Raw genomic sequence first — 142,609 nt, forward strand, 5'->3', positions numbered from 1 at the left:
TCTAATTCTGTTAATGGGCTTCCCGGATAGCTCAGTTGGTAAAGAATCTGCCTGCCATGCGGGAGACTTGGGTTCGATCCCTGGATTGGGAGGATCCCCTGGAGATGGGAAAGGCTACCCACTCCAGTGTTCTGGCCTAGAGAATTCCAAGGACTATAGTCCATGGGATCACAAAGAGTCGGACTCAACTGAGCAGCTTTCACTTTCAGTTATTGGACAAACCTACCCACCTCTAACTTTAATTTTTGTCTACACTGTCCCTCTTCTTCTCAGTGAATAATATCACGGCTCACAAATCATTTGCAAAAGCCAGAACCGGAATATCCTCAACTCTCACTGTTTATTCATCACCAAGTCCTATTCACTGTATTCTTTAAATCATTCTCCAGTTTGTTCATGTTTCTCTTTTACCTTCAGTATTACCTTAGTGTAATAGTGGTGTGGGTATCCATTCCCTTCTCCAGGGGATCTTCCTGACCCAGGGATCGAACCTGGGTCTCCTGCATTGCAGGCGGTTTCTTTAATGTCTAAGCCACCAGGGAAGCCCCATTACCTTAGTTCTAGACACCGACATTTCTCTGGTATTATGGTACCAACCTCCTAGCTGATTTCTGTAAGTCAAGTTTGCTTTCCTACCAGTTTGTTAGCCACACGTTCTGGCTGGTGATCATTCTAAAGTGTGAATAAGATGTTACATTCCTGCTTAAAACCCTTCAGTGGTTTTAAAAAACTTTGGGGGAAAAGATTTTTAGTTCCTACCATAAGGCACCCCCTGGGATTTCCCTGGCAGTCCAGTGGTTAAGACTCCTCACCTCCATTGCAGTGAGCGCAGATTCAGTCCCTGGTAGGGGGAGTAAGATCCTGCAATCCACGAGACACGGCAAAAAGAAGGTACTCTTTATCCAGTTCCCATTTTCCAAAGTGGTTCCCATGATCTGAGCCTCATGGTATTCACACCTTTGTGTTACCTGCTCCCTGACCTTGAGTAGAGACTTGTGACTTACTTTTAACCTATAAAATGCAACAAAGGTGACACGATTCTAATGCTTGTTTTGCTAGGAGAATCCTCCTTGCTGGCATTGGTGAAACAAGTGTGATATTGGGGAAATCTGCAAGACAAGAAACTGTCAGCCCAGAAAGACAGATGAGGACTAACCCTTGCCAACAACCGCCAGATGCTTGGAAGTGGATCAACCCTAGTGGAGTCTTACATGAGAAACCAGTCTTGGCTGACACCTTGACAGCCCGCTGCAAGGACCCAGCTAAGCTGTGCCTGGACCTTCATACACAGATACTGTGAGATAACGAATGTGTGCTATTTTCAGCCACCAAGTATGTAGTAATATTGTTAGACAGAAAACGGTAACTAACACAGCATCCTAATGTAAATGGCTAGGTCCTTGTCCCAAACCCAACCTGGGTGCCTCTGGAAGGAGGGAGGTTGTTGAGTTAAGAAACTAATGAAAAATGGATTGGAGACCCTCTGAGAGACCGATGGCTACAGTCTGCCCTAGGGTGTGTGTGCGTGTGTGTCTAGATGGGGATGGAACGGTAGCAGCGATGAAAAGCTCCAGATGCCACGAGGGGACTCAGGGATGTGCTCTGGGAGTGGGGGAGCTTTCTGATGTCTTCTGTGCTCCTTTCTGCTCTCTCTGACATCACTCTGGGGAAATCTTTGTCCACTCACCATAGCACAGGGTAACCTTACAGCTGGACTGGGAGAGGAGTGGATACTAACAGATACAAGCAGCTCTACCTCCAAGGGTTTTCTTCACCTTTGTCCCACCCTGATCTACATGAACACCCAAATGTGTACGCGCATGCAGGAACATACATGCAGTCAGCCAGATGATTACTGCAAAACAGAGGTAAAAATAGATTTATTATTACATAAGATCACCTGGTAGGAAGAGGGTGATAAACGGGGAGTGGTCTTGACCATATTTTAACACCATAGATTCTCTGCTTTGAAAATAACTCAAATTCCTCTGACTTCCCTGATGGCTCAGCTAGTAAAGAACCCACCTACCAGGGCAGGAGATGCAAGACACACAAATTCGATTCCTGAGTGGAGAAGATCCCCTGGATAAGGAACTGGCAACCCATTCCAGTATTCTTGCCTGCGAAATCCCATGGACAGAGGAGCCTGACAGGCTACAGTCCACAGGGTCGCAAAGAGTTGGATACAACTAGCAACTAAACATGGAGATGGCAATGGCAACCCACTGTAGTATTCTTGCCTGGAAAATCCCATGGACAGAGGAGCCTGATAGGCTGCAGTCCATGGGGTCGCTAAGAGTCGAACACGACTGAGCGTCTTCACTTTCACTTTTCACTTTCATGCTCTGGAGAAGGAAATGGCAACCCACTTCAGTGTTCTTGCCTGGAGAATCCCAGGGACGTGGGGAGCCTGGTGGGCTGCCGTCTATGGGGTCACGCAGAGTTGGACACGACTGAAGTGACTTAGCAGCAGCAGCAGCAGTAGTAGCAACTATACAACAGCTCTTGGGTCAACCAACGGTCACATCCTCTTGTTGACTTCCTCCAACAATAAATAACAAAGAAGAACTTCTGACAACTTCCAGAAACTAAACATGGATCTCTTACAAGACACACACAAAAAAGAATGTTTTGTTTTGTTCAATGAGTGCTAAAAGCAGTGCCTGGGATTTCCCTGATGGTTAAGACTCCATCTGCCAATGTCGGGGACAGTGGTTTGATCCCTGGTCTGGGAAGATTCCACATGCCTGCAGGACAGGTGCTACAACTACTGAAGCCTGTGCTCTGGAGCCTGTGCTCCACAATAGAAGCCACCCCAATGAAATGCCCACACACCGCAACTACAGAGTAGCTTCCGCTCATCACAACTAGAGAAAAGTCTGCGGGCAGCAATGAAGACCCAGCACAGCCAAAGTTAAATTAAAAAAAAAAAAAAGGAAAAAACCCAGTTCCTGGCATTTTGTGGCCCCTCAATGAGTAATAATTGAGTAAATCTGACTTGTCAGTAGCACTGACTACAAAAAGAAAATGACCTTTTCAAATTGTAAAAGATAAAGCTTTCAATCTAGGGTTTTACATGTTACTTAAAAATCATGTAAGTGAAGGTGCTAATTAAATCTGTTTTAGGGCATCGTCACCCTATTTATAGTAGGTCTCGGTGTAGTTTTGTGGGCCCTGGTTTCAATGGCAATTTAATCTTCAGAGCCTTTGTGGTACTATTTTGGTCAGCTTGGTTGATCTGGTGCTGCTGGAGCTCTACCTGGTCTCTGCCGATGCTGCCTGAGTGGGTGGAAAGGGAATGCAAGTGGGTGGGTAGGGGGTCGTCTGCCCATGAGGAAGAGGCACCTCCTGGGGAGAGTGCTTTGTGTGGTGGCACCTCCCTGCCAGTACCAGTAGCACCCAGCCATCTGGTGTCTCTAGGGGCGTGTGTGTGTGTGTGTTCGGGGGGCAGTGGGGACTCCCTGGATTGGCTGGGACTGAGCGTACTTACTGGACCTCTGTTAGTGCCACCTGGAGCCTGGTTTCTCTCTGTGAGTGAGTGGAGTCTCAGGTTTCCGGGGGACAAAGAGGATTCTCAAGGAGCATCCCCCTTGTCAGTGCCACTCCACCCTGACTTCAGCTCTAGGTGGGGGGAGGAGACTCAAATCCAAGGGGTACAGCAGCTTCCTGTCTGGGTGATGTGGCAGTCGCTGGCTGAAGCGCCGTGATGAGGCTGCAACGTGGTCTGCTGTGAGTTCCCTCTGCAGGATCTGAGCCGAGTGTGGGGCGTGTGTGTGTGTGCCAGGAGTCACCATGCTTGTTATTTCTGCCTGAGGCAGCTGGGAGTCACTGGATAAGAATGGATTTTCTTGTTCCTGAATTTAAAGCTCAGAATCTCGCAAAGCTGTGAAAAGCACTCTGTTGAGTGAGTGACCCTGGCCAAGAGCTCACTCCTTCCAGCTGATGTTAGGAACGAAAACCTTTGCCTAATCTGAGCTGTTTGTGAGTGAATGAACAAACACTGTTTAGTTATTTACTTTGCATTCACGAAACTCTTAGGTTCTCAGCCGGGGGTGATTTTGCCCCCAGAGGGGACAATTGCCAGTGTCTGGAGACATTTTCTCTGTCACCACTTGGGGAGAGAGTGTCACTGGTCTCCAGAAAGTGCTGGTTTCCGTGGGGTGCTGCTGAACCTCCCATAGTGTGCACAAAACAGCCCCCCCACCCCCCAACAATGGCAACAGTGCAAGGCTGAGAAACCCTCAGGTTGGTGACATGCCATGGCAGCACATGGCCACCAGATGGCAGTCATGCCTACTACTAAGATGTTAGATCACAAGCGCTTGCAAGCCCCAGGTGCATTATCCTGGGGCTCAGTTGTGTCTGACTCTTTGCAACCCCACGGACTGTATAGCCCACCAGGGTCCTCTGTCCATGGAGTTCTCCAGGCAAGAATACTGGAGTGTGTTGCCATGCCCTTCTCCAGGGGATCTTAAAGTACAATATAAGGGTTCCTCTGATCCCCTGCAGGTCTTACCCTTAAAGAAATGAGTTTGGGACTTCCCTGGTGGTTCAGTGGTTAAGAATCCAGCTGCCAGTGCTCGCTTCAGCAGCACATATACTAAAATTAGAATGATACAGAGAAGATTAGCATGGCCCCTGCGCAAGGATGACACGCAAATTCATGAAGCATTCCATATCTTTAACAGTGTGGAGGTTTCTTAAAAAACTGGAAATAGAACTGCCATATGACCCAACAATACCACTTCTGGGCATACACACTGAGGAAACCAGATCTGAAAGAGACACGTGCACCCCAATGTTCATCGAAGCACTGTTTATAATAGCCAGGACACGGAAGCAACCTAGATGCCCATCAGCAGACGAATGGATAAGGAAGCTGTGGTGCATATACACCATGGAATATTACTCAGCTGTTAAAAAGAATTCATTTGAATCAGTTCTAATGAGATGGATGAAACTGGAGCCCATTATACAGAGTGAAGTAAGCCAGAAAGATAAAGAACATTACAGTATACTAACACATATGTATGGAATTTAGAAAGATGGTAACGATAACCCTATATGCAAAACAGAAAAAGAGACACAGATGTACAGAACAGACTTTTGGACTCTGTGGGAGAAGGTGAGGGTGGGATGTTTCAAGAGAACAGCATCGAAACATGTATATTATCTATGGTGAAATAGATCACCAGCCCAGGTTGGATGCATGAGACAAGTGCTCGGGCCTGGTGCACTGGGAAGACCCAGAGGGATCGGGTAGAGAGGGAGGTGGGAGGGGGGATCGGGATGGGGAATACATGTAAATCCATGGCTGATTCATGTCAATGTACGACAAAACCCACTACAAGATTGTAAAGTGATTAGCCTCCAACTAATAAAAAAAAAAAAAAGAATTCAGCTGCCAGCATGGGGGACACAGGTTCCATCCCTAGTCTGGGAAGATCTCAGCCGCAGGGCAGCTAAACCCATGCTCTGCAACAAGAGAAGTCACTGCACTGAGAAGCCCGCACACCACAATTAGAGACTAGCTCTTGCTCACCACAACTAGAGAAAGCCTGTGCACAGCAACAAAGATGAAATAAAAATAAAATAGCACAGCCAAAAATAAAATAGAATTGTATTTGAATCTGAATCTTTCCTCATGTATGTGTGCATGTGTATGTATATATGTGTATGTACACACACATATGTCACCAGTATCGTACTGTTTCTTTTGTTTTACAACTCACTTTTTTTCCTCAACATTATACTCTGGATAACTTTACAAGTCCTCTTGAGCTACCATGTGCTTTAAATGGATGCATAGTGTCTGGTATATGGACATACTATACTTTATTTATATATATTGATGGGCACTTGAGTTCTTACCAGTATTTTTTTTTGCTTTCTTCCAAATGCAAGCAATTCTGTGATCATTCTGCTATTGCTAAAGGATAGGTTTCCAGAAATGTGATGAGTCAGAGTACACGAAAGGTGGAATCTTGATGAGTCAGACACACTAATTTGTGCTCCAAAGTGCAGGAGAGGATCCATTTCCCCATATTCTCACCTATATTGGTATCCATTAGTATCTAATATCTATATTGAATACTGTCTTTTTTTTTTTTTTGCTTTTTGGCTGTGCTGTGTGACATGTGGCCTCTTAGTTCCCTGACCTGAAATGGAACCCAAGCCTTCTGCATTGGAAGTGCAGAATCTTAACCACTGGACTGCCAAGGGAGTCATCAATATTTGACTATCTTTAATTCATATTTTATTGTATTATTCTTAATGAAGTTGGATGTTTTTTCATATTTTTTAATATTTTCTAATGTTTATCAGCACATTTCCCAATTTTATATTCAATTAAAAAATCAATTTAAAGTAGCTCTTTATCTGTTTTGCTTATTATTGCTTTGTCTGAATTCTGATTTTGAGTAAGGGGTGTTCAGTTCAGTTCAGTCACTCAGTCGTGTTCAACTCTTTGAAACCCCGTGAACTGCAGCATGCCAGGCCTCCCTGTCCATCACCAACTCCCGGAGTTTACTCAAACTCATGTCCATCGAGTCGGTGATGCCATCCAGCCATCTCATCCTCTGTCATCCCTTTCTCCTCCTGCCCTCAATCTTTCCCAGCATCAGGGCCTTTTCCAATGAGTCAGCTCTTCACATCAGATGGCCAAAGTACTGGAGTTTTAGCTTCAGCATCAGTCCTTCCAATGAACACCCAGGACTGATTTCCTTTAGGATGGACTGGTTGGATCTCCTTGCAGTCCAAGGGATTCTCAAGAGTCTTCTCCAATACCACAGTTCAAAAGCATCAATTCTTCAGTGCTCAGCTTTCTTTATAGTCCAACTCTCACAGTCATACATGACTACTGGAAAACCATGGCCTTGACTAGGCGGACCTTTGTTGACAAAGTAATGTCTCTGTTTTCTAATATGCTGTCTAGGTTGGTCATAACTTTCCTTCCAAGGAGTAAGCATCTTTTAATTTATGTCTGCAATCACCATCTGCAGTGATTTTGGAGCCCCCCAAGGTAAAGTCAGCCACTGTTTCCACTGTTTCCTCATCTATTTGCCAGGAAGTGATGGGACCAGATACCATGATCTTAGTTTTCTGAATGTTGAGCTTTAAGTCAACTTTTTCACTCTCCTCTTTCACTTTCATCAAGAGGCTCTTTGGTTCTTAACTTTCTGCCATAAGGGTGGTGTCATCTGCATATATGAGGTTATTGATATTTCTCCTGGCAATGTTTATTTCAGCTTGTGCTTCTTCCAGCTCTGCATTTCTCATGATGTACTCTGCATATAAGTTAAATAAGCAGGGTGACAATATACAGCCTTGATGTACTCCTTTTCGTATTTGGAACCAGTCTGTTGTTCCACAGTCACAGACAACTAGCCAGACTGATCACATGGACCACAGCCTTGTCTAACTCAATGAAATGAAGCCATGCCATGTGGGGCCACCCAAGATGGATGGGTCACGGTGGAGAGGTCTAACAGAATGTGGTCCACTGGAGAAGGGAATGATAAACCACTTCAGTATTCTTGCCTTGAGAACCCCATGAACAGTATGAAAAGGCAAAAAGATAGGACACTGAAAGATGAACTCCCCAGGTTGGTAGGTGCCCAGTATGCTACTGGAGATCAGTGGAGAAATAACTCCAGAAAGAATGAAGGGATGGAGCCAAAGCAAAAACAACACCCAGTTGTGGATGTGACTGGTGATAGATGCTGTAAAGAGCAATATCTCATAGGAACCTGGAATGTTAGGTCCACGAATCAAGGCAAGTTGGAAGTGGTCAAACAGGAGATGCCAAGAGTGAATGTCAACCTTCTAGGAATCAGCAAACTAAGATGGATTGGAATGGGTGAATTTAACTCAGATGACCATTATATCTGCTACTGTGGGCAGGAATCCCTTAGAAGAAGTGGAGTAGCCATCATAGTCAACAAAAGAGTCCGAAATGCAGTACTTGGATGCAATCTCAAAAATGACAGAATGATCTCTGTTCATTTCCAAGGCAAACCATTCAATATCATGGTAATCCAAGTCTATGCCCTGACCAGTAATGCTGAAGAAGCTGAAGTTGAACGGTTCTATGAAGGCCTACAAAACTTTTTAGAGTAAGGGGTGAGTTAGGGATAAAACTTAATATTTTGTCAAGCAGCTAGCCAATTGAACTAACAACCTTTATTACTTAATTCCTTCCTTTCAATTGTAATGAAATGCATGCATCACAGGGTCTAATTTTGGACTCTGTTATATCTAACCTTGTGCTGGTTTTAGAGTGATTTTTTTCCCCCTACAGTGCATGGCATGCAGGGTGTTAGTTCCCTGATCAGGGATTGAACCTGTGGCCACTGCAGTGGAAGCGTGGAGTTGTAACCACTGGACCGCCAGGGACATCCCAAGTTTTTATATTTAGAATATAGTTGGAGATACAGATCCAAAAGTCTGAGCTGGAGATATCAACTTGTTGACTTGTAACTGAAGGTTAAGGAAGGGATGTACTCATTGAGGGCAGAGCATCACTTGCAAGAGAAAGTGATCTTGGATTGAACTTCAGAGAATTTCTCCTCTTCACAGCCAGGGAGAGGGAGAGGAGCAAGAAGAGCAGAAGGGAAGGTAGTGGCCATGAGATGGGGCAGTCAGGAGAAAGGGGGCAGTGTCCTTTGTAGGTTGTCTAGTCATTATCCAGTTTTCCACTACACTTTCTTATTTCTTATTAAATTTTATTTTATTGAAATGTAGTTGATTTAAAATGTTGTGTTACCTGCTACGCTATCTTGATTTAAAATTTAGAACCTTACAATAACCCTGAGAGTTAGACAAAGCAAGTCCTACTCTTATTTTTCAGGTGAAGAAACTAAAGGATTGGATGACAAATGGCATGCAAAAGCGGTTAATGAACCAATGGCTGAGCTGAGTGCAGACTTGTCTTCTGATTCCCAAGTCTCAGACATCTCTCCTTGGAAGATGACCCCTGAGCTGCCACAGGGGACATGTTGACAAACAGGTTTATTTTTTAAAGTAAATAATACTATTTTATGATAATGTATGGTATGAGTTGTTATTTTAAAAGTTGGATGATTTGGGAAAGCACATTCCAGGTAGCACATTCCTGCATCTCTGGATGAAGTACCTGGAATAACTTCATTCCTGCTGTCTACATGTAGATGTGGTGTGCTTGCTCAGTCGTTCAGTCATGTCTCCATGGACTGTAGCCCACCAAGCTCCTCTGTCCCTGGGATATTCCAGGCAAGAATACTGGAGTGGGTTGCCATTTCCTCCTCCAGGGGATCTTCCTGACCCAGGGATGGAACCCATGTCTCCTGCAGTGGCACACATATCCTAAAGCTGTTCTTTTTGACATAGTCTCCTAGTGTACAATCCATTTTATATAACCTTTATGAAACTTAATATATTGTGATCCTTCCTCATGCCTTTAAATAATGAGTAACTGGTTTTGAATGAGTTAGAAAAGCAAATAGAACAGCTTGGCGGAAGCAAACAAGCCTCATTGGGTGGATGACCTTCAGTCCTACCCAGCTCCTATGATTTTTTATATACTTTCTATAGAACATACACATTCACTTTTTGGAATGAACAGCGGTTCTGGAACTAAAGTCTCCATGGCTCACTTCAGTAATCCCCACCACTCTCATGCAATCCTGGAGGGCATGTGTTCTGTGCCTGGGCCTGTTCTGATGTTCCTGGCCCTGTGGGTCCACATGGGTTTCTAGTTTATGGGAACAGAATAAACACACTCTTTCCCTGGTCCCTAAGAGGAAGCCATACTTACTGTATTTCAAGGACAAAACTTCAGAAATCCCTATGCTTAGTTGAAGGGAACAAAACAGATAGGTTCATGTGGGTCATATGTGTCAGGATGGGTCCCAGGGAGGATCCAGTTTCAAACCTGACACCGATCCAGAAGGCACGCACTGGAAGCCAGAGCGGGAGGGGAGCACATACCCTCAGGGTCAGTAGAAGCCCTGTTTGCCTGTTCGGGTTGGGGCTGCAGATCTAAGGCACGTTTTGCTTTGATCAGACACCACTTAGCCACTAAACAATGAACAACAACCTAGATCCTGAGACTGTCTCCTGCCTGACTTAGGAAGCGTCCCTGGTGCACGTTTTCTTAGGATGTGGTCTGTCCAGCTTTGAGATGCCGGGGCTGAGATGTCATGCTGGGGAGAGAGCCCAGAAGTCTGAATAGACCCAGGGTGTGTGGTCAGAAGTCAGAGCAGTTCCTCCTCGACCTCTGTCTGAATTTCTTCAGCCTGAACTTTTCCACCTTTGCCTTTGCTCCGATTTTACATTCACCTATGTTTTTTATCACCTTTGCTCTCCTTCAACTCTCATATTTACTGTCCCATCTTAGCGTTGTCAGGGAGGAAGGCATTTGGAAGCATCACTACAAACAAAGCTAGTGGAGGTGATGGAATTCCAGTTGAGCTATTTCAAATCCTGAAAGATGATGCTGTGAAAGTGCTACACTTAATATGCCAGCAAATTTGGAAAACTCAGCAGTGGCCACAGGACTGGAAAAGGTTTGTTTTCACTCCAATCTCAAAGAAAGGCAATGCCAAAGAATGCTCAAACTACCACACAATTGCACTCATCTCATACGATAGCAAAATAATGCTCAAAATTCTCCAAGCCAGGCTTCAACAGTATGTGAACTGTGAACTTCCAGTTGTTCAAGCTGGATTTAGAAAATGCAGAGGAACCAGAGATCCAATTGCCAACATCCACTGGATCATCGAAAAAGCAAGAGAGTTCCAGAAAAACGTCTACTTCTGCTTTATTGACTATGCCAAAACCTTTGACTGTGTGGATCAGAACAAACTGTGGAAAATTCTTCAAGAAATGGGAATACCAGAACACCTGACCTGCCTCCTGAGAAATCTGTATGTAGGTCAAAAAGCAACAGTTAGAACTGGACATAGAACAACAGACTGATTCCAAATTGGGAAAGGAGTACATCAAGGTTGTATATTGTCACCCTGCTTATTTAACTTATATCCCGAGTACATTATGAGAAATTCTGGGCTGGATGAAGCACAAGCTGGAATCAAGATTGTCAGGAGAAATATCAATAACCTCATATATGCAGATGATACCACCCTTATGGCAGAAAGCAAAGAACCAAAGAGCCTCTTGAGGAAAGTGAAAGAGGAGAGTGAAAAAGTTGGCTTAAAACTCAACTTTCAGAAAACTAAGATCATGGCATCCGGTCCCATTACTTCATGGCAAATAGATGGGAAAACAATGGAAACAGTGAAAGACTTTATTTTTTTGGACTCCAAAATCACTGCAGATGGTGACTGCAGCCATGAAATTAAAAGATGCTTGCTCCTTGGAAGAAAAACTATGACCAACATAGACAGCATATTAAAAAGCAGAGACATTACTTTGCCAGCAAAGGCCTATCTAGTCAAATCAATTGTTTTTCCAGTAGTCATGTATGGATGTGAGAGTTGGACTATAAAGAAGTCTGAGTGCCAAAGAATTGATGCTTTTGAACTGTGGTGTTGGAGAAGACTCTTAAAAGTCCCTTGGACTGCAAGGAGATCCAACCAGTCCATCCTAAAGGAAATCAGCCCAGAGTATTCATTGGAAGGACTGATGCTGAAGTTGAAACTCCAATACGTTGGCCACCTGATGCAAAGAACTGACTCATTTGAAAAGACCCTGATGCTTGGAAGGATTGAAGGCAGGAGGAGAAGGGGACGACAGAGGATGAGATTGGATGGCATCACCGACTCAGTGGACATGAGTTTGAGTAAACTCTGGGAATTGGTGGTGGACAGTGAAGCCTGGCATGCTGCAATCCATGGGATCGAAAAGAGTCAGACATGACTGAGTGACTGAACTGAACTGATCTGAGTTCTTCTGGCTGATCTGAGAGTTAAATGAGACAGATTAACAGGAGGAGATCAAGTAAAAGTTTAATAACAACACATGTACTTGGGAGACACCCAGAAAAACTGAGCAACTTTCCAAAATGGTCAAAATCCTCACTCTAAATACCATCTTCAACTCTGGTGGTTTAGACGGCAAAGATTCTGCCTGCAATGCAGGAGACCTGGGTTCAATCCCTGGATCAGGAAGACTCTCTGGAGAAGGGCATGGCAACCCACTCCAGTATTCTTGCCTGGAAAATCCCAGGTCAGAGGAGCCTGGTGGGCTATAGCCCATGCAGTTGCAAAGAGTCAGACACATGAGCAACCAACACTTTTAAGTTAAAGAGAAAAAGAGGACATTGTGGGTAGTGGTTTGGGATTTCAGAGGGGAGGAAGTCAGTTTACAAGAAGATGGAAAAGCAAATGGTTGGTAAACAAGTGTTTACTAGGCCAGTGGAGGCAATGGGATGATGAGTGAAATTCTAACAAACAAACTCGGCTGGATTCCTCCCTGTCTCCACACCTAGTTCTCACTGTAGTTATCTCTGGTGACAGCTCCCTTCCTGGAACAGGCCCTCGCTCTGCATTCTTTCAGACTGTTCAGGTGAGGTAAACAGATTGACTCCTTTTTTTATAAAATTTTTGAAATTTTATTTTTTGGCTGCTCTGGGTCTTTGTTGCTCTTCGAGAGCTTTCTCTAGTTGCGGCGAACAGGGGCCACTCTTTCTTGCGGTGCCACTTCTCATTGTGGTGGCTTCTCTTGTTGCAGAGCGTGCGCCCTGGGGCGTGTGGGTTTCAGTAGTAGCAGCTCCCAGTTCAGTAGCTGTGGCTTGCGGGCCCTAGGGCGCGAGGGCTTCAGTAGTTGTGGCGTAGGCGCTTAGTTGCTCTGTGGCGTCTCTGTGTCCCCTGCATTGGCAGGTGGACTCCCATCCACTCTGCCACAAGGGAAGTCCCAGTAAGACTTCTTGGCCTGAAATACCTTTATGAAAGTGAACAGGGCTCCTTGGAGTGTGTGTTGTCCCAGCCTGTGCTGACTGGGGGTTGTGCAGCTGTCCCAGGCCCAGGAAACTGGCCAAAGCTGCAGCTGTCCTGCGACCTCTGGGGTGACCACACTTGGAACCCATCTTCCATCCCTAGGGTGGGAGAGAGCATTTGTTTATATTTTAAAATATTTGCTCATTTGGTCAGAATAGGTTGTTTCGCCATTTTATGCCTAAGCTGTAAAGGGGACTAGCGTTTAGTTTGTTTAGTTACTTTGGGTTTTCTCACATGGTTCTTAGAGGTTGGACAGGGCACAGTTTAAGGAATGTGGTAGCCATCTGCCACATAAAACGTCATGCTCTTGGGTCTGGAATGTATGAGGAATGATTGGAGCATGTGGCCTGGATCTTGGGCTCCCTGTTTGCAGGGCATTGAAAGCTCCCATGGGAGTTATTGGCAGGTCCAGCAGCTAATTATGGTGGTGGCTTGAGGATTGCCGATCAAGCGATGGACCGTGACCATACCTCGTGGGCAAACAAGAGTGACCTGGAAACAGCCCAGGGCCAGACCTTCTGTGGACGAAGCAGGAAGTGACACATGTGCTTCCTTAAGTTGGAGGAGGTCTGTCACTCAAGGCACAGTGGAAGCTGATTTCGGCCAGTTTTCTCTGTCCATCAGTGTGGGTTTTGTAGGCTCTGTGGTAGGCGCTCGTGGGCAAAGCAGAGCACCCTGTCGGGTTCGCAGTCTTGTTTCCTGAACCAACTTGTGTGTCCCCGGTCTTTGTGAAGAGCAAGCATGTGCAGCACCCCGGGACTGCTCCTCCTTCCCAAGTGGACCAGTCACTACGCCTCAAAGGGACCAGGGGCTTGGGGGTGAGGCTGGGGAGGGGCTGGGGTAGTCACAGCCCATCCGGCTCTGAGACTTCGAGCAAAGACCCTGTGAGTCTGTTCTCTTCTGCAGTTTGTTCTCTTAGTTTGCAAATTACCAGAATGATCTAAGAGGCTGTCTTTTCATCTTGAGAGAAAGGCAGGGCTGGGGACCAGTTTGCTGATGGTGACCATAGGCTGGAAAGTCCACTGGACCCACATCCCCAGGTGGTAGGAGAAGTCTGGGCTGGTGTCTGGAGTAGTGACGGTGCAGCATCCACCTCTGTGGTTCTCAGACCCTGGGATTTCACCAGAAAAGCTGCAAAGTGAATTTGGAGGACTGGTGTAACTCTTCCAGATACCTCTACCCCACTGTTATCACCATGGTTTCATTAAAGATAAGACTGCCAGTTCCAGAAAAGGGGAAAGGACACAGCCTCAATTAAGTAGTATCCCTAGAGATGGGTCAAATTCAGATGTATGATTATTATATTATTATTATTTGTCTCAGTCTGATGCCTGCTTTTTCTTAATTTCTTTTTAAAAATATTTATTTATTTAGCTGTGCCAGGGCTTAGTTGTGGTACACAGGATTTTCCATCTTTGCTGCAGTGGAATCTTTAGTTGGAACAGGTGAACTCTTAGTTGTGGCATGTGGGATCTAGTTCCTTGACCAGGGATTGAACCTGGACCCCTTGCATTGGGAGTGTGGAGTCTTTAGTCACTGGACCACCAGGGAAGTCCCCTTTCTAATTTTTGACACAAGTATTAGCTAGATTTATAAATCACAGCAGACACAGATGAAAAATATTCAGTGAGATTTTTTTTAAAGATGTATTTATTTACTTATTTTATTTTTGGCTGCACTGGGTCTTTGTTGCTGAGTGCAGGCTTTCCCTAGGTGTAGTGATGGGGCCAACTCTCTAGTTTGGTGTACGGGCATCTCACCGTGGTGGTTTCTCTTGTTACAGAGCACAGGCTATCGGGCACATGGGCTTCAGTAGTTGTGGTGCATGGGCTTAGTCTCCCTGAAGCATTTGGGATCTCCCCAGACCCGGGATCGAACCCCCGTCCTCTGTATTGGCAGGCAGGTTCTTAACCCCTGGACCACCTGGGAAGTCCTCAGTGAGAGTTTTGAAGCTATTTCCTTAGGAAAAAGGCTGAGAGGCTTCCTTATCCTGAAACTGCCAGACAAGAGTCTTCGGGTGGAGAAAGTTCCTCTTGAGCTCTTCCCTCAGGGGGGTGACCTTAAACCCATAACTGGGAAGGGGTGTGTTGGTGCCGCTGTTCATGTGGCCCTGAGGGAGAGTGTCAGGTTGTGGGGTTATTCATCACAGAGTCACCCATGAGAGAATAACCATTACCTACCTGCCGACTCATTTCCTACCAGTGGAGCTCAATTTCTGGGCAGGAAACCTCCCTCAGTTCTGGAAAGGAAAACCAAGCTGCAGCTTGGCCCTGAGGCCCCCGATGGCAGATGTGATTCAGGGAAGAAGGAGATTATGTTTGTTCTGTGAAGAAGAAGAACTTTAGTATCATGCGAGGCTGAACAGTCAGAGGCTGGCCGGGAGGACAGGACAGGGTGGAGTTGTGGGGTTCCAGTTCAGTTCAGTTCAGTCGCTCAGTCGTGTCCAACTCTTTGAAACCCCATGAACCGCAGCACGCCAGGCCTCACTGTCTATCACCAACTCCCGGAGTTCACCCAAACCCATGTCCATTGAGTCGGTGATGCCATCCAACCATCTCAAACTCTGTCGTCCCCTTCTCCTCCTGCCCCCAATCTTTCCCAGCCTCAAGCTCTTTTCAAATGAGTCAGCTCTTCACAGCAGGTGGCCAAAGTATTGGAGTTTCAGCTTCAACATCAGTCCTTCCAATGAACACCCAGGACTGATCTCCTTTAGGATGGACTGGTTGAATCTCCTTGCAGTCCAAGGGACTCTCAAGAGTCTTCTCCAGTACCACAGTTCAAAAACATCAATTCTTCGGCGCTCAGCTTTCTTTATAGTCCCAAATCTCACATCCATACATGACCACTGGAAAAACCATAGCCTTGACTAGACGGACCTTTGTTGACAAAGTGATGTCTCTGCTTTTTAATATGCTGTCTAGGTTGGTCATAACTTTCCTTCCAAGGAGTAAGCGTCTTTTAATTTCATGGCTGCAGTCACCATCTGCAGTGATTTTGGAGCCCAGAAAAATATGTGGGGTTCCATCTGACATCAAAGGAGCAGGTGTGATGAGAGGGCTGGAGGGTGGTCTGGACGTTGTGATGGGGGACTTCCACCTCAGCCTGAGATATGGCAGGGGTCTGGGGAAGGGGAGGGGGGCAGCAGGAGAAACAGCACTTTTGGGAAAAGCCGAGCTTGGTAAAGAAACCGCCTGCCAGTGCGGAAGACATGAGAGATGCAGGTTCGATCCCTGGGTCTGGAAGATCCCCTAGAGGTGGGCACGGCAATCCACTTCAGTATTGTTGCTTGGAGAATCCCATGGGCAGAGGAGTATGGAGGGCTACAGTCCACAGGGTCACAGAAAGTTGGTCACAGAAGAGGCTTAGCACGCATGAGCTTCAGTTAAAGCAGGGAAGTGGGAAACTGTGACTGAGAATATTGGGGCTCCTGGAGCACAGGGGAGAGTGGGGGTGACTGTGGCACGCTGGATCAGTAGGGAATTTAGGCTTAGGGGACACATGGGGCATTAGCCCCAATCTTGAGGTGCTGGAGCATTGCACCAGGGGGCCTGGGGCATGATGAGATGCCCCAGAGCCCTGGGAGGTCAGGTTGGAGCTCAGGTAGCAGTGTTGTCTGGAAGAAGCTGCATCAGGCCTGGCAGTGGAGGGGACTTAGAAGTTGAGGTGGATTCCGTGGTCCTTGGAGAGTCAGGGGCCTCCAGACGGTCAGCGTTCTCCAGGCCCAAGCCCAGGCCAGACTTCCCGACTAGACCACAGTGCCCTTTCCCACAAGCTCGGGCAGATCTCAGGTACAGCATCACAGTTGCCCCAAGAGCCAAACCGGAATGTGTTTACCGGCCTTGGCTTTGCCAGCCTGCCCACTTCATAGATGAGGAGACTGAGGCTGAGAGAGGACCAATGATTTTCCCAGGCCAGGCTGGCACAGGAATGTCAGGTTTCCTGTTCTCCTTGCTGCTGTGGAGTGTCTGCTGGCTCAGGACTCCAATGGGCACCAAGCCGGCGGCTGCCCTCTGGGGTCAGCAGGAGAGAAGGGGCAGGCAGGGTGACCGTGAAGGAGAGGCTGGCTCAGTGCCCTCTGATTGGCGCCTGAGGTTGTGGAACAGGTCAGGCCAGGCAGTTACCTCCCCTCCTCCTCCCCAGAAAGATCAGAGGCTCCTGGCATGTGAGTAGACCAGTTCAGTTTCCAGAACCAGGTCATCTAGAGAAAGAGAAAGGAAAGCAACCCTATTTGTTAAAATCCCAGGAATGGTCTGGACCAGGAGAAGTCATCTCCTTTCCCTCCCATCTGGAGATTTAAAGCCATGAAGTGGGGCTTCTCTGCTGGTCCAGTGGTGAGGAATCCACCTGTCGATGCAAGGGACTCGGATTTAATCCCTGATCCAGGAAGATCCCACATGCCACGTGGAGACTAAGTCCATATGTCACAACTACTGAACCTGTGCTCTAGAGCCCAGGAACCACAACTACTGAAGCCCAAGCACCCTAGAACCTCTGCAACAAGAGAAGCCACTGCAATGAGAAGTCCAAGCATCGCAACTAGAGAGTAGCCCCCACTCGATGCAAGTAGAGAAATGCCTGTGCAGCAGCGAAGACCCAGCACAGACAAAAATAAATAAATAAGTAGAATGGTGAGGGGAAAAAACATGGAATGAAATGCAGGGAAACCTCTTCTGGGGTGTCTTCAGCAGTTGAGAGGAGAGTCAGGTCGGGGAAACTTAAGAACCTTTATGTTGCTGAAAAAGACCGTGTCTAGGCCATCTTGAGATGCACGCTCTGTGCACGTTGACAAAAAACAGGGCTGTGCCTGACATAGATTTTTACTGCCTCCCTGCCCTCCTACACTAGGCAGGACTTCTTGGTTTATTTGCTTTTATCTGGATCCTGTAGAACTCACATGGGTGGAGAGCCATGGTGGGGGGGGGGGGGCGGTGCCATGACTTGGACCCACCCCAACGCTAATCTCAGGGGCAAGCCAGATCATCCCCACCCCATTCTGTCTCTGTTCTATTAGTTTTCCAAATCCCTGGAGTGTATCTGGAGAAATCCTCAGGCGGGGGAAGGAGGGGGCTGTAGAACGGATACAGATGGGGGCCAGGGTTCTTGGAATATCCTGGTTCCATGATGCCCACCTGGCAGATGCTCCGTGTGCTGTCTATCCCCATCTTTCTCCTAAGGAACTAAATGCTTACGTCTTATCCTCTGGCATCTATTACGTGGTGAATTGTGTCCCCTCCATTCATATGTTGTAGTCCTAACCTTCAGAATGTGACTGAATTTGGAGACTGGGCTTTTTCAAGAGGGAATTAAGGTCGGAGAGAGGTCATGAGGCTGACCCTCATCCAAATCTGACTGCTGTCCTTATAAACGGATATGATCTGCACACAGGTATGTATAGAGGGGAGGTCATGTGAGCACACGAGAAAAGAGGGCCATCTGCACGCCAAGGAGAGAGCCTCAGGAGAGACCGACTCTGCTCAGACCTTGCTCTTGAACTTCTGGTCTCTAGGATGGGGAGAAGATAAGTTTCTATTGCTTAAATCAGTCAATCTGTGTAGCTGGAGGAAACCCATCACCACATCTTATTGTTTAGTCGCTCAGTCCTATCCAACTCTGCGACCCCATAGACTGTAACCCACCAGGCTCCTCTGTCCATGGGATTCTCCAGGCAAGAATACTGAAGTGGGTAGCCATTCCCTTCTCCAGGGGATCTTCTCAAGGATCGAACCCATGTCTCCTGCATTAGCAGGTAGATTCTTTACCACTTAGACACATGGGAAGCCCTCACCATATCTAGGAAAACCTTAATAAGTGGGTAAAGAGACCAACCATCTCTAGGATGGGCAGGTTGTACAGCCCGAGAGAGCTGTCTGCTTAGTTTTATGTGGAAAGAGACAAGTTCTTCCTGACCCTCCTGATTGCCACTAGACCCCCCTCCGAAGCCCTTCTCCTGGAATGGAGAAGGTCATATGCAAAAGGTCAGAGACATAGATCTTGTTCCCAACTGTGTCTCCTATTCTAAGAGGTGGGGAGGGATGAAGGGCTGCCTTATTGCTTAAGTCCTTACATTTTGGGTCCCTTTAAAAATTGAAAAGAGGGGACTACCCTGATGGCTTCCCAGGTGGCTCAGATGGTAAAGTGTCTGCCCACAATGCAGGAGACCTGAGTTCGATCCCTGGGTTGGGAAAATCCCCTGGAGAAGGAAATGGCAACCCACTCCAGTATTCTTGTCTGGGAAATCCCATGGACAGAGGAGCCTGGTGGGATATAGTCCACGGGGTTGCAAAGAGTCAGACATGACTTAGCGACTGAACATAAGCTGTGGCGTGGCCCCAGGAAGGAAAAAATTGAAGACAAAAACATTGAACCTGTCGAGTTATATAAAGCAACATTGGCTGTGACTGCAGATCTCAGGAATTTCTGGTCCTTTCCAGACTGACCCGCCTTGGCTGAGATTATGGGGTGGGGGTGGGGGTGCGAATGATTCACAGAAGAATAGCTGTTTCGGTTCTGGGCTGGAGGAGGGGCCGGAGCCTGGGCCATTGAGCCCGAGGACCTGGGCTTCCTGGTGGCCATCACAGTTGGCTGTCCTCCCAGCTCAGTGGAGTAATGAGCGACCGAGCTGCCTCTGGGGGAGGAAACAGTTAAAGTCCTACTGCAGCTGCAGTCCTCTGGGCGTGGTTCTGCTGTCTGACTCGGGCTCCGGATCCTGGGCCCAGAGGCAGAGGAAGCCCAGCTCCGCAGTGGCAGGCCGCCTACATGGCTGAATTGGATCTGATGGCTCCAGGCCCGCTGCGCGGGGTCCCCGCTCACCCTCCGGCCACTCTCAGCCCAGACTCTGGCTCGGCCAGTCCCGCAGAGGAAGAGGACCCGGGCTCCCCGGGGAGCCCCCCAGGGGAAACTGGGGGACAGGGCTCTGAGTGGCAGGGGGCCCCCGAGGCAGAGGGCCTGGAGGAGGAGGAGGAGGTCCTGTGTGACTTCTGTCTCGGGGCCAGCAGGGTGAGGGCCGTCAAGTCCTGCCTGACCTGCATGGTGAACTACTGCCCGGAGCACCTGCGGCCGCACCAGGAGAACAGCAGGCTGCACGGCCACCAGCTGACCGAGCCCGCCAGGGACCGGGACCTGCGGCTGTGCCCCGCGCACCGCAGCCCACTGATCGCCTTCTGCGACCCCGATGGGCGGTGCATCTGCGAGGAGTGCAGCCAGGCCGAGCACAGGGGCCACGCCTTGGTCTCCCTGGACGCCGCCCGCAGGGACAAGGAGGTGAGTGCTGGGGTCTGGGGGAGAGGGAGGTGGGGAGGCCGTGTGCCAGGGGAGGCCGCCAGGCCTCCGCCGAGGCTCCTGGGGCTGCGTTCTCTCAGCCTTGCTACCTGGCGGTACACCCAGCCTGAGTGTCTCCTGCACTTGGCTTTGGGACTCGGTCGTAGCTCACTCTGTCCCCGCTGGCCCCACTGTCCCTGAAACACTCTCTGTCTGTCTGTCGCTCCTCTTGCTGGTTTCCTGCTGTTTCTCACTCAGCTTTCAATGCTGATCTGTGTCTGGGGGTGGGATATACAAGGTGTATGACTTAGGACAGTGGTGTTCCCCTCTGGTCAGGTCTGAGTGGCAATGAATGAAATGTAAACCTTGGCAGAAATTCTGGAGAAAAGAGCCAAAATTTCCCCCTAATTTCTCTTCTTCCCTTTACCCCAAACGAGATATCGGGAGACAGAGCCCCTCTGGAGGTGCCAGCTATGAAGTTCAAGACCTTGAGATGGGCTGATATAACTTAGAATTGGGAACGTCTTTCCTGGACAATGTCAAGGACCACTATCCTTAGGGAAAATAAACTTCCTCATCAGATAGAGGCATCAGGAGAGACAGAAACACTGTGCTCATAGCCTGTAATTTTATTCCCATCAGATAGGGAAACTGTTTCTGGAACAACTGGCTTTTCTCTGCCCTAAAGCTGAGAGCCTGGAGAATCCTTGGGAATGGACTTAAATGCTTTGTTTTCCTTACTTGGACTTCCAAGAGCACTTTTGTTATGAAGGTGGGGGGGGGGGGTGGCGGGCGGGGAATGTGCAGTTGAACTTTGTCCCACATTTCTTTCTTTCTTTTTTTTAAAAATGTTTATTTATTTAGCTGTGTCGGACCTTTGTTGAAGCATGCCGGCTTAGTTGCATCTTAGTTCCTTGACCAGGGATCGAACCCTTGTCCCCTGTATTGAAAGGTGGATTCTTAGCCAGTGGACCACCAGGGAAGTTCTGTGCCACATTTCTTGTGTCCAGATGCTGGGCAGCTCCCTTGTTGGCACAGAGCACAGTGCCTTGGCCCAGGGCTCCAAGACAACTGAGAATGAGCTTCCTGGGAGGGGCAGGTTCCTAGTAGGGTCCCTCTTCCACGTCCTCTCTTAAGTGTTTATCTGGTGTTAGTGGGAATAGTTCTGGAAAGTTTTGTATCCCAGATGTCAGTGAGTCACCAGCTCTAGAATCCACTTGTCAACTGTTCCCAGCATCTCTAGTGCCAGGAAATGTCCGGTCAGGAGAGCTGGTCATTTCCACCCACTGCTCACGTTCACGGCCACGAGGAGGCTCTTTATCAATGGACAGGTCAGAGGACAGAGCTCCAGGTAATTGAGGAAACTGGTCTTGGAGGGTTGCCATGTGCAACATGCTTCCCTGGGATTTCCCCATTCGGTCCTAGGATAACTCTACGAGGTGGCAACTCTTCATCCCTACCATATTTATCCGAGCTCATACAGACGGCTAAGTCATGGAGTGAGGGATGGGAGCTTCTGGAAGGCCACCCACTGGAGGACACAAGGAAGGACCCCAAGGTCACAATATTATAACCTTACTTTTTAAAAAAAATGCACCAAAAACCTGCCATACATGTAGTAAAGAGTTGAAGGCAGAGTGCATTTCCTTTGTTCAGGGTATAATATCTGAATTCTGTCATGTTTAACTGGAAAAGGAATGCATGTACACACATACAGAGGAACAATCACCAAATACTGCAATAGATTTTACCAGAAAAGGTCACCCTCCCATCCTGGATCCACCCATCTCCTTCTTCAGAAGTATATATGTTCAGTCACTAAGTCGTGTCCATCTCTTTGCAACCCCACAGACTATAGCCCTGCCAGGCTCCTCTGTCTATGGGATTTTTTCAGGCAAGAGTATTGGAGTGGGTTGCCATTTTCTTCTCCACGGGAGCTTCCCGACCCAGGGGAGTAACTCTCCATGGGAATAACATTGATCCCCAGGGATCGAACTTGCATCTTTTGCATTGCAGGCAAATTCTTTACCTTTAAGCCACCTGGAAAGCCTCTCTTCAGAGATAAACATCATCATATGCTCTTCCTTCTCGTTCCTTTCAGAAATTCTGTTCCTGTAGCAGCATAGATACAATATGAATTTTAAATGTAGTGTAAGCTGGTGCGTTACAGAGACATTGAGTAGTTGTCATTCTGAGCAGGGAGAGTTGTTTAGTGCAGGGATCCCCAACCTCTGGGATCTAACCTGACAATCTGAGGTGGAGCTGACGTAATAATAGAAGTGTTAGTCGCTCAGTTGTGTGCAACTCTGCGACTCCATGGACTACAGCCCTCCAGGCCCCTCTGTCCATGGGATTCTTCAGGCCAGAATACTGGAGTAGGTGGCCATTCCCTTCTCCAGGGGATCTTCCCAACCCAGGGATTGAACCTGGGTCTCCCTCATTGCAGGCAGATTCTTTACCATTAATAGAAATAAAGTACAAAATAAATAATAGAAATAAGTAATGTGCTTGAATCATCCAGAAAACCACCCCCCATCCATGGAGGACTTTTCTCCCACGAAACCAGTTCCTGGTGCTAATAAAGTTGGGGATCGCTTATGTAGTACATGTGCAGAACCCCAAATTCGGACACCCATGAGGGAGCTGTGTCAGTAACACAAAGACACCCAGGACAGTTTTTGGTGCTGAAAGCAGTGGCGGTTATAGGAGCAGTGCGGTAACCCCGGTCTCTGGCCTGTTCACCACCTCTGCTTACGGGTCTGCTTGTCTGAGTTTTCTGCTTTTCTGCTCTGTATCCTTGCTTTCAATTCAGAGCAAGCGTGCCCAGTAAGTGCTCTCTCTCTCGGTAGTCCTCGAGGCTCAGGAACTGAAAGATTTCTTGCCAGGAGACCGGCTCAGAAGACACAGTTCCTCGAGGAGGCTGCAATCTCCACCAGGATTATTTGGAAAGTCTTACCAGACCTCAGTAAGGCTCCAGAAGTTCCATCTTTCCTTCAGCCAGCCTGAAGTGGCTGGAGCTGAAGGTCACTTTGCTGAAGGTCACTTCACTTAGCTAAAGCTCACCTTGGATGGTGTTTAGGGCTGCTTGCTCAGGCAAGTCTGTCATGCAGAGGAAACTGAGAATGGCAGGGTCAGCCCCAGGGACAGGACCTTGCACAGGGTCTGCAGAGCAACTGGTTTCTCAGTTCTCCGTCTGAGCCTCTTCTGCGGCTCCTACGCTCTCCAGCTATGCCTTTGGGCAGAAACTCTGAATTTGGGAAATCCAGGTGTTCTCTGATTATTCTGTGCTGCTGGGCTCCTAGGGCCCAGCCCTTTCCTGTGGGGACTCTCCTCTTCCCCTTCCTGGGGCCAACTTCCCAGGGCCCCATAACTTAAATTTTTTTTTTTTTAGTTGAAGTATAGCTGACTTACAATGCTGTGCCAATCTCCACTGTGCAGCAGAGTGACTCAGTTTTAACATATATACTTTCTTTTTTAAATATTCTTTTCCATTAGGGTTTATCTCAGGATATTGAATATGGTTTCCTGTGCTATACAGTAGGATTTTGTTGTTTATCCATCCTATATACAATTGACATAAATTTGAGCAAACCCTGGAAGATAGTGAGGGACAGGGAAGCCTGGTAAGCTGCAGTGCGTGGGGTGGCAAAGAGTTGAACATGACTGAGCGACTGAGCTGAACTGAATCCCAATCTCCCAGTCTATCCCTCTCCCTTAGCTTTCAAGATCAGCTGGTCTTAACTCCGCTCACCTTCTCAGAACTCAGGCTCGCTGCCAGGAAGTGAGGCTGCATGCTTGTATGCCTGTGTGCGTATGTGCATGTTGTGAAATCTGTACCACTTCTGTGACTGGTTTTCTGTTCTTTTCTGTTCCTCGCTATGTTTATCAAACATTATCGAGAACTTTTTGTGGGCTCAGTGTGCTGCACCCTCCCAGGGAGTGTGGGCTGTAATCAGGAAACCAAGGCAGGCCCATGGCTCCCTGGACGTCCAAGGGCTGGGGCAGCACAAAAGCTCAGCCGTGTGTTCCGAGGAGGGAGTCCCTGGCAGTGAGGGGCGGGGGTCTTGGGAGGAGGGAAGGCCTGGGCTAGACCCCGTCTTAGACCTTTAGGTTCATTCGTGGCAGGTCACTGCATCCAACCTCAGCACAGGTTCCAGAAAGCTAAGGACAGGGTAGGGACGTGGGCACAATCTCAAGGTGAAGCAAGAGCCAGGTTCTGAGAGCCACAAGTGTCCCCAGTTCTCTGGGGAGCAGTTAACCAGCGTTGTTCATGGCCGTCTGCTGCCAGAAGGCGGATGGCTTGAGGCCGTTCAGAGAATTTCTTCTAGAACTTCTGAAGAGTGTGTTGGACTCAGTATTATCTAACTTGTTTTTTCTTAAACATTCTACTGCCTTTGAGAGCAGGGAGGCTGCCTTATGTAACTGGACTGACATGAAGTGGGCTCTGACCAGCTGCCCGAGGAGTGAAGTTAGGGCCCAGGTGGGGCTCTCGGGTTCCCAGAGGGACACACAGCATGCCTGACACCATGTAGAATGTCTTTCTTTCTCTCTCCTCACTCCCTCTGCTGTTCCAGCTTGCATCTCTAACCTGACCCTGGCCACCCAGCCGGGTGCGACCTGTGCCCTGGAGGAAGAAGCAAGAAACAGTTTGTTAACATCTTCTTGAGGCGCCAGAGGAGATGCTAGAGGGTCTGACGGGGGCCGTGGAGCCCGCCAGTGGCAGGTGTTGGATCACAGACACGCTGCCCTTTGCACAGCATCTGTCCTCTCCCCGCCAAGGCAGGCGGGGCTCTCTGTGCCCCTCGATGTGGGGCATTTACGCTCACTTGGCACCCCTGTCCTGCTTTGGTGCAGAGCCTGCCCTGGTCTGCGATGTGTGTGCGGCTGACGTCTTGGGAAATCCTGGAGCCGGGGTCTGAGGCGCCCCGTCATTTTCTAGGAACAGGAATAACTGGAGGTGCTGGTTGCCTGAGTGGTCCCGCCTGTCATGGGTAAGCGGGAGTGCCCGCTGGTGGGGTGACTCAGAGGGCCCCATGAGGCACTAGGGAGTCCTTTTCTCCTTTAATGGCAGTCTGCAGACAGCGGGGAGAAACCCCTCCCGATATACTCTGGGGGTCTCCTGGGTCCCTGGGTCATGCTGGGGCTGACCCCTTTAACATGTTCTCACGTCTGTGCTGTTGCCATTGTGTGTTCCGTTGTGTCTGCCATTACCTATTAAACAAGCGCCTCATGTCCTTCCCCCTACTCAACCTGGAGCAGGTCGCTGGGTAAGCCTTTCTGATAGACCAGGATCCCACAATCTCCCCCAAATAGGTCAGGTCCCTTCCTTCTCCCCCACTTCCCCCACTCCCGGACATCAGGTCTCAGGCGTGGGAAGTCAGTGGACTCCCATCGGCTCTGAGTCAGGACCCTGGAACCTGATCAGATGTTCCCGGCTTTTGGCAGAGCGAGGTGGGTCCCCTGCCCGCCTGGGCTTCTGTCCCTGGGGCATGGGATTACCGCGGGCTTTGGTGGGAGGAAGGGGAGACGCGTCAGGTGCTCCCCGCCAGTCCAAGACCTGTTAGGGCAAGTGACTCAGAGCTCAGTGCTGACATATGCTGCTGTGAAAAGCAGCGAAAGCTGTCCTTTCTGCTGCTGCCGTCTCACACCCTTGTGGAGGCAGAAAGTGACGGGGGCCTTTGACGTTCACAAAGCCTCTGGTTTCCTGTCTTGTCAGGTTCTGGGCAGAGAGAGCTTAGGGAGGCGGAGTGGGGCTGGGCGGGGGGGTGGGGGTCAAAGCAGGCAAACCCAGAGTTCTCATGTGGGCACTCACCTCGGTGGGGAGGGGTTGCCCTGCCTGCGTCCGGGAGAGAAGATTCCGTGATGGAAAGCAGCCAAAGAGGCACCGGTAAAATGATGAAGGCAATGATGCCGCTGCCACCGATGGAGCACCCACAAGGTGCCGGCTGCTGTGCAGACTTCCCGCTGCCTCCCGTCCTCACAGGAGCCCTGTGAATTGGACACTAGCTCTCCCCACCTCACAGTGAAGAAATGCAAGTGTGGAAGCGTTAAGTCAACTTTGTCCCAAAGTCTTGGCTGCTAAGTAGAAACCCTGGGGTACCGCCCACCGCCAGCTCGAAGCCCCCACGATCCCTTTCAGCCTGTCCAGGGCCAGATGGTCCTGTTAATTCCACTGCCAGCTGCGTGACCCTCGTGGCTCTGTTTTCTCACCTGTGTGATGGAGACAGCGTGTTTACCTGCTGTGGGCATGGTCACAATGACAGGAGGAGATTCAGCTGGTAATGCTGGTGCACGATGGACCCTCTCTGCCTCCACAGAGGGTGCCCAGCCTGCTCCTGGGAGCAGCTTCCGAGGCAAACTCTCCTTTCTGTGGAAGAAGGACAGGTGGCGCTGTTGCTCCCGGGGACCTTCCGGGTGTCCTGGACACCTTCCTCCCTAACACTGCTAACCTTTCCTCTTCTTAGGCTGAGCTTCGGAGCACCCAGTTAGACCTGGAGCAGAAACTCAAGTTGAATGAAAATGCCATCTCCAGGCTCCAGGCTAACCATAAATCTGTCCTGGTAAGTCTGGCTGGGGTCACCTGCCGGGCTTTGGCACACCTGGCTGGCTGCTGCTGCTGGTTCAGTCAGGCCCACCCGGAACTGTGGGACACGGCTGCAGGCCCGGCCTCCACGTCCACAGGCCCCTTAGGTCTTATCATCTGGTGGAAACTGTGGGTACAGATCAGGTTGGCTACACCGTAGGGTGGCGTCACCTTGTCGCTGGGATTTGCCGTGAAATTAGTTCAAGGTTGAAACCTGGCAAGTGACTCACTTTTAACAGTGGAGAGTAGGAGCTCACTAGTCCTGTGATGTGCGTGCTAAGTCGCTTCAGTCGTGTCCGACTCTGCGACCTTGTGAACTGTAGCCCACCAGGCTCCTCTGTCCATGGGGTTCTCCAGGCAAGAATACTGGAGTGGGTTGCCATACCCTCCTCCAGTCCTGTGATAACTCTGGCTCATTTGTATATTTGCATATGCTTTTTTGACCAAGAGCAAATGGTATATGTGGGAATCGAGGGTGGTGGTTAGCTAGAGCTCCAGAAATTATGCATCATCTTGGCTTCTTCCACCACGAGAGGGTGTTCTGCAGGCGATTCTTGCTTGTCCTAAATCCTGGCAGACAGAAAAGAGAGGTGAGAGCGGCTGGATTAGTGGATGGTACTGCGGGTTTGAATCCTTGGTCAGGAAGATCCCCTGGAGAAGGCAATGGCAACCCACTCCAGGATTCATGCCTGGGAAAGTCCATGGACATAGGAGCCTGGCGTGCCACAGTCCATGGGGTCGCAAAGAGTCGGACATGACTTAATGACTAAACAACAACAACAGCAACTTGATAAGGCCAATGGTCTGTGTGCTCAGTCTGACTCTTTGCGACCCCATGGACTTTAGCCCACCAGGTTCCTCTGTCAATGGCACTTCCCAGGCAAGAATCCTGGAGTGGCTCTCCATGCCCTCCTTCAGGGGATCTTCTGGACCCGGGGATTGTACTCAAGTCTCTTGCATCTCCTGCATTGGTAGGCGGGTTCTTTACCACTGGACCATCTGGGAAGTCCCATAATGGTATGCCAGGCTTCTTAGTTTTAGTCTCTCTGGTTTCTGACCACTTTCCATAATAAACTCTAAGTGGACCCAGACAGTTTCACAAAAGCTTCTCATTAGTGGCAAGCCAATAACCAGAACTCAGAGGAGAATGCAAAATGTGCACCCTTTGGCAGTTAGGAGCAGCAGCATCTTTGCCTATGAAGAATGATTCTACCTCTCCATCCATTCATCTGCCTATCTATCCACCCCTCCCCCAACCAACCATCCAGCCATCCATCCACCCACTCACCTGTCAGCACCACTACCTAAGAACTACCACAGATAAAAGGAAACTGTTGAAAACAACGTGGATTGAAGTTGTTAAATATGACCTTGACTAAGGCATTTACTAAAGATATGGAAGGACAGACTCCCACATACACAGGTGCCATCAGGCAAATCCCTACTATTCATCACATGGAGTTAGTTGTATATATTTTTGAACATGGCATTCCATTCCACACAGGTAGGCTTGTCCTGCAATGCTCAGGTGCTGTGGTCGCCTTCACATGCCCTAAACGTTTTGGGCCTGGCCCAGACACCAGAGGATGTGCTTTCAGCTCAGATGGATCCAGTGGGCAGTTTGTTGTTGTTTGGTCACTAAGTCGTGTTTGACTCTTTGCAACCCCACGGATTGCAGCACACCAGGCTTCCCTGTCCTTCACGATCTCCTGAAGTTTGCTCCAGCTCATGTCCGTTGAGTCGGTGATGCCATCCAGCTATCTCACCCTTTGTTGTCCCCTTCTCTTCCTGCCCTCAATCTTTCCCAGCCTCAGGGTCTTTTCCAATGATTTGGCTCTTCACATCAGGTAGCCAAAGTATTGGAGTTTCAACTTCAGTATCAGTCCTTACAATGAATATTCAGTGTTGATTTCCTTTAGGATTGACTGGTTTGATCTCCTTGCTGGACAGTTTGATTTCCTTGGTGGGTAGTTTAGCTGGACATAATGAAGTGCTGAGAAAGCAAATTCATGCTACTGATTTGTACAAAGAAGCCAAATTATTAATGTACTGCAAGAAATATGACTATCAAGTACACTGAACAGGTTCATTGTCCAGACAGGAAGACTGATGTCACAGACTTGAAGAGGAATCTGACTGTCAAGAGCTGGGCTCAGCAGATAATGCACAGTCTTGTCTGATGGATGAAAGACAAAGTTAATGAAGAGTAAATAAGGACTCTCGCCTCAGAGAGTCCTTCTTGTTTTATGGAACCTGGGATTCAAATGAGAATAAAGGCTTTCTTTTATAATAGGAAATTGTTCCCTAATTTGAGGGTTTCTTGGGTTTATATTGGAATTCTCGGGTGGCGCTAGTGGTTAAAAATTAACCTGCTAATGCAGGAGACTCAGAAGACACAAGTTTGGTCCCTGGGTGGGGAAGATCCCCTGGAGGAGGAAATGGAAACTCGCTCCAGTATTCTTGCCTGGGAAACTCCATGGACAGAGGAGCCTGGCAGACTGTCGTCTGTGGGGTCACAAAGTCGAACATGACTGCACACGCACGCATGGGTTTATATTTCTGTGTGTTGAGCTTTGGTAAGGTTGCTGCTTCACTAAGCACTAATGGATTCTTCACTGGTTCTCCCCCACCCCCTCGCCACTAGGTATCAGTGTCGGAGGTGAAGGCCAGGGTGGAGGAGCAGTTTGGGGAGCTCCGCGCTGCTGTGACGAAGGCCCAGGCCGACGTGATGCTCTTCCTGGAGGAGAAGGAGCAAGCTGCCCTGGGCCAGGCCAATGGCATCAAGACCCACCTGGAGTACAGGAGTGCAGAGATGGAGAAGGCCAGGCAGGAGCTGGACAGGATCACTGCCATTGGCAGTCCCGTGCTGTTCCTGGAGGTATGGGTCACTGTGACGCCAGAGCCAGAGAGACCCTCACTCTGCTAGGTCCACATTTGGACATGGCAAGGCAACCACCCTGTTGATAAAATGAGGCAGAGAGCAGCAGAGAACAGGAGTAGGAGAGAGGGCTGCCCAGAGCGGAGAGGCTGGACCAGGTCATGGAAGATGCCTTCTATGTGGTCAGGTGCTGAGCTGGAATCTATTACATTTTGTGAAGTACATGCCCCTATCAGCCCATGTCACAGATGCAGAAGGTGATGTATTGAGTAGGGCAGCCCTGTTTAGGAAGCACAAAAGCCATGGCCAGTTCTGCTGTGTTTCTTTTCCTGCAGGAGTACTGCAAGTTCAAGAACACGGAGGACAGCGCCTTCCCCAGCGTCTACATAGGGCTCAAGGACAAGCTCTCGGGCATCCACAAGGTCATCACGGACTCCACTGCCCACCTGATCCAGCTGCTGCAGAGCTATAAGGAGAAGCTCCAGGAGTTCTCCAAGGATGGTTAGACGCCAGGGCTTGTGACATCTCTGGAGGGGTTGACGGGGGAGGTGGGAGTCAGGGAGGGAGAACAGAACAGGGGTGGAGAGAATGTCCCATTTTCAGAGCCGTCCTCTGGTTGAACCGTGCGGCTGGTGGACACATACCTTGATGATGTTAACTTACAACTGAGATCAAAGAACATGGTCTCGGTATGCCCTTGGCCCACATCTCCACTCAAGTGCAGACTAACTTCTGAGGTCACTGATGCCTGTGCTTTCAAGTGAAACCCAGGTCAGGCTGGGATCTTTCCTCAGCAGGTTTTACTTCCATGTGGTCCATTGAGCAGGATTCTTTGAAGTGTGATTAGTGTCTGGTCCCTACTTTCCCCAGGAGGTCCAGGGAAGAGCAACTAAAGTGGGGGATTCCCGTTCCTTAGGTTCTCTTGCCCACCTGGACAGGTGAGCATTCACAACTCTTGATTTTCTAGAGGAGTACGACATCAGAACTCAGGTGTGTGCTGTCATTGAGCACAGACATCGGACCTCGAAACCCGAGCCCTGCACCAGGCCGCAGTTCCTCCAGTGTAAGTCGTGAGCTGCCCTGCTTTCCCTGGGTGTGGATGTGCATGTGATGCTTCGGAAGCAAGGACACCATCTTTCAGCAGGTTTCAGGTTCTTGCAACCTCAGGTCTATCCCCAAATGGTATATTTAAATTTTAAATAAGTTGAATTTCAAAAAAAATTAGAACTTTTAATTTTGAAACCGTTTCAGAGTTAAAACATTGCACAAAAGAGGACCAAGGATTCTGATATACTTTTCACCTAGCTTTTCCAAACGTGAGCACTTTACATAACTATGGTCCATTGATCCAAATCAGGACATGAGCATTGCTGGCTGGAATTTATTCAGATTTCACCAGGGTTGCTCCCAGTGTCCTTTTCCTGGTCAGAAGTCCAGTCCAGAGTCACCGATGTTTTCTGACTCCTTAGCTTCCTCCAGTCTGTGTCCAGTCCTTTAGTCCTTCTGTGTCCTTCACAACCCTGGCCCCTTTGAAGATCCTGGCTGGTTACCGGGTGGCTCCCTTTTAAGTCTGATTTGACTGGAATTACCTAGCCCATTGTCCTGTCCTGACGTGGAAGTGTCCTGGTCTGTTGGCATTTTTAGAAACACTTATTTTTAATCAATACTTGCTCATGGTTAACAAGACAGGGAGGTCTTGTCTCCCAGGAGAGGAAGGACGTGTCTGGGTAATCAAGGCTCATTTTCCCGACTTTAATCTCTTTGGAAGTCACTGTTCAACCCTGCTTCTGCTTGCTTTCTGGGGGTGAGCTCCGGCTGGCCGACTCCTGAACCCTGTTTGCTCTGGTCTTGACGTGGAGCCTCGGGTTTGATGACCCTGTTCTTGCCACAGCTCCTCGTCTCCCCCAAGACCTCTTGGTTTCCAGTTTCCTTTATTTGTTCTTTCACGTTTCCTGACAGCAGCATATGTATGTTTTACAAACAGATAATACAGTTAATATAGGGGCTTCCCAGCTTGTGCAATGGAAAAGAATCCTGCCATTCCAGGAGACATCAGTTCAGTTCAGTCGCTCAGTCGTATCCAACTCTTTGCGACCCCATGAATCGCAGCATGCCAGGCCTTCCTGTCCATCACCAGCTCCCGGAGTTTACTCAAACTCATGTCCATCAAGTTGGTGATGCCATCCAGCCATCTCATCCTCTGTTGTCCCCTTCTCCTCCTGCCCCCAATCCCTCCCAGCATCAGGGTCTTTTCCAATGAGTCAGTTCTTCACATCAGGTGGCCAAAGTATTGGAGTTTCAGCTTCAGCATCAGTCCTTCCAATGAACACCCAGGATTGATCTCCCTTAGGATGGACTGGTTGGATCTCCTTGCAGTCCAAGGGGCTCTCAAGACTCTAATATCACAGTTCAAAAGCATCAAATTTTTGGTGCTCAGCATTCTTCACAGTCCAACTCTCACATCCATACATGACCACTGGAAAAACCATAGCCTTGACCAGATGGACCTTTGTTGGCAATGTAATGTCTATGCTTTTTAATATGCTATCTAAGTTGGTCATAACTTGCCTTCCAAGGAGTAAGCGTCTTTTAATTTCATGGCTGCAATCACCATCTGCAGTGATTTTGGAGCCCCCCAAAATAAAGTCTAACACTATTTCCACTGTTTCCCCATCTATTTGCAATGAAGTGATGGGACCGGATGCCATGATTTTAGTTTTCTGAATGTTGAGCTTTAAGACAACTTTTCCACACTCCTCTTTCACTTTCATCAAGAGGCTCTTTGGTTCTTCTTCACTTTCTGCCATAAGGGTGGTGTCATCTGCATATCCGAGGTTATTGATATTTCTCCTGGCAATGTTGATTCCAGCCTGTGCTTCTTCCAGTCCAGCGTTCCTCATGATGTACTCTGCATATAAGTTAAACAAGCAGGGTGACAATATACAGCCTTGACGTACTCCTTTTCCTGTTTGGAACCAGTCTGTTATTCCATGTCCAGTTCTAACTATTCCTTCCTGACCTACATACAGGTTTCTCAAGAGGCAGGTCTGGTATTCCCATCTCTTGAAGAATTTCCCACAGTTTATTGTGATCCACACAGTCAAAGGCTTTGGCATAGTCAATAAAGCAGAAATAGATGTTCTTCTGGAACTCTCTTGCTTTTTCAATGAGCCAGCAGATGTTGGCAATTTGATCTCTGGTTCCTCTGCCTTTTCTAAAACCAGCTTGAATATCTGGAAGTTTACGGTTCAAGTATTGCTGAAGCCTGGCTTGGAGAATTTTGAGCATTACTTTACTAGCATGTGACATGAGTGCAGTTGTGCAGTAGTTTGAGCATTCTTTGGCATTGTCTTTCTTTGGGATTGGATTGAAAACTAACCTTTTCCAGTCCTGTGGCCACTGCTGAGTTTTCCAAATTTGTTCGCATATTGAGTGCAGCACTTTCACAGCATCATCTTTCAGGATTTGAAATAGCTCAACTGGAATTCCATCATCTCCACTAGCTTTGTTCATAGTGATGCTTTCTAAGGCCCACTTGACTACACATTCCAGGATGTCTGGCTCTAGGTGAGTGATCACACCATCGTGATTATCTGGGTCATGAAGATCTTTTTTGTACAGTTCTTCTGTGTATTCTTGCCACCTCTTCTTAATATCTTCTGCTTCTGTTAGGTCCATACCATTTCTGTCCTTAATCGAACCCATCTTTGCATGAAATGTTCCCTTGGTATCTCTAATTTTCTTGAAGAAATCTCTAGTCTTTCCCAGTCTGTTGTTTTCCTCTATTTCTTTGCATTGATCGCTGAGGAAGGCTTTCTTATCTCTCCTTGCTATTCTTTGGAACTCTGCATTCAAATGGGAATATCTTTCCTTTTCTCAGGAGACAAAAGAGACACAAATTTGATCCCTGAGTCAGGAAGATCCACTGGAGAAGGGGATGGCAACCCACTCCAGTATTCTTGCCTGGAGAATGCCATGGAGTGGCAGAGGAGTCTGGTGGGCTACAGTCCATGGGGGTTGCAAAGAGTAGGACATGACTGAAGTGACTTAGCATGCGCACACATAGTTGATATAAGAAGCCAACTGATGTGGAGCTGCTGCACGTGTTGGGGGAGATTCATGGGTGACTTAGATGGGGGTGAATGGGGTCTCTAGGTGGGACTTGGGGCTTCCACTGTGAGTTGAGGGGCAAATGAGGGAGGATGGGGTCAAGAGAAATGTCAAAATAACCTGGAGTGTGACTTGAGCATTTGGGTGTGTGGAGGTGTCCTCTGGGGTCAGGAAGAGAATATCTGTGTACATGCGGGGGGACTGCTTGAGAATTCCCCTGCTAAATAGTGGCCAAATATTTTAACAAATGAGTGAATCAGATGTGAGTGTATGACCCTTGCCAACACTGCATAGAAAAGCACCTGAATTTCAGGACATGTTTGTTGAATGAATGAAAACATGAGCCCATCGGTAAATTTTATTTCTTGATTCAGTTCAACAAATAATACAGTAAATGGCAAGTAGTTTGAGCTTCAAGAAAGAAGGAAGGAAGTGGGGGTGACTTGTTAAAAGGTGTCTGGGGCTACTTACCACGTGTGTGGGAGAGAGGCCCCCTCCCCCCGCCCCCACCTAGCAATTCCCCCAGACATGGCTGGGCGTCCCAGGATTTAACTCTGTCCTGATGCTGTCTGCCTGGAGATGCTATCAGAGCCCATCAGACGGCCTTCACTTCAGATGCCAGTCACAATTATGGGACCCTCAGAGGACCCACAACTTCTGTCCGACTTGGCTACAATCCAAGGCTCCTAGGACCCTCCTTGGATTTGAGCATTTGCTAGAACAGCTCACAGAATTCAGGAAGACGCTTACGTTCACCAGTTCGTGAAAGGATGTGATGAAGGACACAGATGAGCAGCCAGAGGAAGGGAGAGATGCTCAGAGCAAGAGCTGGGAGGGTCCCCATGGAGGTGGGATCAATTGCCTGATGTGGATGTTTGTCAGCCTGGAAGTGCTCAGAACCCCATACTACTGGGATTTTATGGGGCTTTTATCCCACAGGCGTGATGAACCACTTCCAGCCCATCTCTCTTCACAAGAGAAGAGGAGTTAGGGCTGCGAGATCCAAGCAGAACTTGGCCATGACTTGGTCTTTTTGGTGACCAGCCAGCCCCACCCCACCATCCCCACACACAGAGTCACCTCGTTAGAACAAAAGACACTCGGACTTCCCTGATGATCCAGTGGCTAAGGCTCCGAGCTCCTAAGGCACCAGGCCCGGGTTCAATCCTTGGTCAGGGAACTAGATCCCACATGCCAAAACTGAGATCTGGTGTAGCCAAATAAATAAATAAATGAACACAAAATGAGATCCCCCAAACTCTACCTCTTAAGAAAAAAAAAAAGACACTTGTTTAGCCCAGGAAATTACAAGGGTTTCAGGAGCTCTGTGTCAGGAACTGGTCTCAGCATGGGATTTTCCAGGCAAGAATACTGAAATGGGTTGCCATTTCCTCTTCCAAGGGGATCTTCCCGACCCAGAGATTGAACCTGTGTCTCCTGTGTCTCCTGCATTGCAGGTGGATTCTTTCTAGGCAAGAATACTGGAATAGGTTGCCATTTCCTGCTCCAGGGGATCTTCCTGACCCAGGGATCAAAACTGAGTCTCTTGCATCTCTTGCATTGGCAGGCAGGTTCTTTACCTCTGAACTGATTGGGAAGCCTGTCAAAGACCAAGCATTAGAACAAAAGATGGTGCTAGTGCTGTTACCACTCAGGAAATTACAGGGAACTCTGTGCCGGGAGCCAGGGGCAAAGACCAAGTCTACAATTACTATAAGTCACAGAGTCCCGCTTGTGTTCTGTTTCCTGGTTTTCACCCACCTCTTCTCTGGGAGGGGACGGGACCTGGGTAGACAGGGAACAGAGGGATGGATGTCTTCTCATCCCTTGGAGGCTGGCTAGATATGAGTCAGCGGTCAGCCCCTGACCTTCTATGTCCCCCTCAGATGCCTGTGATGTTGTCTTCGACCCCGACACGGCACACAGGTACCTCCGGCTGCAAGATGACAACCGCAAGGTCACCAACACGGCGCCCTGGGAGCACCCGTACCCCGACCTGCCCAGCAGGTTCTCACACTGGCGGCAGGTGCTGGCCCAGCAGAGCCTGTACCTACACAGGTACTACTTCGAGGTGGAGCTCTCGGGAGCGGGCGTCTATGTGGGCCTGACGTGCCAGGGCATCGACCGCAAGGGCGAGGAGCGCAACAGCTGCATCTCCGGGAACGACTTCTCCTGGAGCCTCCACTGGGATGGGAAGGGGTTCAGAGCATGGCACAGCGATGCGGAGACCCTGCTCAGCGCCAACGCTTGCCGGAGGCTGGGGGTCTATGTGGACTTCCCCGGCGGGGGCCTCTCCTTCTACGGCGTTGAGCCTGAGACCCTGACGCTGCTGCATAGGTTCCAGTGTAAGTTTTTGGAGCCAGTCTACCCAGCCTTCTGGCTTTCCAAGAAGGACAGTGCCATCCGGATTGCGGATCTGGGAGAGGAACCTGAGAAGCCAGGGCCGGCCCTGGTGGAGTCTGCTGCCTAGATGCTGATCCAGGTCTCAGACCTGTGCTGACACACAGACAGGTGGCAGTTTTCATTGGAAGACTGACTGGGGGTCCCTGCCAGCACCTGCTGGCTTTAGAAATTGTGTGAGGATGAGGGGAAGGGTCTCTGGTCATCTCCTGGGTGCCTCACTGCACTGGTCCCTGTGTTTGCAGTAATCCTCAAACCCTAGGTCCCCCTCACCATCTTCTTATGATCTTGTCCTGTCTGCTTGGGTGGACCGCACGCTGTGCCCAGAGTTGGTCACCAGGCAACCTTAGAGCGATCAGAAAGACTGCAGAGGAATCATAACCAATCACTAACCTTGTCTTACTCCTGCGTCCCCTGTTCTGAGCGCCTCCTGGGCCTCAGCCCTTGTGACCCTCTCGGCAGCCCCATGGGGAGGTGCTCAACCACCCCCACTTGGCAGATGGACAGGCTGCGGTCCAGGGGGTTAGTGAACTCACTCAGGGTCACTGTGGTCATGTGGAGAGTGAGTGGCCGAGGTGGGATTCAAACCTGACATCGAACTCTTCTAACCACCACCCCGCACTGCCCTCCTCCTTAGATCACAGGTGTTGTGTGTAAGGGAATAAACTACAAGGTGAACTGCATTTGTGAGCATGGAGAGTCTGACAGCCTCAGTGACTTTTTGTGCCCACGTCTGATGGGCCTTGCAGCTGTGCTGTGACGGAGAGCTCACTACCTCACAGGCAGCTCTCCTGGCTTGGGCACAGTGAGAACTGCAGGACCGTCTTCATAGGGTCCACATCCTAGTCCCTGTGACCTCGGCAGATGGCCCTAGCACCTCTCTTCTGGAGCCACCTGGATGGTGGGGACGTGTCTAATTCCTTATCCAACAATCAGTTGTCTACACACTTAGGGGTAGCTCTCATGGGTCCCCAGGAATATTCGTGTTTTCACATCCTATTTGCCAGTTTCCTTGTGGTTTCCAGATCTTTTACCCCTCTGATCACTTTTTCTTCCTTTCAACAGATTATTCCTTAAAATTAAAGGTTCCTTAGTCCTTATTCTTGCTCAATAGTGTCTGACTCTGCGACCCCATGGACTGTAGGCTGCCAGGCTCCTCTGTCCATGGGATTTCCCAGTCAAGAATACCAGAGATGGGTTGCCATTTTCTTCTCCAGGGGATTTCCCCGACTTGGGGATTGAATCCGCGTCTCATGTGTCTCCTGCATTGGCAGACGATTCTTTACCGACATCAAACCTTTAGGCAAATGACAAACTGTATCTCAATGGGTTTCTGAGAACATAACCTGAAGTCCCTTCTGGGACTCATTGGAAATATAACTTCTGGGTCTTTTCCATGACCTGTGTCAAGGCAAGCCTCTTCCTCTTTGCCCTATCTGGTCATCCTGTCTCAAGAGCACATTATTTCAGCAACACTTGACTTGTTTCCGAAGACCCTGTCAGACGTTTGAATCATAGGATTTACACAGTGTAGCATTTTAATTTTCAAACTGAATTTAAAGTTTTTGAATTTTATTGACTTTTAAAAAATTTGAATTGTAAAACTCATCACATCACTGCTGCTTGTGGAGATAGATTTGTTTCATGATCCTACCAGGTTATAACAGCTCTCCTTCCTATCCTGCAGAAATTGGTGACCTTTTCTTAAATCTTACTCTTGTTGATACATACATTTGTTAGAGTCTTGCAGTCATCAGTCAATACCTTTTGGTTTTAGTTATTCAATAAGTCATGCTTCAGTGTGGGACTTCCCCGGCAGTCCAGTGGTTAAGACTTCGCCTTCCAATGCAGCGGGTGCGAGTTGAGTCACTGGTTGGAGAGCTAAGATCCCACATGCCTCGTGGCCAAAAAACCAAGACATAAAACAGAAGCAATATTGTAACATTCAATAAAAACTTTAAAAATGGTCCACGTCAAAAAAAATCTTTTAAAAAAGCTATGCATGTGTAGAACTCTTCGATAACGTAGTCCACCTCTGCACCTTTATGCACTGGACACCATGAAGGACTTTTTCAATGGCAAAGGCCAAGATACGCTATGTTAGCACTTCCATCTAACAGTGCTCTGAAAGGAGAAAATGAGATCAACTTGGCCACCGTGTTTTTTTTAAACCCCAGTAGGTTGTTGATGCTTCTTCCCTAAATGCTCACAAACTATTTGATAAAGCATTTTAGAATTCAGGGACAAATTCACATCTAGTCTGCTGTCTCTAGAATCCAACTTATTTTTCTTTTAAAAAATCTAGACAATTTTGCCTGTCTCCATCCTCCAGCATTCTCCCTAGTTTCTCAAAATTTACTGCCTGGGTTTCAGTCACGTTGGTAAATTGTGTCAGTGTCATGAGATGTCATTTGTTTATGCCACACTCAGACTCATAAAAGGAACCCTCTGGGTGTCTCCTCACCTGTCTTCAATACCAGCTTCTCTTTTTGTTCACTCGTTAAGGGCTTCCCTAGTGGTTCAGGGGTGAAGAATCTGCCTGCAATGCAGGAGACACAGGAGACACAAGTTCAATCCTGGGGTCATGAAGATCCGATGGAGGAGGAAATAACAACCCACTCCAGTGTCCTTGCCTGGAAAATCTCATGGGCAGAGAAGCCTGGTGGGCTATAGTCTATGGGGTTGCAAAGAGTTGGACACAACTGAGCAACTATAACTTTCTTTTTCTTTCTTTTGGCTTGAAGACCTTTTTTCTTGATGTAGAAAAGTAGAAGTTGCTCAGTTGTGTGCAATTCTTTGCGACCCCATGGACTATACAATGGAATTCTCTAGGCCAGAATACTGGAGTGGGTAGCCTTTCCCTTCTCCAGGGGATCTTCCCAACCCAGGGATCGAACCCAGGTCTCCCACATTGCAGGTGGATTCTTTACCAGCTGAGCCACAAGGGAATCCTAAGAATATTAGAGTAGCCTATCCCTTCTCCAGGGGATCTTCCTGACCCAAGAATTGAACCAGGGTCTCCTGCATTGCAGGATTCTTTACCAACTGAACTATCAGGGAAGCCCTTTCTTAAATGTTAGTAACACTCAGTTTTGCTGTGATCAAAATTGATTGATCATCACGGCAAAACTGGGTGTTGGGAACATTTAGTTTCTTTTCTATCATTGCCTCAATTGACAGTCATATCTTCTTTTCCTTGGTCCAAGACTGAAAATTACCTAAAACAAACAGATAAAAAAATAGAAAGATAACAAAGGCCAGTGTTATGTTCTCTGTCATTTTCTCCAAGCTCATCAGCATGTGCCATTCTTTTGTATGTCATATAGGAGCTTCCGCTGCCTCTGGCAGCTCCTAAAGCACAGATGGAATGTAAGCCTCACACTAGGACACCCCACCAGGCAGTGGTAGGCACTCGTCTTCTACGATGAGATTGGGGCCCGGAGGGGCTGTAGGGCTTGCCCATGGCCACAGCTCCAGTAAGAAAACTAGGGGATTCCAGCCCATCTCTAACTCCCAAGGTTGAGCCCTCAAGCATGAAGTCAAGGCCAAATTGGATTGTAAAACTGCTTCTTTGGTGTATGTCAGCTCCACAGATTAAAACCCTAATTTATTTAGGTCTTTAGGAACAAGCTGCTTCCAGTCTGTAACATTTCTGGGGGATAACATGCCCCCTATACAGGTGCTTTGGGCCTCTCTGCTCTGTCTGGCCTTCCTGGCGGACCAGAAGCTAACCCACTTTTACCTCTTCTCCAGGCTTGAGCTGTTAGCACTGATCTCCTTCCAGGCCTGATTCCTGTCTTCACTATAATCTTTTACAAGACCAGCCTGGCCATGACTTCCATCGCCTTTCTCTGGTGGTAGCTAGTCTCCAAATGTGGGTGCTAGAACTACTCATGTCATTGCCTGCCTTTTGATGGTGTTATAGTTGCTAAGTCACGTCTGACTCTTTGTGACGCCATGGACTGGAGCCCGCCAGGCTCCTCTGTCCATGGGGTTCTCCAGGCAAGAATACTGAAGTGGGTTGCTATTCCCTTCTCCAGAGGATCTTCCTTCATTGGCAGGGGGATCCATTCCCCCCTCAGCCAGTGGGGAAGCCCTGCTTTGCATGTAATACCTCATTTAATCCTTACACTGACACTGACACAGAATGATCTCTGTTGGTTTCCAAGGCAAACCATTCAATATTACGGTAATCCAAGTCTATGCCCCGACCAGTAACGCTGAAGAAGCTGAAATTGAATGGTTCTATGAAGATCTACAAGACCTTCTAGAACTAACACCCCCAAAAGATGTCCTTTTCGTTATAGAGAACTGGAATGCAAAAGTAGGAAGGCAAGAGATACCTGGAGTAACAGGCAAATAATATCCTTGGAATACAGAATGAAGCAGGGCAAAGGCTAATAGAGTTCTGCCAAGAGAACGCATTGGTCATAGCAAACATCCCCAGATCGTCAACACCAAAATCAGATTGATTATATTCTTTGCAGCCAAAGATGGGGAAGCTCTATACAGTCAGCAAAAACAAGACCGGGAGCTGACTGTGGCTCAGATCATGAACTCCTTATTGCCAAATTCAGACTTAAATTGAAGAAAGTGGGGAAAACCACTAGACCATTCAGGTATAACCTAAATCAAATCCCTTATGACTATACACTAGAAGTGAGAAATAGTTTTAAGGGACTAGATCTGATAGACAGAGTGCCTGAGGAACTAAGGATGGAGGTTTGTGACACTGTATATGAGACAGGAATCAAGACCATCCCCAAGAAAAAGAAATGCAAAAAAGCAAAATGGCTGTCTGAGGAGGCGCTACAAATAGCTGTGAAAAGGAGAGATGTGAAAAGAAAAGGAGAAAAGGAAAGATATTCCCATTTGAATGCAGAGTTCCAAAGAACAGCAAGGAGAGATAAGAAGGCCTTCCTCAGCGATCAATGAAAAGAAATAGAGGAAAACAACAGAATGGGAAAGACTAGAGATCTCTTCAAGAAAATTATAGATACCAAGGGAACATTTCATGCAAAGATGGGTTCGATAAAGGACAGAAATGGTATGGACCTAACAGAAGCAGAAGATATTAAGAAGAGGTGGCAAGAATACACAGAAGAACTGTACAAGAAAGATCTTCAGGACCCATATAATCATGATGGTGTGATCACTCACCTAGAGTCAGACATCCTGGAATGTGTAGTCAAGTGGGCCTTAGAAAGCATCACTACGAACAAAGCTAGTGGAGATGATGGAATTCCAGCTGAGCTATTTCCAATCCTGAAAGATGATGCTGTGAAAGTGCTGCACTCAATATGTCAGCAAATTTGGAAAACTCAGCAGTGGCCACAGGACTGGAAAAGGTCAGTTTTCATTCCAATCCCAAAGAAAGGCAATGCCAAAGAATGCTCAAACTACTGCCCAATTGCACTCATCTCACACGCTAGCAAAGTAATGCTCAAAATTCTCCAAGCCAGGCTTCAGCAATACTTGAACTGTGTACTTCCAGATGTTCAAGCTGGTTTTCGAAAAGACAGAGGAACCAGAGATCAAATTGCCAACATCTGCTGGCTCATTGAAAAAGCAAGAGAGTTCCAGAAAAACATTTATTTCTGCTTTATTGACTATGCCAAAGCTTTTGACTGTGTGGATCACAATAAACTGTGGAAAGTTCTGAAAGAGATGGGAATACCAGACCACCTTACCTGCCTCTTGAGAAACCTGTATGTAGGTCAGGAAGGAATAGTTAAAACTGAACATGGAACAACAGACTGGTTCCAAACAGGAAAAGGAGTACGTCAAGGCTGTATATTGTTACCCTGCTTATTTAACTTATATGCAGAGTACATCATGAGGAATGCTGGACTGGACAAAGCACAAGCTGGAATCAAGATGGCCAGGAGAAATATCAATAACCTCAGATATGCAGATGATACCACCCTTATGGCAGAAAGTGAAGAAGAACCAAAGAGCCTCTTGATGAAAGTGAAAGAGGAGCGTGAAAAAGTTGTCTTAAAGCTCAACATTCAGAAAACTAAGATCATGGCATCGGGTCCCATCACTTCATTGCAAATAGATGGGGAAACAGTGGAAATAGTGTTAGACTTTATTTTGGGGGGCTCCAAAATCACTGCAGATGGTGACTGCAGCCATGAAATTAAAAGACGCTTACTCCTTGGAAGGAAAGTTATGACCAACCTAGACAGCATATTAAAAAGCAGAGACATTACTTTGTCAAGAAAAGTCTGTCTAGTCAAGGCTATGGTTTTTCCAGTGGTCATGTATGGATGTAAGAGTTAGACTATAAAGAAAGCTGAGCACCGAAGAATTGATGCTTTTGAACTGTGGTGTTGGAGAAGACTCTTGAAAGTCCCTTGGACTATAAGGAGATCAAACCAGTCCATACTAAAGGAAATCAATCCTGGGTGTTCATTGGAAGGACTGATGTTGAAGCTAAAACTCCAATACTTTGGCCACCTGATGTGAAGAACTGACTCATTGGAAAAGACCCTGATGCTGGGAAAGATTGAGGGCAGGAGGAGAAGAGGATAACAGAAGATGAGACGGTTGGACGGCCTCACGGACTCAGTGGACATGGGTTTGGGTAGAGCCCGGGAGTTGGCGATGGACAGGGAGGACTGGCATGCTGTGGTTCATGGGGTTGCAGGGAGTCGGACACAACTGAGTGACTGAACTGAACAGCTGTCTCCCTTTTACAGATGAGGAGACTGAAGCATAAAGGGTTAAGTAATGCACCTGTGTTCACAGACCTCGTGACTAGCTGGGCTGGGGTCCAAACCCAGGAGTCTGACCCCAGACTCCCCAGTCTTTTCTGCTCAGCTGTGGTGTCTCTAGACTCCAGGGGTTGGCATGTGATTGAGGCTTGAAGAGACCCCAAATATACGCTCAGGCCCAATGGCATTTTTTTCACTAAGGAGATTTACCTGCGGAAATTTCCAGTTAGGATTCTTTATTTTTTTTAATTATTATTTATTTACTGTATTATTTGTATTTACTTGGCTGTGGTTGGGTCTTTGTTGTTATTTATTTACTTTATTATTTGTATTTACTTGGCTGTGGTTGGGTCTTGGTTGCAGGCCTTAGGATCTTCCTTGTGTTATCAGGGATCTGTCGTTCCCAGTGCACGGACTCTGTAGTTGTGGCACATGGGCTTAGTTGTTCCTCGACATGTGGGATTGTACTTCCCGGACCAGGGATTGAACCCACACCCTCTGTATTGGTCGGGCAGCACCTTAACCACTAGACAGCCAGGGAAGTGCCCTGGTTAGCATTCTGAAACACTTAAGTAACTTGAAAAGTGAAGTGAAACTGAAGCGAAAGTGTTAGTCACTTGGTCATGTCCGACTGTAGCCTACCAGGCAAATATATATTAAGCATTTGTGTTTTCACTTTGATGTTAAGAAGATAGCTATAAACATATACAAGATCATTCTAACTAAACAACCATCCACGGAAGCCTCCATCTAATTTCATATTCATAAATATTTAAAATTCATTCACAACAACAACGGAAGCCTCAACACCAGGCTCCACCATATATTTTTCTCTTTAAAAGGGGTCCATCCACTATCTAGATTTGACCACCTCTCTTCCTGTTGTTCTAGAAATGAGATGACCAGCTTTTTTAGAATATACAGCAACTGCCTCCCTCTGAGCAGTGCCAGGCTTAGGAGATTTACGGTAAAGGCATGTTTCCTAGGAGGTCAGTACTGAAAGCCAGACTCAACTGGCAGTTTCTGGGAGAGAGAAGCTCTCCACCCCGTTGCAGCAGTGTACCTTTTCTTTGGGAGATGTTCGTATTGGAAAAGGCTCAACTGGGATACTCATCAGCATCTCCAGTCCGTCTGGGGTTTGGCGGTGGGCAAGGATAAAATGAGCTGGTCCTCTCGGGGCCATGGAAAACCTGGAGTCCAGGCTCAAGAATGCCCCGTACTTTCGCTGTGAGAAGGGGAATGATTCTGTCCCCGTGTGCCAGAAGTGTGAGACGTGCGTCCTGGCCTGGAAGATCTTCTCCACGAGAGAGTGGTTCTGGAGGGTGGGTGCTGGGTTCCAGAGGAGGTTCCTGGTGAGTGTCGTGCAGCAACTGGACAGCTTGCCCTTGTTACACTACTTCCTAACCCTCCTGCAGACCACGCAGGGCAAGGACCTGGTCTATCACAGGGCCCGGGTCGACCTGAGCAGGAAGGAGCGCAAGATGATCCGGTCCTCCTGGAATCAGACGCTGGACGAGATGGTGGAGCAGAAGATGCGGGAGGCTCTGCACTGGCTCCAGAACAGCAGCCAGCGGACGAAGGCCAACTACACGCTCCTGCTGCTGCAGATGTGTGACCCCGGCTTGCTGCTCACCGCCACTGACGCCGTCAGAGTCCTGTTTCTGAGAGAGTGGGGTGACGCCTCAGGTAAGCGAGGCCACAGGTAGAGAGACCCGGGGTCCCTGGAGACCAGGAGCCTGTGAAGGGATGGGAGGTGTGGACAAGCTCAGGTTGACGGGGCATTTCCAGATGGTAGGTGGTGGTGGGCTAGTTGCTCAGTCATGTCTGACTCTTGGCGGCCTCATGGACTGTAGCCTGCCAGGATCCTCTGTCCATGGGACTCTCCAGGCAAGGATTCTGAAGTGGGTTGCCATTTCCTTCTCCACGGGAACTTCCCAGGATCGAATTCAGCTCTCACCTGCATTGCAGGCAGATTCTTTACCGACTGAGCCACCATCCTGGTGCCTGGTCCTGTTGACCGAAGGAGAAGCTCCTGAAATGTGACTTCCTTCTAGAAAATGATGAAATGACACATGCAGAAGGAACTTTCAGCTGTCAAGCATGGTACAGGGACTTCTTCATCCCTGAAGGCCAGAAATGGCTGGTCCTGCTGTCTCTGCTCATTAGTGCCGGGCCGATTCCTGCCTTAATGCATTCAGGATTGAAGTGGGTTTGGGAGGGGTTAAGGTTACTGCTGACTTGTTTTGCCCTAAATTTTGCACTGCACGGAAACCAGGCCAAGAGGTCCAAACCTAGGACTTTGCTCCATTCAGTCAAAATCAAAGTGTTAGTCACTCAGTCGTGTCCTACTCTTTGCGACCCCATGGACTGTAGCCCACCAGGCTCCTCTGTCCATGGGATGCTCCAGGCAAGAAAACTGAAGTGGGTTGTCATTCCCTTATCCAGGGGATCTTCTTGACGGAGGGATCGAACCTGGGTCTCCTGCATTGCAGGCAAATTCTTTACCACCTCAGTCACCAGGAAAGCCCTATTTCCATTCATTCCACCGTATTTCTTGCTTGGACGTGAAATCTAACCTGGATGTGGAGTTTATCCAAAGCTGGGTCAGATGTTGTTGTTTAGTCTCTGAGTTGTATCTGACTCTTTGCGACCCCGTGGACTGCAGCATGCCAGGCTCTTGTGTCCTCCATTGTCTCCCAGAGTTGGCTCAAATTCATGTCCCTTGAGCCGGTGGTGCTATCTAACCATCTCATCCTCTGCCACTCCCCCCCACCCTTGCCTTCAGTTTTTCCCAGCATCAGGGTCTTTTCTTTTTTTTTTTTTTTTTTTTTTTTTTTTTTTAATATTATTTTATTAGTTGGAGGCCAATCACTTTACAACATTTCAGTGGGTTTTGTCATACATTGACATGAATCAGCCATATAGTTACATGTATTCCCCATCCCGATCCCCCCTCCCACCTCCCTCCCCACCCGACTCCTCAGGGTCCTCCCAGTGCACCAGGCCCGAGCACCTGATTCATGTATCCCACCTGGGCTGGTGGTCCGTTTCACCATAGATAATATACATGCTGTTCTTTCAAAACATCCCACCCTCACGTTCTCCCCCAGAGTTCAAAAGTCTGTTCTGTATTTCTGTGTCTCTTTTTCTGTTTTGCATATAGGGTTATCGCCACCATCTATCTAAATTCCGTATATATGTGTTAGTATACTGTAATGTTCTTTATCTATCTGACTTACTTCACTCTGTATAATGGGCTCCAGTTTCATCCATCTCATTAGAACTGATTCAAATGAATTCTTTTTAACGGCTGAGTAATATTCCATGGTGTATATGTACCACAGCTTCCTTATCCATTCATCTGCTGTCAGCATCAGGGTCTTTTCTTGTGGGTCTGATCTTCACATCAGGTGGCCAAAATATTGGAGCTTCAGCTTCAAGGAGCATCAGTCCTTCCAACGAATATTCAGGGTTGACTTCCTCTAGGATTGATGTTTTGATCTCCTTGCTGTCCAAGGAACTTCTCAAGAGTCTTCTGGAGGCATGAAAGGACTGAATAAGACTGGGATAGGAGTTCTCCATTATTGTTGTATCAGAATCACTGGGAAGGCTTATTAACACCCGGGTGACTGTGGTCCTCCCCCAGAGCTCCTGACCCAGCAGGTGTAATGTGGGTTATGAGTCTGCATTGCTAACATGTTGCTAGGAGATGCTGATATTGGTCTGTATGCCTCATTTTGGGAGCCAGTGGTCCAGTCTGTTGGTGAGAAGGTCTTGGCCAGCTGGACTAGGGCAGCAAAAGCAGCCAGAAAGGAGGCAAGGGACTGGGGTTGCAGGGGGATGTCTAGAAAGGGAAGCAGAGGTTTTGCGGCATGGGAGAAGCTTGGAAGGGGGCATCAGATAGATTCAGAGGTCGAGCTCTTTTGAGAGTGGGGCATTCCTGCTGTCCACGAGACTTGGAGTGTGGTCCTGTTTGTAGACTCATAGAATTTCAAGAAACTTTACAGCTCCCTAGGGCACTATTAGGGGCTTCCCAGGTGGCTCAGTGGGTAAAAATTCCTGGGTTGGGAATTTAACAACCTATTCCAGTATTCTTGCCTGGAGAATCCCATGAACAGATGCGGGCTATAGTCCCTGGGGTCACAAAGAGTCGGATGCGGCTGAAGAGGCTGAGCACGCACGCAGAGGGCTATTAGAAACCTAATAAAGGCATTTGCTTTCTTTGGTGTGTCCAGGAAGTAAAAGAATAATCAGATGGAATGAAGAAGTGGTGGAGAAAGTCAAAGAATCCCGTCAGTTAGGTTAGAGATTGACCAGCCCAGCGCCTTTATTTTGTAGGTAATGATGTTGAAGTTCAGCTAATCTGAGTGACTTGGTTGTGGTCATCCAGTCGGGGGTTGAAAACCAGGCCTCCCATCCTATACATCTCCCATGGGCAAGGCTGGCGGGGTCCAGCCTTGGCAGGATCCAGGGGGTACCCTCAGGATGGATGGCGTTGGCGAGAGAGAGAGAAGACACGTGAGACTAGCCTTGATAGGGCCAAGTCTGTGTTTTACTTTTTGACAACCGGTTTTATACCCTTTCACAGAACGTTTTCAAGGTACAAGATGCTTACTCATGATTACACAGGATTAGCATTACATCATTTTGTTTTTTAGGAAAAGCAGGATATTTTTTGCTTTCTAATTCTATAGTAATTCTTAGCACATGATCTTCTGGCCTTGGGGCTATTAACATTTTATGCAGGTCAGGTGAATGTAAACCTATTTTCCGTTTTTATGGTGATCTTAACTGACAGGTAACAGTCTCATAGGGAAATAGTAGAGTAGAATTATATTCTTGTTAATACAAAAATTAATCTTTCTGCAAAAGTTGTCAGTTGTGTTTATCTAAGAAGTTTACCCCATACTGACTCTGTGACTTTGGTGAGGCAGCTTCTGCCTAGCACTCCTGACTGACAATTAACAACCGTCTCATTGTTACCACACTAGGGCTAAGTTCTTATTTCTCTAAATCTTTAACTATATTAACAATGGTTTCTATAACACAACCTTAGCACATTAAAAGTAAAAACACAGCAAGAAAAACACAGCAAGCAAATCACAACAAGCAAATCTCAACCCAATAGCCTCCTATAGAATAATTTTTCTTATGTTTTCTAATAGGACTCCTTTACCCCTTAAAAAGGCTCTATATCCGTTAGGGCTTTTATATAATCAGGTTCTTTATGCTATTTTATGATTAGGATATTATAAGCAATCATGCATATTAGTACCAAGGGCATAAATGCATTTGGCTAACAAACTACCAGCAAAGGAGTTTAAATTAAAACACTCCTTTCACCCTGAATAATCTCATAAAATACCACCACCTGGGAAACTTATTGATTAAAGTTCTAAATTGATTCTTATTTGGGAAGAACTCAGGGAAGGCCTTCCTGCCTGTGTCACAGAAATTAGGGAGTAGTCCATTGAGGCAGGCATCAGAAAGACAGATATCATCTTTAAGGTGAGCGCCAGGGGCAGCTTTTCGAAATCCCTGAAAACCTGATCTGCCTTGCCTGTCAGGCTTTCTCCCCGTGACCTTGTCATGGATGGGATCTCGTGAGCTGGCCTTTTCGAAACCCCTGAGAACCTGATCCGCCTTGCCCGTCAGGTTTTCTCCCTTATGGCCTTGTTAGGGGTAGGGTCTCGTGTGTTGGCTCCCGGCACAAGGCTGCCCTCCAGACAGGGAAGCAGGCTCTGTCTACACATGTTCCCTGTTCTGCGGCCCTCCCCCACCGTAGGAATCAGCTCCTTATATTTACAGGTCTCCCTTTGCTAGGGGAGCTTCTCTCTTAAAAATGAAATTTTCTAATTTGACTCAAGGGCATTTATTCATATCACTGAAGAAAATTAAGTAAGTGCTTCAAAAAAGCAATCACTCTTTCAACTCCTGCCTCTTTCTCTCTCTCTTTCCCTCCTTCCCTCTCTCTCAGTCTCTATCCTCGCGTATATAGAGAACTGATGAGGTTTGCAGTGCAGGCAGGGTGGCAAAGGCTAACAGAGGCTTTCTGTGACTTTTGTGTAGAAACTCAGTTCAGTTCAGTCGCTCAGTCATGTCTGACTCTTTGTGACCCCATGAATTGCAGCACGCCAGGCCTCCCTGTCTATCACCAACTCCCGGAGTTTACTCAAACTCAAGTTCATTGAGTCGGTGATGCCATCCAGCCATCTCATCCTCTGTCATCCCTTTCTCCTCCTGCCCCCAATTCCTCCCAGCATCAGGGTCTTTTCCAATGAGTCAACTCTTCCCATGAGGTGGTCAAAGTATTGGAGTTTCAGCTTCAGCATCAGTCCTTCCAATGAACACCCAGGACTGATCTCCTTTAGGATGGACTGATTGGATCTCCTTGCATTCCAAGGGACTCTTAAGAGTCTTTTCCAATACCACAGTTCAAAAGCATCAATTCTTCGGTGCTCAGCTTTCTTTATAGTCCAACTCTCACATCCATACATGACCACTGGAAAAACCATAGCCTTGACCAGACGGACCTTTGTTGGCAAAGTAATGTCTCTGCTTTTTAATATGCTATCTATGTTGGTCATAACTTTCCTTCCAAGGAGTAAGCGTCTTTTAATTTCATGGCTGCAATCACCATCTGCAGTGATTTTGGAGCCCCCCAAAATAAAGTCTGACACTGTTTCCACTGTTTCCCCATCTATTTCCCATGAAGTGATGGGACCAGATGCCATGATCTTAGTTTTCTGAATGTTGTGCTTTAGGCCAACTTTTTCACGCTCCTCTTTCACTTTCATCAAGAGGTTTTTTAGTTCCTCTTCACTGTCTGCCATAAGGGTGGTGTCATCTGCATATCTGAGGTTATTGATATTTCTCCCACTCGGAGGCCCCTAAATAAAAACAGACATGACTGGCCTGGTCTGTTTTGTGTAGATTTAAAGGAAACCAGTAGACCTAAAGCCACTTTTCTTCAGCACTTCCTGTCCATGCACCTGCTTCAAGGGTCACTTGTCTTGGTCTTTTGTTTTTCAGGGATCGACCCAGACTTTACCAACATGTTTTTCATCCCTAAAGAAGGCCACACACACTCGTGTGACACTTCACAAGCCTACTGGGCAGCTGGAACCAGGCACACAACCTTCCCATTGTCCAAAGATACAGGAAAAGCAAGCTTGCGTGACTTTGTGCGGGGGGGAACAGCCACTGCTGGTAAGCCCACTGGTGGCAGCAAAGCCCAAGGGGAGGGGTCCCCGTGGACCTGGAGGGGCTGGCGGGTGGTGGCATCTGAGGAGGACAAATGTGGGCAACTCACACTCATTTGTTGTCTACGAAGTGGGCTGGGCACTCTGGTGTTTATTCCCTCATTTAATCCCATGTCTGGTAAGTGGGCTTCTCCAATGGCTCAGCTGGTAAAGAATCCAGCTGCAATGCAGGAGACACAGGTGATGCAGGTTTGATCCCTGAGTTAGGAAGACCCCCTGGAGGAGGAAAATGGCAACCCACTCCAGTCTTCTTGCCAGGAGAATCCCACGGACAGAGGAGCCTGGTGGGTTAATCCATGGGGTCACAGAGAATTGGACACAAGTGAGCGACCGAATGTGCATATGCTCACTGGTAAGGTGAGAAACAAGGATGAAAATCAGTCAGTGTGACCCTAAGTTTCCCTCTGCCCCAGGTTGTATCCCTTGGTCTAGCCCCCCGACCTCTGGTACAGGGAAGGGGAGGGGCACCTCCAGAATCCAACCCACCAGGAGCTATTTTTGCAGCACTGGATTCAGTCTTTTTATTTATTTGTTTGGCTCTGCGAGGTCTTAGTTGTGGCATGAGGGACCTAGTTCCCTGACCAGAGATTGAGCCCAGGTTCCTGGACTGGGAGTGCAGTCTTTATCGCTGGGACACCAGGGCTGTCCCTGGATTCAGTCTTGAGGTGGAAACAAGAGCAGTGGGGAATTGGGCTCTGACCTTAAGGCTGTCCTCAGTTGGTTTTTGAATCAAGACACATACATGGAATAAATACAGGAAACACAAAGCATAGGTTCTAAAACGCTTTTATACAGAAAATTTGAAGTTTCAAAAAACAGGTTTGTTTTTGTTGTTGTTCAGTTACTAAGTCATGTCTGATTCTTTGTGTCCTCATGGACTGCCAGGCTCCCCTCTCCTCTCCTGTCACCTGGAGCTTGCTCAAACTCATGTCCATCGAGTCGATGATGCCATCCAACCATCTCATCCTCTGTTGCCCCCTTCTCCTCCTGCCTTCCATCTTTCCTGGCATCAGGGTCTGTTCTAAGGAGGTAGAACAGTGTTATCGTCACCCGTGTGACTGTCTTCCAGGCTCAATAATCATCACCATCTTGTCCATCTCATTTCATCCAGCCCTCTCTTTTCAAATTGTCTGAGAGCTTTTCTTGTTGGGATCCTTTAAAGGGAACTCTGGACACCATGCCTTTTCACCAGCAGGGCAGTTTTCATGCTGCAGATGTCACCTTGAGCTGGGAATGCTGAAAACTGCTTCTGTGCTTCGTTAGGGGAAATTGTATTTTCACTTTGGCGGAAGAAATGACCAAAGCTCAGTGGCCTCAGGGTAGACTCTGCCAAGCTCTGTTTTGGCAAGGACTTGCTCTAGGCCTGGTGGTGGTGGTAGTTTAGTTGCCAAGTCGTGTCTGACTTTTTTGCAACCCCGCATAGAGTTGGACACTATTGAGTGACTAAGCACACACACACATGAATTGTAGCCCACCAGACTCCTCTGTCTGGATTTGGATTTCCCAGGCAAGAATACTGGAGTGGGTTGACATTTTCTTCTCCAGGGGATCTTCCTGGCCAAGGGACTGAACATTGATCTCCTGCATTGCAGGCAGATTCTTTACTGGCTGAGCCACAAGGGAAGCCCAAAAGTGCTCGGAGAAAGCACTTGTCCATGAGTGGGCTTGGACTCACCCCAAAGATGCCTTAGCTGTGCCCCCTTTCCCGGTTTCCCTCTAGAAGTACAGTGGAAGAGTTCACTCCAGTGTATTTCCGAGATGAACAGGCTATTTTCTGAAAAAACCAGTGTGTCCAAATCAGGCTGGGCCCCGGCCACTGATGTGCTGCTGGATCTGGACACTGTCAGAGAACTGTCCTCTGGGGTCAGCAGGTACTGCGACTTCATCCGCCAGCTGCCCATCCACCTCTCCAAGTATATTCTAAGTATGCGGGGCTTGTTGGGGGGTTTCTCAAGCACCCCCTCTCCCTCACTGTGGCCCAGGTTGGAGGTTCCCAGGCCCACCTCTTGTTTTTCCAGGTTTCCTGGATAGGAGCACCTTGAACAGGTGTAGCTTTGTGAGCCAGCACTGGGCGGCGCTGGCACAGCAGGTCAAGACCGACCTGTCCATGCACTCCTTCATCCAGCACCAGATCGCCTTCCTGCAGGTACTGTCTGGGAGGGACAGGTCAGACCAGTCTCCTTTCTGCCAAGCCTTCCCGTCTGTGGTGGCTCCCGAGCTGGCCTCCAGCTCCACGTGGGCTGTGCTGCTTCCTCATTGCCTTCATGTCCAGACTCTCGGTCACCACTGACTCTCTGGTGGGAAGCACCCTGTCTAGAAGCCCCGCAGGCAGAGAGAGGCAGAGCCTTCCCCACGCCCCATGGAGCTGGGAGCTTTCCCCAGGAAGCCTTACCAGAGCTTGTGCCATAAGAGGGCCTCATGTACACAGATGTTTACAAGGCCACAATGTGTATTTTTAGGTTATGCTGCACTATTCCCTGGATAGTAACCACCTCTGGCATTTACAGTTGTCTCTTGCCTGAAGCCTGACCCTAAATCAGGGGTTCCTGGTAGTTTGGTTTTTTTCCCAGCAGAGAGAGGGGACAGGAGACAGACGAGGAGGCCTTGAGGCAGGCCACATGCTGGAGGCTGGAGATCACCCACCGTTCTTTTTTTTTTTTTTAATTAATTAATTTATTTTATTGGGAGGCTAATTACTTTGCAATATTGTAGTGGTTTTTCCCATACATTGACATGAATCAGCCATGCCACCCACCGTTCTTGCTGGTCCTCCCTGGATGTTTGATGTCATTATCCTCCTCGAACCAATCTGCCCACAGCAGTGGCCCAACTCTCCAGGCCCATGCCTTCCCGGGCCAGAACTTATCCGTCTTTCAGATCCTGCCAAGCACTAGTTTTTAGTTTTTTCTTGGAGTGTAAGAACAAATAACTGTTTTCTGTTATTTCCCCCAGGGGTCCTACACCAGGGGAATAGACCCTAATTATGCCAACAAGGTTATTATCCCAGTTCCGAAAATGACGGATGACGGGAAGCGCCTACGTGTGAAAAATCAGAAGTGGAAACTGAGAACAAAGGTGGGTTCTGATGGCATCTGGGGTAAGTGACTGTAGGGCGTCCTTTCTTACTGGCCACTGAAGGCCGAAGTCCAGGCTTGAACCTCACGTGAGGATGTCAGACATCAGAGGGTACAGGATAGAGCATATTATGGATGTGGGGCATGGAGGATATGGGATAGAGCATATGGATGTGGGGTATGGGAGGTGACGTACCCTAAGAAAGAGGCCGAGTCCTGTGCTGTGTGTCTATAAGCAGGTGATTTCCACTCCTTAAGCCTTGTATTCCTCATCTGTTAAGTGAGGGCTCATTTGGGTGTCTTCTTGAAGTTCTTCCTGACTGCGGCTCCCATGCCAGGTCCTATGTCCATGACACCAAGCATCTAGTGGGCAGCTCAGAGCCAGGAGCAATGTCAGGATCTCTGGGTGTCCCCACCGGTCTGTCCCTGCATTTCATGGCTGCAGAGGTCTGTGGCTGGGGATGGGGGAGGACGTGGGGGCAGGGCCTCTCTGAGGCTACCCTCTCTGAGGCTCAGCTGTCTCATCTGTGAAATGATGAGAATACTTGGGGGCGGGGGCAGGTGACATGCTGTGTGACGCAGCTGTGAGGAGGTGAGTGTTGCTGATGTGTGAAGACCTCGACACACCAGGCACAGAGCGTGCAGCAATGATTTCACTTGTGCCTCGAGTTCCCACAAGTATGCTCTGTACTTTCACATGTACACAACATGAACATGAATCCCCGGGTTCCGTGAAATGGTCAGTCAAGGGGCACCAGTGACTTTATTTTGCATGCATCGTGGTCCTGAGCTCAGTTTAAAAAAGTTGTGTTATCAGCAGCACCGGACGTTCACAGAATCAGAGGTGGAAGAGGAATCAGGACCCTCACTCAGGGGTTTCTTTTCTCACTGGTCGACCCCCTCCCCATCACCACATAGAGGTTGCCACGGCCTGAAAAGGAGGCGGCCATAGACCCCTGCACCCTTTCCAGGGGGGAATCCCAGGGTGCATGTCTGGGGCCCTGGGTCAGGTCGCCCCTGTCCTTTGACTGCGGGTGTTCCCTTGTTAGAATGACTACAACCTGTGGACTGCGTACCAGAACCAGGAGACTCAGCAGGTGCAGATGGAGGAGAGGAATGTCTTCTGTGGCTCTTACAACATCCGCATCCTCTCTGACATGTAGGTACTAGGCTCAGAATCTAGGGCCCAAGGCCCCTGGACTACCCATGCAAGCATCTGAGGATTCCCATGACCCTCGCTCACTGGAAAAGCAATCCTTCTTTACCTGAAACTCCAGCCCCAAACCCATCTGGAGACTTGGTGCTTGATTTTTGCACCATTCTCAGTAGAGGGTGGGCTTCCCTGGTGGCTAAATGGTAAAAGAATCTGCCTGTCAATGCAGGGGACATTGTTTCAATCCCTGGGTGGAAAAGACCCCCTGGGGGAGGAACTGGCAACCCTCTCCAGCATCCATGCCTGGGAAATCCCATGGACAGAGGAGCCTGGCAGGCTACAGTCCATGGGGTTGCAAAAGAGTTGGACATGACTTAGTAACTAAACAACAACAAACAGTAGCGGGTGTAGGCCACTCTGTCCTTACAAATTTGGGGTATGCTGACCAGCAACCTTTTGCACAGTTCACATGCATGAAATCTTTTAAAACTATCTTTACTGTTTAATTCTTATTTTAGAAGTAATATATCCTCATTGGAAAAAATTTCCACTCAATGCCAGAAAATGTATAGAGAAAAAGCAATCCCTTCTATAATCTTGTCATGTGGAGATAACTACCATTAATTTTGATGTCTATCGTAGAATTTTTTCTTGGCATGTATAAATATGTATTTTAAATAGAAATGGGGCTATTCTATACATATTTCAGTAACCCACTCTAGCAAAGTACTGTGTCTTTTCATGTTAAATATTAAAATGGTATTTAAGGTAACTATGTATTGTGACATCATTTGAATATGCCAGAAGAAGATCCTTTCATAATGTCAACTTCCTGACATATGTTAGATCTAGAACTTCACTTTTTATTAAAAAAGTTTTGTGAGAGACATCTTTTATTCTGTTTTTGGTTGTGAACCTTACTAACAAACTGCATCTTGACCAGTCAAATAGGGGGAGGACAGAACAGATGGGAAAGGCAAAGTTGAGTGTTTATGAATAGTATGGTGATATGTGCTCTTTAGCAGAGAAAATGACAGGTTGAACTCTAGATATCACAAATGGAATGAGGGCAAAATTGTCAGGAATTGCTCCTTGTATTTAGAGTGACTATCCATCCCTGTTTATCCAAACAACCCTGCTTTACTGTGTGGTCCTCAAGTAATTAATAATAGTGTCCCCTTTCATGATAAAAAAATATCAGTTTGGACAATAAATTTTTTGATCATCCTGCTCATATTTTATCTATTTGCTAATAATCTTGAGATTGGAAAATTAATTCAACTCACCCTATTTTGTTGGATTTCATACTGATTGAGGGCAGGGTCCATCCATATCTTACTCATCTTTGTGTTTCCCATGAGCACCTATTTGCACAAGACTTTGCCCCTAATGTAGTATGCTCATGGGATATTGGTTAAGGGAAACAACAATGACAGCAGTGGGATATGCAGTCAGTGTAGGGCTTCCCAACTGTGTTCCTCTGAGGTTTTCTGTGAAAAAAGGTTTCCATGGTCAAATAAAGCAGAAAATGCTGCATACTCTGTTCTCTGTCCTGGGGATTTATTATACATTAGCAGAAATTGTTAAAATAATCGTGCCTTTTGTGTTTAGGTTTTAAATCTACTTGAAATGCATTTTTATTACAGTGTGATGTAGGGATCCATCAGGGCTTATTAACATTAGGCCTTGCCTTCTGCTACATCCCTTGCTGGATGAATTTTCCATGATGGCATTGCTATAGGCAAAAGGCACTGTACCAAGTAGTTCCATGGTTCTCTTCTCTCATGCTGCATCCTTTTCCTGGCAACTCAGGTGGGACCGAAATAGAATCATCCACTATTCTGGGGGAGATTTGTTAGCCGTGTCATCCAATCGAAAGATACAGCTTCTGGACATCATACGTATAAAGGAGATACCCATCAGGTTTCGAGGCCATGCTGGGAGTGTCCGGGCCCTCTTCTTGTGTGAAGAAGAGAACTTTCTCCTGAGTGGGAGTTATGACCTGAGTATCAGGTAAGTGGTCCAAGAAAGTTGTGGTCCTTAACTTGCCCAGGCCTAAACACAGCTTGTGGAAAAAGCACATGTGCTTTTATGTTTTTCTGTATTTATGCAAAAGTTATCCTAAATGATGCTGACTTCTAGAATAACCCACACTTTTTTTGGCAAAGTAAAAACCAAAAATTTGTATATTGTTTAAACTTTGAGTGAGATAGATTTATAGCAATTATTAGATCTATTTTCTAGCTGAAGTTTGTGAATCAGAAAGTATTTTCTTTAGTATTCTTAGATGAAAGCATAATTTATATTTCTTTTTATGGATTCCTTCGGGGAAAGTAGTTTTTTTTTGTGGGTGTGAAACCTGGTATGGAAACCAAATATTGATAAAAGTATATATATATACACAAATATTTTTAAACAATATAGTAAATACTCATGTGCTCATTACTCAGGTCAAGAAGGAGGGCATTGCCACTCCCCAAATCTCATTATGTACCTTTCTCTTGTTTTTTCTTTCTTCCTTCCGATCAGTATAAATTTTATACTTAAATTTTTTTTATAGTTTTGCTACCTATTTAGGTATCTCCAGATATATTCACTACCTTTGTCCTTTCTTGAACTTAACATAAATGTAGTTGTGTTTTAAAAATTCATGTGTACTTGATTCTTGCACTAATTTTGAGATTCATCTTTATGATATAGATAGCAGTAATGAACTTATTTTCACTGAGATATAGTATTTTATTGGGTGAATACATCATCATAACTCATTTATTTACTCTTCAGTTGGTGGATATTTGCATTGTTGTTAGCTCTTTATTCTTTCAAAGATTACTGCCATAGACATTCCTGTATGTGTTTTCTGGTACCCATGTGTATGAGTTAAAAAAATTTTTTTTTGAGGTATATTGACATACATGTATTTCATTGAGGTATATTGAGGTATATATTGACATATATTACGTGTACAATATAATGACTTGATATATGCATATATTACAAAATGATTACCCCAGTGAATTTAGTTATATCCATCACTACATATAGTGACATTTTTTTTTCTTGTGATGAGAACTTTCAAGATCTACCCTTAGCAACTTTCAAAAATACAACACAGTGTTGTTGGCTTGCTTTTCTATTCTTGCATCAAAACTACCTTTTAAAAAAAGACAATTTTTATTGAGCAGTTTCAGATTCACAGCAAAATTGACAGGAAGACACAAAGTTTTCCAATATACTCTCTGCACCCGCACATGAATATATTCTCTTGTCCTCAAGATTCCCCATTAGAGTGGTACATGTGTCACAATTGATGACCCTGCTTTGACACATCATAATCTGTGCTTTCCTGATGGCTCAGTGGGTAAAGAATCCTCCTGCAGTGCAGGAGATACAGGAGATGTGAGTTCAGTCCCTGGCTTGGAAAGATCCCCTGGAGGAGGAAATGACAACCCACTCCAGTATTCTTGCCTGGAGAATCCCTTGGTCAGAGGAGCCTGGTGGGCTACAGTCGATGGGGTCACAAAGAGTTAGGACACAACTGAGCGACTGAGTATGCATGCAATTACCTAAAGTCTACAGTTTATGTTAGGGTTCACACTTGGTGGTGTACTTTGTATGCATTTGGACAAATATATAATGACACATATCCATCATTGTAGTATCATACAAAGTATTTTCACTGCCCTAAAATCCTCTGTCCTCTGCTTATTCATGCTTCTCCCAATCCCGAACAGCCATTAATCTTTTTACTGGCTCTGTAGTTTTGCCTTTTCCAGAATGTTATATAGTTGAAATCATACAGTGTGTAGCTTTTTCAGATCTTCTTTCACTTAGTCATATTCATTTAAGGCTCCTCCATGTCTTTTCATGTCTGGATAGCTCATTTTTTTCTTACACTGAATAATATTCCACTCTCTGGATGGACCACAATTTATCTATTCCTTCATCTACTGAAGGACAGCTTGGTTGCTTCTACATTTTGTCTGTTATGAGTAAGTGGCTATAAGCATCCATTTACAAGTTTTAAAAAATATTTGTTTATTTATATGGCTATAATGGGTCTTAGTTGCAGCACGCAGAATCTTCACTGCTGCATATAGGATCTTTAGTTGCAGCATGTGGGCTCTAGTTCCCTGACTAGGGATTGAACCCAATCCCCCTGTATTGAGACCATGGAGTCTTAGCCACTGAACCACTAGGGAAGTCCCCATTCCTATTTTTCTAAAAGCGTTTATCAAATACCTTTTCTGCATAAATTATGAAAACAACCTGGGCATATGGTCAAGCATGCTGCTAGGAGGTAGAAATTCAAAACATCCTTTTTTTTCAGACCACTGGGACCTTGTTAAACTCAACTATGTATGCATAGCAGGCTCTGATGAACAGATAAAGGCCATGGGACCTTTAGGAATATTAGAAGGAAAAATCTGACAACGCCTCCCTGCCCAAATCAAAAGAAACATTTACTTATTGTTTATTATGTGACAAGTCTCCTAATATATGGGATAAGTACCATTATTATCCCCAATTTACAAATGAGGAAACTGAGATAGCAGGTGATTCAGTAACTTATTTGAGATCACACAGCCAGTGAGTGATGGATATGGGAGTGGACCTCAGGCAACCTGGCTCCAGAGCCCAGTCTCTTGACATTATACTTTGTCCTGTCACAAAGTCAGTATGAATGATGGTTGAGAGACCTCAAGCAGGTTTGTATATTAAAAAACAGTGTGACTCATACATGTTTCCCATATATCTCTTAGATATGCTTTGTGTGTGTGTGCATTTAGTTGCTAGGTCATGTCTGACTCTTTGCGACCCCATGGACTGTAGCCCACCAGGTTCCTCTGTCCTTGGGATTCTCCAGGCAAGAATACTGGAGTGGGTTGCCATCCTCCTCCAGGGGATCTTCTCAACCCAGGGATGGAACCCAGGTCTCCTGCATGGCAAGTGGAGTCACCTGGGAAGCCCTAGATATTCTTGAGAAATGCACATAAAATAGTCTGAATCCAAGTGGCACATGTCAATTGTTCTGTTGTTCTTGTTTGAAGATCAGCTCTACCACTGAATCAGTGTCATGGATTCTGAGCCTGGTGATTGTTCTAGAGACCCTTCCATCTGATGAAAAGTGTTAGTCACTCAGTTGTGTCTGACTCTTTTCAATCCCATGGACTGCAGCCTGCCAGGCTCCTCTGTCCATGGAATTAAGCCATTCCCTTCTCCAGGGGATCTTCCTGACCCAGGGATCAAACCTGGGTCTCCCACATTGCAGGCAGATTCTTTACCATTTGAGCCACCAGGGAAGCCCGACTTGTGACAACCAAACATATCTTCAGACATTGTCACATGTCCCCTGGGAGTGGATGTCACCCCTAGTTGACAATTTCTGCATTACTGTATTTAATATTTCATAAACCTGTGAGATAATTATTATTATCATTTCCATTGTATCAAGGAGGAAATGAAGTTTTCACCAAAGTTCAGTAGCTTTCTTAAAGTTACACATAATAGGTGCTGCAACTGGGATTCAAATCTAGGCCTTGGACTCTGAGCTTAATCATGAAACTCTGATGCCTTCCAACTACCTATCAACCTAAAGGAACTCTATACTGTTGAACCCTTGGGCCCTCAGAAAGTCTCAAAAACATCTCTTTTTTGTGGTCTGATTCCTGCAGATACTGGGATCTGAAGAGTGGGGCTTGTATACGCATCTTCAATGGCCACCAGGGGACCATCACCTGCATGGATGTGTATAAGAACAAGCTTGCCTCTGGAGCAAAAGATTGCCAGGTAAAAGGTGAGAAAGAAATGCCTCAGACTCTCTAAGATGTTTCCTTAAGCCCATGGGTTGCCGGAAGACTTCTTTGCTCATTTCTAAAGGCAGTTGCTTATCCCTTCATCCATCTGTTTATGAATCCATCGATTCATTCGCTCAATGACTATTGGTTGAATGCTAGGAGCTGTGCTAAGTGTAAGGAAAGCAGCATATGCCATGGCCCTTTCCACATGGCTTTCTATTTCCTCAAGAGCCTCATGGTCTCCTAATGGAGACAGATATATAAATATATCACGGAGGGAAGAGTAAATATGTGAATGACAACAGTTGCTGTTGAGTACTAACTTTGGGACTGCAATGGGTGCTTTACATTATCTTATTTCAGTCTCATAAGCGTTCTATGGGGTGGATGCAGATAAGGGATCCATGACTCAGAGAGAAAAACAATTAGCCCTGAGTCAAAACTGCTAAGTGGTTGGGTGGGGATTTGAACCTAGGGCTGTCTGGTTCTAAAACGTGTACTCCAGCGAGTTTGTGGAAGTCTAAGTCACCACAGAAATAAGAGTAAAAGAGAAAGCACTGCAGGCAGGGTACTGTTTGAGTGTGGTCCTGAGGATGAGTAGTTCTACATGCAGAGGGAGCATGTAGGGCATTTCAAGCAGAAGGAACAGCTCAGGCAAATCACAGAACACGAAAGAAAATGAAGAATTGAGAGACTTTCCCTCTGCTCAGTTGGCTGAGCTGTTGTGTGTGGTGTTGGCGATCAGGCAGGCATGTTTGTTTGGGGCCAGATTATAAAGGGCCTTCTGTGTTGAAAATTGAACTTTATTCTGTAAGATGTATGAGGCTGTAAATGCATTCTAAACTGAGAAGCGATATAATGAAATGTGTATTTGAGAAATACTTCTCTAGTGATATTGTGGAAGAAAGATTTGAAGAGATGGCAACTGTGGGGACAGGGGACAAGTTAAAATACTACTCAGTCTAGAGAACCTCTGGATGTCTTCAGAATATCTGAGAATAGGCAAGTGTGAATTTATCGGATGGATCTGAGTTTACAGGAGATGGTACATACAGAGGGTGGGGCGGGTGGGATTTCCAGAATGAGAACAGGCAGGACTTCAGCACCAACAGGAGATGAAAAGCAAGAAAGAAGGGTGAAGGGTGAGGTCAGACTTTATAACTCAGGTCATCGGGTACACAGAAGGACCACTGATGGAAATGAGACCTTGGACGAAGAGCAGGGTAGGGGAGGGATGGAGGAGAAGATGATGGCTTGTATTTTGGACATGTTGAGTGTGGCAGGCAGAAGAACAGCCAGACAAAGATGGTCCCATCCTAATCCCGGAAACCAGTGACTGTGTCACCTTGCATGGCAAAAAGAACTTTGAAGATGTACTGAAGTCAGGGACCTTATAATGGGGGTTGGGTTATTGGTGTGGGCCCATGGGTCATCACTTGGATCCATAAAAACAGACATTTTCTTATGTGTGACCAAAAGGAGATGTGATTGTGGATGAATGGTTAGAGAGATGGAACGTTGCTGGCCTTGAAGGTGGAGAAAGGGGGTCGTGAGCCAAGGTGTGTGTATGGGACCCTAGAAAGTGGAAAAAGCAAGGACATGGATTCCTTCCCCCACCCGCCTGAGACTCCCTAAAGGAGCACAGCCCTGCTGACACCTTGATTTTAGCCTTGTGAGGTTGTGCAGTGAGATAATCCATTTGTCATTTTCAGGCTCTAAACTGATAGTCATCTGTTACAGCAGCAATGGGAAGCTAATGCTCCCATTGAGTGCGGAGTTCCCGCAGACGCCCAGGCGAGGGCAAAAAATCAATGTAGAAAAGCTTACTCACATAGTTTGGGTTAATGGTTAGAAACATGGTCTCTGGACCCAGACTCCCTGGGTTCAAATCCCAGTTCAATCTGCTCACCACCCCTGTGATCTTGAGCAGGTTACTGAACCTCTCTGGGTCTCAGTTTCCCCATCTGTACAGGAAGGAGTAATAATAGCTTTGTCTTGTAAAGATGAGTTAATGCATGGCAAGCATTTTGATTAGTGCCTGGCTCATGGCTAGTGTGGGGTGGGTGTGCACTGTGGTTAGTACTTGTTCCTGTGATACTCATTCCATTGCCTGAGGAAGAAAGTTCTTTGGGGGGGCTTTAATGTTCTCATCACGGAATTTGTGATGCCCACTGAATTTGTGATTCTCAGTCTCTTCCTTCAAGCTCAGTTCTCCCACCACCCATGGACTCTCATATCCACCCAACATTTACGATAAGAGAGCTGGGGGCTCCAGCACCATCTGTGTAGAAGCAGCAGTAGATCCACCCTCAGCTGTGACAATCTTAGAAGTAAAATCCAAAGGTCAGATTCAGAAATACTTTAAAATGTAAATGGAGATAGACAGCTTTCTCTTCTCTGGGGGTGGGTAGGAGGTAAGGGTCAGGAGACAGCATCTGGGAGGAATCATGCCCTGAATACCTGCCATGATTTTCCTGAAATCTACTCTAGCATCTTTCAGGCTTGAGGAGGAGGCTTACTGGAGATGAGTTGTCCACCTCTTAGACGAGGAGGCTAAGTTCCAGGGTCAGAGCCAAGGTCTATGCATTGCTGGATCTCCCAAGGGCTTTGAGAGGGGAGCCCTGGGTTGCAGGTACATGGGCTATGGGTGAGAGCGTGGGGGTGTTGGACCAGGTGAAGCCTTCTGGAGTCTGACATGATGGGCTCGGCTGGTCTCAGCTTCTGCGATGGGGTATGGAGCCCCTTTGGCACCTCTTTTCTCTCTCCCCTTCCCTTTCAGAGTGGGATATAGAGACAGGGAAGTGCCTAAAGACCTTCAAACACAAAGACCCCATCCTGGCCACCAGGATCAATGACACGTACATCGTGAGCAGCTGTGAGAAAGGCATGGTAAAAGTGTGGCACATGGCCATGGCTCAGCTGGTAAAGGTGAGGAGTGGGGACGTGGGGGAGGGGACTAGGGGGACGGGCTAGGGGTGGGGACTGGGGAGCAGAGTGCTGCGGGTAAGAGACCGGAGGACGCTAACAGTCCACCTCCAGGTAGCTCCCCAGACCACCCTAGGGTGGTTGAGAGGCAGTCACCAAAAGAGGGTGATCCCGAGAAGGGGAAGGGGAAGACCCCCTAAGAAGGGCCATTCTGAGTTGGTTGAAGGTCAAGGCCCACGTGAGCCATGTTGTCATGGGTGGAGCTGGTGGAGGCTGCGTTCTGACTCCGCAAGACACATGGACTCAGCGGGGTCTTTTCACAACAGCACAGGTAAAGTACCTTTTCTTCTTCTGGAACATTTGACCCTGATTCTGGCACGGGGTCTGGGAATGAGCAAACCACAGTGATCTCCTCTTGCCTCTCTTCTGAGAAGAGAATGTTGGCTGTCTAGAAAGTGATCGAATGTTTACACGCAAGAAGTGTTCTTGCCAGATGGGCGGCCTGCATCCCTGGTGGGTGGTGCTGAGATATCTTTTGTGCCGAGAACACAGGATCACAGTGAGAAGTGACTGCCTGGCTGGTGGGCTTTTTCACCAGTGATGTTACCATGGTCTAAGCAGCAGTTACTGGATATCAAGCTGTCTCTGGTCCTGGTGGGAGCTGACACATGAGCCGTGCCCTTCTGGCAGCAGAGGAAGGAAGACTGTGTCCCTCTCAGGCACTCCAGGAAGGCGGGGCCTGCCTGGTCACAGACCCACTGGGTACCAGGCCTCCCCCAATCTCCTTCCTCCTTAACTGGGGAGGGAGCTCTGGAGAGGAGGTTGCCTGAACCTCACCAACCTTCTTAGAGCAGGCATGCAGTGAGCTCAGGCAGACTCCCAGTGTGGTAGTCACAGATTGGTGGAGTGTGGCTTTGGGATCTATCTCAAGAAGCCTCCAGCTCTGCTCCTTGAGGAGTCACTATTTGGGCTGAAGATGGGCTGAGAACAGAGGCATCTTTTCTTACAGACGCTCAACGGCCACGAGGGGGCCGTGAAGTGTCTATACTTCGACCAGTGGCATCTCCTGTCGGGAAGCACTGATGGCCTGGTCATGGCCTGGAGCATGGTGGGAAAGTACGAACGGTGCCTCATGGCCTTCAAGCATCCAAAGTAGGTGCTCCAGACACCCTGGCTAGGTCCCTGTCCCCAACCCCAATTTTCCCATCAGAACCTAGACTTCACTCTTTAGATCAGTCCCCACTGCTCTCTCCTGACCCTCTCGCCTCTGCTCCTCACCCATTTCCACTTTCCTTTTCTTCTACCTGTTGCCCAATATAGTCACCCCCTCTCCTGCCCTCCCTTATTACTCTTAAGAAACAGCAATACTGTGTGCAGATTTTGAGAAGTTACTGAAAATTTACACTTATGGCACATGTGATAAATTTTATCTGTTACCTACCAAACCTAGGAATATTGGCGGAACTGTCCCTCAGTGATGCCAGGTCCAGTAAACTTAAATTCTTGGAATTTTGTGGTTGCGAAAGCTTAAAATGACCCAGGTGCCCAAGGTTTAAAAATAACTAATGGCTTAAAGAAGGAGCTCCCTTAAAGCCTGTGGGCTCAATTCTATTCCGGGACAGCAAATGGATTTCATTTTGCATTTCCAATCCCAGTTTAGTGAAGGTGCCTGCTTGGATCCAATTAAGAAGTACTCTGAGGTTATCTAAGCTTATTTGGAAAGGGCATTGTGGTCAATGGTTAATGGTTAATGGTTCTGCCATAATCGTGGGTTTTACAGACTGCTCTATGCCACTCTTGTACTGCACGCATATGCTTTTCCCCTGAGTGCATTATAAGAGACGCCAGGAAGCTAAGTGCTATCCTAATTCATTGAGAGAGTGAATGGGTCTTCCAGAAGGATCTGTCAGTTATTTAATGAAATATGGTCCTAGATTTCCTTGTACCCTCACAGAAACCTCTTTTTAAAAATTAATTTTAAAATTTTTAAAAAAGGTTTTATATTGGAGTATAGTTGATTAACAATGTGATAGTTTCAGATGCATAGCAAAGGAACTCAGTCATACATATGTACCCATTCTCCCCAAACTCCTTTCCCATCCAGGTTACCACATAACATTGAGCAGAGTTCTTTGTGCTATACAATAGGCCCTATTTGGTTATCCACAGGAACTTCTTGAGCAGGCAAACTGGCTCTGTGGGCAGTAGAGGGGGATATGGGCCTATGTGTGTATGTTCTATATCTGGGGTGTATAACTGCATTGTTGACAGGTGGGTAGTATCAGGAAGGGCCAGTGTTCAGTGATTTAGTCAACCCTTGGGTGATTATCGATAAACCTCTCAGCATTTATCATCTGGCTTGTCCAAACTTGACCTCAAGGAGGGACTCAAACTTTGTGATGTCACATTAAAATGGTAATGCTAGGTTATTAAAACCTTCCAAGCATGATTCAGTAGGATTTAATTTAGTTATTGGAAGATAATTGTTTCCAGCAAACTCAGCAGTGTGTTCACCATTTCATCAAGCCCATTCTATTAATACCTCAGTTATGAGACCTTCTTAAACCATTCCCACTTCCACTGAATGACAGCCCAACATACCATCCACATTGGCTCTTGATGCCTTGCACACTTACAGCAAATCCATAGACAGTTATAGTACATTTGGAGGACATGGGCAGTGTTCTCATTTGTAGGGCCCTTTCTCCCACTCATGCATGAGCTCACATGCTTGATTGTTGCTGTTCGGTTGTTAATGTCTCACTCTTTGTGATCCCATGGACTGCAGCAAGTCCTGTCTTCACCTGTCCGTCACCATCTCCCAGAGTTTGTTCAAATTCATGTCCATTGAGTTGGTGATGCCATCCAATCATCTCATCTTCTGTTGTCCCCTTCACCTCCTGCCCTCAACCTTTCCCAGCCTCAGGGTCTTTTCCAGTGACTCAATTCTTTGCATCAGGTGGCCAAAGGATTGGAGCTTCAGTTTCAGCATCAGTCCTTCCAATGAATATTCAGGGTTGATTTCTTTTAGGATTGACTGGTTTGATCTTGCTGGGCAGTTTGATCTCCTTGGTGGGTAGTTTAACTGGACATAATGAAGTGCTGAGAAAGCAAATTCATGCTATTGATTTGTACAAAGGCGCCAAATTATTAATTTACTGCAAGAAATATGATTATCAAGTACACTGAACATCTGCATTCCATTAAATGTATACTTTGTAAATTTATATATATTATATAATATATTTAATACATTAAATATATATTTATGTATTATATATAACATTTTAATATATATTAAGTAAATTGAATATATTTACAACTTAAAAATTAAGATAATTCACATGACATAAAATTCACCATTTCATGGTGTACAATTGAATGTTTTTTAGTATATCCATAATATTATGTGGCCATTCCCACTATCTAATTACACAATATTTCCATCAGTCAGTAGTAATGTACTCTGTTTCATTTCTGATTTTAGTAATTTGAATTTTATCTCTTATTTTTTGGGAGCAGTCTAAGCAAAGATTTTATAAGTGTTATATCTCCTTGGTAAATTCACACTTTTATCATTATTATGTAATGTTCTTTTTTGGTCTCTGTTAACAATTTTGTCTAAAAGTCTATTTTGTGTGATATTTGTATAGACACTGTGGTGCTCCTTTGGCAAGGAGTCTTTTTTTCCCCACTCTTTCACTTTCAACATATTTGTGTCTTTGAATCTACAGTGAGCCTCCTGTAGGCAGCATTTAGTTGGATCATGTTTTTAACCATTTCTCCCAATGTCTACCTTTTAATGGAAGAATTTAATCTATTTACATTAAGTGTAAAACAAACTTAACTCTACCATTTGGCTCTTTGTTTTTCTATAGTCATATATATATATATATTTGTTCATTTGTTTCATTTCTCAACTCTTCTACTGTGGTCTTTTTGGGTGTTGAATGGATATTTAGATATTAACAGTGTACCATTTTAATTCTGTCATCACATTTTTACTATATATTTTTGAATTACTTTATTAGTGGTTTCCCTTGGATTGCTGCAAGCCTTTGGTTATTTTCCAGAGTTCCAAATAGTTGATTCTGATAGTTTTTGCCAATTTTTTCATTGCTTTTACGGAAGGATGGAATTTTGGAGTTTCTTTGAACTCCACCATTTTCACTAACATCACCTTCTGCAGTGTTTTTTTTTTTTTTTTTTTTTGATCAAGGAGGGACAAAGAAAGAGACAAGTGACATTTCTAGGGCAGAGATAAAATATGAAAGGAGACTGGATTATGCCAGAATCATGAAAACCACTGTTGTGTGAGGTATGGGCTTAGCTTTTAAAATACCTTGATTGATTTAATCCCGACAGGAATCCTCTGAAGCAGTTCCCCTTCTCATGGAAGAGAAAACTGAAGACTGAGAGGTTATTTTCTCAAGTTTATACAGTCAGTAAGAGGTCCGATCAGGTTTTGATCCCAGATTTTCTGATCCCAAAGTCTGTGCTTTAAATCACCAGGCTATATTGGTATATAGGCTGACCCACCAAATGTCACAGGAACCCACAAGAAGTGTAGGCTCAGCTCAGCAAGATCCAAAGAGACATACAAGGAGGCAAACCCTTTAATCACAAGGCATCTCTCTTAGTGCTGGATTCACCATAGGTGGACTGAGGTGCACTTAGGGCACCAGTAAAGTTATTGCATTTTCATCTTGGGAAAAAATGAGAACTTTGTTGAACTTTCTTACATGTATTTTATACCTTAGATTTATTATCTGTCTATCCATCTGTTCATGTGTTCATCACGTGATACATCAAGCCACATTGGGTTCTTTGCTGTTTTTTGAATGTCTTCTGTGTTTCAAAGTCTTTGTTATTTTTGTTTTGCTAGTTGTTGGAGCCTTGAAAAGTCTCAGTATGACTCTGGTACCTTGGTCACCTTGGAATCTGACCAAGTCCAGATGATATGTGGTGGATGTCATTCTTTTATTTATTTTTTAACTTTTTATTTTCTATTGAAGCATAAGAGTCAGACATGACTTAGCAACTAAACAACAACAAAAACATAGCTGATTAGCAATGTTGAGATGGTTTCAGGTGCACAACAGAGCAACTCAGTTGTATATAGAGAACGTGTATACATGTGTTCTCCCCCCAAACTCCCCTCCCACCCAGGCTGCCACATAACATTGAGCAAAGCTCCCTGTGCTATACAGTAGGTCGTTGTTGGTTATCTATTTTAAATAGAGCAGTGTGTACTTGCCCATCCCAACTCCCTATGTTGGATATCATAGTTTTAACATACCTTAGCAATGATCATACACTGAAACATGAGCCAACATTCACTTTTGTCATATTTATTGAGGACCCGCTATGGAACTGGGCCACGTGCTGGGTGCTGGGCATGCAAAGGTGAATAAGACAAGTGTTGTACCCAAGAGGATCTGACAATGTACTGGAAGTCTATGTATATGAGTGGGGTGAGAGGAGAAGTGGAGATGAGAGATGGCTTTATGGAGAAAGTAACATATGAATGTGGCCATGGATGGACTTGGATGGGTAGAGGTGGCAGAGATTGATGGACCTGCTTTGCACATGAGGTCTAAGAAATTGGTGACATCAAGTTCCATTTTTCAGTAGCATTAATAGCAGTGGGGTAACGGCACTTCTCAGATCTGAATACTCCACTTATCTGGAGCCCAGTTATGACCCAACTGTTGTCAGGGGGATTTCGTTAGAGGCATTTATCTAAATCTTCTCCCAATCCCCCCCTCTTCTCCTGCTGGTAATCATAAAAGAGAGCTCAAAAATCTCAGCTGCTGGGTATAGTTTTCCTATGGGATGTTTCACTGAAAGAATGAAAGCCACTAATTTAAGGACCAAGAGAACCTGCTCAAATACCAGGTTTTTGCTTCTTATAAAGATAACCATTTTCCCATCTGTTTTTTCTTTATTTATATAATAATGCTACTTTTTAAAAGGTTCAAAACATCAAATAATTCTGAGCATGACATTTGTAGATGTCTGATAGCTAGAAATCAAATTGTAAGACAGAAGCACAGTCATCTATATATCTGACCCCCAAAAAACAAAATCTTGACATAAGCCCTTTTGTTTTTCTGCTTTGTGGCGCTGTGACCAAGTTGTAGGAACAGTAACTGCAGAGTGAGGGGAGAGAGTACAGTTGTGTCTTGAGGGTTAATGGTTTACATCCAGAATCACAAAATGATGGCAAACATCGCTTCAAGGACAGTCATGAGCACCCCCCTTCCAACCACACACCAAACTCCCTGACTGCAGACACATCCGAGTGGTTCGCTGGAAGGTGGGTACTGCCCGTCACTCTGTTCCCTTCCAGGGAGGTTCTCCACGTGGCCCTTCTCTTCCTCCGGGTGATCAGTGCTTGTGCCGATGGCAAGATCCGCATTTACAATTTCCTAAACGGGAACTGTCTGAAGGTGATGAAAGCCAATGGCAGAGGTGATCCTGTGCTGTCCTTCTTTATTCAGGGCAACAGGTGGGTGGTCGGTGTGGAGGTCAGGGTCATGAGTGAGTCTGTTCAGATGGTTTCTTTTTCCCTCCTCTGGGACACTGGCCCTGGATTTGCTGGCAGCAGGAGAGCACAGGTTGTACTCACTTGCAGTTTGGGTCTTGGTGGATGATGGGCTCAGGGGCTCATTTGTTCCCAGGGTCAGATCTGATCATGTGATGGGCATGATACAGCTCTGCCGCAGGGACCTGGTTCTGCCAACAGGCAGCCTCCACCTGCCCCCTGATCCCGTGTCCAGCCTGAGTGCTCCTCAGCTCCCTGTGTCTCGTTTCTGATGCAAAGAGACTTGCAGGAGGGTTGGGGTGGCATTGGCAGGTGGCCCCATGTCCAGTGGGGCAGAACTGAGCAGAGATGTGTGTAGGTGTGCTCCAGGTGTGTGCTCAAGAGGTGTGTGCTCAGTCGCTTAGTCATGTCTTATTCTTTGTGACCCCATGAAATGTAGCCTGCCAGGCTCCTCTGTCCATGGGATTTTCCAGGCAAGAATACTAGAGTAGGTGGCTCTTCCCTTCTCCAGGGAGCAGAGGAGTTTACAGAAACAGAACCATGGTAGCACTAATTGAATATAGCACTATGTTGTTATACGCTAGGTTCACAGGATATTATGTAAAAATACCCAACTAGACTTTTAAATTCTAGCACAGGTCACTTGAGACATCACCTAGTTGCTCCGAACTACTTTGCCTTCCTTCTGCATAATAAGGCTCAATAAATGAATACTCTTTCAGTCATGAAGTCAGAAAGCCATAAAGAGAGGTCTCCTCTGACCTTTTTCTCATTCGTGACATCCAAAGAGAGACGTCAGCTTGAGTAAAAATGAGTCTGAAAGATTTCTAACTGGGATGGTTCCCTGATTCCATTCCAGCGTATCCTACCATAACCAGTCACTTGTATGGAGAGTTTATGCTGACTGTGACAGTCTTAAAATTACAGCCTTTTGGAGCAGAAAGGAGCCTGCACCCAGCATTTCCATCTCTTGTTTACAGTTATAGGCGACCTAGGAGCCAGGGTTGGGGAGTAGCGCCCTGTGAATGGTGTGAACCCCAGGAACAGTGGGTGGGAGGTAATGTTGGGGGTCCTGGGTTCAGGGGGGATTAGGGAATATGGAAACCCTCCTGCTTTCCAAATACAGATGTCCTGTCTGGACATAGAGTGTGCAGAGAGATCCTGGAGTGATGGAGTGAAGGTCGGGGTGGAAGGTCAGCGAGGGCTTGAAGACTTCCCCCATTAGAGAGCTTTTTCATCCCATCATGACAATAGACATGTGGCATTTGGATGCTTTGCTTAAGAAAGGAGTGAACTTCCAGACATCTGTGTGCAGAGTAGCTAAGCTTTCTGCCTCGGGTACCTAGGTCCTTAGCACTTACTCCAGGAACAGAAATTCACTTAAAAATGTTTTAACTCAAAAAGCGAAGTAATCAGGACATGTGTGCTTTGCTCACAACTCATTTTTAAAGAAAACAGCTACAGAGCTAATGAGTTCTGCTGCATGGCCTGCTGCCTTTCTCCGCTCTAGACCCTACACACGCTAGACAACCTACACCACCTTGTTTGTGTGGTCATTTCCCCAGCACTGATCTCTTGGTGCAGGATCCAATGGGACAGTAGTCCTAGTGCATATTTGGAAGCTGGGGCAATGGCAGCCTCCATGTTCCTTTTAAGGGTGTGTGGGATCTTAGCTCCCTGACCAGTGATGGGACCCGCTCCCCCTCACTGGGGGGTGGAGTCTTAACCACTGGACTACCAGGGAAGTCCCTTTTTGTGGGCAGTCATGTTGCTTTGGTTCCAGGATGGTGATCAACACGGAGAGCAACATCCTCCTGTTCCAGTTTGAGAATATCAAGTGGCAGTACTCAGTGGAGCGAACCAAACAAAAGAAGAAGGACAGAGAGGAGGACAGGGAAGAAAGCAGCTTTGCAGAAGACCTCTCCAAGTCTAGCACCCAGGTCTACAGTCCAAGGGATTCTGTGTCCAGCAAGCAGACAGCCCAGGAGTCCCTATTAAGCAAACCTCCCAGGTCCCGCATCTTACTGAGGGCATCCAGATTACCTACAGGTGAGACAGCTGAATCCAGGCAGCCTCTTTGGTATCCTTTGGAGCAGGCAAGGGGCTGCCAGGACCAGCTTCTTTGTGGGATATTTTGGCCAGTGGTTTCTTAATGATGTACATCCCAGTTCTTTAGGGCAGGTGGGAACCGTTCTCTTTGACATGACAATCTAATAGGCAGCTCAAGGGAAGCTGCTTATTTTCAAGGCCTAATTTCCAAATGTATTAGACTCTTTGTACAAGAGGTGACACTAGCCCTTCATACTTGCCATTAAAATAAGAACAAGCTACCAACACCCTCCTCCGTGCCCTTGATCCAAACACACGTTGCTGTTGGGTTACTTGCTCTGTCATGTCCGACCCCATGGACTGTAGACTGCCAGGCTCCTCTTGGGATTTCCTAGGCAAGAATATTGGAGTGGGTTGGCATTCGCTTCTCCAGGGGATCTTCCCAATCCAGGGATCAACCCTGCATCTCTAGTGTGTCCTGCTTGGCAGGTGGATTCTTTACCACTGAGCCATCTGGGAAGCCACTTTCCAAACATATAGTTCATGATTCACTTTCCAAATATATAGTACATGATTATTTCCTTAGGACAGAGACGAGGTATATTGCGCTCTTCTCTCTAGACCTCTGGTTGATAACATGAGTACCTGGAAAATACAAGATTAATAGATCACTTCCAAGCATATTATACCACAAATGATCAGCTAGGACAGAGCACTACAAATTTCAGATAACACTTAAAGCTTGATAATCAGTAGGAAATCAGGTTGGCGGGGGCAGTCAGCAGGTGACCTAGATGGACCTTCGGTTCCAGGTGACTGCCTAGCTTCAAGGAACAAGAAACATCAAACAATAAAGTGATAATTTGGGTGAAGATCAGTTGAATTATCAGCTATTCCCCCAGTAGTCATCCTTGATTGAATCACAGAATTACTACAGTTTCCTCCTCAATCTTAATTTAGGCGTGTTAATGGAGACACCTCCAAGTCCAGGAAAGCCAAAGTCACCCTGGAAAGATGGCAGGAAGAGACCGGGTTCTCAGGAAGCAAACAGCATGGGTGCCGAGCAGGAGAATTTGGAAGCAAAATCCGTTGTCGCCGGAGATCAGAAGACGGGTGATCCTTTATTCTGAATCAGCGTGACAGGATTCAATCCCTCTTTCTCTCTCTGTTCTGTCCAGTTTTTCACCAGGCCAATAACTTTGCTTATCTTTGATTCAGACAGATAAAATGCCCAGCTCCTCCTAAGAGTGACTGTGGTATTGGTTTAGTGATTGATTTCCCTTAATCGTCCCTTACTAACTTGAGGCCACACAGAAAAGTGTGAAAGTGTTTAGTCACTCAGTCGTGTCAGATTCTTTGCCATCCCATGGCCGTAGCCCGCCAGGCTCCTCTGTCCATGTGATTTCCGGGCAAGAATACTGGAGTGTGTTGCCATTTCATTCTTCAGGGGATCTTCCCCACCCAGGGATCAAACCTGCTTCTCCTGCATTGGCAGGCAGATTCTTTACCACTGAGCCACCAGTGTGCTAGAATGAATCTCTTGTCCTTATCAGTGGCTTTTGGAGCTGTTATCATTCAAAACATTTTGGAATCTCCTGTTCAGGAGTTGCTTTTTGGCCATGTGATAGTTTCCATTTTGCAGTGGAGACATATTTTTTGAAGGCAGTTTTGATTCTAAGAAACATCCAAAGATCTTTTGGAATCAAATTTGATTATAATAAAGTGGAGATCAAGCTTTGCTATACAAGTTTTATTTAAAAATCTATGTATGTTACTAAAAATTTATGGGCTTCCCAGGCGGTGCTAGTGGTAAAGAACCTGCCTGCCAGTGCAGGAGATGTAAGAGACGAGAGTTCGTTCCCTGGGTTGGGAAGAACCCCTGGAGGGGGGCATGGCAACCCATTCCAGTATTCTTGCCTGGAAAATCACATGGACAGAGGGGCCTGGTGGGCTACTGTTCATAGGGTTGCAAAGAATTGGACATGACTGAGCAACTAACACTTCACTAAAAAATTTATAAGGCCCATAAATGGGGTGAGAAGTTCATTCCCACAGGGGAATTTCAAGAATGTGTGGAACACACTAGATGTTCCTTCTAAAATATGTGTATCTAGATGTTAATGCACACTTGGACACAAATACTAGCATATCTGTTAAAAGCTCATATTAAATATGTTGTGATTGCTCCTCTCATAAGAGGATTTTTGCTTACATGATGGTGGTGTGTCGCTGGCTGGGCAACAGTGAAATTAGTCTGCATAATAGAATGGATTTAATTTTCATGCATGAGTATTTAATGGTTCTCATGGAACACTGATTTGCTTTTCTTTTCTGTTTTTGGAAAAAGCAGATGATGTGGAGAAATTACCAAAACAAAGGTATCTGGGAATTTCGGGAGACTTGATCAGTCGTTCAAAGAAGTCCTGGAGCATTCCCATGTCGCCTGACCAGTTCCTCCTGACCGTGAACGCCCTGCAGAAAGCCCATAATTCTGGGGAGTTTGCCTATCCCCGGAGGCCCCAGGCCCAGATCATCGATGTCTGGGGACCTTCCATTCCATACCCAAGGAAGGTCCTGAGTTTGAAGGGCCAAGAGGTCCAACAAGCAGTTGACCAACTGAGGTTCAGCACTCCTCCCATAGAAGTGAAGCAGACCAGTATTCCCCTCAAAATCCAGATGCTTCGGCCCAACCTGAAGAAGTCTGTACACGGCCCCCGAGTGCAGTCCACCATCCCTCAGCCGGTGCTTATCCGCCCCAGGTTCCGTGGTGGCTCGAAGGGCGGAGACCTGGCGACTAGTTCAACTGAAGGAGTGCGCAGCTTCAGCCCCTTAACCAGCACGCAGGTCATCAAGCCAAACCGCATGCTGGCTCCGCCCACGGCCCCGGCAGCCCAGGCTGCCAGGAAAGAACGGCCCCGCTTCCACTCTGCCCTTGACCCCTTACGAGTGAACACAGAGTTCATGCTGCTGACTGTGAAAGAGCAGAAAGAATATGGGGAGGCCAGGATGAAAGAGTTTCAGGCCATAAAGCCAGTTGGAGTGGTCGATCCAGAAAAGGCCAGCAGAGCTTCATGGATCAGGAAGATCAAAGGCCTGCCCATCGACAACTTTACGAAGCAGGGGAAAATTGCGGCCCCTGAACTTGGTCAAAATGTGTTTATTTGAACCAGCCTTGGGAAATTACAGTGTCTTATAATAAACAGGAAACCAAGTAGATGTTGATATTTGGCCTCTTTTGTTTTGTTTGTTTTCAACTGTTCCCTGGCAATTATCATGGGGACTCTTCATTATCTTCCTATAAGTCAAAGAACTGATACTTATCAAAGTAAGAAAACAGAGACTAAGACATTGGTATCTGTATTCCCACTGAAAACCATTCACTGAGATGCATGGAAATCCTGTTTCATTGATGGGGGATGGAGAAGTGGTTTTTGGAAATTTAATACCACTCATTGCTACCAATTTCCTGTGTCATTTCTTCTAGCAAATGGACCAAAGGGATTATATCAGAATCATGCACTGGACTCCCCTGGTGTTTTCATACAGAAGCCTGATGAAGCACAGTAAGTTCAATTAAGGATCAAAAAGGAGCCCTCAAATTGTGTTTCCTCAGGGCTAACTCCTAGGGAGAAGAATTAATATGCCAGCAAATTTGGAAAACTCAGCAGTGGCCACAGGACTGGAATAGGTCAGTTTTCATTCCAATCCCAAAGAAAGGCAATGCCAAAGAATGCTCAAACTACTGCACAACTGCACTCATCTCATACGCTAGCAAAGTAATGCTCAAAATTCTCCAAGCCAGGCTTCAACAGTTTGTAAACCGTGAACTTCCAGATGTTCAAGCTGGATTTAGAAAAGGCAGAGGAACCAGAGATCAAATTGCCAACATCTGTTGGATTATTGAAAAAGCAAGAGAGTTCCAGAAAAACATCTACTGCTTTATTGACTACACCAAAGCCTTTGACTGTGTGGATCTCAACAAACTGTGGAAAATTCTTAAAGAGATAACAGACCACCTGACCTGCCTCCTGAGAAATCTGTATGCAGGTCAAGAAGCAACAGTTAGAACTAGACATGGAACAACAGATTGGTTCCAAATCTAGAAAGGAGAATGTCAAGGCTGTATATTGTGACCCTGCTTATTTAACTTATATGCAGATTTCAGTTCAGTCACTCAGTCGTGTCCGACTCTTTGCGACACCATAAACCGCAGCATGCCAGGCCTCCCTGTCTATCACCAACTCCTGGAGTCCACCCAAACCCATGTCCATTGAATTGGTGATGCCATCCAACCATCTCATCCTCTGTCGTCCCCTTCACCTCCTGCCCTCAATCTTTTCCAGCATCAGGGTCTTTTCCAACGAGTTAGCTCTTCTCATCAGGTGGCCAAAGTATTGGAGTTTCAGCTTCAACATCAGTCCTTCCAATGAACATCCAGGACTGATCTCCTTTAGGATGGACTGGTTGGATCTCCTTGCAGTCCAAGGGACTCTCAAGAGTCTTCTCCAACACTACAGTTCAAAAGCATCAATTCTTCAGTGCTCAGCTTTCTTTATAGTCCAACTCTCACATCCATACAAGACCACTGGAAAAACCATAGCCTTGACTAGATGGACTTTGTTGACAAAGTAATGTCATCACCGACTCAATGGACATGAGTTTGAGTAAATTCTGGGAGTTGGTGATGGACAGGAAGGCCTGGCGAGCTGCAGTCCATGGGGTCGCTAAGAGTCCAGAACAATTGAGTGATTGAACTGAACCGAACTGACCCTTTCTACGCTGATAGCGTGTGTCGATGTTGCTATTTAAGCCTGGTGAGGGGCCAGGCAGGTAATTTAGAAGCATGCAGCCCAGCAAAGGGCCTGTGGCCCATTAGAGAGCTCAAGCCCCATCCAAAAGGGTTACCCTCCACTAGCCCAGCATGGCCTTGGGATGGAAACCATTCAAACAGTAGCAGAACAAAACAACAAAACACCAACCCCACAACCCACACACTGGGTGGGCCACCAAAATCCTGGCATGGCAGACTAGATGCACGGGACACCTGCTCCCAGCCTCCGCTGTCACCTCCAAGTGCATGAATACTAATGTTTGGCAGCCTTTCTCTCCTTGGAGAATTTTTTTCTCCATTATTAAGATAACCGGTGAAAAGTAGCATTGGCCAATAGCTGTACAAAATTGTGATTTGTATGGAAAGAATCCCCTCAATTAAGGAAACGTGCCTCTACACATTATTCCAGGAGTCTTCCAAGAGCAGTTTCACACAGGCCTAGCAGATAGAACATTGTTACTATCCCAGTTTCAGAGAAGACACAATGTCCCTGAACTCAGCTCCTTCAAGGAGCAAGACCACATCCTTAGCCGCTAAATTTAAAACAGTAATAACATCTCCTATTGAGTAGGTACCCACCTTGTAGGGACACCCTTTCATCACCTTCCCGAGGAAGGGAAGGAACACAGGGGTCAGTTAGATAATTGGTAAGTGCACATTTGTTTTTTCTATTGTTTCCACCATTTAAAGTACAAAAGCAATGCTGTACACATCATCGTAGAACACTCAAACGAAAACTATGGAATAATCACCCCTCACCCCCATACCTGCCCTGAGGCCATCCACACTGATGGGAAGGACACCCTGTAAGTACAAACAACATCTCCATGTGATAAACCATGAAGCTTTCCCGGTTAGGCTGCACGGTTAATTTCAGCTCCTGCTTGGACCAGTCGGCGAGTCCCCGCCCACTCGCTAGCCCCGCCCACCCCGAGTCGCTCCGTCCCCACGCTCGCCCCACCCCACTCACTCCTCCCTCGAGAGCCCGGATGCGGAAGTGGGGCCGGGTTTCCGCTGTTAACTTCGGCTCTTCCTGGCTGGTGGAGTGTTTTCTGCGTCGGGTCGGTCCCTCCCCGCGGCTGCGGCGCTGACGTGGCTCCCGGAAGTGGGGTTGGCGCGGAGCCGTCATGTTGCAGCAGGTAAGGGGCTGTGGGCGCTGGGAGAGGGCGGCGGCAGCTGGGCCTGCCGGGTGAGGGCCTGGGGGGGCCCGGCCTGCCGGGTTTGAAGGGGGCGGTAGCGACGACGCCGAGTGTGGACGGGCGAGGGGAGGGGGTCGTCGCCCTGGAGGTGGAATTAGAGGAGTTGCTCCCCTCCGCACCCCTCCCCCCGGCCTAGCAGTGAAGTTTATGTCGTCGAAGCAGCGTTGGAGGTGATGGACGCTTGGTCCACTCCCGTGACCACATCTGCCTTCAGGGCTAATTACAGCCCTTACGTTTATATCTTCCTGTTTTCGGAAAGATTACACTTTTACTCAGGTTATCGTAGGTGTTGTTTTCGTACTGAGGAGTTACTGTGGTCCAGGCACCGTCCTAAGCCCTGGGAAGGAGCTGCGAACAACGCGGAATGTTTCCTGCTTTGAATGGGAGAGTGAAATGGACCGTGCGGGGTTGGGGGCCGGACCAGGGCCGGGGCGCGGAGACAGGATAAGTTACAAGACTAAAGGTGTTTTCACATAGTGATAACAAAGCCAGGGTGATGTGACAGCAGAGACCTGGGCTGTGAGTTCCAGGTGGCTGTGACCGTGTCTTTCCATTGTCTTCCGTGTTGACTACCTTGCTGCCTTGCATGGAGTGGGCATGAAGGACGGAATTTTGTTTTGCTTCATGAGTGTTTACTTTTCCTATCAGGACAGTAATGACGACACTGAAGATGTTTCACTGTTTGACGCAGAAGAGGAGACAACTAACAGATCGAGAAAATCCAAAATCAGGTATGAGGATAAGTTGTAAGGGATGGGTTAGCCTCTGGCGCTGTTTTTCTGTTGACTGGTGCCAGCAGTGGGTTTCCGGGCAGAGTGGTTGTGAGAGTGCTGGTGAAGATTGTGTACTGCCAGTTTGCTTTTCAGTCTGAGATGAGATGACATCTCACGTTTTCTCTGGGAATAATTAACATGGAATTTTACTCAGTACTGTTTCCAAATCTGCAAAGCCAATTATTTGAACACTGGTGTTTTTAATTCTGACTTTTGTACCAAGGACACACAGGTTTTTTTAGATAGTTTCTAAAGATACATTACATTTTGGGTTTATTGTGAAAATTTCAGTACTGTATCTTTTGTATCAATTAATATGAAAGCATCAAGCCAAACAAATGTCAATTCCAAACTTAGTGCTCTCTAAAGAAATTCACTTAATGAAATCAACCTCTACCTGAACCGAAAACATTATGCCAAGTGAGAGATACCAGTGCAGAAGACCACATTTTATATGATTTCATTTATGTGGAATGTCCAGAACAGGCAAATCCACAGGGACAGAAAGTACCTTAGTGGTTACCGAGGGCTGGAGAAGGGATGAGATTGGGGTAAATGGGGGCGTGACTGCCCACAGGTATAGGATTTCTTTTTAGGGGGGGAACATCATGAAAAAGTTCTAAAATTGATTGTGTGATAGTTGCACAATTCTGTGAATATACCAGAAATCACTGAATTATACCCTTTCAACAGGTGAATTGTATGGCATATGGTTATATCTCAGTGATGCTGTTAATAAAACACCAACTCTGCCTGATGGGTATTTTGTCTTAATGCCTGATTTCTGAGGGCCTGGGAATTCTGAGGGCGTGCTTTTTAGACAGATGAAAATAGGAGTCAGTCCTAAGAGTATAGTGTCCCTTATTTCTCCAACCTTGGTAAGGTTTCTTGTTATGTATCTTGTGAAAGTTTATAGTCAGTGAGGTGTAAAGTCATGTTTATATAGTGTATTTTCTGTGACAGCAGGGCCTAGTCAAATAATGGGACTTAGGAAAAAAGAGAGGTACTCGGTTTGCTTCTTCCTCAAGTCACCTTTTATTTTGACAAGACTCTGCATGGTTCTGTGGCTGAAACATTTTCATCTACATCTGCAGTATCTGTCGTAAAATGTAATTGCATTTCTTTTGTTATGTTTTGGTTTTCAGACACCCAGTGGCATCATTTTTCCATTTATTCTTTCGAGTCAGTGCAATTATAGTCTATCTTCTCTGTGAATTGTTCAGCAGCAGCTTTATTGCCTGTATGGTGACAATTATCTTGTTGTTGTCATGTGACTTTTGGGCAGTCAAGGTAGGTTTGATTGTTTTTATTTTAAAACTGTTTAATATGATGAGATTGAATGACGTATAAACAGTAAAAAAAAAAAAAAAAAAAGACACTTAGCATTTTCGATTGGGGTTAATTTATCTTTTTGTTACCTTAGGCCTCATCTCTGTAAAAGTGCCCGTTATGTCACAGTAGGTTACTACTCTACTGACTTGTCTGTATGTTAGGTTAACCTGCATCAGCTTTAAAGTGAAACAAACAAAAATGGGACCAGCAGCTACAGACCACACGTACTGCTTCTGGTCCACACCATTGGTTTTGCTTCAGGGGTCACCTCTGGCTGTGTCCTGTGTGATTTCTAGATACGACCCCAGGATAGCTTGACCCCAGATAACTGAAGGAGTCCCCACCATTGCGAAGGCTCCCATGGGTGCTCCAGGACAGTGTTTCTTAGCCAGGGCCAATTCCCCCCACCCCAGCGGGCGTTTGTTGTGTGTCCCCGTCCAAGGACATTTTTGGTTGTCACACCTCGGGGTGGAGAAGTGTGCTGTTGGCATAATGGTGGAGGCCAGGGATGCTGCTGGACATCTTAACGTGCATAGCCGGGACAGCCCCCCATGTCAGAGAATTATCTGGTCCTGAGTGTAGATAGTGCCTGGGCTGAGGAGCCATGGCCGTATTGTAGGGGATACTGAGAAGGTAAGAAATGGCTCAGACCCAGAGGCTATGGTGGGTGGAGCGGTAGTTGTATAGATAGAGGGGCATGTGAGGAAGTCACTGTGGTCAAATATGGAAATGTAGACTCCAGGATTAGGCATATGAGTATTCACTGTAAAACCTTTTTGTGTATTTGGAAATTTTCAAATTTCGATTACAGGGGGGAAAAATGCAAAAACTAGTTTTGGAATTTCAGAGATGTGTTTACTGATTCAAAAACCAATAAGATGTTACACGTCTACTCATGCCCACCAACCCAGCCGTTTTAGATCTTTTGATTCTTACAGATAATCAGAAGTGGTTGGCTTGGTGGTGGCCAGTTTCTGTAGGCCACAAAATGTAGAGAATAAAGATTACAGAGATCTGTTTCATGTAGGTACTTTTGTGCAGTCTTCTTTGGCTTGATTTCTTTGAATTTCTTTTGTTGCTTTATGTCCTAAAGTGTTTACTGTATCCAGGTCATAGTTTTGTTTTGACGAATGTTTCTTTTTGTTGTTCATGTTAGTTCTGCCTAGCCAGATAGAACACTACCTTTTGACTTGTAGTCAGTTCTTCCTGGTAGTTTCCAAAAATTAAATAATTAGAACCCTGTGGGTTTAGAGTTTTAAGAAATATGGCCAGATAATATATTTTCTGATGAACTCTTTAAAAAATAAAAAAACCTAAAGCTTAAAGAAAGTCACTCTTTTTGTGTGGCAGGATTACTTACAGATACACAAATAATTGAGATATGAAATTAAGTCAGGAATGGGGAAACTATTAAATGGACTGCTTACACAATACTGGGTGGCTCACAAACAACAGGGATTTATTTTCCACATTCTGGAGGCTGGAAATCCAGGTACAGGGTGCCAGCATGGTCAGCTTCTAGGGCCCTCCTCCAGGTTCTAGACTGCTCACCTCTCACACAGCTGAGAGCAGAGAGAGGGTAGAAACTGCCTCTGAGGGAGACACTAATCCCATCTGCACAGGCTCCCTGCTCCTGACCTCATCTCACCCTCGTCACCTCCCTGAGGCTTTCTCCTGACACCATCACTGGGCGATGCTGTGGGGCTAGACTTTCAGTACATGAATTTGGGGGAATGCAGTATTCAGTCCAAAAGTAGGTCCCAGTGGCTGAAGAGTTGGGTTTAGAAACAGGGAACCAGAGAAAGGACGAGAGCTAACGAGGGGAAAGAAGGGTGATGTTTGTGGATGTGCCGACCCTGTCACCTCTGTCCTGCTGGGCCTGCCGTGGCCAATGTAGTTACTTTTTTGTCCAGGCCTCGTATGTACTGGTATTAACTGGGTGTTACGGATGGAAAGCTGATGATTTGTTGTTTGTGAAATGTTACACTAAGATAGGATGTTAAGGTAGATCTGTCAGTGCTATTTTTAAAATGTGTGTATATGTATTAATCTTCACCAGAATGTCACAGGTAGACTAATGGTTGGCCTGCGCTGGTGGAATCATATTGATGAAGATGGAAAAAGCCATTGGGTGTTTGAGTCCCGAAAGGTAAACAAACAGCCTTTGGTGTTTTGGTTTTCTTGCATGTCATTTAATACATTTTGTGTAGATAATATTTGAATATTTAAGGATAAATTACATATGCAGACGTAATTGACTCATAAAGAACTACCCCAGATCACTCGGCGGGGCAGTACTAAACTAGGTGGCCTTCTGAACTCCCTGTTTTCTCTGGCTGGCTCAGGCTGAAAATGGTGTGTCCAGGAAAGAATCATGAGAGAGGGCTTGGGCTTGGAGTGTATGCCATGTGTGCGGCTGGCCCCTAGGGGCTGCTGCTGCAGGATCTCTTCTGAGCCCCTTGGCTCCATGGGCTGTGCCAGGGGTAACTGCCTCCAATGGCTCCCTCTTTCCCCCACAGTCTTCCTCCATTCGTGGGCAGGGAAGAAAGGATTGCAACTGCATAGAAAATCTGAGTTGATGGAAGCAGTTTGCTCTTCAGGCTTTGCCTTCAGAAGCGCTGGGGGACGCTGGTCTGCTTGGGGTTTTAACCTGCTTCTCTGTAGTGGAATCAGCTTGGGTGGCAGAGGACAACATTCTTGAAGACAGCACTGGTTAAATCTCTCACCTTCTGCTTGGAAGGGCCCTGACTGGTGCTTCTCTGAAAGCAGTGTTGTGCTCAGTGAGCCCTAGACCTTTATGTTATAAAACCCACCTGGGGAACAGCGCACCACCTTTTACAATCCTGGATATTGCTAAGATGTCGTGGTCATTGTTAGGGTCCTGACTCCTGGACCCTGACTTGACCTTTGAGTCTCCAGGATGACCATAGCCTTGATTTCTTAAATCCTTACCATGAAGGTGTCGTTCAAGGGTTGCTTATGAATAACCAGTGTAAGTGCAAGAGGGATGACTAGAAGTCCAACACCCTTACTGTGTTGCGTGATGACAAACTGTCCACTTTGCCTTGAAAATGAAACATTCTCGATTTAAAACAAAGCATGTTAAGACCAGTTATAAAAATCACATCTACTGTTTGAACAGGGCAGGGAGTAGGGGTTCAAAGTTGGTACTTGGGTTGTCTGTATTAATTTATTTAAATTTGAGGGTAAGGAGTTTTTCATTAAAAATGTTTTAACTTTTTGCCAATAAATATCACAGAACCTCGGTTATTAAATCTGTGTTGTTTTGTAGGCCTCCCCTCAAGAGGGTAAGACCGTCTCTGAGGCTGAATCAAGGATCTTCTGGTTGGGCCTCGTTGCCTGTCCTGTGCTGTGGGTGGTCTTTGCCTTCAGTGCCCTCTTCTCTTTCAGAGTAAAGTGGTTGGTGAGTGTCGGTGACCCACCCAGGTGGCCGGTGGGTAATGGGAATAGGCGACCACCCGTCTTATCAGTAACATCAGGGTCCCGTCTCAAACAGGCAGCTTCATCTTGTATTTCCCGAGTGTGGGTTCTCAACTCTGCTTTCCTCTGAGCGCTAGAAAACAGAGTCCTGTGAAAGACCCCGTCTCACCAGTTCTCCAGGTGCCCAGCAGTGTGTTTACTTAGCTCACCTAAGTGATCACCGCATTGGTAATCACAGTGCAGTGATTACCACATGATCCCATGACCTTGTCAGGTGTGGGTGGTCTGCATACTCCAGATGTGCTTAGCTTAGTTTGGGACTAACGGTGGTCCTCCCTGAAAATGCTGGTGGTGACCTGTCCTGGTCATCTGCTGCAACAGTCACTGTGCGATCTCTCTCAGTTTCTCTGGTTCGGGAGGTTGGAAGGGGCTTGTCTGGGAAGTTCTGGCTTGGGATCTTTTGTTTTTTTGATCAGACAGTGGCTAGGGACTGGTATGGCTCCTCTCTGTGAGGTCCCATGGCCTCCCACATGGATTTTGCACACGGCTAGTTGGGGCTTCCTCTCAACCTGGTGGCCTCGTGGCAGTAAGTCTGCCTACTTGAGGGTTGTAGCTCCAGGTGAGAGGGCTGGAGCGCACATGCTGAGGTGCCTGGTGCAGCTGTACCTGTTTGCTCCGGATGCCCTGACAAAGTACCACAGACTGGGGGCTGACACAGCAGAACTGTGTGTTCTCCCAATTCTGAAGGTCTCTGTCTCTGGCTTATTGGCCGTCTTCTCCATGTGTCTTTGCTTGGTCTTCCCTCTGTACATGTCAGTGTCCTAATCTCCTCTGCTTATAAGGACAACAGTCATGTGGGATTAGGGCCATGTTGATCTTTCTCTTGACTATTCTTTTGGAATTCTTAAGGAAATAATTGACACTTGCACTCCTTCTGGGTCTCAATTACTTTTATATCTCTACTCACAGAACCATGGAAAATAGTAGAGAGGGAATGGTCCGCCACTGCACCCCCGGGTCTAACACAGAGCACGCTTGTTGATGGCTGCTTGTTGAACAGTGCAGAGCTCGTGGTGGATGAATCTGTTCTGGAAGGGAGACAGGAGGAGTCTCTGCCACCCTTCACAAAGCTTCCTCCTCCTCCTCTTTCCCGAGCTGGGCTCCGTGTCTCATTGATAGCAGAGAGAACGGTCAGTCACTGTCAGGCCCGTAACCGTTGATTGTTGCCCTCCCCCAGGCGGTGGTTATCATGGGCGTGGTGCTGCAAGGGGCCAACCTGTATGGCTACATCAGGTGCAAAGTGGGGAGCAGGAAGAACCTAACCAGCATGGCCACCTCGTACCTTGGGAGGCAGTTTTTAAGACAAGTAAGTGTTCTCTGGAGGTGAGGATCATTTTGATGTGGTCAGTGACTAATGCAGTGATGATTTCTAACTCTTGTAGAGTTTAATTTCTATGAAATACTTGAAGTTTTTAAAGGGATATATTTAAGTATGAAATGATGATAGTCAAGTTATTTTATTTTGTCTTTGGAAGCTTTTAGGACATTCCAAAAATGTCAGTGTCCTGAAGTTATTTTAAAACCAGAGGGTTAAAATGTTCATTGACAATAATTTTTTTTTGTTTTTTTAAGAAAAATTAACTGAAGTTCAGTTGCTTTCCATTACTTCTGGTGGCAGTCTTGAAGAATGTATCTTATACAGTTTTAAGGTTTATAGTAAGAGCAAGTTAGAAACATAAGACCGTATCATTAAAGATTATTTTTAAAGTATTCAGATTTTTTTAAGAACGTGTAAGACAGAGGATGAGATGGCTGGATGGCATCACCAGCTCGATGGACATAAGTTTGAGTAAACTCTGGGAGTTGGTGATGGACAGGGAGGCCTGGTGTGCTGTGATTCACGGGGCTGCAAAGAGTCAGACATGACTGAGCGGCTGAACTGAATTGAACTGAAGTTTTATTACTGTAGTTTCTGGATGTGAAGGTTTTGGTTAGAGTTTTCAGTGGGATCAGTAGTATTCTTAGGTAAAAATAGTTGCTGGTAAAATCTTTAGGAAATTGATTAGGTCTTTGTGTGAGTGACTCCTCACGTTTGTGTTTGTGCAGTAGGTTGGGCAGGTAATGATGCACGGGACAGTTAGAGGTTTTCAACCTTGGCCCTGCATCAGGCTTGCCTGGAGGGTTAGAACACAGATCTCCGGGTTCCACCCCCAAAGTTTCTTACTTACTTGATAACCTGGGGCCAGGTCTCACCAGTTACTTGTTTACAGGTTCCCAGGTGGTGCTGATGTTGCTGGTCCAGAGGTTACATTTGTGACTAAGGCCCTGAGAGGTCAAGTGGCATGTCAGAAATATACAGCGGCTAAGTGGTTCAAAGTGAGGGCTTAACTCAGCTCTCCTCTCTTGAAATTCGTTGCTCTTTCCTGTATGGTTTCTCTTGTAGGAAACTTGAGAAGTGGGGAAAGCAAGGATTCTTGCAGGGCCATGATTCCTCTTGAGGGCTTTGGCAGAGTCCCAATATACTTTGGCTGGGTGAAGTCCACCTTATGGTAATTTTCAAGTGTGCGCTCAATAGGTTTTTCCCTTCAGATTTTGATCTTTGAGCCTGACGTACATGGACAGGGTCAGTAGACTTACATGGCAGCCAGTGATGCTCTGCTCCAGTGAGACGGCTTGCTGGACATCCGGGTGGACTCGCTGCTTTACTTCAGCGTGACAGTAATTTTTAACATAATTGGGCCATGTAGTAACTGCATCTGCTGACGAATACCTAGTCCTTTGAATCTGGTGTTTTATGTAAAATAGCTTTTCTTTGTTTTGTAAATCGATTTTGGCATTAAGGAATTGTTTCTCTTTTGCAGACCACTGGCGACACTCAGACCACCTCAGGAGAGTGAAAGCCTGCGTGCTTTTTTCATGGGGAACCGCCCAGGGGGGGTCTCAACTGAAACTTCAGAACTCAGAAGCTATTGCAAAGAGGAGTGTGGGGTTTGTTTTTTCATTTAAAAATTTACTTTAAGAAAAAGGAAAAGTAGTTTTCATATTGTCTTCTTTTTAGCACCTGGGCCTTGAAGTTGTGGTATGGCTAGAAACACTGTCAGCATTTGGTTTATGGTATACATAGGTGTCTGTCCATAGTCTTGTGAGATTGCTGTGTCTTAAGTTAAAGTGTTTGTGTTCATGTCCATGTAAATGGAGACCTTTGCGTCTTGGTTCATAGAACACAGAAGGATGTTCTTAGTCGATCTCAAAACTCTGTGTTTACCTACTGTTTCTGTAGATTATTTTAGAAGTTTTTGCTTCCATGGTGAGAATGAGCACTTTGGCTAATGTGTACATTAGAAATAATGGTTAATTTTACATTTAATATATACTTCATAGTGAAACTTCTTATCCTAGGCATTCACAGGCAGGTAAAAACCACACTTGGGCTGTTGGTGTTAACTAGTTTCTAAAATTTGGCTTATTGATGAGTCTTGTACTGCAGGACCCAGTTAACATAACAGGAACATTAATAGTGTATTTTCATGGGATTCCTAGGGATTGCTGCTGTTCTATTTATTTTTGGGGGAGAATAGCCAGATTTTACTTTGAAACTCCCAGAAGCTCTTCACTGGTCCTCGGCCTGATGAAGTCTTTCTCCACTTAAAGAGTATTATTCTTATGTCATAGTGAGAATAATTATTTCGATACTTGGCATTGTAAATGCCTAAAAGACGTTTTATTTTATGAATCTGTTTTTTTGTCTTGCTGTGATAGGGATATTGTAAATCATGCATTTGTATTAACGGTATTTCTTAAAACAACATATGTAACAATCTGCAAAATACTGTAGGCATCTGTGAATTCTGTCTGTAATCTTTGGCAGGTACTGTAAACTTTGTTTTAATCAATGGATTATTTTTTGACTGTATTTATACATTGTTAAAAATTTTTTGAAGATGTTTTTGTTTAATTGAATGAGTGTCTTTATTGGAGTGAGAGCTTTGAAGGTGCATAACTTTATATTTGTATAAAACTCTACTGTTTACAAAGCACTGTGACGTTTGTGATCTCCGTTGATCCTCATGGCAAACCTGTTCTGTGTGACACCAGTGTATTGGTGACAGAGCGGGACCTCAGGTCACTGAGGGACTTGTTCAAGAAGCCACTGATTACAGGAAGACCCGTCAGGACACGTGCCTGATTTTTGAGGAAATCCTTGTCTCTAAATATCCTTTCCTTTCTTATGAATCATTAACTTACTAAGTCGTTAATTTGGTAAGTGCTTGTTTCCCATTTTATTTATACTCATCTGGTGAGTAAAGTGAATGCTGTGTAAAGACATGTTTTTATTGAACCTGAAAGATCTGACGTCAGTCTGTTGAGTTGGGAGTCTAGCAGGAGACCCAGTGGTGTCGTTCTCAAGGCAGCTGTTGTTATTTGAGGCTGCGATCCTAAACCAGAGTGAATTTCGGATCGTGCACGTGGCAGCACCTGCTGTTTACTGCTGTTTATCCCCCACTGTTAGTTTTTCCCTTCTACTCATTTCTCACTTACTAGCCAGAACATGGCAACAAAGACAGTGTTTTCGAGATTTTTTTGCCCTTTCGTGGTTTCACTTCCAGGAAGTGTCCTTAGAAGGATGGCATACCCCTCTGTTCTTTCCACCCCTGTTAGCTGAAATGTACATGGAACAGATGGTGCTTGAATAGTTGCTGTGGTCAGTGAGGTGGAAGCCTCCTCTTGTGAACAGCAGAGAAGTAGAGATTGAGTTCCCTCTTGTGGGGACAGTAGCCCTGAAGTGCCTGTCTGAATTTTTAAGTGAGAAACAGACTTCTGTCTTTTTTAAGTGTTACTACTGTTTTCCTGTTGCTCCAGCCTAACTGAATTCTTATCAGTTTGTATTTTTAGCTTCCCCCACAGTTTCTGTTAGTGTGGAATTTGAGATGTAGGAGTTCAGCAGACACATGTTTGCTCTTTCCACTGTGAGGTATTTAAGCTAACAAGTCCAGCCCTTCCAGATGCTGTTGTTGCATAAAAATTGACCCCGAAACCAAGGGTGAAGTCCATCAGAGACAGCTTTTCTCTGCTACACAGTCTAGGCTCAGCTGAGAGATTTGAAGGCCGAGGTTTGCATGCTGTCCAGGAGGCAGGAGGCATCTAGGGGTGTCTTCTTGGGTCTGGAAGCTGATGCTGGCTGTCAGCTGGACTGCAGCCAGGTTGCTGGTTAGAACACCTACATTTGCAGCCTCTGGGTTGTCTCTCCGTGGAGGCTCATCTGGCGTCGTCTCCACAGCCTGGCAGCTGGGGTCTCGGACAGGCTTCCCTAGGGAGCCAGAGAAGTGTGTGACGTTCTGTGGTTAGCCTCGGGATTCACGTAGTGTCGCTTCTGCCACTATCTGGTTGAAGAAGTCACAAAGTCCCCCTGCGTTCACAGAGAGGGGACATAGCAACCATCTTCGGAAGGTAAAAATCTGCCCCCCATACGCTTTAATCGTTTCAAGACTGAAAGCTAGTTGGAAGAGACTATGGGGTGCAAATATTGCTTTCCCTTTTGTCTTGCTTGGTCGACCTTGAGCACAGGTGAATTGGCTGGGGCAGTGTTGCACTCCCCAGGCCCTGTGTACCTGTTCTCTGACCCACCTTTGAAAGCTGGATGTTGTGCAGAGCTTATGGCACAGTAAGTCCACCGAGGTGTCAATACTGTCATCCATCAAATTAGTAAAACTCTTTAGAGCTCATTCAGAGTTCTTTGATGTCTATTAACCTCATTTGATTCTCCCTCTGTAACTGCCAGAGGGAGGTGAGACTGTGAAAACCTCGTGTTACTGACATTTGCATGTAGTAGAGACACGTGATGTTCCCCTGCTATTCCTTTTGTTCTCTTCTGCTTCCCAGCAGCCCCCTACCTAACAGAAGCCATGAGGTCAGTTGTGGCCCATGTGATGCAAGCGAAGGTGTGATCTGTCACTTCTGGGTGAGCAAGGTACCTCGGATGTGGGATTCTCCAATCTTCTTCCCTTCCGAGGCAGCCAGGGGTGCTTGAAGTCGTACCTCGGCCAGCCAGGTCCCTGGGGGGCTTGTCCAGCAGAATTTCCCACCTGCTGCTATCAGACGAACGGTGTGAGTGAGGAGTAAACTCCTGGTGGAGCCACTTGATCTGGTGAATATGTTTCCATAACAACACAACACAATAGCCTGTTCTGATGAATACAGGTGTACAACTGACAAGTAATACTCAGAAAACTTTTGAGTCCCAGTTTGCTGTTGGATTCTGGTCCCTTGGTGCAGGGTTGCCAGTTCTGGTCATACCAGACAGGTGAAGTCAACCAGGTGAAAACTCAAGTACGAGGGTCCACCTGCATCTGAATGAACCGGAAGCTCCTCATTTCCAGCCATTGCTTGCTCTCTTAGGCATGTGGTCCCTGTGTGGCTAGGGTTTTCAGTTTTTCAAGAGAAACGGAAAATTTGGATGCTTGTATGAAATCTAGTCTTTTAATGCTTGTAAATTAAATGTTAAAAGGGAAAAAGAGAACACATGAAGCCAAACAGTTTGTTTGCAGGTCAAGTTTGGCTGTGCTAACTTTTGCTGTTGTGTGATCATGTTCACACTAGTGGGACTCTCTCTTCTGAGTCTTGAGTCAAAGCTGAGTGTCTGTAATGAGCACAGCTGTTTGGCCATCACCCACTTGGCCCTAACCACCAATTTCCGAGGAGCCCCCAAGCCACTGTTTGCAAGCCACTGCTAGGAACGTGAAGCTAAAGTCTGCATGGTTTTTGAGGAACACGTTCTCAAATCATGTGTCAGATACATTTTCAATTAAAAATAAAGTCAAAATAATAAGTTCTTATGAGAAGCAGAAAGCATTCTGTCCTTTTTATTGTTATTCTAGAAGGAAAAGAGCAAGCCTGTTGTTTCCTGAAGAAGTTAAATGTGCCAAGGAAAAGTGTAATCTAACCTTTACCCACTTTTAATTCATGAAGAAATAATAATTAAAGTACTATGGTCAGAAAATCAAATAGTACCAGAGGGCTACAAAGAAATGCAAGTCTTGCCCACTCTCAGTTCTGCTGTCAAGTAGTAGACATCTTTAGCTGCTGCAGTTTTTGTATTTGGGGGTATTTACCTTCATACTGAATAAAATGCTTATTGGTTTTTCAGTGTTTCTTGACTTACCAACTGTCTCTATTAGCTTTTGGCTTCCTACTATGAAAAATGAAGATGCCCATCAGCAGATGAATGGATAAGAAAGCTGTGGTACATATACACAATGGAATATTACTCAGCCATTAAAAAGAGTAAATTTGAATCAGTTCTAATGAGGGATGAAACTGGAGCCCATTATACAGAGTGAAGTAAGCCAGAAAGAAAAACAACAATACAGTATACTAGCGCATATATATGGAATTTAGAAAGGTGGTAATGTTAACCCTATATGCAGGACAGAAAAAGAGACACATGTATAGAACAGACTTGGGCTCTGTGGGAGAAGGTGAGGGTGGGATGATCTGAGATAATAGCCTTGAAACATGTATATTATCAATTGTGAAACAGATCACCAGTCCAGGTTTGATGCATGAGACAAGTGCTCAGGGCTGGTGCACTAGGATGACCCAGAGGGATGGGATGGGGAGGGAGGAGGGAGGGGGGGTTCAGGATGGGGAACACATGTAAATCCATTGGTTGATTCATATCAATGTATGGCAAAAACCACTACAATATTGTAAAATAATTAGCCTCCAACTAATATAAATAAATGGGGGAAAAAAAGAAAAATGAAGATTTAACTCAAACCCCTCAGGTGCTGCTAGTGGTAAAGAACCTGCCTGCCATGGTCCCTGGAGGAGGTCATGGCAACCCACTCCAGCATTCTTGCCTGGAGAGTCCCATGGACAGAGGAGCCGGGGTGGGGGGGGCCACAGTCCATAGGGTCACACACAGTCAGACACTACTGACACAGTATGCACCTCCCCCTCATATAGTTTGAGCACTTTTTTTCCCCCAGTTGTTTGTAAAATTACAGACTTAGTGTAAACCTCCATTTGTTAACTCCTTCAATTGTCCAAAGGTAAAGTTAGTTTTCTCTGTTAGTAATTCATTCACCTGCAAATAACAGAAATACTAGTGGCTTATTATATTATAAATATTTATAATTAGATATTATAAATAATAGTGGCTTAACAGAAAAAAGAAAAAACGTTTGTGTGGTTTTCTACAAAGGAGGTCTAAAAGTGGGCACTTGGTGGTGTTGATGCACTTACTAAACAATTCTCAGAAAGCTGGTTTTTGTCCCCATGCTCATTGTCTCAGGGTCACAAGATGACTGTCACAGCTGAAGATGACTCATTTGTTTATATGCAAGGAAGGAGAAGGGAGGTTCTGGTCCTGTCTGTCCTCTTCTATCAGAAAATCAAAAGCTTTCTCAGCAGTCACAGTAGGGTTTTGCTTCTGCTTACATCTCATTGGCCAGAGTGGTGTCATTCAGGTGTGTAAAGTCTGGAAAAGCAGGTAGGTAGGTGGACATTGCTGCCTTGAGTAAAAGTGAGGGCTTCCCCTTTGGCTCAGACAGTAAAGAATCTGCTTGCAATGCAGGAGATTCAGGTTCAATCCCTGGGTCGGGAAGATTCCCCTGGAGAAGGAAATGGAAACCCACTCCAGTATTCTTGCCTGAAGAAGTCCATGGACAGAGGAACCTGGTGGGCTACACAGTCCAGGGGGTCGCAGAGAATTGGACACGATTGAGCGACTAACACTTTCAAAGGAGAAAGGGACATGGGGTAGGGAATTGGCAGTGCCCACCACACACTTCTCGTGGGGCTTTATGAGGGGACACACTGCTGCTGTCAGCATTGCTGCTACAATATATAGGTAGGTGGGCACGTTGCTGCATTGGATCTGGACATTTTTTTAAATGCCAACTTTTGCTGCAAAGCTACTGAAGCACATCTTGGTGAGGTCTGTGAGGGCGTAGGATGCTGTGCTGTTACGTATTCTCACTTCAGTGTGATTTGGGGGTTGGATTTAGAATATTCAGAGCCTATCTCCCTCAAGAGTTCTCTTGAGGTGGTGCCACCCCTGGGGGGGGGGGGTATTTTTGTAAATACATTAACCATTGGTCTGCATAATGATGGGTTATTTCATGGGTGGAGAACAGTTAATGTACAATCCCAAGTTGTCTGGCATCTCTATAGCTTCCATATGTCCCAGGAAAATTATGTACATGCAAATTCTCCTTTAAAGAAAAGGGAAAAGCAGCCCTTGACAGCTGCCAGCTGGAGACTGACCTGGCCCTGACTGCTAGGCTGTGGGGTTCTCCTTGAACATAGGTAGTCCTCTATGACATTGACATCTGACAGGGTCATTCTGTGGCCCTGAGGGAGCAAGACAAAAATGGTGGACCTTGTGTAATCGTGTTGGAGCATAGGAACCACCTTTTGAATCGCAAGTTAAAGTCACTGCAGCAGCATTAGTCTGCTTTGTTGTGGACACATTCACAGGAATTATATGTGTATTTGCAGGCACCTGACTGTGTCACATGCATGTACAGGGTTTGAACAGGAAAGACCTGAAAACGCGCTAATCTCTCGCCTCTAGACTTGTCTTGAGGTTCTACACAAACAGGAAATAAAAGCTTAGGTAGAGTTGTAAATTGCTAGTGTTATGTGCCCCAGTACACATGAGCCCTTCAGCAAAAGGCTTATTTCAGATGCTTAAGGAAATCTATTAGCTGAAGATGAACCTAGCTTAGTAGAGATTTCAGTGACTACACATGACAAAGAATACTAAGATGTTCAGAGTTCTGAAAAGTCACTGAAAGAACCTGCAACCTCCACCACAACAACCATTAAAGGAAAGGGGCAACAAATCTGATTTCCAGAGGTGTCTCCTTATATTACTGAAATTGTCCAGTTTTCAACAACAAAAAATGGTAGGACACACAAAGAAACAAAAAAGACAGTATGGCTCATACACAGGAAAAAAATTCAACAGAAACCTTGCCCAGACTTTAAATCAGCTGTCATGAATGTTCAAAGAGCTAAAAGAGACTGTGGGCAGAGAACTGAAAGAAAGCAGGAAAATGATCTGTGAACAAAATGCGAGTATCAGTAAAGATAAAAATTATAAAAAGGAATCAAATAGAAACTGGAACTGAAAGTATAGTAACTGACATGAGAAATTCAGTGGAGAAGTTTAAACAGATGAAAGAACAATTGAAAATAGGACAATTGAAATATTGCAGTTAGAGGAGCAGAAAGAAGAGTGAAGAACAGTGAACACAGCCTGTGGACCTCAAACATACACCCTAGGGGAGTTCCAGGAGAAAGGCAGGATATTTGAGGAAATAATGGCTGGAAACTTCTCAAATTTCATAAAAGATTTTGGAAAAAAAACAACCCACATTAATCTGCACTTCTAAGAAGTGGAATGAATTCTAAGTAGGATAAATTTAAAGAGGCCCACATCTAAATACATCATAGTTGAATTGTCAAAAGACAATGCCAGAGAACATTAAAAGCAGCAAGGGAAAACAATCCACCACATGTAGAGGATGCTCAGTGAACTTAAAAGCTTACTTCTTATCAAAACCATGAGGTCAGATGACACTTTCAAAACAGACTTGAAGACAAAATAAATTGTTACAAGAGACAAGGACATTACATACTGATAAAAGGGTCAATCCCATCAGGAAGACGTGACAATTATGAACATATATGCAGTTGGTATCAGAGCTCCAAAAGAGAGGATTGAAGGGAGGAATAGAAAACTCAATAATCATTATTACTGATGATTCACTATTAATAATTTAATGATCAAGTGAGAAGATCCATCTAAAATATTCAGCATAGTCCCAAACACTCAGTAAGCACTCCATAATGGAAACTCAGAAAAGAAAACAGTTGCTTAGCTAGTTGGAAAGTAGAGCAGTCAGGAGGCCTAACCCCTAGCTGAGTGACTTCTATATGGTTTGTATTCCCATTCAGGATGTGGCATGGAGAATTGAAATGGAGAAAAGCCATCAGTTGCAGGAAAGATTCTTTTTTTTTTTTTTCTGTATTCTGTAATTTATTATACTATTGATACATGATTCCATATTATAACATAGGGAAGATATTGTAATTGAACTGTACTGTATACATCCAAACATTTTAAAAAAAAATTTTAATTGGAGGCTAATTATAGTATTGTTGTGGTTTTTGCCATACATTTACATGAATCAGCCATGGGTGTACATGTGTTCCCCATCCTGACCCTCCCTCTCACCTCCCTCCCCATCCCATCCCTCAGGGTCATCCCAGGACACCAGCCCTGAGCACCCTGCCTCATGCATCGAACCTGGGCTGGCGATCTATTTCACATATGATAATATACATGTTTCAATGCTATTCCCTCAAATCATCCCACCCTCGCCTTCTCCCACAGAGTCCAACGGTTTGTTCTTTACATCTGTGCTGTCTCACATATAGGGTCATCAGTACCATCTTACTAAATTTCATGTATGTGCGTTAGTATACTGTATTGGTGTTTTTCTTTCTGACTTACTTCACTCTGTATAATAGGCTCCAGTTTCATCCACCTCATTAGAACAGACTCAAATGCATTCTTTTTAATAGCTGAGTAATATTCCATTGTGTATATGTACCACAGCTTTCTTATCCATTCATCTGCCAGTGGACATCTAGGTTGCTTCCAAGTCCTAGATATTGTAAACAGTGCTGCGATGAACATTGGGGTACACGTGTCTCTTTCAATTCTGGTTTCCTCAGTGTGTATGCCCAGGAGTGGGATTGCTGGATTGTGTGGCAGTTCTATTTCCAGTTTTTTTAAGGAATGTCTACACTGTTCTCCATAGTGGCTCTACTAGTTTGCATTCCCACCAACAGTGTAAGAGGGTTCCTTTTTCTCCGCACCCTCTCCAGCATTTGTTGTTTGTAGACTTTTTGATAGCAGCCATTCTGACCGGCATGAGGTGGTACCTCGTTGTGGTTTTGATTTGCATTTCTCTGATAATGAGTGATGTTGAGCATCTTTTCATGTGTTTGTTAGCCATTTGTATGTATTTTTTGGAGAAATATCTGTTTAGTTCTTTGGCCCATTTTTTGATTGGGTCATTTATTTTTCTGGAATTGAGCTGCAGGAGTTGCTTGTATATTTTTGAGATTAATTTTGTCAGTTGCTTCATTTGCTATTATTTTCTTCCATTCTGAAGGCTGTCTTTTCACCTTGCTTATAGTTGTTTCCTTTGTTGTGCAAAAGCTTTTAAGTTTAATTAGGTCCCATTTGTTTATTTTTGCTTTTATTTCCATTACTCTGGGAGGTGGGTCATAGAGAATCCTGCTGTGATTTGTGTCAGAGAGTGTTTTGCCTATGTTTTCCTCTAGGGGTTTTATAGTTTCTGATCTTATATTTAGATCTTTAATCCATTTTGAATTTATTTTTGTGTATGGTGTTAGAGTGTTTTGGATGTGTTTTAGATCTGGTTTTGACATCTGTCACCCCATTGATCACCAGGGTTGATTCAGCTGATCTGGCTAGCTAGGCAGGTGTCCCCTTCCTCCCTCACCACTCCATGTGCGTCCCTCCTGAAGCTGCGCGCTCGGTTGAAGAGGATGACCATCTGCGATAGAGGAGGACCAGTCTTCAGTCAAGGGTATATGAATAGCTGTGCTCCCCTACTAGAACCTCCAAACAAGCTCTCAAGGAAAGATTCTTTCGCAGGCTGATTCATCTGTTTTTCATTTTGCTTAGACCAAGTTAGAGATTGTAAGATAAGCTGGTAACTTACTATAGTGTTTATTTACAGCTTATATTTAAAACACATCTTATTATTTCTGTTTTTCAGATAGTCACTGAAATCCAGCAATGCTGTGGGCCAGTGTTCACGGTGAACATTTCTTTTAGGGTATTGCCTTTCTCTGCACGCCCTTTTCGGAGAAGGCAATGACACCCCACTCCAGTATTTTTGCCTGGGAAATCCCATGGACGGAGGAGTCTGGTAGGCTGCAGTCCATGGGGTCGCTAAGAGTCGGACAGGACTGAGCGACTTCACTTTCACTTTTCACTTTCATGCATTGGAGAAGGAAATGGCAACCCACTCCAGTGTTCTTGCCTGGAGAATCCCAGGGACGGGGGAGCCTGGTGGGCTGCCGTCTGTGGGGTCGCACAGAGTCGGACACGACTGAAGCGACTTAGCAGCAGCATGCCCTTTTCCTCCTTTGCTTGTAACTTTTGCAGGGTCCACTAGATGGCAATACAGCAACATAAAATGCAAAGAAAAGAGCCAGACTGGAACATCTTGTTTACTTGGTTTGGTGGGAAATAATAGTTTTCCTGGAAAACTAGCCTGCAAGTAGTGAGTTAGGACTAAATCCATGTTTCCTGATGTTAAATTAATTAAAACCAACGCCTATGAATGAGTAGATGCGGAATGAATAAGTACAATTATTTAGTACTTACAGTGTACCAGACACAGAGTTAGGTATTACATACATGATATATGTCTACTTTCCTCACATCACCAACCCCCTCTCCCCCAGTTGAACAATGGAACTCTGAGGATTAAAAGGTCAGTAGCTTTCCCTGGGTCATACAACTAGAGACAGGTGAAGCCAGGACTGGTCAGTGTCAGGGGAAGGTGATGAGTTTGAATCTAAGATATGTTGGTTTGAAGCCAGTGTTTACATCCAGGTACCAGAATGCAATGGAACGATGGATTTACATTAAGACTGGGCAAAAGCTATGAATTTATGAGGCCTCTCTGCAGAGCAGAGTTGAAGCCGTAGCAACGTATGGGCTGCCTTTGGCAAACAGGCCTGTTGAAGGACAGACAGCTCTGAGACTTCCTGGCCATCGGTGGCTAAGAATCTGCCTTCCAATGCAAGGGATGCAGGTTTGATTCCTGGTCAGGGAACTGAGATTCCACATCTGGGGAAAATAAGCCCAGAGCTTCAGGTACTGAGCCCACGCACTCTGGAGCCTTGGAGACACAACTATAGAGAAGCCTGCACACTGCACTGAAGATCCCGTGTGTCACAACTAAGACCTGACACAGCCAGATAAATAAATATGAAAAAAAAAGAACAGCTGAAGTGTAATTCCCAAGGAGAAGGTGATTCAGCAGAGAGCTAAGGGAACACGCACTGGAGGCAGACAGTCCTGAGTGTAAAACCTGGTTTTGTCCTTCCTGGTGGTGTGTTCTCAAGCAAGATAAGAACCTCTTTGACCCCTTGCAATAACTTCAAGAGGGAGATACTTTCACCATTTTACAGATAGGGAAACTGAGGCCTGCAGAACGTAGGAATTCACCCAAGTTCATGGTGCATCTGGTACATGATGGCGCCGAGACTCAGATCTGGCGAGTCTGACTGAGGCTTAACTTACACTGCCAGGTAGCATGATGCTTCCCCAATCATACTGCATAGGACACTGCCTAGTAATTCCTTGTGTATGTGTGCATCTCCTTGTATCAGTCAGAGAAACAGACCAGTAGGAGATATAAATATGAGCTTCCCAGGTGGCACTAGGGGTAAAGAACCTGCCAATGCAGAAGAGATAAGAGACGCAGTTTCCATCCCTGGGTCAGGAAAATCCCCTGGAGGAGAAAATGGCAACCCATTCCTGTATTCTTGCCTGGAGAAGCCCCTGGACAGAGGAATCTGGTGGTCTACTGTCTTTGGGGTCACAAAGAGTCAGAAATGACTGAGTGACTAAGCTCATACACACATTCTATGCTGAAGGCCTAACCACTGTGACTGTTTGGAGGCAGAGCTTTCAGGAGGTAACTAAGGTTAAATGAGGCAGGATGGGTCCTTATAGGTGGCCTTATAGTAACAGGAAGAGAGATCGCTCCCTGTGCCCACGCCGAGGAAAGGCCATGTGAGGACACAGAGAAAGTGGCTGTCTGCAGGTCCAGAAGAGAGCTGCCATCAGAAGCTGAATCCGTTGGCACTCTGATCTTGGACTTCTATCTTCCTGGAACTGTGAGAGGTGAACTTCTGTTAGCTTAAGCCACCTTGTCTATGCTGTTTTGTTATGGCAGCCCAAGCTAACTGCTACAGTCCTAACTGGAATGAACTGTAGTATTTTAAAACTTGTCTCATAGAGGATGTGAAATGAGCCACAGAAGCATAAAGGAAGGAAACACTAATTTTCATGAAGGCTTTTCCAGCTCCAGGAACAAAATAGAAGCTCTTTCTGCATCTACTTGGGTCCCGCCCTCTCAGTATCCAAATTCCTGTCTTGTGGGTGCGGGGCTTCATCACTTTTTGTTGTTGTTGAAACTCACTTTATTTTTAAAAAGTCATCAACAATAAATTATAATTATTTCCCCTTTTCATATCTCCATCACTTTTAACCTTACTAATCCCTTCAAGGGCTTCCCAGGTGGCTTAGTGGTAAAGAATCCACCTGCCAATGCAGGAGACGTGGGTTTGATTCCTGGGTCGGGAAGATCCCCTGGAGAAGGAAATGGCAATACACTCCAGTATTTTTACCTGAGAAATCCCATTGTCAGAGGAGCCTGGCAGGCTATACAGTCTCTGGGTTTGCAAAGAGTCGGACACAACTTCATGACTAAACAACAACAGCAATCCCCTCAAGCCTGGTTTCCTCGTCTGAAAAACACAGATAATAAAACCCACCTCACAGAATTGTGTGAATGAAATGATAACTTATGTGCCAGCACTGGGTCATACATAGGATTGATTTAGGCATGCTCCTGGACCAGGCCTTCTCACACCTCACTGGTGGGACTCTCAACTGGATGAATCTCTAGATATGCTCAGAAATAACTATTGTTGTTTTATAGTTCAGTTGCTAAGTTGTGTCTGACTACACATGACCCCATGGACTGCAGCACATCAGGCTTCCCTGTCCTTCACCATCTCCCAGAGCTTGCTCAAACTCATGTCCATTGAGTTGGTGATGCCATCCAACCATCTCATCCTCTGTCACCCACTTCTCCTGCCCTCAGTCTTTCCCAGCATCAGGGTCTTTTCCAGTTAGTCGGTTCTTTGCATCAGGTGGCCAAAGTACTGGAGCTTCAGCTTCAGCATCAGTCCTTTCAATTAACATTCAGGGTTGGTTGGTTTCCTTTAGGATTGATTGTGCTGATCTAAACACAGACTAAATTACAAATACATGTTGTGGGAGACTTCCATGATGTGGTAGCAAGGACTGGACTGAACCTCCCATTGTAAACAATGGGAAAGCTGAACAAGATACATAAAATAACTTCCTCCACTACCTTGGCATTGTACCACCAGTGGTGCACAATGGTGGTGCCTGAGAAAAGGGATAAAAATTAAGTGAGCCTTGTCCTTGCCTTGGATTTCCACCTGCAGGCAGTTTCTGATGCTGAGATGGGGAGGAGGAACCCAGAGAGAGGCCTCATATTAATAGGTTCTATTAATAGATGGTTGCTTCTAATTCACTAGCATTAGTGCTGACCATGTTTAACTGTTTGGCATCCTGGGCCTGCAGGAACGCTTAGGATTCAGAAAGGCGCAGTAACATCCTGTCCCGGACATGGTCTAAGTTTTCCGCCAGCTGTCGTCTGCTTTCCAGTACGTGGGCACGGCTGGCATGCTGGCGGTCTGGCTTAGAGCCGGAGAGGGGAGGACATTCTGGGGGCACTGAAGGCTTGGGATGCCTTGGGGCTGATGGAATGAAGAGGCTTTTGAGCTTGACTGGGATGCTGACAGAGCGTCCAGGGTTGCAACCATGGCAGGTGGAAGTTGGGACTTGATCACAGCTCTGAACCCCTTGTTTTGGGGGTGGGGCCTGATGTGATGTTGGCCCTTGCTTTGGACTCTTAGTGCCTGAGGGGTCCTCTGTGAGCACCTGCAGTTGTTCTCTGCTGAGGATTATCTCAGCCTAATTTGCAGACGGAATAGAAAGAGACTGGGTGTGAGACCTGGCTCTGAGCTCACGTTCTGTCTCTGCCGCTTACCAGCCAAGCAGTCTGGCTTCCACCTCTGCTTTTTAAACATTTATTTATTTTTTAATTGAAGGATAATTGCTTTGCAGAATTTTGTTATTTTCTGTCAAACCATAACATGAATCTTTAAGGAGGGGTTGGCGACATCAACTCAGGAAGTTGTTTGGAGATTTAGTGAGACAAAGTAGTAATATATCAAGCACACAGTGGATATTAAAAATAATCAGCACTGGGACTTGCCTGGTGGTCCAGTGGTTAAGAATCTGCCTTGCAATACAGGCGATGGGGGTTCCACCCCTAGTTAGGGAACTAAGATCCCACGTGCCTTGGGGAAACTTACCTTTGGACCTCTAGTGCCTCGCGGAAGACCCGCCACAGCAGAATGAATGAATAAATGAGCTGCACTGACATACTGTTTACTGCGTGCTGCACTGGGAGGTAGCTTCCCTCATAACTCAGTCGATAAAGCATCTGCCTGCAGTACAGGAGACCTGGGTTCGATTCCTGGGTCGGGAAGATCCCCTGAAGAAGGAAATGGCAACCCACTCCAGTATTCTTGCCTGGGGAATCCCATGGACAGAGGAGCCTGGCAGGCTACTGTCCATGGGGTTGCGAGAGTCGGACACAACTTAGCGACTAAACTACTACTACTACTACTAGACTAATTCAGTTAACATTCATGACATTGCTCATGCCGTGAGGATCTGTAAGTATCATCTTAACTTGATAAGGTGAGGGGGGCTCAGAGCGGTTGGTTCTGCCCAGGGTCATGCAGCTGGTCCCTGCTAGAGACCCGAACATTCTGACCTCCAGTCTGCGCTCTCAGCTGCTGTTCTCCCCGTGGAGGCCAGTCCCCTTCGCCACAGCATGGCCAACAACTCATATTCATTGGCCACCAGCTTTGTGCCAGTACCTGTGTTAGGTGCTGGGGAAATACAAATATTGATAAGTTATATTTGGGAATGAATGAACGGGGACATGAAGTTGAGTGGGATATGGTTTTGGGGTCATGGAAAGCTTGTAATTGGTGTGGGGTGATGGGATGGGGGAGAGAAACCCAAACAGCAGGAAAGCAGGGTCCTACGGAAATGACCGGCACACTCAGTGTCCTTTCAGAAATCTCCGTGGGCATATTATTAGATGTGCTCAGTTGCTCATTTGTGTCTGACTCTTTGTGACTCCATGGACTGTAGCCTGCCAGACTCCTCTGTCCATGGGATTCTCCAGGCAAGGATACTGGAGTGGGTTGCCATTCCCTTCTCCATCTCTCTTCTTGCTGTTGCCTCTGCACTGATGACCTGCTGTGGGTGTCCTTAGCCTCCCCATGCCTGGAGACCCTAGAGCAAGGGAGAGGATGATGAAAGATGGATTTTAGGATAGTTGCGGTCTCAACCCCTTGGAGTGGTGTTCAGAGGCTCACGTCTTTCTGGATCCTGCTTCTCCACAAACAAAAACGAGTATGAACAAAAAAAATCCCATTCTTTCTTTCCTCTGAATCCAAGTGACCCTGGTAACATTTTGTCATGAAAGTCACATCCAGGGAGGGAAATTCAAGGGGGAGGGCACACGTGTACATATGTTAATGTATGACAGAGACCAACACAATATTATAGAGCAAATGTGAAGTGAAATCACTTAGTTGTGTCCGACTCTTTGCAACCCCATGGACTGTAGCCTGCTAGGCTCCTCCAACCATGGGATTTTCCAGGCAAGAATACTGGAGTGGGTCGCCATTTCCTTCTCCAGGAGATCTTCCTGACCCAGGGATCGAACCCTGGTCCCCCGCACCGCAGGTAGACCCTTTACTATCTGAGCCACCAGGGAAGCCCTGTAGAGCAATTATCTTCCAATTAAAAATAAATAAGTCACATTCCACATAGCTGGCGTCTCACTGCTCAGGCCCCAGGGAGACCTCCTGGGTGGAGAGACGCTGCAGGGCTGGGTGGCAAGTCCTCCATGGAGCCTGGCTCCAGGCCCCCTTCACCCAGCTGGTCGTCCTAGGTCAGGTCGCCCAGGAGGGACACTGAGATGACAGTTCTGCAAGCCATGTATTCCTGGTTCCCGGAGAGGCATGAGAGGAGCTGGGTGTGAGAGGGTGTGACTTCAGAGTAAGTCCCGAGGAAGTGACTTTAGCCCGTTTCTGCAGGGGGGCCTGAGTGTAAACAAGGGGTGTGTAAGTGCCCAGGAGCAAAGGGTTGGGGGCTGGGTTCTCTTGGCTTCTTCCCGTCAGTCACTGGCCATGTCCCCCCACCAGTGAGGAAGGGAGACGCCCCACTGTTTCTGACTGCTTCCAGTAGCCCAAGGGCAGCTGTTCAAAAAAGACTTGGCATTTGTGAGCTGTTGGAAGGAAAAAGCCCCCTGAAGTTGGGTAAAGGGTGCCCCCATACAATGATGGGGTCCCTGGGTGGGGCAAAGCTCTTACAGCTGGGCGCTCCCCAAGGCCAGGACCTGTGAGTCATCAAACCATTAGTCAGAAGGAAGAGAAGCCTTTCACCCTTTTTAACTTTGAAAATGTAAATTGAGAGATTGAAGATTATATGTCAAGGTCCTCTGGGTAGAATCTTGGCTGTTTGGATAGACTCTTAGGACTGGACGACCTTTTGGGCCTTGATGTTTGGTCCCCCATCGGAGGCTCGAACACCCTTTCTATTTCTTATTATTTCCAGTAGTGAAAAATCTAAATAAAGAAAATGCATAACTGTTTTAAAGAAGAAATGCCTGATTGTTTTCACATAGAACGTTTCTTAAAGCCCAATTTAAAATTCAGTCCACTCTTGGGATATTTTTAGCATCTTGAGAATGTTCCAGATCGCTGACTCAGTAAGCCCAGGCTCTTAAAAATGCGTGTTTTTAAACCCCACAATGTAACATTGTCTGAGCTCCTTACCATTTCAGTCTGCCCGTACAGCCTGAAGTCGGCCTTGGCTTCCTAGGGGATGTATCTGAGCATCCAACACCCCCAACTCAAATCTGATGACAGAGCAAGTTCCGGGCATAGCACAGAGTAAAGGGGCCTATGGTGGCATGAGAAGGAACAGAGGTTTACTGTGTTCACGGCAGCCAGAGCCGCCAGGGCTCCTGAGCTACTGCAGGTCAGCACCCTCACTTTGCAGAGGAAGAAACGAGAGCCCGGGGATGGTCAGGCGCTTGTCTAGACCACCTGCTGCCTGCTTACTTCCTTCCCCTCCGTCACCCGAGAGGGGAGTGGGTTTGCCGGCTCCCCCTTGATTCAGTGGAGCTCCTTCCTTTGGTGCAGTTAGGTTTGGTCATGGTGGTGACGGTGGTTTTCTTGACATACATGGATGCTTTAGGAAGTGGTAAGACAGAGTGTGACACTATTTCCAAACTATTCTGCACTGACACTATTTCTGAACTATGTTGCATTAATAAAAATATCTCAGGCTTCCCTAATGGCTCAGTGGTAAAGAATCTGCCTGCCAGTGCAGGGGACACAGGTTCAATCCCTGATCAGGAAGGATCCCACATGCCATGGAGAACTAAGCCAGTGAGCCACAACCACTGAGCCTGAGCTCTAGAGTCCAGGTACTGCAACTACTGAGCCCATGTGCCACAACTACTGAAGCCCGTGTTCTCTAGAGCCCGAGCTCCGCCAACAAGAGAAGCCACTGCAACAAAGAGTGTGGTACGATCTACCTATCTATCCATCTATTCACCTATCTATCCATCTATCTATCTATCTATCTATCCATCTATTCACCTATCTATCCATCTATCTATCTATTCACCTATCTATCTATCCATCTGTTCACCTATCTATCCATCTATCTATCTATTCACCTATCTATCTATCTATCCATCTATTCACCTATCTATCCATCTGTCCATCTGTTCATCTATCCATCTATTATCTGTCTGTTCATCCATCTGTCGATCTATCTATCCATCTATCTAGGGCTTGTCTTGTGCTTGTGCTCAGCTGTGTCTGACTCTTTGTGACCCCATGGACTTTAGCTCTGGTGGCTCAGACAGTAAAGAGTCCTGTCTGCAATGTGGACTGCACTAGAACCTGGATTTGATCCCTGGGTTGGGAAGATCCCCTGGAGAAGGAAATGGCAGTATTCTTGCCTGGAGAATCCCATGGATAGAGGAACCTGGCGTGCATGGGATTGCAAAGAGTCAGACACGACTGAGTGATAAGCATAGCACAGTGCAGGACTATAGCCTGCTAGGCTCCTCTCTCCGAGGAATTTTCCAGGCAAGAATACTGGAGTGGGTTGCCATTTGCTACTCCAGGGGATCTTCTTGACCCAGGTATCGAACCTGTGACTTGCGTCTCCTGCATTGGCAGGCAGATTCTTTACTACTAGTGCCACCTGGGAAGCCCCATCTATCATCTATAATGTTTATCTAATACGCAATATGCAGCAGAGAGGGAATGCTCCCAGCAGTTTCAGATTGTAGCGACATAGATCACTTCCCTCTCAGGGGCTGGGTACTGACAGTTGGAACAACATATTCTAGTTTTTTTTTTTCATGAGCCCCTGAGCATTGCAAGGGTTGTGTAGTCTGTCATGGTTACCAATGCTGGAGAATTCCCCCTGGAGCCTTGGCTTCTCTGAGCCACATCAGGGAAAGTCCCTTCCAGGTAGACAGACAGAACATGGTCTGTAAAGAAAAACCTTAGACCTCATGCTGTCTAGCCCACTGATGGAGAAAGCCAGGGCACACCTACAGCTTCACTTAGAGACACTGGGGCAAAGGTAGGTCTGGGATCCTACCCCAGTTCTCTGAGGATGGGCCCGAGGAGGTCTGTGTTCAACAAGTGATTCAGGGGTCCCGGTGCTCACTGTGGTTTGAGAATCACTGCTCTAAAGGACCATGGATGAGGTCACACTCTCCAACTCTTCGAGTCTTCCTTGCCCTTCTGTGAGTTAAGTCTGATACAAAGCTTATTTAACTATATCAGACTTCCGAACTTTTACATATTAGCTATTGTAAGTTATTTCTCCAAAGTCACACATATTGTTGAAAAAGGGAAATGAACAAGATTATGGTGGGTCCTGAGCTATCAGGTGAAGAAGGGAAGCCCACTTGTAAACTCAGGGCTATTCTGATCTGGAGAAATATGTGGGACTAAAGTGATTTTTAAATTAGAACAAAGAGAAAAGGGAAAATGGGACTAATTAAAAGCTCCTCTGTCTTTGTAGGGCCAGGATCTTTATTGTTTCTGTATATTTCTTAATGATTCTAATCCATCAGGACCTAAGATCAGTTCCTCTGGGTTCCTGGAGTCTGTAGAAACATTTAGGATGATTTTTACTAAGGACTTAAGATTGGAATACTCTGTAGATGGAAGGCTTCACTGGGGCAGATATATGTCTTGAGATCAGGGGCTGTCTCTCTCGTGGTGATGCAGGGAGTGAAACAGGACCCTTGTTCTCAAGGGCAGTAAGCACTTCCCAGTCTGTAATGTCATTGTTTGCCCAGAATAACCGCTTACATTTGTCTAGCTCTGTGGTTTTCAAAGCTCTTCGACATCCAGTCTTGTATTTTGTCTTCCCTAATGGAGATGAAGTACCTGTGATTAACTCTTGCCATCCCATTTCTTTAGGGGATTCCCTGGTGGCTCAGCTGGTAAAGAATCCACCTGCAATATGGGAGACCTGGGTTCGATCCCTGGATTGGGAAGATCCCCTGGAGAAGGGAATGGCTACCCACTCCAGTGTTCTGGCCTGGAAAACTCCATGGACTGTATGGTCTATAGGGTTGCAAAGAGTCGGACACGACTGAGCAACTTTCACGTCACTTTCATCCCATTTCCTTAGCTGTGAAGCACAGGAGGTGGCTTGTTCAAGGTCAGGTGATCTGTGGGCTGCCACCCCCCATTTTTGTTGTTTAGTCGCTCAGTCATGTCTGCCTCGGACTCTTTGCAACCTCACGGATTGTAGCCTGCCAGGTTCCTCTGTCCAAGGAATTCTCCAGGCAAGAATACTGGAGTGGGTTGTCATTTCCTCCTTCAGAGGATCTTCCTTTCTTAAAATGAAAAGGGCCAGTGACCCTTGCTTCCATTTTTAAGGAAACCATGTTAATATCTGTAAAAGCACTGGTGTAGTTAAGACTTGGTAAAGGCTGTGTGTGCCAAGTCGCTTCAGCTGTGTCCCACTCTGTGCGACCCCATGGACTGTAGCCCGCCAGGCTCCTCTGTCCCTGCGATTCTCCAGGCAAGAATACGGGAGTGGGTTGCCCTGCCCTTCTCAAGAGGATCTTCCCAACCCAGGGATCCAACCTGCATTGGCAGGCAGGCTCTTTACCATTACTACCACCTGGGAAGCCCTGGTAAAGGTTAGTGGTTACTAACTTGTCATCGTTCAACACGGGGCATGACAGAGGAATGAAGTGACTTTCCAGGAACATCCATGCCATCACAGAGCTGCAGCTCTGGTTGGGGTGACTGGGCCCTCAGCCCAGAGCTCTCTTCCTGAGCTACGGGGAGCAGACGCGTCTCAAGCTGGGGAGGGCTCCTCAGATTTCCCCTCATCCGGCTTCCTCCGTTTCTGTCTTTAACCCATGCTCTGCTCCACCACGCCCTTCTCTGCAATTGGATGCCAGAACCTCTGACAGAGCACAAAGTTACTTACTGAACACCTACTGCATGCAAAACACTGTCCTAGACAGGGGGTAAGACAGGTACAAACTGCTCTCATTAACTCTAGTGTGCGGTACTCGGTGGCTGAGTCGAGTCCCCCTCTTTCGCAACCCCATGGACTGTGGCCCCCCAGGCTCCTATGTCCATGGACTTTTCCAGGCAAGAATACTGGGTGGGTTGCCCTTTCCTCCTTCAGGAGATCTTCCTGACCCGGGGGTTGAACCTCTGAGTCACCAGGGAAGCCAAATAGAACTAAGGGGTCTGCAAAATGAGGCAAAGATAGCTGTCCGGGCACCCCCACCCCCGCCCCCCGCCGGGCCCCACATTTTCAGTGCTCTTCACTGTTCATTTCTAAGGACTGAGGCATTTTAATAATAATTTCTGTTATCTTCTGCCTCGAGGACCTATTCTCAGATAAGCAGGCTTCTTCACCCAGGACGCGTGAACTGAGCCGGTTCCCGGAACCCCTGGCCCCACCCTAAGGTCCCCCTCGTCTCCGCGAGCTTCAGGCTGCGGCCGTTAGGTGGCGCCGGCGGCCCGGCGTGAGGCCGGAGGAGGCCAGAAGACCTGGCTGCGGAGGCTGCTCCCGGGACTCTTCCAGCAATCTGGACCGCATTGCCGACGCCCCAGCTCTGCCTCTCATCTCCTCGGGAGAGAGAGAGAGAGAAACACGGCCGGAGACGCTGGGGAGGGGAAGACGGCCGAGAAGATGCGGACCAGCCGGGCGTAGTGGAGGGAAGGGAGTGTCCCTGTCCTAGCTGGGCCGTCCAGCGGCGCCCTGCCCGCCCCCCGCACGTCCGCTCGGGATGGACAGGGGGCACGCACGGGTGCACGGCCGGAGGAAGGAAGCGGTGAGCCAGAGGGTTCCAAACAAAGGATGACAAGACAGGGTCCCAGAGCGCTGGGCCTGCCAGCCCCCCTCTTCCCGGCACGGCTGACCCTCCCAGGCCGGGACCCAGAGGGAAGGGTGGAGGCCGGCCACCTTCCTCCCCTGCCGGACGTACCCTCGCGTCTAAGGGTGACTAATGGGTACGGCTGAGGGGTCCAGTTCCAGAAACGATCCCTGTCCCTCAGTCACTCCTCCTCCCAATTGCTTTCCCCCTTTATTGTTTTCTGGGCCCTGATGGTGACAAGTGGTTACTGCTCAGCAGCTCATAGGCTGTGTGATCCACTGGCCAGTGGTGATGGGTTGGGGGTGGGGGTCCCAGGAGGATGGACGTGGTGGCAGTGAGGTCTGGTTCTCTCTCCTACTCCCTGGGATCAGAGATGCCTTCCTGGCTAAGGTGGACAGGAGTTCCATCTAAAACCCTGCCTGCTGAGGGGTTGCACTTGCTCTCAGGAGGCTGCGACCCCCTGAATCTGATCATTGCATCCTTTCTCACCTAAACCACCTGGTTTCCAGCTTAAGCCCCCTGCAGCTGGCTGCTCACTTAAGTGGACAGCCTCAAGGTTCCCTCCCTGCACCTGAAGGCTGTGTTTTGGCGAAGGCATGTGAAAGGGTGTTCAGAACTCTGAGCAGAGCCCCAGGCTAGGCCAACCTGGCTTCTTGTGAGACTCTTTTCTGCCCCCCTTCCCCAGAAGCTCCCCGAGGAAGTGGCGCGAGGCTTCGGATCAGAGGCCTGTTGCACACAAATGTGATGTCCCCAGGTGACACGCTGAATGAAATAGGAACTACTGTTAATAGGTCACCAAAGTCAGCCCAAGACTGGGGAGGAAGGCTTTATGTCTGTGGAATTAAATAATCTCCAAGTGGTCAGAATGAACTCCAAGCAGAATAGAGGACAGAAGAAAAGGATCCAGTGATCACAGTGAGTGCCAAGTTAAAATGAGTCATTGGGGATGGATCAGTGATGACCAGGGAGGGACACTGAGAAAACCCCCACAGAAATGCTCGAGCAGCCTCCGGCACCATCCTTCTGTTACTAGAAGATGCTCAAGTCCTGGTCATTGGAAAAGACCTTGATACTGGGAAAACAGGGAAGGAGGAGACGGGGATGACAGAGGGTGAGATGGTTGGATGGCATCACGGACTCAATGGACGTGAGTTTGGGCAAACTCTGGGAGACAGTGAAGGATGGGAAAGCCTGGTGTGCTGCAGTCCATGGGGTCGCAGACTGGGACACGAGTTAGTGACAGGACAGCAAAAACTCCTTTCAGAACCTCAGGAAAGTGCTTCCTCCCCGAGTGCCTTCATTCTGCAGGATGCACAAGGAGGACCTTGTACTTGGGCTCATTTTCTCACAAGATGTGCTGGAAAGGTGAGCTCTCAGTGGCCACAAGGTGACCATACTCATGATTTTATGTCCATTACTGAGTCGCGGTGGGAGGACGCTGGCCGGCTCACCCAGCAGAGGCTGCCCCTGCAGCGGAGCCTTGCGGCTCAGGACAGAATCGTCTTAGCAACAATACCACTCTGTCTGGAGGATGGGTTTGCAAGAAAAGACAGAACCAAGAGTCTTTGAGCTCTTCCTGTACCCCCCCGTTTCCCCTCTCCCACCGCCTCCCTCTTCCCACCCATCATCTCCTGTCTCCTCTGCTCTCTCCATCTGCCCACATAGCTGACCCTTCTCTCTGCATATTAGGGGTTTAGACTACAGCTTCTCAATTATCTGCACTACTGACATTGGGGCAGATAGTTCTTTGTCGTGGGGACCATCTTTGCATCCTAGGATTTTAGCAGCATCCCTGGTTTCTACATGTAGATGACAGTAGCAATCCTTCTCCCCTCTCCAGCGATAACAACTCAAAATATTTCCAGATATTGCAAAATATTCCCCTGGGGAGGGGGAGGTGTGCAAAACTGACCCCCAGTTGAGAACCACCAGTTTAGACGAATCACAGATGGAAGTATCTGCTGTCACACTCAGCAGTAATTGCTCTTACACATAATCACTGACATTTTTGTGTCCAGTAGGATCATCCAATAAAGGAACTTATTGATAAAAGCATGCTTTTATTCCAAGCCCAACATCTGTCATTATCTTCTAGTCGTCCCTGTCCCCTTCCCTCAGCATCTTTGAAGTAGTGCCAAAACTGTTTTTTGCTACTCTAGTATCACTCAGAATGATGTCTGTGTGTTTTGGGTCTCTACCATGAGTGAAATAAGTTTGTGTTTTTTTGGGGAAACATGATTTCACATTTTTTTCTACAAAAAATTAATTGATTTACCTGGAAGTGATTTAACAAAGTGTTTTTGACTGCCAGTCTGCTGGAGATTGGCTGAATCATTGTCCCAATGCATTCAATTATGAGATTAATTCCTATTCATGCATTTTTCTTTCTTTTTTTTGGCAATCTGTTGGGAATTAGTGAATTTGCAGATTTACTGGTCACAGTGCTTATAGACTCCATCTGTATTCTCACTGAGGTCCTGCTTATGATGCATGAATATGATGTTATACTGGTCCATGTTCCTATTACATTATTCTGAGTATACTCTGTGCTCTGCTTTCAGTCCTGCCTTTATCCCACCATGAATTGCTTTTGGACCCTTGATCCATTTTGTACTTTGGGACTATTGCACGAGACAATTGTAAACCGCAATAGAAAGGAAACCTAAGCATTATGAGAAATAACCTGCAAATAATGAGAAAATGTTGGTTAAGGTACACCCACACCTTGCCAGGTGAGAGTTAGCCAGGACGGGTGACCTGGTGCTGTGGTGTGACTTGTCCTCAGACTTCCCTGCAATGATTTTGGTTGTAACATCGACTAGGAGCACACCTTTATGTTAGAGTCACCTGTCAAACATGTGACATGCAGTGAAGGAGGTTTGCATCAGAGTTTTCCCAGAAGAGCAGCATCGGCATTCCCACCTTCAGGTTCCTGCCAGGTGCTTCCGGGGACAGGTGGATTTCAGCCCTATTTAGGGAAGACTGAGCGCGAATCAGCAGCATTCCTTCAGAGGCTGGTAGAGGGAGAAAGACTCCAGATGCCCAGGGGTCCTTCTCCAGGCAGGACAGCAGGACCTGTGGGCAGGAGCACCGCCCCCCGACTCCACCCCACCCCAGATCACACAAAACTCTTGGCAGAAAAGGGTGAGGCTGTTGTTTCCACTCTGGATGTGTGGTGACAGGGGATCGGTCTCAGCAGAGGGTGAAGCCCAGGGCTGAAATGCAGTTGGACAGCTCCACAATGCCAGGCCCTGGGGGTTTTCCCGGCACAAATCCCTGCTTTTGACAAAGACCAGCACTCTGGGCTACAGGACAGCTCAGCAGCGGTGGCTGGCCCCAGCAGTGGCTCCACAGCCACCCAGGGCGGGCTCTGGACCCCATGCCCTGCTCCAGGGGCCCTGGAGGCACCAGGCTGTCTTCCCCACAAACAGCCTCCCTGCTTTTGTGCCAGGACCAGACTTGGGTGGGGGGTGTGAAAAAATGAAGTTAGGTTCATTTAAGAACAACTATTTATTTGTTTGGCTGTTCTGGGTCTTAGCACATGGGATCTAGGTCCCTGACCAGGAATAGAACCTGGTTCCCCTGCATTGGGAGTGAGGAGTCTTAGACACTGCTGCTGCTGTGCTGAGTCGCTTCAATCATGTCCAACTCTGTGTGACCCCATAGACGGCAGCCCACCAGGCTCCCCTGTCCCTGGGATTCTCCAGGCAAGAACAGTAGAGTAGGTTGCCATTTCCTTCTCCAGTGCATGAAAGTAAAAAGTGAAAGTGAAGTCACTCAGTCGTGTCCGACTCTTAGCGACCCCATGGACTGCAGCCTATCAGGCTCTTCCATCTGTGGGATTTTCCAGGCAAGAGTACTGAAGTGGGGTGCTATTGCCTTCTCCGCTGACCACCAGTAAAGTCCCAAGAACAATTTCATACTCAGTTCAGTTCAGTTGCCCAGTCGTGTCTGACTCTTTGCGACCCTATGGACTGCAGCATGCCAGGCTTCCCTGTCCATCACCAACTCCCAGAGCTTTCTCAAACTCATGTCCATTGAGTCAGTGATGCCATCGAACCATCTCATCCTCTGTCGTCCCTTCTCCTCCTGCCTTCCATCTTTCCCAGCATCAGGGTCTTTTCCAATGAGTCAGTTCTTCGCATCACGTGGCCAAAGTGTTGCAGTTTCAGCTTCAGTTTCATATTACCTCCATTAAAAAAAACTTCCTGAAGGATCAGAAGGGCAGGTAGGAGGATGCTTCTGGAGGGAGAACTTGTCAGGAGAGCTGGGTGACGTTATTACTATTGCTATTGTGGCTGTTATCCTGCCAGAGTTCATTGCCTGCTGATACTGGCCAGATGTGGCATGTCGTGTCTTATTTACCCCCACAATCCTGCTGTCACCCTCACTGGACAACTGTGGAAACGGCCACCTGGCAGGTTGAATGTTGGCCGAGAGTCCTGAGCTGCTGAGCTGAGGTTCTGGATACTATTCCTGGCTTTGGGAACTTTCCTAAGACTGATGTCATGGTCTCCTACTTGGAAAATTCAGGGTGGGTTAGTTGACCTTCAGTGACTTTTTTTGCTCTTACACACATTCCCTTATGTCCTAATTTCTGAAAGTCTGTTTTCTTGGGCCATATCCTAAGAAATGCATGAAGCAGACTCTTCTTTCTGAGATTCCTTCCTTCCCCAGTATTCCCCAGGGCTTCCTCCATCCATGGAGGAGCAAGGAACCAGTGCCTTTGTGGAATTTAGTTACTCCTGCTTCCATCAGAGATCATGAAGGAGGGACTCCCCTGGTGGTCCAGTGGTAAAGCGTCTGTCTGCCTTGCAATGCAGGGGACTTGGATTCAATCCTTGGTTGGAGAGCTAAGATCCCACATGCCTTGGGGCAACTAGGCCTGCGAGCCACAGCTACTGAGCCTGTGAGCACTACAACTAAGACCCCAGTCAAGTAAATAAAATAAAAAGAACCCATGAAGGAAAATAGCTTCAAGTATTTCTTTTCTATTCAGTGATGGAATGGCAGCTACCAGCCAGCAGGTAGCGAATCGTTTGCCGGAGGCATAAGGGTCTTAGTATCACCCCACTGCTAAAAGTCCCCAGATTGTCCCATCCTGCCCCTCACTCCCAATTACGTAAATGAGGAAATAAGGTTTTGCAGATTCAGTTCTCTGCTTCCTCATCGGGGAATCCCATACAGAGATGAATACCCTGAAACCGCTCCCCACTTTTGGAATGTTCAGATTCCTGACAAGGAGCACTCCAGGGGGCCTGGAACATTCAGAGGAAACAAAGGCAAGATGAGCAGAGGGAAAAAGACCTCCGAGCACCAGGTTCACAGTGCCAGGGTGAGGGTGGCTGGAAACTTCTCAGGGGTGGTGACTGCCCAGGTCAGGGTATACCAACAGGAAATGCTGCCTTCCAGGGCCCCCAGGCTGGGAGGAAGCCCAGGCTACACAAGCTTGGCGGTCCCCTGCTTCCAGAGACACTCTGCCCAAGGTGACTCAGACTTCCTGAGAAGCCGCTTATCGCTGCCAGCAAGGATATCTGTGCCTTCCTCGCCCACGACATCACCAAGTGGCGTCACCTCCTCCCCCAGCCAGGTCAGCATCAGGGAAAGGAGGCAAAGTCGGGCTATGCCAGGAGCGCCCCTATGACGAGGCTTGGTGACTGTCTCCCCAGGATTTCTGTTTCTGCTTCCCTGTCCTCCTCCCTCTGCTCGGAGGCTGCTGGAAATCTGGGAAGAGCTGACTCACTTGCCCATGAGCTCCTGGCTGCGGGAGGGACAGAGCCATTGCTACAGTGACCATTAGCTTCCAGACTCAATCAGGACAGGAGGCCTGGATGGAGAAAGGGTGCTGAAGGGATGAGAGGACCACACATGTTGAAAATTAGTCTCCTGGATGGGTTCTCTGGACGCGGTTTGCCAGAGGAAGGCAGTATAGGGTGGGTGCAAGTCATAGCCCAGCTCTCAGGGCCGACCACCTGTGTCCCACCAGGTAGAGGATGACTGCACCCCTCCTCAAAGTCCATCCTGGAAGGGGCTAGAGAGAGGGGGGAGAAAATTCCATCTGAGTTTTCTTATTGATGGTAGTGAAGACCACGGAGCATGAGACAGTTCTGTACCGTCATCAGGGTTCCCACAGCATCCTCCTGAGAGACCATGAGATGCTTCTGGATGGCAGGAGCCCTGCTTGCCTCACCTGGGGTGGTGCCTCTGAGGCTTGTTCCTTGGAACTCATCCTTGGAGGCCAGCTACCACCTCCCCTCCCCCCACCGAAGGGGCACGTGGTGGCAAGTTCCACCACACACGGAAGTGAATGGAAGCCTCTTGGCAAAACAAATGAAAGGAGACACGACCTATTTAACTGTTTACAAGCAAAGGAGCCTCCCTTTATTGTTTCAGAAAACATTTACTTTTTTTAAAAAGAATTCTTGGTTGTTTTATTTTATTCAAACTTTGTATAACTGTGGTCTTTGTTCAGTCACTAGGTTGTGTTTGACTCTTTGCAACCCCATGGATTGCAGCACTCCAGGCTTCCCTGTCCTTCACTATCTCCTGGAGTTTGCTCAAACACATGTCCATTGAGTCGATGATGCCATCCAACCATCTCATCCTCTGTCACTCCTCCTGCCTTCAATCTTTCCCAGCATCAGCGTCTTTTCCAATGAGTCGGTTCTTCACATCAGGTGGCCAAAGTTTTGGAGCTTCAGCAACAGGTTGATTTCCTTTAGGATTGACTGGTTTGATCTCCTTGCAGTCCAAGGGACCCTCAAGAGTCTTCTCCAGCACCACTGTTCAAAGGCATCAATTCTTCCATGTTCAGACTTCTTAGTTTCTTTTCTTTCTTTTCTTTTTTTTTTTTAGTTATTTAGCTGGATTGAATCTTATTTGCAGCACTTGGGATCTTCGTTATGTCATGCAGGATCTTGCGTTGAGGCTCACAGACTCTGGTTGTGGTGCACAGGTTTAGTTGCTCTAAGGCATGTGGGATCTTAGTTCCCCTACTAGGGATTAAACCCACATCACCTGTATTGCAAGGCGGATTCTTAACCACTGGACCACCAGGGAAGTCCCAGAAAACATCTACTTTTATCTCGGGGAACCAGAGCCATGCAGGCACATCCCAGCCTCAAGTGGGGGAGGGGAGGAGGAGCTGGCCTTTTAGAAAAGTCAGGATCTCCTGAGGAGCTGGAGGTTTCATCCTATGAACTGTGGAAGGCAGTGGCAGGATTATTTTCCCCCTCATATAACATTTCTCCTGACTTCATACGTAATGCATATTCATTGTAAAAAACTTCGAGAGCCTCTTCAAGTTCTGCCTGCTTCCATCTTGACCCCCTGCAGTCTTTCCCTTTTTGCATCCATCACTGCGTCAAAACACAGATCTGAGCATATGAGTCCCTCTTTGATGCCCTCCTGTCACTCTTAGGAGGGAGACAAAGCTTCTTCATGTGGCTTCTCTCCAACATCTGCTCTTCCCTGCTTTTCCAGTTCATTTACCCCCACACCCTCATGTGTATCTCAGGCAGACTGAGGGCCCCTTGTTTTCACTACTAGCTTTGGACATTTTGTTCCTTTTCCTGGAATGACTGCTTCTTCTTTCTCATCATCATGGATCTTCCACTCCATCCTTTGCTTTTCAGCTGAGTTATCACTTCTTCAGAGCCATCTTCTCTGACACCTTTGATTGGGTCACATCTCCGCATTTATGCCCCATGCAACATGAGATTGTATGTTTCCTTGTGATGGGTTGGTGTGAGTCTATATGCTGTACAAACTAAGTCAGGGTAGGTTGTAAGCTCTGTGGGAGTAGACTGGGTCTGTTTTTGCTCATCATGCTGGAACACAGTGCTCAGAAAATGCTGTTGATGAGCAAATACATAAATGAGTAAAATACCACGGACGGTTTGAAAGGTGGTGGATTCCACTAAAGCTGTCGCCAGTGGTACCATTTGCCCTTGGCTTAAAGCAAACAAAGAGACTGTGTCCTTCTCTCAGGGAGCAGGACCTTCTTCAATGGTTCAGCATTTCAGCAGGAGCTGCGTGTGGTGGGGCCGTTATTTCAGAGTTCTGCTTTTTCTGAAAGCTCACTGACCCAGCTGCCAGTTCTCACTCCCTCCGTGATCTCATTAGGGAGGGAGTGTTTGGATTTAAACACGTTTGGCTGTTGAAGAACCCCGATTGCAAAACAGGGTGACTTCATGCTCTTCTTTTTTCCCCTTAGAAGCACAGTTCTCTTCACACTGGGGAGGCCTGGCAAGGGTTCCCCGAAAGAAGAAAAATAGTGTTTCAGAGGCATCCTGTTTTTACTCCGTAAAAGGACCATTGTAACACGGCTTTTCATTGTGTGTGTGTGTGTGTTCATGTTCATCATGTTTTCATGTGTCTGTCACAGAATGTCACAGCACCAGGTATTGGGTTCTCCAGTTGTGAAGTTAAGCATTTTCATCCCTGACCTGCCTATTTGTGGACAGAAGTCCCCTCCCACTTAGCACGTGGGAACCCTATAACCCCGTCTCCGTGGGCCTTCAGACACAGACAGCATTCACTTGGCAGAGTCACTTGTCCTCTTTTTCCTTTATTTATTCATTCAGCAAACACTCAGAGTCCACAGGATGGATGACTGGCTCCGAATTTGCCACAGTGACTTCCTTGGCCTTTGATGACTTAGTCTCCCTCTTACGAGAGTGTAAGCTCCAGGAGGGCCAGGATCTTTGTCCACTTTGCTCACTGACATACCTTAAGGACCTAGAATAATGCCTTGCACTCAAGAAAGACTTGTTGACTGAATGGATGCATGTTACTATGTGCTCCGGGGACCTCTCTGGTGTCCAGTGGTTAAGAATCCACCTTGTGATGCAGGGGCCCTGGGTTCGATCCCATGTTGTGGAACTAAGATCCCACATGCTGCAGGGCAACTAAGCCCACACGCCAGAGCTAGAGAGAAGCCAGCACACTGCAATGAAGAACCCAAGTGCTGCAACTAAGACCTGATGTAGCCAAAAATAAATTAAAAAAATATGCTCTAAACACCTTCCTATTTTTTACCTGTCTAGCACTCATCATTTATGCCCCCCACCCACTGCCACTTGGGATGAGAACCCTAGTTTTCCTTGAGGAAAAATCCTCTCACTTTCAGACTCTAGGGTGTGGAAAGAGACTAATCTTTTTGTTGTTGTTGTTGGCTGAACCACATGTCATGTGGAATCTTAGTTCCCTAGTCAGGGATTGAACCTATGCCTCTTGTGGGTTCTTAAGCTCAGGTACTTAATAACTGGGCCACAAGAAAAGTCCCAAGGGAGAAGGCTAATCTTACCCTTAAGACTCAAGCTGCTAAGACTGGATCCCAGGTCTACTGTTGGATTTCCTGGGAGGAGAAGCTCTCCCCCCAGAGGACGTGAAATGGGAAGGCTGTCACTGTTGGGGCCACCATATAGTAACTGATTGCCTGGAAGTGGAGCCCAGGCTGAGAATGGCAGAGCTTAGAGAAACTGAGAATCACTGAGTTCTGATGACATTGCTTTTTCTGCTTCCGCTAGTGTCCATCTGTATTAGTTTTCTAGAGTTGTCACAACAGAGTACCTCAAGCTGGTTGGCTTAGAAATCCAGGCATTTTGGATTTGGGCCCACCCTAATGACCTAATTCTAGCTTGATTACCTCTGTAAAGACTGTATTTGCAAATGATGTCACATACACTGGTACTAGGGCTTAGAACTTCAACATTTTCTGGGGGGAGGCGGGGAGGGACACGATTCAGCCCTTAGCTCATCTCTTGCAACTGAGAGCTTTGCACACTTAATGTTTCATGAAGCAAGTCAAGTTCCATGAGGCAAATCAGTGATATCAAGTTTGTCTTCCTGTGAAAAACTACCACCTTCTGGCGTTGGTCCATCTCACGAAGTTTGCAATAAAGCAGCCAATGATCAGCATTTATTTCCTGAATATCTTCTGCATGGACTTTGATGTGGGCACAACGTCCATTGGAGGTCAGAAGAGCCACAGGCCACTTCCAGGTTCTTGGACTTATAAAAAGCAGAAATGAGAAAGCAAGTTTCTAGATTCTTTGTGAGAGTTTTCATGTTTATGTGGAAAAAGTAAAGATTTTATGCTCTGCGTGGTATGTCATCAGGGGAATTGCGAATTAAAACACACACTTATTAGAAGGGCCGAAATCCAGAACACAGACAACAGCAGGGGCTGGAGAAGATGTGGAGCCAAGGGAACTCTCGTTGGTTGCTGGTGAGGATGCAAAGTGGTGCAGCCTCTTTGGAAGACATTTGGTAGTTTCTTACAGAATGGAACACTTTTGCTGTGTCCTTGTTGTTCAGTTGCTAAATTGTGTCTGATTCTCTGCGACCCCATGGACTACAGCATACCAGGGTTCCCTGTCCATCACCAGCTCCCAGAGTTTGCTCAGACTCATGTCCATTGAGTCAGTGACACCATCCAACCATCTTATCCTCCAGCAATTGTGCTCCTTGGTATTTATCCCAATGAACTTAGATCTTCATTCACATAAAAAGCTGCACACAGTCATTTACAGCACCTTTATTCATAATTGCCAAAACCTGAAAGCAACCAAGATGTCCTTCAGTAGATGGGTGGGAACACTGTGGTCCATCCAGACAATGGGATACTATTCAGTGCTAACAAGAAATGATCTATCAAGTCATGAAAGGATACAGAGGAATGTTAAGGGCCTATAACTAAGTGAAAGAAGCCAACATGAAAAGGTTTTATACTGTATGATTGCAACTGTAGGACACTCTGGAAAAGGCAAAATTATAGATACAATGAAAAGATCAGAGGTTTCCAAGGGCTTGGGGAGTGAGGGGAATATATAGAGGATTTTTAGGGCAGTGAAGATATTCTGTATGATACTATAATGATGGACACAGGTCCTCTATACATTTGTCCAAACCCATGGAATGTGCAGTGTCAAGAATGAACCTTAAGGTCAACTATGGACTTTGGGGATTCTGATGTCTCAGGGTAGATTCATCCTGGGTGAAGCATGTCTCACTCTGGAGGGTGATGCTGATTATAGGGAAGCTATGCATATGTGGGGGCTGGGGCTGTATGGGAACTTTGTACTGCCAGTGTGTTTAAACAGGAAATCATCCTAGAAAATAAAGTCCTTATACAGAGTGCCTCCCAGGTGGAGCTAGTGATAAAGAACCTGCCAGTGCAGGAGACTTAAGAGATGTGGGTTTGATCCCTGGGTGGGGAAGATCCCCTGGGGGAGGGCATGGCAACTCACTCCAGTATTCTTGCCTGGAGAATTCCATGGACAGAAGAGCCTGGTGGGCTACAGTCCACAGGGTCGCAAAGAGGTGAATATGATTGAAGTGACAAACACAAACACGCACATACATATAGGGTGAAGTCGGTCAGAAAGAGAAAAACAAATATTGTACATTAATGCATATATGTGGAATCTAGAAAAATGGCATAGATGATCGTATTTGCAAAACAGAAATAAAGACACATAGGAACCAACATATGAATACCAAGGGAGAAAGAGGGGGTGGGATAAATTGGGAGATTGGGATTGACACATATACACTACTGTGTATAAAATAGTGAGAACCTACTATATAGCACAGGGAACTCTACCCAGTGCTCTCTGGTGACCTAAACTGAATGAAATCCAAAAAAAGAGGGGATATATGTATATGTATATGTATAGCTGATTCACTTTCCTTTATAGCTTTAAGCAATAAAAAGCAATGTTTTTTTAGTTTTAAGCAACTCCAATGAAATAAAAATGAAAAAATGTGTTTAAAAAAGACCCACCTCCCAGAGTAATGGAAATAAAAGCAAAACTAAACAAATAAGACCTAGTTAAACTTAAAACCTTTTGCACAATGAAGGAAACTATAAGCAAGGTGAAGAGACTGGCTTCAGAATGGGAGAAAATAATAGCAAACAAAGCAACTGACAAAGAATTAATCTCAAAAATATAGAAGCAGCTCATGCAGCTCATGGAGCAGGAAATGGCAACCCACTCTAGTGTTCTTGCCTGGAGAATCCCAGGGACAGAGGAGCCTGGTGGGCTGCCATCTATGGGGTCACACAGAGTCGGACATGACTGAAGTGACTTAGCAGTAGCATGCAGCTCAATACCAGAAAAATAAACAACCCAAGCAAAAAATGGGCCAAAGAACTGAACAGACATTTCTTCAAAGAAGACATATAGATGGCTAACAAACACAAGAAAAGATGCTCAACATCATTATCAGAGAGATACAAATCAAACCCACAATGAGGTACCATCTCATGCCGGTCAGAATGGCTGTCTTCAAAAAATCTACAAACAATAAATGATGGAGAGAGTGTGAATAAAAGGGAACCCTCTTATGCTGTTGGTGGGAATGGAAACTAGTACAGCCACTATGGAGAACAGTGTGGAGACGCCTTAAAAAACTGGAAATAGAACTGCCATATGACCCAGCAATCCCACTGCTGGGCATATATACTGAGGAAACCAGATCTGAAAGAGACACGTGTACCCCAGTGTTCATCGCAGCACTGTTTACAATATCTAGGACATGGAAGCAACCTAGATGTCCATTGGAAGGCAAATGGATAAGAAAATTGTGGTACATATACACAGTGGAATATTACTCAGCTGTTAAAAAGAATGCATTTGAGTCAGTTCTACTGAGGTGGATGAAACTGGAGCCTATTATACAGAGTAAAGTAAGTCCGAAAGAAAAACACTAATACAGTAGATTAATGCATATATATGGAATTTAGAAAGATGGTAACAACCACCCTATGTGCAAGACAGCAAAAGAGACAAAGTTGTAAAGAACAGAATTTTGGACTCTGTGGGAGAAGGCGAGGGTGGGATGATTTAAGAGAACAGCATTGAAACATGTATATTACCATATGTGAAATAGATGACCAGTCCAAATTTGATGCATGAAACAGGGCACTCAAAGCCAGTGCACTGGGACAACACAGAGGAATGGGATGTGGTGGGGTGAGAGGGAGTTCAGGATGGGGGAACACATGTACACCCCTGACTGATTCATGTCAATGTATGGCAAAAGCCACCACAATATTGTAAAGTCATTCAGTTCAGTTCAGTTCTGTCGCTCAGTTGTGTCTGATTCTTTGCGACACCATGAACTGCAGCACGCCAGGCCTCCCTGTCCACCACCAACTCCCAGAGTCCACCCAAACCAAGGTCCATTGAGTCGGTAATGCCATCCAATCATCTCATCCTCTATTGTCCCCTTCTCCTCCTGCCCTCACTGTTTCCCAGCATCAGGGTCTTTTCCAATGAGCCTGCTCTTTGCATCAGGTGGCCAAAGTATTGGAGTTTCAGCTTCAACATCAGTCCTTCCAATGAACACCCAGGACTGATCTCCTTTAGGATGGACTGGTTGGATCTCTTTGCAGTCTAAGGGACTCTCAAGAGTCTTCTCCAACACCACAGTTCAAAAGCATCAATTCTTTGGTGCTCAGCTTTCTTTATAGTCCAACTCTCACATCCATACATGACCACTGGAAAAGTAATTAACCTCCAATTAAAATAAATACATTAATTTTAAAAAAAGGTAATGCTTTTCAATATACTTAAAGCCCAGTGCAATACAATTTCAGTATGTTAAATTAATTATAGGATTTCCAAAAAATGAGCTCAGTCACTTAGTCATGTCTGACTCTTTGTGACCCTGTGAATGTAGCCTGCCAGGCTTCTCTGTCCATGGGATTTCCAGGAAAGAATACTGGAGTGGGTTGTCATTTCCTTCTTCAGGGTTCTAAGAAATAGTAGTTCAGTAATGGGCAGCAGGAGGTGCACCAGGTACATTGCCAGTCCTTTATGGCTCAGATGCAGCAGCAACTAAAACACAGCTGCTACCCTCAAGAAGCCATTGATCATTTCTACCTTATAGCAAAGTGAGTCAGCCATATGTACACATATGCCCCTTCTTTTTTGGATTTCTTTCCCAGTTAGGTCACCAGAGAGCATTGCGAAGAGTTTCCTGTGCAACATTATGAAGCAACTATACTCCAATAAAAGTTAATTAAAAAGATAAAGGCAAAATTAACATCTCTGATAAATATTATTATGTAGTACACACTTTGCTGATATTTATAATATTGCTGTCATGCCTTTATATTTTTTTGTTTATGTGTAATTTATTTTTATTTACACACTTCTGTAACTATTAGGAGGGAATTGCTCAGATACCAATGAATATGTGTGTGTGTTAGTCGCTCAATTGTGTCTGACTCTTTGTGACCCCATGGATTGTAGCTCTCCAGGCTCCTCTGTCCATGGAATTCTCCAGGCAAGAATACTGGAATGGGTTGCTATTTCCTTCTCTAAGACCAATGAATACATAATGGCCAAAAAAAAAAAAAAAAAAAAAAACAAAAAAGAGAGAGAAAGAAGCCATTGACCCACTGGGGGTAAACATGCATGTGAAGAAGTGATGCTGTTACCATGAGACATGTATGCATGGCACATCGGGAACCTCCAAGGGGGAGTTAGGGGCTCTGCCTGGTGGGATGAGAGGCCTCACAGAGGTGAAGTGAGCCTCAAAGAATGAGCGGTTTTGCACGTAGAGAAGAGGGCTTTTTGGGTGGAGGGCCCAGCATGAACACACCTGATGGAGCTGGGAATGGGGAGTATTCTGGAGCCTCACTGGCTCAGCTCAAAGGGAAGCAACCTCCCCAAATTTCCACTTGGTTTCTACAGGGCAAGATTTTGCTTTCATGCCCCCAACCCATCATGAGGCTTTTGAGTCTCTCCTCCTGCTCGACTGTGGGGGGCTGTTGGATGGTGGGTGTCTAGTTGATGGATCACTCAGGGTCAAGAGCTGAGATCAGGTTGGCCACAGTCCCTTGCTCTCAGGATTGTAGGACTCTCACTGTGAACTCAGCTCCCTCCACATCTCTCCTCCCGTCCCCTCCATCTGCATCCTCTATAGCTCCAGAGTTTCAACTGGGAGCAGCGGGAGCTTCTATTAATAGTCATCGAAAGACTCTGCCCACAAAGCGGGAGACCGGGGTTTGATCCCTTGGTTAGGAAGATCTCCTGATGAAGGGAACGGCTACCCCCTCCAATATTCTTGCCTGGAGAATTTCATGAACAGAAGCTACAGTCCATGGGGTCGCAAAGAGTCGGATACGACTGAGTGACTACATACAATAAGAGGTGGAATTAGGTATGTGGATCTCTTGTGAAATAAATTATGTAGTGTTTCAAAGAGAAAAGAAATTCCTGTGGGCTTGCCTGGGTCTGGAGCACTGCACGCAGCACTTTGTCTTGAGTTGAGCGTGAGGGCTGACTGTGTAAAATCCGTCTTGTGCTCTGACCTGATAACACGGTTCCGAGCTGGGAGCTGTGAGGCACAGAGTGGCAGTCTACCGGACCATGTGGGGTGCCGGGACTGGTCTGAAAGCGCTGTGTGTATGTGGCTTGGTGTCTAATGCACTCTCTGCTGTTTGCTATCTTCTTAATAACTTAGCGACTCTCATGACTTATTGATGGGCCTTCCATTTTCTTACACTGATGATCTCGAAAGGTAGGACGTGAGGAAGAACGTAACCAGGAAACATGTCTATCATCTACCTATCTAGGTGTCTGCCTAGGTGGCTTGCTAGCTAATCTATCATTGCCTGTTTTTTTAATTAACTGTGACTTTCATCTATTCTCCTTCTTATCTAATCTTTGGCATATACTTGGAAAGATAACTCAGAAGGTGGTTTTCTTCTTTTTTTTAAACTTTACTGAGATACAATTTATATGCTATAGAACTCATCAATCTAAATTGTATAATTCAGTGGTTTTTTTTTAGCAGAGTTGTGAAACCATCTCCACAGTCAATTTTTGGGGGGCATTTTCATCACCCTAACAAGAAACCCCATAGTTTTTAGCTGTCATATCCCCAACTTCTCCATCCTGCCCAGCCCCTGCCTAGGGCAACCCCACTTTACTTTCTGTCTTTATAGATTTATCTATTCTGAATATTTCATATAAATGGAATCACCATATGCTGTCTTTTATGACTATCACGTAGCCTTTATCCATGTATGTTCTGGAGTTGATTCTTCTTATAGACTGTGTGTCCATGGACAACTCACCTACCATCTCTGTGCCTCACTGTGTTCACTTGTAAAATGGGAATTGAAGTAGTGAAACCTGCCTGTTAGCACGTAGAGAAGATTTTGAATGGTGGATGGGGGAGGTCCTGGTGAGTTGAGGACAGTCCCTGGCATGGGGGTCATGTACCTGAAGCCGGCGCTTGACCCCTGGTCGTCCTAACTCATTGTGCACCCAGTGAAGGGAGGGTGGGGCTGAGCACATGGTGCAGGGTGGTCATGGGGGAGCCAGGGATGAGGCTGCCCACCCCCATGGGGGACGCTGGAAGCCTTGAGCCACCGGGAGGCCCATGGCTCGCCCTGCACGTTCCCTTAGGGGTCCCTCTTGAGGTGACGGCAGTGGATGGGTGAGTGCAGAGGCACAGCATGCTGACTCTTGGGGAATTTTCTACCCATAGAGGAGGGAAAAATGTACCTCTCTGGAGGGGGCAATCAGAGGCCAGGCAGGCCCAGTGGGAGGAAAAGAACTGGGCTGTAGGTTTTCTCTGTGGGGCTTGCATCCTTGCTATGAACAGCACAGACATGGTGTGACTAACATCATGGCCCGCTGTGTGCTGGCAGGTGGCAGGGCTGAGGTCACTCCCAAAAGGCTTCTTAGCTGGTTGGTCCGAGGACCTGGTCCCTGTCATCTGCAGCGCTAGGCCTGTGAGGGGCTCTAAGAGCCACCTTAAGCTGCAGAAGCCTTTGCAGGCTGGTTTTTTGGAGGTTCTTGTGAATCTGTGCTCACCTGCCCACCCTCCACTCTGTAAACCAGCCGCCACCCCAGGCCTTTGCACACAAGTGTCCACAGTCTCCCTAGACTCCCCAGGAGAAGGCAGAATGTTCTCAGAGTCCCCAAATGTCACACAAGTGTCCATAGTCTCTCTAGACCCCCCAGGAGAGGGTGGAATGTTCTCAGAGCCCCTAAATGTCACACAAATGTTCACAGTCTCATCTCTTTACACCCGCCAGGAGAGAGGGCGGATTCTCAGAGCCCCCAGATGTCCAGAAATATGGACAGGTGAATTCCAGATCTACTAAATCAGAAACTCTGGGGTGGGGTCTGACAATCTGGGTCTCAATAGACCTTCCAGGTGACCACTGAATAGGGGTTTGTATTTGCCTCTCTGGGGCAGAGAACCCCCCTGCTACCTGGGTTAAGGCCCAGTACCCAGTGGGCATTTACGGCCAGGCCAGGGGTTGGGGGATCCCACACTGGGGTTTGAGGACAGCACCCTGCAGCAGGCTGAGCTCCAGGGGAACGAAGGGAAGAGGGCAGGAGCCTCTTCTGCCCAGGGTGGGGACCATACCCCCTGCTGACATCACAATGCCCATTTACTTTGGCTGCAGGCTCCTGTACCACCTGGAGCAGTGGAGAGAGGATGGCTGGTGGCCACGAATAGAGGACCAACAGGGAAGTAAGGTCAAGGACACGGGGACGTTTGGGGGTGAAAATAAGCCCTGGGACGGAGAATCACCAGACTCCTGAAGGTAGCATGGAGAACCACAGAAACCTCTCAGGTAACTCGGGGTTAGGGTCCTGTCTTGCCTTGGAGCACCAGGTATTGCATAGAGAACAGTCAGGGATGAATGTGGAGCAAGGCCAGCCTGTCACAGCAGCAGGAGCCCTTTTGCTGGACGCCGGAGCCTCGGTCTTCCTCCTTCCCTGCCGTCCGCCCCTGGACTTTAACTTTACTGAGGTCTGGATTAACTTTGCATGGACTTAGGCCTGTCTTTTAAAATGGTCAAGTGACTCCATAAGGCAGCCATGGCAACAAGTCTTTGGCAAAGAAACCAAAACAAACATGAAATACACCCGTTTCCTCCCTAGGAGTGGGGGACAGGGCTCCTATCGTGTTCCCTCCCACCCCCCAGGAGCTCAGCACCCAGGACATGCCACGCCGGGACTGGGGGCGGCCTTGATGGTTAAGGACCTATAGGAACCCGGAGGGGAGAAGGTTGTGACAGCCACAGAGACAGCAGGTTTTAGAAAAAGTGATGAATATTCCAGTTGCTTATTTAAGAATAATAAAGAACAGGAGGAGAAAGGGTGAGTACGTAAACATAGCAGTCCGTAAGTGTTCTGATCAGCGTGGACACAGTGTGGGAGGGCGAGGGGAAGAGGGAGGGGGGGCTGGGCTCAAACCCAGACCCCCAGAGGCCACCGTCTGTGCCAGCAGCTGTGGTTTTGCATGTGCTTGACGTGTGAGGAGCTGCTGTGGGAGAAGCAGGACGGGAGGGGCAAGGATGGGGGGTGGTCAGAGTCCTGGGTTCAGTTCAGACTGCCCCATGTCGGGAGAGGGTCACTGGCCAGCCTGGGGTCAGGGAGCTGGTCCTGTCCGCTTCATCCGCTGCGTCCCAAGGTCGCAGTCTTCCTTCAGGCCTCTGACCAGCACTTCCCTTCTTCCTTTTTGATTGAGTTAGTTCAGGGGTGTCTTCTGAGTGCTCCCAGCTGAGACCTGTGCAGGGTACAGGGACGCTTCCTCCCCAGTAATGGATGGTCAGGCCCACATGGCCCGGGTTGGAATGCAGGGCAGCCATTCCGACGTCTTCTCTTTGCCCTCCTGGTGATGCCATGAGGGATCTGGAGCCCTGGGATCCCTCCTCCTCCCCTAGTCAGAGCGGGGGCCCTTGGTTGCTGTATTGGAATGGGTTAGTGTGTGTGTCTTTGTGTCTGTGTGGGCATGTGTGTATATGTGCTTGTGTGTGTGTTGGGGGCTTCCCAGGTGGCTCTATGGTAAAGAATCCACCTGCCAATACAGGAGACTCAGGAGACGTGAGTTTGATCTCTGGGTTGGGAAAATTGATCTCTGGAAGAGGAAATGGCAACCCGCTCCAGTATTCTTGCCTGGAGAATTCCATGGACAGAGGAGCCTGGTGGACTATATAGCCCATGGGGGTCACAAGATTTGGTCATGACTGAGCAGGCAAATGTGCATGTGTATATGTATTTGTGTCTGTGTGTGCATTTCTGTTGCCTCTACGTACTGTGTGTGTCGTGTAAGTCTGTGTGTGCATGTCTGTATTTCTGTGTGTGTGCCTGTGTGTACATGTTCATGTGCATTTGTGTATATCTGTGTTCCTATGTGTGTTTGTGTCTGTGCTTGTGTTTCTGTGTGCATCTGTGTATATGTGTGTGTGTGCACACACGGGCCCAACCCCTGCATTTTCGAGCCTCTCCGTTGCCGTGCCTCCGGTCCTTCCCTGTCAGGCTGTCAGTGGGGCCGTGGGGCTTGGTGGATGGGCGCCAGGCAGCTGGGCCTGGGGGAGTGAGGAAGGAGTAGCAGCTGGTACAGGCCACTCCCTGGGGAGTTTTGGCAGAAAAAGGAGGAAAATAGAAGTCAGGGAAGCCTGGGGTCAAGGGAAGAATTTTCTAGATGAGGGGAGACTTGGGAATGTTTGAAGCAGAGAGGGAGGGACATTTGGAAAATGCCTGATGGGGGCGAGGAGTGAGGCCAGTGGGCGGGGCGGGCGGAGGGGGCCGAGTGTGGACAGTGGACGTCTGCACTGCTGCGGTCTGTCCCGGGCCAGTCGCCATGCACCCAGATTGCTCACACCCCCAGCATCCATGCTGTCAATGTCCCCAGAGAGCGCTGACCAGCAGAGGACACAGAGAGAAGATGCCAAACACCGTGCCCAGGCCGGGAGCTGGTCTCTGCCTTTAACAGGCTCGGCATCTCCCAGGACAAAGACGTATCAGCCTCCCGCGCCTGAGGGCTTGCCTGGCCCCTGGGTCTTCACTCCTCTACCACCCTTACCCTCACCCCTGCCCCATCCGCACCCCCACCCTCTCTTCACTAGAGAAAAATGAGGCCAAGCGAGTTTGGTAATTCGCCCAGAGTCACACAGCTGGCAAACAACAGAACTAGGACAGAAACCCAGCGCCCTTTGACCCCAGTGTTCGCGCTCTGGGCGAGTGTAGAGCACTGGGTTCCCAGCCCCTCTGGGAGCTCTGACTCCGTTGCCTGCTTGACCTCCTGTTGCTTTGCCTGCTCCTGACTCGGCCCTTCACTATCCAGACCTCAGCCAGTCCATGTGCCAGTTCTGACTTTCCCACCAGCTACTGGCTCCTGCTTCTTCTCCAGGACCTCAGGACCTTCTTCTCGCAGTCCCCGTTTTCCTCAGGCCACCAGGTCTCTGGTGACGGGACAGACAGATGTGCGGGAAGTCAGGCTCTGAGGAGGTGGCTGATGACAGGGCATTTCTAGTCGGATGGGTCAGTGTCAGGTCTGATGGCACCTGGTAAACCTCATAGTGGGCAGTCCACTTCAGAGAGAAGATGGGAAGTTGCTTCCACAGCTCACGGAGGCCCTTGCTACAGGGAAAATGTCCAGAAATCAACAAAATGGAAGGAAAGGTTTGCCAGGTTGCTGTGAGGGATGCTCTCGAGAAGACTTTTGAGAGTCCCTTGGACTGCAAGGAGATCAAACGAATCCATCCTAAAGGAAATCACCCCTGAATAATCTTTGGAAGGACTGATGCTGAGGCTGAAGCTCCAGTACTTTGGTCACCTGATGTGAAAAGCCAACTCATTGGAAAAGACCCTAATGCTGGGAAAGATTGACAGCAAGAGGAGTAGGGAGCAACAGAGGATGAGATGGTTGGATGGCATCACTGACTCAATGATGAATTTGAGCAAGCTCTGGGAGATTCTGAAGGACAGGGAGGCCTGAAGTGCTGCAGTCATGGAGTTGCAGAGTCAGACTCGACTGAGCGACTGGACAACAGCTACAAGCGAGTGTCTGGTCTAGGTTAGGCATCAGGAATGTGCAGCAGGTCAGGCCAGCAGCCTGGGAAATACTTGGCCCACTTCGGTTTTCACTTTTCATTGTTTGTTTCTAACAAATGTTTATTTCACCTTTGTAATTCTTAAAGTTTTTAGGAACATGCCAGAGAATGACTTTGTTCTGGTTTTTAGACTCTTGACTTTCGGTTGCAGAGAGACAGAAGCCAATTAGTTAATCACAGCCAGGGCTTCTCAGAGGGGCCACCTGCAGGATGTCTTCAGCCTGTATTATCCTTCAGCCACCCTGGAACCATCATTTCACTCTTGCTCACTGAGACCCTGACCCTCTCTGACTCTCTAGCCCACTGGTTTTTCCGCCACATCTGATCTTTTTTTTCTTCTTTCCAATTTCTTCAAACCAAGTTTCCTCTCTGATGCTAAAGAGAATCCCCTCTCCATATCTAGATGCATCTCCAACAAGTGGCCCTACAGCTGTGCTGACAGTGGGGGATGTAATGGTCCCTTCAACTCGTCTCCACAGTCTCCCATCTCTCTTTTCACTTTCAAGTTTTGGTCTATTTCTGCCCACACTCTCTGCTCCCTTTTCTGGCCCCTGCCATCCTTACATCCTTAAAACATTTTACATTAATGTGTGCTCTGCTGAGTTGCTTCAGTCGTGGACTCCTTGCGACTCCATGGACTGTAACCTGCCAGGCTCCTCTGTCCATGGGATTCTCCAGACAAAAATACTGGAGTTGATTGCCATGCCCTCCTCCACGGGATCTTTCCAACAGAGAGATTGAACCTGTGTCTCTTGAGGCTCCTGCATTTACAGGTGGGTTCTTTACTACTAGTGCCACCTGGGAAGCCCCTTTACATTAATACATTTTACAATCAGCTTGTGAGTTTCTATAGACACTTTCATCTTAGTTGAGGTGACATCAAATCTACAGCCCAATGTAGGAGAACTGATATTTTTAGAGTGAACATGGCATTTCTCTCCATTTATTCAGACTTCTAAACTAACACCCCAAAAAGATGTCCTTTTCATTATAGGGGACTGGAATGCAAAAGTAGGAAGTCAAGAAACACCTGGAGTAACAGGCAAATTTGGCCTTGGAGTACAGAATGAAGCAGGGCAAAAGTTAACAGAGTTTTGCCAAGAGAACGCACTGGTCATAGCAAAGACCCTCTTCCAACGACACAAGAGAAGACTCTACACATGGACATCACCAGATGACCAATACCAAAATCAGATTGGTTATATTCTTTGCAGCCAGAGATGGAGAAGCTCTATACAGTCAGCAAAAACAAGGCCGGGAGCTGTCTATGGCTCAGATCGTGAACTCCTTATTGCCAAATTCAGACTTAAACTGAAGAAAGTATGGAAAACCACTAGACCATTCGGGTATAACCTAAATCAAATCCCTTATGATTATACAGTGGAAGTGAGAAAGAGATTTAGGGATTAGATCTGATAGAGTGCCTGATGAACTATGGACACTGAACTATGAACTATGGAGGTTCGTGACATTGTACAGGAGACAGGGATCAAGACCATCCCCAAGAAAAAGAAATGCAAAAAAGCAAAATGGCTGTCCGAGGAGGCCTTACAAATAGCTGTGAAAAGAAGAGATGTGAAAAGAAAAGGAGAAAAGGAAAGATATACCCATTTGAATGCAGAGTTCCAAAGAATAGCAAGGAGAGATAAGAAAGCCTTCCTCAGCAATCAATGCAAAGAAATAGAGGAAAACAGTAGAATGGGAAAGACTCTTCAAGTCTTGAGATCTCTTCAAGAAAATTAGAGATACCAAGGGAACATTTCCTGCAAAGATGGGCTCAATAAAGGACAGAAATGGTATGGAGCTAACAGAAGCAGAATATATTAAGAAGAGGTGGCAAGAATACACAGAACTGTGCAAAAAAGATCTTCTTGACTCAGATAATCATGATGGTGTGATCACTCACACTCATCTAGAGCTACACATCCTGGAATGTGAAGTCAAGTGGGGCTTAGGAAGCATTGCTACGAATAAAGCTAGTGGAAGTGATGGAATTCTAGTTGAGCTATTTCAAATCCTAAAAGATGATGCTGTGAATGTGATGCACTCAATATGCCAGCAAGTTTGGAAAACTCAACAGTGGCCACAGGACTGGAAAAGGTCAGTTTTGATTCTTATCCCAAAGAAAGGCAATGCCACAGAATGCTCAAACTACTGCATGATTGCACTCATCTCACACGTTAGCAAAGTAATGCTCAAAATTCTCCAAGCCAAGCTTCAGTTACAAGCTTATTACAAGCCACAGTTCATGTATTAGTATATGAACTGTGAACTTCCAGATATTCAAGCTGGTTTTAGAAAAGGCAGAGGAACCAGATACCAAATTGCCAACACCTGTAGGATCATTGAAAAAGCAAGAGAGTTCAAGAAAAATATCTATTTCTGCTTTATTGACTATGCCAAAGCCTTTGACTGTGTGGATCACAATAAACTGTGGAAAATTCTTGAAGAGATGGGAATACCAGACCACCTGACCTGCCTCTTGAGAAACCTATATACAGGTCAGGAAGCAATAGTTAGAATGGGAGATGGAAGAACAGACTGGTTCCAAATAGGAAAAGGAGTACGTCAAGGCTGTATATTGTCACCCTGCTTATTTAACTTATACACAGAGTACATCATGAGAAATGCTGGGCTGGATGAAGCAAAAGCTGGAATCAAGTTTGCCAGGAGAAATATCAATAACCTCGTATATGCAGATGACACCACCCTTATGGCAGAAAGTGAAGAAGAACCAAAGAGCCTCTTGATGAAAGTGAAAGAGGAGTGTGGAAAAGTTGTCTTAAAGCTCAACATTCAGAAAACTAAGATCATGGCATCCAGTCTCATCACTTCCTGGCAAATAGATGGGGAAACAGTGGAAACAGTGGCTGACTTTATTTTTTTGGGCCACAAAATCACTGCAGATGGTGATTGCAGCCATGAAATTAAAAGACGCTTACTCCTTGGAAGGAAAGCTATGACCAACCTAGACAGCATATTAAAAAGTAGAGACATTACTTTGTCAAGAAAGGTCCGTTTAGTCAAGGCTATGGTTTTTCCAGTAGTCGTGTATGGATGTGAGAGTTGGACTATAAAGAAAGCTGAGTGCTGAAGAATTGATGCTTTTGAACTGTGGTGTTGGAGAAGACTCTTAAAAGTCCCTTGGACTGCAAGGAGATCCAACCAATCCATCCTAAAGGAAGTCAGTCCTGAATATTCATTGGAAGCACTGATGTTGAAGCTGAAACTCCAATACTTTGGCCACCTGATGTGAAGAAATGACTCATTTGAAAAGACCCTGATGGTGGGAAAGATTGAAGGCAGGAGGAGACGGGGACAGCAGAGGATGAGGTGGTTGGATGGCACAACTAACTCTGTGGACATGAGTTTGGGTAAACTCTGGAAGTTGGTGATGGACAGGGAGGCCTGGCGTGCTGTGGGGGTTGCAAAGAGTTGGACATGACTGAGCGACTGAATGGAACTGAACCAAAACATGTTTTTTTAATAATGTATAATTTTCTGCAGAGAGGACTTGCATATATTTTGCTGGATTTATTTCCTGACTTTGGCATTTTTGAAGTAATTATAAACTAACATTTCAGACATTTTTTTCTGGCTGGTATTTAGAAGTAGTATGTCGTCTTTGCCTCCAACAAGCTTGCTCAACTCGATAGTTCTAATAGTTTATTTGTAGATTCATTTGGGTATCAACAGATATAGTCAGAGTCTTCCCTCTGTGTCCTTGGGGGATTGTTCCAGAACCCTTCGAGGGTATCAAAGTCCACGGATGGTCAAATCCCTTACAGTTGGCCCCATATATGCGGGTTCAGCATCCATAACTCCAGGGGGCAACTGTCCACTAGTTACAAGCACTGGTTTTAGAATCAAATTGACTTGCTTTTGAATTCTAACCTCAGCACTTGCCAACTGCAGGGCTTTGAGACAGTTGCTTGGTGTTTCTGAGGCTCATGATTCCCTTTACCGAATGGGGACACCATGTCATAGGTGGACAGTGGTGAGGAATGAATGGCGTGAAGTGTGTCCCTCTGGTGGCAGTGCTGGCCCTCCCGGGTCTCCATTTACATTATTCCCATCCCTGTCCCCACATCTGCCTTCCCCATGAACTCTGTAGCTCTCCCAGTTCTGGCTTTTACCCCATCATTTTATGTAATCACCCTCATACATGCTCCTAGTGCCAATGTCAATGGATTCATTTGGTCCTTGAGTTTTTTGATGCCTCTGTGACCTTCACATGTCCATCTCTGTGACATCTTTTTTCTGACACCAAATGTGTAAATTCTGACACCAGTTGATTTTCCCCTCCTCCACCACCAGCTGGGTGCCTACACATGAATTCACTTCAGATTTTGTCTACCTGGAGAGTGTCAGATAGAGAGCTCAGTTTCACAAGACTGCCCCCATTTCAATTCAAGTCCCCAAGGTCTTCTCTACTTCTCACTGGCTATAAATTTGGGGGTCCCCATCACCCCTTCCTCAGATTTTCTCATTTGCTAGAATAACTCACAGAACTCAGGAAATGCTTTACTGTTACTTTACAGGAAATGTTCACCAGGTAATTGTAGAGGATGCAGTTCAGGAACAGCCAAATGGAACAGATGGAGTTTGGTGACATGCAGTTAGTTGTTCAGTTGCTCAGTTGTGTTTGACTCTTTGTGACCCCATGAACTACAGCACACCAGGCTTCCCTGTTCTTTACTATCTCCCAGAGCTTGCTCAAACTCATGTCCATTGAGTTGGTGATGCCATCCAACCATCTCATCCTCTGTCACCCTTTTCCTCCTCCTGCCTCAATCTTTCCCAGCATCAGGGTCTTTTCCAGTGAGTCAGCTCTTTGCATCAGGTGGTCAAAGTATTGGAGCTTCAGCCTCAGCATCAGTCCTTGCAATGAATATTCAGTGTCATTTGCCAAAGGGACAAATGAGATTTTACTTCCTCGGTCAGTACTTTTCTTTACAAATCAGCTCAGTCAGAGAGTCTGGTTATATCCTCTCCTCATCGCCCTTTGAGCACTAGGTGAGCAGAGAGCCCTGGCAACAGCAGGGCCTCCAAGCAGAGCTGTGATGCGCCCAGGGCTGGCGGCTGCTGCAGGAGCCAAGAGATCTCACTGTTTTCTTGCCCGCCTCTTGGCTTCAAAGTAAAGTTTTAGAAACCATCCATCAAGGGTGACCACACTGAGGTGGAAAAAGTGTTTCTGAAACTGGAGTCAAAAATTTCCACTGACACCAGAGTTTGGCATAGCAGTTCTTAGTCCAGGTGACATTCACACACCATTTCTGTGACTTCCTGGAAGCCAACACGAACCTCTCAGCCTTCCTCTGCTATCCGGTGGGGAGATGGCAGAGGACAGCTCTCCTGTGCAAGAGCATCACCTGGCAGGCTTGTTGAACTCAGGTCCCGGCCCCATGCCAGAGTTTCCGATGCAGCAGGCCAGGGCGGACCAGAGAAAAAGCATTGCCAACATCTGCCAGGTGACGCTGAGGCTGGTCCCTGGGCCACCTTGGAGACCTCTGGTCAGGGTCATATGCTCGCTGAGAGCAGGGAAGTGCCAGTGGGAGTCATCAATGTGTGCGTGCTCAGTCATGTCCAACCCTTGGCGACACTATGGACTGTATGCCATGCTCCTCTGTCTGTGGGTTTTCCCAGGAAAGAATGTATGCCATGCCCTCCTCCAAGGGATCTTCCCGGCCCAAGGATCGAAACTGAGTCACTTTCATCTCCTGAATTAGCAGGCGGTTTATTTACCACTAGTGCCACCTGGGAAGCCCAGTGGGAAGCATTTTTAAATCCACTTAAATACGCCTTCTGTGCATCCTTTGGGGCTGAGGACGGGAAGAGAGCGTGGTGAGGGTCAGGGCCCACAGGGTGGCTGTGCAGCTCTGTTGCTGCCCCTAAACTGTCTGGCAACCTTGCTGGAGGTCCTGGGGCAAAGCAACCATCCTCAGGCTCTGTCTGCATTGTCTCCTTGAAGCCTTCCTGATTTGCAGGGTTGCTCCTGAACTGTGACTGTCAGAAACTGTCAACAGTTCCAGTCAGGCCTACCTATTGGCAGGGGCACTTTAGGCAGAGGGATGCCGTGACCCAAAGACACCTTCCTGGGACCCCCACTTAGCCCCAGGAAAAGCCAGCCCCTTGTCTCTCCATCCCAGGGCCAGAGGACATGGGGTGGGGCTAGGCCCATGGCTCCATCAGAGTCAGGTGGATGCTGGCGGTCACAGCATGCCGGGCACTCGCAGCTCCTGGTTGCAGGCACTGCGTCCCTGCTGCATACACAGAGCCTCCTTTCTTCCTCCAGGAGAAGCCACTCTTTCATGGGCAGTGCAGTTGAAGGAAGTGGAAAGTCCCAGACAGAGCCTAGGAGCCCCTCTGGGTCCCTTTGCCTCTTCTGGCCCCTCCCAAGGACAGGGAGGAACAGCCTCTGCAGGTGGGCAGGGTCCTGCCCAGAAACAGGGTTTCTGGAGCCAAGGCCGGGATCGAGGGAGGGAAGGGGGAAGACCGAGGCCTGGGCTCTGGGCTGGACTGCAGCCCCGGCCGGCTCTCCGACCACAGCCCAGGAGAGCCACGCAGAGAAGCTGCCGATCTCCACCCCGCCGGCTCCACATTCCTGGATGCTGAGGGAGGGATCCCAGTGTTTACTCCGAACAATGTTTTCCTCTGTCTGAACCGACTGGGCGTTAAATTCTTCCAGATTTCTGGCTCCATGTCGTAACTCCAACGGGAGAGAAATAGGTTTACGGCAGTTGGCAAGGGTGGGAATACAGGGTCTGTCCCTGTACCTCGTTAGTCTAGAATTTCCATGGGTGGATGGAAAGACTGCCGGCTGTTTGGTGGTGGTGGTGGAGGGCTCGCCCTGGGTCTGCACCCTGCCTTTCACATTTCCCACCCTAGAGGGCAAAGTGAGCTTTCTCTTCTGGAACCGGGCAGAAAGGGGGCCGAGTGCTGAAGGTCAGGGCTTGCTGTGCTTTCTTGGTTGTGATAAACTCAGAAGTTGGGCTCACATGGAACTCATTTGGTGGGGTGCTGGGAAGCTGGCGTGCATCCTGGGTCTTGGGCTGCTGTGCGGGGAGGAGGTCAGAGCTGGAGAGAGAGAGAGGAAAAAAAAAACAACAACCCTATTTTCACAGAGAAATCTAGTGACATGAGGGCTAGACTGTTGGGCCAGAAAGACCCCAACATAGCTGCTTGGGTCTCAGAACCATGCCGGTTGATGCCTGTGATGATCTGTGACTGTTACTGTCCTTTAATGGGATGTCCTTTAACAGGATGACCACACAACGGGGCCACGGAGACCCTCTTCTCTTTATTAACGATATAGAGACCTTTGGGAAACCAGTAGGATCGATTCAAAGATAAAAGCACCCTTCCCTTTGAACACATTAACCTGGTTCCTGGATTTTTCTCTGTGATGATGTGCTCTCTGTGGGGTCCTGGGTGAACCCTCAACCGTGGGGGCAGCTGCCCTTCAGCCTTTTGAATAGGAACAGCCTAGATCCACATCAGGCAGGGGGCAGATGGTGGCCTTGAAACCCCCGGTTTCCTTATCCTGTGCTCTCAGACCCTGAAAACCTACTCCTGAATCCCTTTCATGGTGTGTGTGTGTGTGTGTGTGCACGTGCACGAGTGCACACATGCACTCATGCACACACAGCAGGAGACAAAGGTGGGTGGCCAGCCATCCAGATCCAGAGCCCAAACAGCATTTATGTAGTGGAGGGGGTGGGTGGGTAAAATAATTGTGTGATAAAACTTGACTTTATAATCTGGCTGCTTTCACAAAGTCATTTTGATGCCAAAGTCATTTTTACTTGGTCTTAAACCACTAAAGCTACAGCTTTCTGAACCTCTCAGGGAACATGTGGAGAAAGCACCCTGGCATCATCTCTGAGCCCCACCTCCACCCCTTCCCACCCTTCCCTGTCCCCTCTCTGCCTTGACCCCTCCAGCCACAGCAGTGTGTCCACAGCATTGAGATGGCCTTGTTTAAACTGGCTTTGTTAGACAATGGCCTCATTTCTGTGGTGTTTGATAGCCGTGAATTCTTTATGTGCACATATTTCCTTGTAGCAGGAGTTGCATTGTTCCCCAGAGATGGGAGCAGAGCGGAGGAGGAACCATGTAGGGGAATTACCCCCATGGCTGGCAGAGTCCGTGTCTATGTTCAGGAGTAGGATCCTTCCTTGGGAAGTCTGATATGGGCCTTGTATCAGTTACCTCTTGCTGTGTAACAAATACCCCCAAATTTAGTTCCTTAAAACACACATGTACCTCCCAGTCTCCATGGGTTGAGAATCTGAGTGGGACTTAACTGTGCCTCTGTCTCCAGGCCTCTCTGTGGGGGACAGTTGTGGTTTTGACTGGGGCTGTGGTTCCACCTGAGAGGCTAACTGGGGAGGGTCCCTGCCCAAGCTCACTCGCGTGGTTATTGGCAAGATCAAGCTCCTCACAGGTTGTGAAACTAAGGGCCTCAGTCCCTTGCTGGCTAGAAATATCCCTGGCCATTGGCTTCCCCCTAGGGTGGCTTATAATAGGGTTTCCCTCTGATGTACAGAGACAAAGAGAGACAGACAAAGACAGAGACAGAGAGTGAGTTCAAAAAGGAAGCCAAGGTTTCTGTGTAACCTAATCGCCATGTAATGTCCCATCACTTTGTCACATTCTATCTGTTAGAAAGGAGATATTAGATGTGGGGGGTGGGTTTCAGAGGATGTTGAGTTCTGGTGGGCAGAGGATCTTTGGGAGACTTCTAGGAGGCTGCCTGCCAAGGCTTCTGGGCCCAGTTCTGTTCGGTCTGTTCAGCCTTTGGGCCCTGGCACCCCAGTGGTTCTGATAAGCCTGTGGCTGTGAGGGGCAGAGATAAACGAGTTCTATGGTCACCAGAGAGTAAGACACAATGTTCTGAAGACCCGGGGGCTGGTGATTCTGAACTGGTTACACTTGCCCTCCACTCTCTCCTCTCATCTCACCTCCACCCTCTGCTCTCTCTGGAATTCATCTAGTTCTTGTCTTGGGTGACCATGTTACGTCATCATCTTGCTACCCACAAGCGCCCCAGTCACATATCAGAAAGGTATGTTCATGCCATTAGTTCAGGCTTCCTGATCTTCTCTACAAAAGCAGACAGTTAGAACTTACTGATCATGACGTCCTTCTCCCTGAATCAACTGGATTGGAGTAACATCCGTGGGACAGGGTGTTTCTCACGGAGAAATTGAAATTTGGAAGGACCAAGTAACCTGCTCAAGACTGGACTTAAGATGCAGAGCTGGAGCTCAGAACTCTCCTCCAGCCCACGTCCCCTTTAAGCTGCTCACATACCCAAGTCTCCAGATTGTTTCCAGCAGGAATCTGGCGAGACTTTTTGGCCCAGTTTGCTCATGAAGTCATTGCAGGCTGGAGCTGTGGTGGCCTGAGGAGAAGAGAAACGGGGTCAGCTGGGACCGGGGGTGTTGAAGCTGAGGGTCGCCCAGAGGCTTGCCTGGGGACATCGGGGAGTTGCACAGGGCATGTGTATGCATGTGTGCATGTGCACGTTTGTGTGTAGGTCATAGACCCATAGATCCCCCCCCCCCCCTTTATCTTGGGGATCAGGGCCATGTGCATATCTGTGGCTGCAGGTCGACTGGAATGCCTCAGACTTGCTGGGCTTGGGTCACCTCCAGAGGGTGTCCTTTCTGCAAGCAGATGATATAAGCAGGGCTGCTGGGACCTGAAGAGTGGCGTTGATGTGGGGGATGGGTGAGACTTGGGAACATACGTATGCCCCCTTCTCGTAGCCCATTCTGTCATCTCTTCTGCCCCAGCCTCTTCCTGGATGTCACAGTCCTGCATGACAGTCAACCAAGGAGGGTGAGGGCAGTCCAACCTGGGCTCCCACCTGCTTTACATAACGCACCTCATGACAGAGCCGTCAAGGCCAGAGAAATCCTGTTACTGCCCCTAGTTTACAGACGAGGTCGTCGAGTCTCAGGAATTTTAAGTATCCCACTGCAGGTCACAAAACTGGGCAGCAGCCGGCCTGTCCTGCGCTCACGCTCTTAATTATATGTGCTGTACTGTGCTTAGTCGCTCAGTCGTATCTGACTCTTTGTGATCCCGTGGACTGTAGTCTGACAGGCTCCTGTCTGTGGGGATCCTCCAGGAAAGAATACTGGAGTGTGTTGCCATGCCCTCCTCCCAGGGGATTTTGCCAACTCAGGGATCGAAACCAGGTCTCCCACATTGCAGGCTGATTCTTTACCGTCTGACCTACCAATATCCGAAGCCCATGGATACTGGAGTGGGTAGCCTATCCCTTCTCCAGGGAATCTTCCCGACCCAGGGGTCGAACCGGAGTCTCCTGCATTGCAGGCAGATTCTTTACCAACTGAGCTACTAGGGAATCCCCTTAATTGTATACTTCACTCCAAACAACTGCTTCATATGCATCTTTGTCCCGTTAGGCACATTCTCGTATGTTGCCTCCTGGAGCTGTTGAAATACAAACATAGATCACAGACACACCGTGGGAGCACCGAGGAGAGAGCTGGTTCTTATGCAGGGCTGCACGAGGGTGGGTCTGCAAGACTGGGCCTCTGTCAGGAGAGGATGTCCCCCCAACACATACCGTGGAGGGCCCGTTCCCGGAGAGTAAAAGTGCTCCGTGCACCCCTCCACTGTGCCAAGGAGAGACACATTAAAACCCTTGTTGAACTGAATTTCTGACTCAACAAAAACTCCTTTTGTCAGAACCTCAGAACTTACTGGCACATGACCCGCACATATTTCCTATGTGGTAATGGGTCGCTGTGGGCTGTTTGTATATCTGTGCCTAGAAAAATTCGTTTAAAATGAGTAACTCAGTATTTCTCTCCAATTTCAAAGACCCCTTTCTTGATCTTTGGGTACTCAGTCTTTGCTATTCTCTTTTAACTGCAGGCAACAGTTTTCCTGCATATTCAGCTGTCCATTTCCCCTAGAGCATCCATGGTACTTATATGATAGTGTATTTTACCAGTTTACCTTCCTCATTCTGTGTTTTTCAGAAACCTCTTGAGATGAACCACACCACAGACTTTCAGAAGCTTCCATGCTGGAGAAACAGGAACCAAAGATGGTCAGAGCGAGGTGAGCAAACCTGGGGAGAGAGACCCCAATACCAAGTCATGCACAATGGGACAAAGGGCCCTCGTAGACCAGGCACAGATAAGACACTTGAGAGAAGAGGGCAGGGCAGGTATAAGCCCCCTGGGGAGGCTGATCGGCCTCCCGAAAGATGAGTCATTGCAACAGTTCTGGAAGGAGAGATGAAGGGGCATCTGAATTTATCATCGTTCTGAGGGAAGAAAAGTCCACTCCATCCTCTAAGAGCAGGTGGGCGACACCCCTGGGTCACATCTTGTAGCAGTGACATTGCTGTGTATGGTGGGCATGCAGGGGACGGAGTGCATGTTGGACCAGACGGGAAAGGAAACGGAGCTTCCGAGGAAAAGAGGGGTTGTCATTCAGTCTGTTCGGGCCCTGTGGTTTTCTGTGTGAGACAGGGTTTCAGTGAAGCCTGAATCCTGGACTTGGTAGCTTCAAGCCAGTGTCTTGGGGGCTCATTTCTGGGTAGGACTTCCCAGGTGGCATTAGTGGTATATCCTCCTTCCCTCACTCTGGCGCTTTGCAGGAGACATAAGAGATGCAAGTTCGATTCCTGGGTCAGGAAGATCACCTGGAGAAGGGCATGGCAACCCACTCCAGTATTCTTGCCTGGAGAATCCCATGGACAGAGGAGCCTGGTGGACTATGGTCTATGGGGTTGCACAGAGTCGAACATGACTGAAGAGATTTGGCATGCATGCATGTATATGTATATGTATATGTATATGTATATGTATATGTATATGTATATGTATATGCTGTATAGTTGGTCAGTCGTATACAACTTGAGACCCTAGGGACTGTAACCCATCAGGCTCCTCTGTCCATGGGATTTCCCAGGAAAGAATACTGGAGTGGGCTTCCAGTTCCTTCTCCAAGGGATCTTCCTGACCCAGGGATCAATCCCCTCTCTCCTGCATTGGCAGGCAGATTCTTTACCACTTTGCAACCAGGGAAGCCCATAGGTTATGTGTATGTTGGGATAACTGACCCCTGAAGAAGGTGGCCACATTAGCTCTTTGCTTCTCAAATGCAATCACCTTTTTTCTTTTTAAAAAAAAAATTAAGATAGGGGTTTTGATATGATTAAAGCAAAGTTTAAAAAAAAATCAGGTGAAACATGGCCTTATAAAAATCTTCCAATTAAGAAAAATATATAGGTAAACAGGCAAAAAAATCAAATTAATATTGTATAAGGATACATGAATAAATTTTGCTCATCATTATTATCTAGAATATTAACTTTTGAAAAAGAAAGCATTATTTCTAGGATTTGCTTGATATTTATTATTTTTTTAAAGATGTTTTAAATGTAAGTAATATATGCCAAGTTGAAAATTTACAGTGTTCATTAAGGATGAAATGAAATTTGATTTCCCTCTTTCACTATCTGGTCCCCTGGTCCCTGACTTGAACGGTAATCAATGTTAGCTGTTAGCAAATCACCATCTTTAAAGCAAACCCTGGCCTGGGTTCCTGGTGCTTTGAGGACTGTTGAATCAGGTGGTGGGGCCCACTGCGACCGCCCTGGAGATGCCTGTCTGTCCTCCCATTGTTCCAGTGGAGCAGGGCTTCCTCTCTCTGATTGATTATACTCTGCGAAGCCACATGTTTTCATGGTCCCTTTACTCCTGAGCCAGCTGTCAGGCAGAGAGAAGGTCTCTGGGCACACACTGCTTCATGCCTTTCATGTCTGATTTCCTGACTACGAAAAGGCAGGGCTGGTTCCTGCTGCCTGTCTTTTCATCTTTCCTAGCCATCTTGCCTGTTGGTGTACCCAGCCACCGAAAACGTCCACGGAAGGAAAAGGTTGAACAGCGCCCCTCTGATTGTGCCTGTTTGGCTCATTTTGGAAATTTTATTTAAAAATTTGAACCTTGATCTCTAGACAGTATGGCCACGGGTGCTGTTTCCTGAATGAGTCTTCACATTACATTTATTTATTTATTTATTTAACTCTTAATTTTTTTTTCCCACTTATTTTTATTAGTTGGAGGCTAATTACTTTACAATATTGTAGTGGTTTTTGCCATATGTTGACATGAATCAGCCATGGATTTACATGTGTTCCCTTTCCCGATCCCCCCTCCTGCCTCCCTCTCCATCCCATCCCCTTGGGTCTTCCCAGGGCACCAGCCCTGAGCATTTGTCTCATGCATCCAACCTGGACTGGTGATCTGTTTCATCCTTGATAGTATACTTGTTTCAATGCTATTCTCTCAGAACATCCCACCCTTCCCTTCTCCCACAGAGTCTAAAGATCTATTCTGTACATCTGTGTCTCTTTTTCTGTTTGCATATAGGGTTATCGTTACCATCTTTTAAAATTCCATATATATGTGTTAGTATACTGTAATGTTCTTTATCTTTCTGGCTTACTTCACTCTGTATAATGGGCTCCAGTTTCATCCATCTCATTAGAACTGATTCAAATGAATTCTTTTTAATGGCTGAGTAATATTCCATAGTGTATATGTACCACAGCTTCCTTATCCATTTGTCTGCTGATGGGCATCTAGGTTCTTCCATGTCCTGGCTATTATAAACAGTGCTGCGATGAACACTGGGGTACATGTGTCTCTTTCAGATCTGGTTTCCTTGGTGTGTATGCCCAGGAGTGGGATTGCTGGGTTATATGGTAGTTCTATTTCCAGTTTTTAAGGAATCTCCACACTGTTCTCCATAGTGGCTGTACTAGTTTGCATTCCCACCAACAGTGTCAGAAGGTTCCCTTTTCTCCACACCCTCTCCAGCATTTATTGCTTGTAGACTTTTGGATAGCAGCCATTCTGACTGGCGTGTAATGGTACCTCGTTGAGGTTTTGATTTGCATTTCTCTGATAATGAGTGATGTTGAGCATCTTTTCATGTGTTTGTTAGCCATCTGTATGTCTTCTTTGGAGAAATGTCTGTTTAGATCTT

At 46.9% G+C, this 142,609-nt stretch overlaps 4 protein-coding genes and 1 non-coding gene across 11 annotated transcripts in view; all 5 read left to right on the forward strand.

The window, feature by feature from the left end:
* Positions 1 to 4,576: 4,576 nt before the first annotated feature.
* On the forward strand, positions 4,577 to 4,683 carry LOC136150360 (U6 spliceosomal RNA). Its single transcript, XR_010659795.1, has one exon. It is a non-coding gene; the product is annotated as a U6 spliceosomal RNA (small nuclear RNA).
* A 14,785-nt stretch (positions 4,684 to 19,468) lies between these two features.
* On the forward strand, positions 19,469 to 37,263 carry TRIM16 (tripartite motif containing 16). Its single transcript, XM_065910000.1, has 6 exons — positions 19,469 to 20,195; positions 26,657 to 26,752; positions 29,420 to 29,653; positions 29,989 to 30,154; positions 30,621 to 30,716; positions 35,650 to 37,263. Exons 1-6 carry the CDS (start codon positions 19,692 to 19,694, stop codon positions 36,231 to 36,233), a joined length of 1,680 nt encoding a protein of 559 aa, XP_065766072.1. The 5' UTR covers positions 19,469 to 19,691; the 3' UTR covers positions 36,234 to 37,263.
* A 142-nt stretch (positions 37,264 to 37,405) lies between these two features.
* FBXW10B (F-box and WD repeat domain containing 10B) lies at positions 37,406 to 75,130 on the forward strand. Of its 5 annotated transcripts, none has more exons than XM_065909995.1 (14): positions 37,406 to 44,568; positions 49,915 to 50,091; positions 51,865 to 52,068; positions 52,163 to 52,290; positions 53,097 to 53,219; positions 54,268 to 54,377; positions 56,184 to 56,384; positions 60,047 to 60,168; positions 62,949 to 63,097; positions 64,104 to 64,246; positions 69,447 to 69,605; positions 71,425 to 71,690; positions 72,651 to 72,803; positions 74,038 to 75,130. In XM_065909995.1, the coding sequence occupies exons 1-14, from the start codon at positions 44,064 to 44,066 to the stop codon at positions 74,853 to 74,855; spliced, it is 3,258 nt and encodes a 1,085-aa protein (XP_065766067.1). In that variant the 5' UTR covers positions 37,406 to 44,063; the 3' UTR covers positions 74,856 to 75,130. The 5 variants fall into 5 exon arrangements, with proteins under 5 accessions (XP_065766067.1, XP_065766068.1, XP_065766069.1 ...); XM_065909996.1 differs by having other exon boundaries at positions 74,041 to 75,130; XM_065909997.1 differs by lacking the exon at positions 69,447 to 69,605.
* Positions 75,131 to 77,507: 2,377 nt separating this feature from the next.
* TVP23C (trans-golgi network vesicle protein 23 homolog C) lies at positions 77,508 to 90,411 on the forward strand. Of its 2 annotated transcripts, none has more exons than XM_065910001.1 (7): positions 77,508 to 77,660; positions 78,369 to 78,451; positions 79,639 to 79,783; positions 81,885 to 81,974; positions 83,118 to 83,249; positions 84,504 to 84,632; positions 86,128 to 90,411. In XM_065910001.1, the coding sequence occupies exons 1-7, from the start codon at positions 77,649 to 77,651 to the stop codon at positions 86,161 to 86,163; spliced, it is 627 nt and encodes a 208-aa protein (XP_065766073.1). In that variant the 5' UTR covers positions 77,508 to 77,648; the 3' UTR covers positions 86,164 to 90,411. The 2 variants fall into 2 exon arrangements, with proteins under 2 accessions (XP_065766073.1, XP_065766074.1); XM_065910002.1 differs by lacking the exon at positions 77,508 to 77,660 and adding an exon at positions 77,872 to 77,890.
* A 49,181-nt stretch (positions 90,412 to 139,592) lies between these two features.
* CDRT4 (CMT1A duplicated region transcript 4) overlaps positions 139,593 to 142,609 on the forward strand; it is a 10,195-nt gene continuing 7,178 nt past the window's right edge. For both annotated transcript variants that reach the window (XM_065911003.1, XM_065911004.1), the window contains exon 1: positions 139,593 to 139,669. In XM_065911003.1, the coding sequence (XP_065767075.1) occupies positions 139,600 to 139,669 (70 nt within the window). In that variant the 5' untranslated portion in view covers positions 139,593 to 139,599. The remainder of the gene's footprint in view (positions 139,670 to 142,609) is intronic.

The sequence above is a fragment of the Muntiacus reevesi genome, chromosome 18, assembly GCF_963930625.1.
Source record: "Muntiacus reevesi chromosome 18, mMunRee1.1, whole genome shotgun sequence".
Lineage (NCBI taxonomy): Eukaryota > Metazoa > Chordata > Mammalia > Artiodactyla > Cervidae > Muntiacus > Muntiacus reevesi.

Bases quoted from the DNA above. Each gene is read 5' to 3' on its own strand.
- TRIM16 (XM_065910000.1), top strand. From the start codon at position 19,692: ATGGCTGAATTGGATCTGATGGCTCCAGGCCCGCTGCGCGGGGTCCCC. The intron at 26,753-29,419 runs GTAAGTCTGGCT...CCTCGCCACTAG, and splicing joins CTAACCATAAATCTGTCCTG to GTATCAGTGTCGGAGGTGAA. The intron at 30,155-30,620 runs GTTAGACGCCAG...TTGATTTTCTAG, and splicing joins CCAGGAGTTCTCCAAGGATG to AGGAGTACGACATCAGAACT.
- FBXW10B (XM_065909995.1), top strand. From the start codon at position 44,064: ATGGAAAACCTGGAGTCCAGGCTCAAGAATGCCCCGTACTTTCGCTGT. The intron at 64,247-69,446 runs GTAGGTGCTCCA...GTTCCCTTCCAG, and splicing joins ATGGCCTTCAAGCATCCAAA to GGAGGTTCTCCACGTGGCCC. The intron at 72,804-74,037 runs GTGATCCTTTAT...TTTTGGAAAAAG, and splicing joins CGCCGGAGATCAGAAGACGG to CAGATGATGTGGAGAAATTA.
- TVP23C (XM_065910001.1), top strand. The intron at 79,784-81,884 runs GTAGGTTTGATT...AATCTTCACCAG, and splicing joins GTGACTTTTGGGCAGTCAAG to AATGTCACAGGTAGACTAAT. The intron at 81,975-83,117 runs GTAAACAAACAG...GTTGTTTTGTAG, and splicing joins GGGTGTTTGAGTCCCGAAAG to GCCTCCCCTCAAGAGGGTAA.